At 35.1% G+C, this 144,179-nt stretch overlaps 3 protein-coding genes and 1 long non-coding RNA gene across 7 annotated transcripts; 2 read left to right on the forward strand and 2 right to left on the reverse strand.

Annotated features, from left to right (window-relative positions):
• Positions 1-937: 937 nt before the first annotated feature.
• On the forward strand, positions 938-4,253 carry LOC147821785 (uncharacterized; the record flags this gene model as incomplete). The annotated part of the gene is made up of 2 exons (XM_087199240.1): positions 938-1,365; positions 2,759-4,253. Coding segments are annotated over 2 exons (476 nt in total), but the record flags the coding sequence as incomplete, so codon positions are not given.
• Positions 4,254-4,436: 183 nt separating this feature from the next.
• On the reverse strand, positions 4,437-74,915 carry LOC147821786 (ubiquitin carboxyl-terminal hydrolase 53-like). 4 transcript variants are annotated; one of them, XM_087199236.1, is made up of 16 exons: positions 74,603-74,915; positions 56,574-57,273; positions 51,520-51,612; positions 47,743-47,877; positions 45,958-46,071; positions 45,795-45,877; positions 43,285-43,390; positions 42,576-42,722; positions 41,682-41,831; positions 30,385-30,547; positions 29,147-29,299; positions 27,607-27,753; positions 25,924-26,662; positions 24,856-24,932; positions 10,729-10,825; positions 4,437-8,876 (listed from the first exon to the last, which is right to left on the reverse strand). In XM_087199236.1, the coding sequence occupies exons 2-16, from the start codon at positions 56,715-56,717 to the stop codon at positions 7,880-7,882; spliced, it is 3,345 nt and encodes a 1,114-aa protein (XP_087055362.1). In that variant the 5' UTR covers positions 56,718-57,273; positions 74,603-74,915; the 3' UTR covers positions 4,437-7,879. The 4 variants fall into 4 exon arrangements, with proteins under 4 accessions (XP_087055362.1, XP_087055363.1, XP_087055364.1 ...); XM_087199237.1 differs by lacking the exon at positions 42,576-42,722 and having other exon boundaries at positions 74,603-74,886; XM_087199238.1 differs by lacking the exon at positions 29,147-29,299 and having other exon boundaries at positions 74,603-74,885.
• Positions 20,239-24,172, forward strand: LOC147821787 (uncharacterized). The gene is made up of 2 exons (XR_015446539.1): positions 20,239-22,311; positions 23,702-24,172. It is a non-coding gene; the product is annotated as an uncharacterized LOC147821787 (long non-coding RNA).
• Positions 74,916-99,048: 24,133 nt separating the features above from the next.
• Positions 99,049-139,455, reverse strand: Myoz2 (myozenin 2). The gene is made up of 6 exons (XM_004870046.4): positions 139,254-139,455; positions 138,623-138,711; positions 128,812-128,981; positions 118,792-118,921; positions 114,750-114,933; positions 99,049-99,480 (listed from the first exon to the last, which is right to left on the reverse strand). The coding sequence occupies exons 2-6, from the start codon at positions 138,696-138,698 to the stop codon at positions 99,246-99,248; spliced, it is 795 nt and encodes a 264-aa protein (XP_004870103.1). The 5' UTR covers positions 138,699-138,711; positions 139,254-139,455; the 3' UTR covers positions 99,049-99,245.
• Positions 139,456-144,179: the final 4,724 nt, after the last annotated feature.

The following is a 144,179-nucleotide window of genomic DNA, read 5'->3' on the forward strand; positions in this document are numbered from 1 at the left end:
GGGATTTAGCTCAGTGGTTCTGCTGCCTGCCGTGCAAGGACCGGAGTTCGATCCCCGTTACCAAAAAAAAAAAAACCCAAACAAACAAAAAAAGCAGGGAATATCTGTACAAGTTTCAATGAAAACTATCAAGGGATGCAAAGTAATTATAGATTGAACTCAAAATGGATAAAAAGATGAAGAAATAACTGTACCAATCAAAGGAGTTATGATTAGGATAGGTACGCAGTTTGAAGAGATAAAGAGGAGAAAAAGATGATTTAAGACAAACATTTGCTTTCGGATGAAAATTACAAATTTCTCTACAATTGAAAAGGTTATCTCATAAAATTAGCTTAATGCCTAGGACGACCCTAATGTTTTACTTGTTTGTTTTTGTGGTACTGGGGATCAAAGCCATGACTGCTCTGCCACTGAGCTACACCCCCAACCCATTTAATTTTTTATTTTTCATTTTGAGGTAGGATCTTGGTAAGTTGCCCGGGCTGGCCTCTAAACTTACCATCCTCCTGCCTCTGCCTCCTGGGATGCTGGGATTACATGCCATTCCTTTCTCCACCCCATCCCCTATTCCCCAAGCAAGTTGTCCCCAAACATCCTGTTAGTTTATGGCTGAAATTAGGGACCGCAAACTCAAATATTTTCAGGGACCAGGCAGTAAAGCTAGTAGATGATAAAGGCAGAGCTAAACTAAAAAAGGTATTCTGATTAGGAATTTTTAAAAAATCGAAATAAAAATGTTATACTCATTTCCCATTTTCCTCACTACCACTTGATGGTAGAGGCCTGGGAAGCCTGTGTTGCGATGAGCTGCGCCTTGTCTGAGTCTCTGCTCCCGTAGCTTTTCTTCCCTGTAACAACTTCGTCCTCTTAGGGAGTACAATCCACTGACGAGGTCCAGGCGAGAGACCACCCCTTCCTCAAACTCGCTGAACAGGCTCTTCCGCCCCAGGGCGGAAGTGGGCGGGCCCAAATTTCCCATTCTGGGCGGAGGTCCTGGGCTGTGGGTGGCGCCTGCGCACTGGGTGGGGCGCCCTGCTCCAGAGTGCATTTCTTCGGCTGAGGACCAGCGTTGCTTTCGTAGTACTTAGTCACCAGCTTCCAGTGCTGCCGTCTCCGGGTCGCGGGATTGAGGCGCTCGCAGGTCCTAGGGACAGAGCACGGCGGGGAAAGCGAGATGGAGGCGGAGGGTGCCCAGGGTCCCCGGGAGCGCCGTGGCGAGGCCCTGGCTCAGAGGCCGGAGCAGAACCATGTGCAGTCGCAGCCTGGGACCAACGGACTTCCCAAACACTCCTACTGGCTGGACCTCTGGCTCTTCATCCTTTTCGACCTGGTGTTGTTTTTCTTCGTGTATCTTATCCCCTGGTAAGTAACTGAATGCAGGGTTGAGGGATGAGAGGCTCGGAAACCCTTGAGTGGGGTTCTTTGGGAGGCGAAGAGAGCCACAGCCCCAGAGAGTGTACGTTTAGCTGATCACGCAGCTGCAGATCGGGCAGAGTCAGGTGAGTGGGGGAGTGGGGAGAACTACGTGCAGCCAAGTTGTCCTTGTTTGGCATCTCCACGGCAGCCTCCAGAGGGGTGTGGAAATATTAGCTTTATCATTTTCCTCCCTTGTTTTGCAATGAAACTAGGTGGGTTTGAGTTCCTGCATCTCTAGAAAGGAGCTAAAGACTTAACTCGTGGCAGCTTTATTTTCTCATCTACTGTTGGGATCCACAGTGACCCGACAGTAAGGGTGTAGTTGAAATTAAATGAGATAATGCTTTATCTAGATGCGGTGTGTAGCAGTTGTAAGTGTTCAACTAACGACATTGTTACTCTATAGCTAGCCATGAGCAGGGTATCAAACTTAAATCCAAATCTGAACTTAAATCTCGTAGGCAAATATGCTGGCCTTTCAGTGTTTCCATTTCAGTAAACCTCAACGTTGTTTACTCTCCTGGAAACCCGGGACTCTTCCACTTACCCCTTTACACACACACACACACACACACACACACACACACACACACACACACACACACACACACACACCCCAGAACTCCCACCTGATGAGTTACGAAATTTTATAGCGTGCCTTTGTAAAATCTATGCCTCCATTTTTACTGCCACTCACTCTGAAAAGGGATAAAGAACCTAGAGAACAGGGGAGGAAGAAGCAAAATAGGAAGAGAGACACAGCATTGAGATAATAATAAGGGGCAAGTTCAAGAGAGACCAGGAAAGCCAGAAGATGGAAAGACCTTTGGAAAAAAAGCAGTGCAGCCTGTTTCGATATTAAACAGCTCTCTTGGACTTGGAGTTAATATCTACTCACTAGAATTTAATTCCTCTCAAACATTGTTCTTCTGGGGTTTTACTTTTAGTTTGCACTATCTTACATTTTGTCAAAGCTTTGAGTATCTTACACTTAATTATTTCTGATTTCTTGTATGGTGTGGCAAATCAGAAGACAAAGGGTTGAATGGGAGAATGGTGAAAGGTATGCATATTTCTATTATCTTCTTCCAAGGACTTTGTAAAAGGAAGTTTCAACTTCCCCCAACCCAGTTTTGTTGGACAGACACCTGAGTACAGTGATTTTTAATGTCCTTCAAGTTAGAAAATGAAAGACTTGAAAAAATGGTCAAGGCCTTTTTTTGCTCTTATTATATAAGTCATTTAGGAATAGGAAAATCAAGAGTTTCAGAGGTTGGCATAAAGTGTTAAAATAGGGAGATGAAAGGAAATTTTGCTGACGAGCACTTGTTTCTTACAGACTGGTTTGCTGATATCTCAGGAAGTTAGCTTCTGGAGTGAATTCTGATGACAACTACGGATTTTTTAAATAAAGAAGATATGATTGTGTCACAGCAGAATTTCAAGATTCTAAAGGAGTTTCCTCACATTTAACACATTAACTCATTGGAAAACAATAAAATGAGTAATGATCATGCCTATACATAGCTAAGTTCTTAAAACTCCATTGGTTCATATATAAAAACTTTTCAGACATCTAATGTTTTTACAAAGTATTTGTACTTAAATGTTTAGTATATTAAGAAATATACTAATGTTTTTAATATTTTAAGGGTCAGTTTTTAATTTGATACAAAATAATACGGTATATAATGAGGTGAGGTAATTATACATTGAAAAGCAACTTCAGAAGGGATTTTGAGAGAAGGCATGAAGTGTTTTTAGATTCCATAAAGACTATAACAAAAGCTATACAGAAAATATAATAGGTACACTGTTTTGGCTCTAAAAGTTTCCTTTTTAGACTTTCAGGAAAAGATATGTCATGGTTCACAGCTTGATACACAGACCTAGAGAAAACATACCAGATATGTATGCTACCCTTTAATTCCTTTTAAACTCTTGAGCTCCCTAAAATAAGATTGTTTTCAAGCCTATTTTTATTACTATTGTATTAAGTATGCTTGTAGCCAGAACATATTTTTATAATGCTTGTGACTTTGTTAAATATTTGATCAACATCAGTTGTGATACTTATTCATTCAACAGATCCTGTTGTCCAAGCATTATTTTAGACACAGCAGGGAACAAAAATTCTTCACGGAGTCTGTTTTCTCATTTGTTCTTTTAAAAACTCTCATGTTATGGGTCAGGGATTTAGCTCAGTGGCACCACACCTGCTTCGCAAGCTTAAAGTCCTGAGTTCGATCCCCAGTACCAAAAACAACCTCTTATGTTATTTAATAAGAATTTACATTCCATCCCTACAATGAATGTAATCACTGTGTTGAAAATATGTACTAATTTTTTAAAAGTATTGAAAAAATTTACATTCCAAGGATGATCAGCTGGCATTTTAATGGAAAAGCCACAAAGTAGCTACTATATAATCGCTTGAGAAGTTAGTCCTTTTAGCTCCAAATGCTGTATATAATGAATATTAGAAATTGACTCCTCACTGAAATCAGTACTATTTGATATATATGAACTGTCTGAAATATTTAGGGGTTATTCTTTTCCCTATAAGACATGGGATCTGGTAAACTTTATACCCTCATGATGCAGAATGGCTCTTAGTACTAAAATCAAGTCTGCAATTGATTTTGGAGGATCTTAATTGGCCTAATGACCATAAAATTAATTATACCTTCAGGGTATTGTTTCATCTGCCTAAAGAGAACCTTTCTTGGAAGGTGTGATATCTGGGATTTCAGAGTTTATTAAGTGATTATATGACCTGTTCTTTGTGCTGCTTAATAATTGTTGTCTAATAAATGTTTACTTACATAGCTGGATTTGGTTTTATTGTATAAAATTATTTGGTGATGAGGTTAATATGCTTAATAGTTTTTACATGTCTTACCTTTAGGTCACAAAGACATCCAATCATTATCCATACTACCTTTCTGAGCCTAAAACCAGTCTACTCCACAAGTAGCAGATATTCTTAAAATTTCTAGTACAGCAAGGATAGAGAGATCTTAGTGTGATAATTTTTTTTTTTTTTTGGTACCAGGGATCGAACTCCGGACCTTAATGTGATAATTTTTTGTGTCAGTTTGACTGGGCTGAGAGATCCAAGATAGCTGGTAAAAACATCCCTGGGTATGTTCATGAGGGTATTTCTGGAGATTAGAATTTGAATGTAGGTGAGAATCATCCTGTCCTTTGTGTACCTGGAGAAATACAAAGGCAGAGGAAGGGCACATTTTCTTTGGCTGAGCTGGGACATCTATGTGTCTTGGTTCTCAGGCCTTAAGAGGTGGACCAGGCTCTTGGTTCTCAGGCCCTATGTGTGGACTGGAACTACACTGCCAACTTCACTGGGTATCTTATAGTGGGAATTCATAGGCCTCAATAATCACATGAGGCAATCCTTCATACTAATTCTATATATGACTGTAAGTAGTGTACGAAAATGGTGGGAGAATGAGGGTTGAAACCCACATGTTAAGCTATGTACCCATTGAACAGTGCCATTTTTAGTGAACTGCTTACAGTTTAAGAAATTTAAGAAATTAAATTTAAGAAATGTGTAAATGGGACACCAAGAAAACTTACAAACTTCTACAACAAAAACACATCAAGAGTAACCAGTATGATTTTAATGTTAAAATCCTTTATCAATTCCACATACCTGATTTCAAACAAGTAAAATGACTTTTTAATAGTTCCACTTGAAATGAATTGTCTTGTTAAAAGTTGTGAGGAACAGTTTTGAGGGGTCTGTTAACTTCAAGGTTTTAGGATGTAAAGAGCTCCAAATACCTAGTCTCCAAACAGCACAGGAATACACTTGGAGAGAGACCAGCATAATATTTACAGTGTAAGTGTACTTAATGTAGCCTAGGACAAGGTCAAACAAACCAGGGCCACGGGCCAAATCTGGCTTGCTGCCTGTTTGAATAGGAAGACCACTGACCTAAGAGGAAGTTTCACATTTTAAATTCACTGGAAAATATCAAAAGGCTTTCATGACAAATGAAAATCATATGCAATTCAGATTCCAATGGCAATAAAATTTTATTAGAAATTAGCCATGCTTATTCATTTACCTACTGTTGGTGGCTGCTTTTAAATAAAAGGGCAGAGCTGGTTGTGTTGCAAAGACATGGTCCACAAAGCTTACATCATTTACTATCTTGTTCTCTATTGAAAGTTTGCCAATTTCTGTAGGAGCTGTTCTTTACACTTTACTGGAGTTTTAACTTAGGAGTACCCTGTGATAAAATTTTACCATCACTGAAGTTCTAAATACCCTTGAACTTTAAATTGACTCACATTTCCCGTTAAATACACCCATATGGGAGAGGGAAACATAATTCATGAATGCAAAGAAATGTCCAACCATATTAAAATTCAGAACCAAAAGAAATATTTCACATGAAAGTATAACATTTTGAAGGTAATTTTTTAAAACATAACAATTGCTGGTTGCATTATTTAAAAAATTACTAGAAGCTTATAAGATGAAAACATCTATAAAAATAAATAGGCTCCCAAGAAGTAAAAATTTTACATATGAATGATTAGTAAATATATATTGAATCTGTAGTAGGAGTGTTGAGTCAACAGAAAAATGGTCATTTCTAGTTTGGTACTAAAGTACATGGTTCAGGAGGCTTTTAACTAGACAGTACATTAAGAAATTTGAAAAGATAAAATGACACTGCTATTGAGTACAGCAATTATATGTTTCAAATAATAGTTCCAATTGAACACTTTGACAAAATAGAAATTAAAATAACCCACATAGAGAAGTTTTGGGAAGCTTAAAAATACTTAAAGCTAGTTTTTTTTTCCTAGTATTTTACAATGTTATAAAAGAAGCAATTAAAAACATTGATATTTCAAATACAATTTTACAAACTACATTATTTACAAGACCTCCACTCTAAAAAGTTAATAAGCTTTCTTAAAAGATAAAATTGTTTGATATTCAAGTATTTCTACCTTTAAAGAATAGTAATAATCACCAACTCAGAGAAGGCTAGCCAAGAGCTTTTTGCAGGGAGAATAAAATTTGGCCAAGATTTGATAAATGGGTAAGGTTAAACTTTTATAACGAGTTATTTTCTATTTACTTAAAAGTATTCATTTTAACCACTTAAATTTTAGAATGTTTTAATGCAATTTATGGAACTGGTCAAAATACTAAATTTACTAGTTTAATGATTCACAAAGTTATATTTATGAAGTCCATAAAGGAATATAAAGAAAATTTTAATTCTAAAATTCTCAATTCTCTGGAATAGACATAAAATTTCTAAATTACAATTGGTTTACCAGCTTAGCACAAAATGAGAACTAATAAAATAAGGCAAGTAAAGTAACTTATTTGCATTCATAAGTTCACCATAATAATGAAAATTCCTTTAGTTTTAAAATATAGCTTTTCCCATGAAGGTAGTTGGGGTAAAATTACTATTTGAGAAAAAGTGGGAAAGATGCCCAAATTAAACATTTCATTAAAATTCAAACCTCTATCTAAGGCAGAAATTTATCCTGGAAACCTAGAAGATTAAGTAAATTGACAACCTAAGGAGCAAGTGAGAGTAGAGCAGAGGAAATTTTGGTAGTTAACAGTGACTGTGCCAGTAAAAGGGCCCAAGGTTAATTCCTAACACTGCAGCCCAAAGTAAACCAAAATAAAAACCCTTCACATTTCATATAAAATTAGAAAAACATGTAACAAGGTAAATAAATATACTAAAGTTAAGCTTACATGGCTGAAGTAGTATTTATGAATATATAAAATAGTCAAAGGCCTAATTTATGTTAACTAGATATTCTGAAGATAAAAGTTCTAAGAACAAAGTTAGTTCTACCTGACCCTGACATTTTAATTTAAAATTTGTTATTAAGGCATTTTCCCCCAAATGTCATCAAATTCATGGGTCACTTTTTTAAAGACACTTGAAGGGATCACATGTGGTAGACTATCGCAGAAGTCAGAAACAAATGGGTGAACCCTTTTTGTCACCCATTAGAAAGTGCTCTTCAAAAAGCAAATGCTGCTTTGACTAGACAAACTAATCACCTGGCATTTTTCAAATAGCACAGTTTAAGAATCTACATACAGGAGTGCTAGTTACTTTAATACTTATGGGTCTACTAGCCACTTTCTAGGGGGACAGTTTTTATTCAAATACTATATATGCCAAATGAATTACTCTGATTTCCCATTTTTAAAGGCATGCCAAAACTATTCAAAGGGAATTTTTAAGCCATTCACTGAATTGATCCAAAAAAATGGGTGTATAGACAGACACACAAACACACACTCCCACACAAAAGTTAAAGTGAATAATTTTTAAAAAGTTATGGGTTTTAATTTTATGTATCACGACATAAAATCAGTTTGGTCAATAGATACACTGTACTCTAATGGCCTGGGGGGTAAGCTTACTGACTTCACCATCTATCTATTACAATGTATGCTAGGTTTATATCCTTGTTCAGGAAGGCTGCTTGTACCAAGGCTGTTATGTAACACAGGTCCAACCTGTCTTTCACTTTGAGATAGTGTATCATTACAAAAGTCACTGCTCTCTGGAAAACAGAGCTTAGGCCTCTGATGGTATTTCAATCTATATGTATCAGTCATACAGTTATCAACTGAAAAATAGGTAGTTAGTGAAACTGGTTCATTTGGGCTCACAGAACCGGACCCTAGTTCCAGTTGGCAAAGTGCATCAACAACTGCATCTGAGTTTGCCAGAAAGTTATTAGTTGAAGTTGAAGAGTTGGTTGGGTAGTTTTGCGTGATGCCAACAGGCTGTTTAACTTGAATTGTTTCTTTACATCTCTCATCATTCACATGTGTACTTGCTTCTAAACTTGGTTCTGAAGTTGTCCTTAAACTGTGCTTTGGAAGACCAGAAGATGTAGTTTTAATAAACACTTCTGTAAGTTTGACATCAGGCATAGATTCATTCTGCTCTGACTGTGGCACACAGGTTATAGCATATTTCTTTGGTGGCAAAGGGGGTGGTAGATTCTGGCACATAAAATTTGGCATCTGACAACCCTCAGATCTGCAGGTTGACTGAATTATATGTTCCCTGGACAGTGAATTCACAGAGTAACACTGTTCCATCATATTTTGCTGTTGGGTGAGGGGAGCAGTTTCTGGTTTTAGCCCAACAGTTCTCAGGTGTGAAGAACACAATGAAGACGGTGAGATTATTTCATTAGTGCTCACTTTCTTTGCAGGTGCAGAACTGTCATCACTGTGAAGAGTCAAGCTTGGTCTCTCAGAATTTTCTTTATTAAGCCGTTCAGAAAATTTGTATCCATTTGGTTTTTCAAATTTCTGTTCATCTGACTGGTGGATGTGGTCTCTAACAGTGTGGTCCTTGAGTATTTGTAGATTGCAAGAAGGAAATAACTTTCCAGTTGTTTCATGGGTATGTGGCCTGAAATATGAAAATAAAAAAGCTAAAACACCATATGCAAATATGTGAAACTGGAGAAAAACAGACATTTGTAGTTTGATTTTTCCAATATATAGTTTATATTATTTTTCTACCATAGCAACAGAAATAGGAAGTATTTTGCAATCATTAGCATTTTAAATTCTCTTCAAACCCAAACCTGTATACCAGAATACATGAATACTTAATATGAACATCAATTATTAACAAAATCATGTTTTTTCAACTTTGTGTGTGTGGTGTTTCAGATTGAATCCAGGACCTTGTGCATGCTAAGCAGGTGCTCTGTCACTGAGGCACACTCTCAGTCCCCAAAATTGTATTTCTAATCATTAGAAATATAAGTTTAAAAACTTGTGTTTGTGATGAAATATAGCATAGAACTTAACAGAAATGTTAGAAGAAAATAATTCAATATTCTAAAACACTTTCCCATCAACTTTACAGAGTTTAAAGGCAGAAATATTTAAATTATTCTATATAATTCCATAAAGCTAGTATACTAATTTTAAATAATTTTGTTATCAAGATTATATTAACTTATAAAATGAAGGAAAATGATACCATGTTGCAAATTATTGTATTTCTTATACAATTAAACTACTTTTCTCCTATAAATTACATGAACTTTAATTAGAGCGGAATGGTTTGGGTAGATAAACATGGTTGCACTAAAATCTTGGGCCCATTGCTCTTAAGTACATTACTTAATCTAAAGCTCAATTTTTTTTCTTTTATAAAATACAGTAGTCCCCCATTACCCATGGTATTAGTTTTGCATGGTCCACTGCAGTCTGAAAATATTAAATGGGATTCTTTTTCTTTTTTTGTGGTACTGGGAAATAAATCCAGAGCCTGCACACTGTGTTACACACCCACTCCCTTTTTTAAGTTTCTGAGACAGGATCTAAGTTGCTGTATTGCTCAGGCTGGGCCTGAATTTGTGATCTCTCTGCCTTAGCCTGCCAGAGTGCTGTGATTATAGGCTTGCACCATGACCCCAGCCATTCCATAGAAAATTCCTAAGATAAACAATTCATGAGTTTTAAATTGCATGCCACTATTCTAAGTATGATGAAGTTTTACGCTGTTCTTCCTGGTTCATAAATCATCCTTTTGTCTCCCTTTGTCCACCTTATCTATGTTGTTTCCAGTATCTATCCATTAGTCTCTTGGTTATCAGAACCACTGTTATCCTATTTGATATCACAGTGCTTGTCTTTATGAAATCCTATTTTACTTAAGAGTGCCCTTAAAGCATAAGCATAGCAATTCAGATATGACAGAGAAGTGTGAAGTGCTTCAAGTGAAAGGATGAACCTTCTAGATACAAGAAATTGTGAAAAACAAAAACAAAAACCAGGCTGGGGTTGCTAAGATCTACAATAAGAACAAATCCATGGAATTGTCAAGAAGAACAAAGAAATTTGTGCTGTTTTTGCTGTCACTCCTCAAACTGCAAAAGTTACAATCACAGGGCATAAGTGCTTAGTTCAGATGTCAAAGGCAAACTCATATAGGTTAACACATAGAGCTTGGCACTACTGCCCATGGTTTCAAGCATTTACCAGGGTTCTTAGAATGTATTCTCTCCCTAGTTGTAGCACCTATCTACCTCATAAGAATGCCATGAGTATTAGAACAATCAGGTCGTGTACCTGTAGGCACCTGAGGTTCACATTCTATGAATGATTCCCAATAAACAGATATTAAAATACTGCAGACCTATTGCTTTTACAGTAGTGATATATGTTTATGTCCTCCAGATAAAGAGTTCCTATAATATGTGCATTTTGGAAAAATGGTTTAAAATTTTTCAAATATCTATGATTACCTTTTTATCAGAGGATTTTTTACATGCAGATGTGACTCTGGGTGGAGCTCATGAGATTTATAGCCTGCTTCCAAGTCCTTAAATTCTTTTCCAAAGCCTGGGGTTGGAGATGGGGAAGGGGGGGGGGGGCGGGAAACAAAATTATTGAAATGATCATATATGTTTATTTCACTTATACTTACATAAAGTTTTCCATAAACATGTAATTCTCACCCAATTAAAAAACAAAAAATGAATTCTTCAAGATTTAACTGAAAATAATACCACTTTTTTGAACCCAACTCATTTTGCAAGATTAATGGTTCTCAGTTTATCTCACTCGAGGCTGTCAGAACAGTGCTACTAACCCTACTGGGTCACACAAAACTATGTAAACATTTCCCCATAGTTAGGGAGGAATTTATCTGATTAACTAAAAACAGTCAGACAGACACTTTAGTGAGAGTGTTATGATAGGAAAATCCTGCATTTGAAAATAGATGGCTTGGGTGAAGTTTGGATTTACTACTTATGAGCTGGTAACTTTAAGCAAGGCCCTTAACTACTCCCAATCTGTTCCCTCATTTATGTAATGGGGTAGTCCATTTTGCTTACCTTACAGCAATGTGGAGAACATCAATTAAATTAAAATGAATGAGCATGTATCATGACAGCATGGAAGAAATACAACTATTATTTAGCTACCATTTATTACTGCTTACTCGAGTTGTAAATAGTCAATAAAATATTTCAACCATATAAAGAAATTATCATCTTCATTTTACAGATGAGGAATTAAGAGGCTTAGAAAGGTTAAACAAGTTATTCAAGATTATATAATTAGCAAATGCAGAACTAGACCTGCAAAATTCAAAGGTCAGTGCTGTTCTGTTTTTATTTGTACATGTTTGAAGTACATGATGTTTACATTCATCTTAGGGAGTAGGTACATGTATTGAACATATCTTCATTCTTTTTATTCCCCTTTTTAACCTCACCCACCTTCCTGCCTCCATCTCCAGATCCCCTTTCCCCATTTTCATTATTATTATTAGTTCATGTTTAGAACATACAATGGTTACATTCACTGAGAGTGGTTGGTACATATATATGATGCATCTTAAATCTTTTTATGTTCTTTTTTCTCCCTCCCCTACCTTGACACTGTTCCCTTCCCATTTGCAAAAGGTCGACCTGTTTCTTATCAGTTTTTATTTTGCTCTTTATTTGTACTTTGGATTAAATGTCTTGAATTCTTCCTTCTTTATAGCTGACTAATATTCTATTATATATAGATAAAACATTTTCTTTATCCATTTGTCTGTTGATGGACATGCAGGCTGTTTCCAGGATTTAGCTACTATAAATTGTGCTGTTATAAACATTGGTATACATATATCTCTATAATGATATCTTTAGCTCTTTCAGGAAGATACCTAGAGGTGAAATAGCTGGATCAAATGGAATTTCTAGCTTTAGTATTTTGAGGAGTCTTCATATGGGTTTCCGTAACGGTTTTACTAGTTTACATTCCAATTAACAATGTAGAAGAGTTACTTTTTTTCAACTCAGCCATGTCAGCATTTATTATTTGATTTCCTGAAGATTGTCTTTTTTCATTTAGTGTAAAATGAAATCTAAGTATTATTCTAATTTGCATTTCTCTAATGATCAGGGATAGTGAACATTTTTTTCATATGTTTATCAGCTATTTGTAATACTTCTTCTGAGAAGTGTCTGTTCATTTCACTTGCCTATTTCTTGATTTGCTCTTTTATTTTAGGAGGTGTCTAATTTTTTTTTTAGTTTTTTGTATATTTTAGCTATTAGTCCTCTATCTGAGGAATAGCTGGCAATGCTTTTTTCCCCCTCCATTCTGTGGCTTGTCTCTTCACTCTGTTGGTTATTTTCTTTGCTATGTAGAAGCTTTTTAATTTGACGTGATCCCATTTGTTGATTCTTTGTTATTTCTTGTGCAAATGGGGTTCCATTCAGAAAGTCCTTGCCGACCTCAATGACTTCGAGTTTTATCTATTTTTATCTTCCAGGAGGTTCAGTGTTTTTGCTTTAATATTTAGATCTTTGATCCATTATTTTAATTTATATGGTGAGGATATGGGTCCAGCTTCAACCTTCTATAGATAGCCAGTTTTCCCAGCACAATTTGCCAAAGAGGCTATCTTTCCTTCAGCATATTTTTGTGACTCCTTTATCAAAGATGTAATAGTTAAATATGTATGGGATTGTTTCTGCATCCTCTGTTCATTCCATTGATTCACGTCTGTTTTTGTGCTAATACTGTTTTTGTTACGGTAGCTTTGTAGTGTAACTTGAAGTCAGATATTCTGAGGCCTCCTGCTCTACTCGTGTTGCCCAGAACTGCTTTTGCTATTCAGGGTCTCTTCTGGTTCCATATGAATTTTAGGGTTTTCTCTAGTTCTGTGAAGAACACCATGGGTGTTTTGATTGGAATTGAAACAAATCTACACACCAATTTTGGAAGAATAGCTATTTTGATATTAGTTCTCCTGGTTAGGAACAGGGGATAGTTTTCTACATCCTGATGTCTCTTTGAGCTCCTTTTTCAAAGTACCATAGTTTTCTTTGTAGAGTTCTTCACTTCCTTGGTTAATTCTTAGGTATTTAATTTTTTTATGCTATTGTGAATGGTAGTGTTTCTTAATTTCTTTTTCAGTGAATACATTATTGGTGTACAGGAACACTATGGATTTTTGTGTGATGATTTTGTAACCTGATACATTGCTGAATTTGCTTACTGACAGGACATTTATTTATTGGTCTTGTAAGTGGAGAATCATACCATCTGCAAATAATGATAATCTGACATATATATCCTTTTTATTTTTTTCTATTACCTGGTTACTCTGGCTAATGTTTTGAGGACTATGTTGAACTAAAGTGGTGGCAATGAGCATTTTTGTCTCATTCCTGATTTCAGAGGGAAAGCTTTCAGTTTCTCCCCTTTTAATATTATGTTTGTAGGTTTGTCATAAATGGCTTTTATCAGACTCGGGTAAAGTCCTTCTACATCTATTGGGTTATCATGAACAGGTGTTGAACTCTGTCAAATGCTTTTTTCTGCATCTATTGGTATAACCATGTTGTTTTTTATCCGTACTTTTGTTTATGTGGTGTATTACATTTATTGATTTTCATATGTTAAAATATTCTTGCAACCCCAAGACAAAACCTACATGGTCAGGATGTATGATCCTTTTGATGATTTGTTGCATTATTTGCCAGTACCTTATTAAGGATTTTTGGATTATTAGGGTATTAAGGATTTTTTTATTAAGGATTATGTTCATTAAGGAGATTGGTCTGTAGTTTTCATTTTTGGTTGGGTCTTCCTCTGCTTTTGGGATGAGAGTGATACTGACTTCCAGAAATGAGTTTGGAAGCACTCCATCCCTTTCAATTTTATTGACGACTTTGAGGAAGACTAGTATTTTAATGTCTTTTTAAGAATTGAAGAATTCAGCAGGGAATCCATCAGGTCCTAGGCTTTTCTTAATTGGTAGGTTTTTTATTACTGCTTTAATTTCAATGCTTGTTATTTGATTGTTCAGAACTTTTACATCTTCATGATTTAGTTCTGGTAATTTGTATGAGTCTAAGAATCTGCTCATTTCTTCAAAATTTACCAACTTGTTGGCATACAACATCTCCTAGTAGCTATCTTCTGAGTTTCACAATGGTGTCCATTGTGATTTTGCCTTTTTTTATTTCCAATTGCATTAATATGAGTCATTTCCCTTGCTAAGTTTGGCTAATGGTTTATCTATTTCCCCTCTTTTTTCCTTGAACTAAAAACCTAACTCAATCTCAAGAGTTCTCCCCTCCACTCAGCAGGTAGAATCTGACACTGTCCCTGCGCTTGGCTTAAGAGACTCTTACCCTTTCAGGGTGTAATGGTGGAATCACTGGCAATGTTTGCTTGCGGGCAGGGGTCTGTGGAAGTTGATGAGCGCCTTGGGTTTCGCTGGGAGTCCACAGGATGGGCAAGCTTGTTTACAAGCTGGGGTCCCTGTAGTGGGCGGGTGTTGTTGTGCCCCTGGAGATGTCTGTGAGTCGGTGGATGTATGGGTGTATTTATTAGTAGATGGGTGTTCAGAGTCCGTCGGAGTCCAGGGTCCGCCAGAGTCCAGAGGTGTGGTGCCCATCAGCTGAGATCTCAGAGTTTGTTTGCTGGTTCATCCTCTCTCTGCTCAGAGGGGGGCGTCTTTCCTTGCCTGAGATGATCACTGGTGAGAATGCCTCTGGACGGCAGCATTCTCCAGTGTTTGGAGGAGAGGTGATGGGAAGAAGGGGTCAGTATATGAAGAGTCTGTCCCAGAACGAGGCCTCTGCAGAGCTCTTTGTCCTCTCAGACTATTTGGGATGCTCCTGGGAGGGATGGTCAGTCCAGATATTTGGTTTCATGTATATTTGTCAGCTTTCTGATTTGTTTCAGGGTGTCATCCTTCTTCCCCTACAAAGTACCTATAGCTTCAGTGTATCCTCTGAGAGCCCCTCTGACAGGATTCCTCCTCTAATCTGCCATGTTGGATCACACAGGTGCTCATCAGGAAACGATATTACCGCCTTGTAACTGGTACTTAACCCATCCCCCATTCTGACATATAAATAGGCACCAAATAGCTTTTGAATTTAATTTTAATAAAGTCTTACAAAAAATTATACTAATTTACAATCTGATTCTTGTTATTTCCAAGCTTAGTACATTATAAGATTTCAGATTCAAATTAATCACTTCACCACTTTTTCAAACTATGACTAGCTAGGATTAGGGCCTTGATAAAAGATAGCGTATCTGTTATTACCTTCTAAAAAATGATTGAGTTAATTGGAGGGCTTTAAACAATATTAATGTTCAGAGTAAAACACTACCTGCATTTTGATATATCTGTACAAAGTTTTACTTTAAGATAGCTCAAATAAAAATCACTATCACTCTCTAATTATAATATTTTAAAATAAATTCATTAAGGTAAAGATGAAGAAAAGGAAACTAAGATGTTTGGATTTTTACATTTTTCCTAAGAACACCTAGTTTTAGATATTCCCTTATGGGAGAGAAATGTTTTGTATCTAAGAACCTGAAAATCCAAGGGAGCTGAGGTTATAGTACACTGATCAGAAAAATCACAGGCACCAAGGTATAAACAAAGTCACAGAAGTAAATGTGGAGTAACAAATTACTTTGTAAACACTGTATCACCCACTTATCCTAGAAATTAAAACTAGAAAAATATGTAGAGCTATTTTTGTCATTCTTCATAATATTATATTTAGTGTTATGTTATTCTAGTTTAGCAGTTCTCAAGCTGTGGCCATTGACTCCTAGAAGTCTCCAAGCTTCTTTCTGGGTCAATGAAGTCAAACTATCTTCCTAATTCTAAATATTATCTGCCTTTTTGAGTGTGTTGATATTTATTCCAATGGATCAAAAATTATGATAGATTTTTTTGCTAGCATAAATCAAACCAGTGAAACCAAACTCTACTACTAGTAACTGTATTCTTCATTGTTATACATCTGTGGTTCCAAAAAAGCCAGTTTCTTAAGAATGTTTAATGCAGTAAAAATAATCGACTTCATTAATTTAGTTTATGCAATTTTTTATTATATTGGTGTGAGCAAATGGAAAGTGTATGTAAAATACTCGCACTGAATATCCAAGTATGATATAGTATTTATGGGATTGTTTGAATTGTGAGCTCACTACAGCAGGTTTTGGTCATGGAACACCATGTTTACCGGGTGACAGACAAATTGTGGGTATTCATTCTTAGATATTGGCAGAAACTCTGAGAATAAAAAGAGTAAGCCAGTCACTTCAAGAAAAAAAACTGGAAATATGTATTGCCAATGATACAATCAAACCTTTAAGTCAATGTAAGAACGGGGTGGGGCAGAGGATAAAAACAGGAATTAAGATGTGATATGTTCATGTACCAACTCCACAAAAGGACTCTGTGAACTCTGCATACTGCAAACATGTACTAATAAGGAAAATGAACTTACTTTAAACAAAAAAGGAATTCTGGAAAATTTGTACCCAACAACAGGAGTTTTGCGACTTCCCAATACTTAAAAAGACCTGTTGATATCTGTGATGATATTGACAAATGTTTTAAAAGACATTATATAATGAAATGTATTAACATTTGGACATGTTACTTTTCAAATAACTATGCATGGATGTTACAAAATAATGCATGGGTAAAATGTCCACCCAAAATGTAAGAGAGATCAATTTAATGTAATGAAATATGAAAAGCTACCTACGGTGGTTTTAGATTTCACACTGCTTTAACCTTAAAAACTATCACTTCTTGGAGTTATGTTGAAGACAAGAACGTTGGTAGTTTTTAGGAAAGCCTACAAAATAGTCTTCCATTTTCCAACTGCATATCTGTATTGAGGACAGATTTTCTTCATACATGAAGAAAACATTATCACTACAGTTGGAATACAACACTAGGTATAAGAAAGCAGCCATCTACTAAACCAGGCATTAGAGGACTTAAAAGTGTAAATCAACACCATTCATCTAATTGTTTTTTATTGTTGTTGTTTTGGAAATAGTTATTTTTCATTAAAATATCTTTATGCTATCACATAATAGGCATACTATTCTCTACATGAACACACACACATATAGTGGGGGGGAGGGTAAGTCAGTGGCGATTGTATCCAGACCCCAGAAACTTGCACATGCTAGGCAAGTGCTCTAACGCTGGAAGACATTTTCACTTAAAAAAAATTTTTTTTTAAATCCTGATACAAGATCTACCTATGCTGCCCAGTCTGGTGTCAAACTTGCCATCCTTCTGCCTCAGCTTCCAGACTAGCTGAGATTACAAGCATGCATAAGAATTTAAAATTTTTCAGTTTCAATAACTCATAATGGCAAATAAGACAGTTATTATCCATAGAAATAAAAGCTCTGAACTCTTCCATTCTCTTACAAGCATATAAAGATATCCTGAGGCCAAATTTGCATTGTAGTTGACTGATAATCATTATTTCTTTTAAGCCTCAGTTAAAACTCTTCCATGAAACAATTTCTGTTTTTACACTTGAGGAAATTGAGGCTCAGAGGAATTAAATGACCCAACCAGTGCTACATAGCTAGTAAGCAGCTGCACACAAATGAATCCAAGGCTAACTGCATAGCTAGTGTTTCTGCCACTAGGTGCAAGCTCTTTCCATATCCCATTAATATACAAAGTCATTATACTGCATCTAATTCTGAAGAAAACTAGACTATTGTTAACATCAAATAACATATTCTTTAACAAGGCTACACCCACAGAGGACACTGAAATGTATAGCATTAGCATGAATTGATAATCTACATTTCTGTACATTTTTAGTTAATTTTTCTGTATTCTCCCATACTTTCAGTTGACCTTTTTATCATGCTCACTTATCTGTTTCCTTTTTTCTCTTGCTTTTAATGTACTATACAGCAAATCTATGAATCGAAGACTACAAAGAAAACAAAATGAAAACTAAGATTTTTAAAGCAGTGACTTATTTTTTAAATGGTAAGAGAGAATTTTATCTTAGATGCTCTTCTAATCCCTAAACTGAAATTTTTGGTACATTAAAAACATGGTTACTCAAACTTAAACTGGAATCTATAGTTTATTAAAATATGTATAATTTTATGAAAAAAATCAATATTTGATTACCATCAGGCTGTGTTTTGCAAGGAATTACAAAAAGGTAAGGAATTTTTAAAAAGTAAATTACTAAATTAAGAAATTTACAAGAAGTAAATTACTAAATTAAGTTTTAGAAGGAATTTACAGAAAGGAAAGAATTTAATTATATTGGTTTAATATTCCACATTGTATTAAAAAATCATACTAGCTCTTTTTACCTAATAAATATACACAACTATAATATGTCAACATATAATAAAATTTTTAAAAGAGAAAGAAAAAAGTTTAATTTAAAAAAAAATACTCTTATTAAAGTATTAACACAATGGACAGCAGGAGGCAGCAGAGGTTTTATAAACATGTTTGAAATCTTAATATTACCATGGCAGGCATTCAACCAAGTGGTTTGACTTCAGAATTCCAATTTAAAAATAGATGTGTTATTTTTCTTTGCTGCTGACATAGACATCCATGTGTTTTCATGGGGAATTTTGGCTCCAGGTTCTTTGCAAATCTAAGATAGCCCAATTTTAACACTTGGCACAGAAGAAACCTCAATGTCATGACAAAAAAGTTTTAATTAATTTTGAAGTTGCATGAAAAAAATTTATAGTAAAATATTCAAGAAATCAAAGTATATGTTTTATCTGAAAAGTTGACCCTAAGTTTAAATCAGACTCATAAAACAATAAAACCCAACTTCAGTGTAGACAATGTAATCTTCACTCTTATGTAAGATTTTGCGATATACTGGTAATTACAATTTTTAATTCCATAATTAAAAATCCTAAGCATTAAAGACCAGTAATTTAGCCACTGACTCAATTGACAAAATAATACACTTTATTAAATTTGATGCTTTAGAAAAATGATGAAACTTTTAACTGGTTAAAAAATCAATATTTCTGGCTAAATTTACCATATAACAAAAAGAGTAGAGAGATAATTTAATGTGTAATAATCTATCTGACACATACAATTTGGAATTTTACAAAATAAAAGGCAGGAATCGTAACTTCTTCCAGTGGGATTATAATTTAAAGGAGAAGCAAATATTGCTATCTTGCTATAAATTAAATTTCAATATTGCAAGTTTATAGTTAAAAGAATACACAGCTACCTGCTGGCACTGGGTTACAGTGACAGAGAAGAAATTATGCATTAATAACTGCCTTTCAATAGTTTATGAAACTCTTACAGAAAAACATTTAAAATGCACCAAAACAAAATCAACTGATCAAGTATCTCTTCCTAATGTATTTATTTTAAATGAAAGTAATCTGTAGTTTACAAAAAACATTTTAGAGAAAATTATCAAACAGGCACATAGGTAAACTCTTCTAAAAAATGTGTTAATTTTAGGATTTAACAACATAAAGATAGTATATTTTATTTAAGAAAGTAGAAGATATAGAATTTTTAAATAAGAAATAAGAAAACTGACAAATTTTTTTCACTGCTTTTATTTTTGTCATTTCCAAGAGGAGGATTCTCAACATGATTTAATCCTGGTTTTTAGCGTCAAGTGTGATTAGGCCAACTATTGTAGACGCTACAAGCAAATGGCAAAGACCTCACAGTTCCTTCGTGATTTGTTATTCATAACCTGTAAATATCCTCATATTTCATCTCAGTAGATAACCTTACCTCATAGTGAAAAAAGAGTCCACTAGGTATGAACTACTTCAACTAAAGCAGCTAATACAAATAACTAACCAAAACCTGCCAGTCTATGTTCTTTGTTTCTTTCCAATACTATTTCAAGGATCTTAATCCATCAATTATTATTCTGTTCTGCTCTTCACATCTCTTCTGTACTTCATCAGTTCTTTGCCTTCTGCAATATAAATGTCCAAGACAGTCCATTTAAGAAAAAATAATAAAATCAAAACTAAGCACATTTTATTTTTCCTTTAGGCACTGCCTCTTTGTTATTCAGAATAATGATTTTTAAAAACTTCACTTTTTCCTTTTTATTTCCTTTAAATTCTACTGTAATCTTTTTTTCCAATTTTGTTTGGAAATAATTGTGCAGAATTGTACAAAGAATACCTAAACTTCCTTTATCTAGAAGCACCTAATATTTGCATTTTAGCTTTCTTTTTCCTGAACCATTTACAAGTTACAACATTCTAAATTCCGCAATTCTACTTCCATTTTGTTTCTACTTCTAATTTTCTTTCGACACTGCTTTCACTATATCACCAGTGAATCAAACTGGCACTTTTTAATCCTCATTCTGCTTCATGTGTGCTCATACTTCCCCTTATATTCTCCACTTCTGATTTTCCTGGGTAACTTCTTCTCTGGTATTCTTTCATGTCTTTCTGCAGTTACTCCTTCTCTTTAGCTCTGACTCACCTTTCTTCCTTAGCAAAGCCTGTTTTACCTACTTCATCTCTTTTTTTCTCTGTAATCTACAGTTTTTCTGAATGGTCTTGTCCACGTATGTGGCTTTCAATTCCCAGATATGGTGATGGATACCAAATAAACATTTTTCCTGACCCCTAGATTTATGTTCCCACCTGCTTAATAAAATTTATTTACTAAATGGTGAAGTCAACAAATCCTAAAGTAAATATGGCATCCTTCCATCCCCTAAACCTGTCCCTTCTCTCTATATCCATTTTGGTAAGTGGTGTATCTAGTTAGTTTTACAAGACTCAAATATGGCTACTGCAGCTTTCTTTACCTCATTCTGTATGCCTTTCATAAAAGGCAACTCATTCTCCTGCTCATATATGCTTGTCACCACTCAAATAATCTTTCTGGATGTTGGGACTGCCTCATGCCCTTACTTTTTCTTTCTTAGGCTATGATAATAGTCATCTAATTTTTCTTCCTTTGCTCAGACTTTACGCTCTACACTGCTACCAGAGAGTCTTCTAAGATGCAAATTACAATATGCCACTCTCCTTGTCCTTTTGTAGCTCTCCACTTTCTGTAGGATTAAATGTTATCCTTCTTGCCATTCACTACTACATGATTTCTGTTTGCACTCTAGCCTTGGATATGCCAACTCACTTATGTTATACAAATATGTCACACTTTCTTCTGACCACATGCTTTTGAATGTATCATCAGTCATATCCTTTTATCTATCTTCTTATGAATTTAAGGCATTTGACATCCCTTCACTAGAAATTCATTTTAAAAGAGGCACTAAAACATTGCAAATGGCACTGTGGCACTTTTGGCAAATAATAGCTCCCAAATAATAGCTCTATACAGTGTAGGGATAGTTTTTGCAGCAGAACCCAAAATGCCACAAGCAGGAAAGGCTATGTAATACCTCTCTGTGTTAATGAAAACAACAACAAAACAATCACAATGATATTAGTATGGATTCTGGGTCTTTAATATCAATACTTGTACAGATTAATATTAAAAACAGTTAAGTATCAGGCAAAAAATGAAAACAATTCTAAGGCTCCTTAAGTTTTAAAATCTTCCAGCCTCTGATAGAAAATCATTCTACAGGCCAGTAATGTTAGTGTGCTTCAGTTTGTAAATAAGAAAAAGGAGAGAACCAAGAAAATCATACCATGACAAAGAATTAAATTTTTCCTATGGAAGAAAAAAAACCATACATGGCTGGGGATTTAGCGCAGTGGTTCCATCGCCTGCCCCACAAGTGCAAGGACCTGAGTTCAATCCCTGGTAAAAAAAAAAAAAAAAAAAAACCACACAGGGAAAATTTTTAGCCACAAACTTATAAAGTACTTCAAAAAATTAGAAAATAAGTGTTGGGAAAGATATGGGGAAATTGGAACCCTTGTGTATTGCTGGTGGGAATGCAACATGGTGCTAAGACTGTGGAAAACATTATAATGATTCCTTAAAACATTAATTATAGAAATACCACTGGATCCAACTGCACTTGTGGGTATCCAAAAAACTTAAACAGGTATTTGCAAACCAACAGTCATAGCAGCACTACTCACAATAGCCAAAACAACTCAAATGTCTATCAACAGATAAACACTGAACAAAATGTAGTATATCATACAATAGATTGTCACTGAGCCTTAAAAGAAATGAAGTTCTGATATGTTAAAAACACAGTTAGTAAGCTGAGTGCAATAGAAGCCAGATACAAAAGGACAAATACCATATAATTCTCACTATATGAGGCATCTAGAGGAGACAAATTCAGGGACAGAAAAAGAATGGTGGTTGTCAGGGGCTGGGGGAAAGGGAAAAATGAAAATGAGTTGTTAATGGGGAGACAGTGCCAGTATGAGAACATAAAGTGTGAGAGGTGGACAGTGGTGACAGGTGCAACAATGTAAAAGTACTTAATGTCCCTCAACTATACCCTTAAAAATAATCAGAATGGCAAATTTTGTTATGTATATTTTACTACAATAAAACAAATTTTAAACTGGTGCTTTATATACATACTCTTTCATATTCATAGGGAAAACCACTGCAGAACTCTTAGAGCAATGCACTCCTGACCACTAAAATCTCAATGACCTTGTGTGTTTTGTAACTATCAGGAAACAAGCATCATTTACTTAACTTGCAGTTATTGTTCTAACTCACTGACTTTTGCTATGATTTCTAGCCAAGCCTTTACTGTTTCCTGTAATATTTGGTTTCTGACTTTTATCAGATTTTTAAAACAGGTGAGGCATTTTAACATGGGAAAGGAAAGTTATTTCCTTAATATAAGTGTTTCCTTCTGATATTATACATTTGATGAAAACAAAATAATTGGATAATTAATCATATTAATAATGTCTAACTTTAAAAATAATCTAAAAACTTTAAAGTTTGTTGTACATGGCTGTTTTTTTCTCAGAAAATTATATCCTTTTCCCTCTGAATTTTAAAACTTGAAAACATTGTCTTTGATTACATCAATAACCTTCTTGCTATTATTTTCCTCTCCCCCAAATTCCTCAGGTATATCTTACCAATAACAATCCTGTATCCTGTATACATTCAAACTTACTCTTTGCTTACAAGACGCTATTGTTGCTAACAAATCACGTATAATAATGCTACGTGATCATATATTTATTATTTCTCAACCGAATTTTTCCAGAATGTTACTAATCAATCTTTCTTTACTGTATTCTTAACCCCTATGGCAATCATCAGAGCTGTACACATCCTTCTATTCACCGACAAGACTGCACTTTTCTACCCTTCTTGAAATTAGGCCTGGTTAAAAGATATGCCTTGGCCAGTAGGTTTTAAGTACAAGTCCACTGTATCATTTCTGGTTTGAAGTGTTAAAGAGTTTACAAATGATTCTGTTTTGTATCCTCCTTCTAACCCATTATTAGTCTAGGGCCCAGTGATGCCTAGAAGATACTCCATGCTGACTTCCACTAGACATGCATCATAAGCAAGAAACAAACTTGGAACAACAAGACAGATCCTGAAGTTACTGCTACTCCGTGACCTAGAACCTAGACCACCTTGGGCCAGTCCCCCTTTGCTCACTGTCTGAAATAGTCATTCCCATCCATGAAAACCCTTCAAGGACAAACTCTACTACTACTTTCCTTCTTTCTCTGTTACTCATAAACTTATCAACAACATGACTATCCTTATCTTCTTTGTTTTTTGGTTTTTTTTCCATACTGGGGATTGAACTCAGGGCCTTGCACTTGCAAGGCAGGTGCAGCACAACTGAGCTATTCCCATTATCTTTATTCTTATCTAAGGGAAAAATGGACCACTCTTTGTGTGCCTATCTCACATGTCTGTTATTTTAAAAATGGAGAGGGGAAATAAAGTAAAAAAGATCAATAGTCTATAAACCTTTTTCTTTGCAAACATAGAAACATGCCACCTCTTAAGTAAAAATAAAATGTTTAAGAAACTGCCAAAGATAGATACTCCTGCCTATTTGAGTCCCAAATCACTGTTGTCAAGATATGTATCAAAAGCAATGTATTGAAAAGTCTCTCCTATGGAAACTTAAAATGCAAGCTGCTACTGTGGTTCAGGGAATTCAAAGATTTCATTATGTAGAAAAAGCAAGCATTCTATGTTTGTTTGGGTTTTTTGGGTACCAGGAATCGAACTCGGGTCCTTGTGCTTGCACGGCAGACGGTGAAACCACTGAGCTAAATCTCCAGCCCAAAAGCAAGCATTCTAATACTTTAATGCTGTAACATTAAAGACATATCTAAAAAGTACATCTGAAGAGGCTATAAACTTCAAAAGCATATTTAACTAATCAACGATGTCAAAACTACAGCATGAATAGAAAATATACACATATAACAGTTTGATTTCTTCCTTTTTATATTTTATTACAATATGATACATATATTGTCTTAATAAAAAATTCATTTTTTGATATTTAAAGTTATTTAAAAATAATTTTATAGCTATATAGTCTTTTAGGTACATCATAACAAGAAAAAATAAATTACTATAATTTATTCTTTACTGCAACTAATACAGTATAGTAAAGTAAAACGTTTACCTTCCAAGTGGTTTTTGTTCTGATGGGAGGTATAGTCCACATGTTCTATATTTACGCTGGCTGTCTTAATTTGGTCACTAGAAAAACAGAACAACACACCAAACACATCAATTATTATGGATTAGTTTGCTTTAAGAAAAAGAAAAGAAAAACCTTTTAAAAATTATATGTCACACAATATCCTATAGGTTTAATGTACCTTATTTAATTTACATCCCACAGCATTTAAAAGTAGTTATAATCCTGTTACAATAGAAGATGAGGCCATGAAAATCAAATTAATTTGCCCAATAATTAAAATGCAAGTCCATTTGGTTACAATGGCCTGTCCTGGCTACTACTTCTGGCTACTTCTTACCAAAAATGACATAAAATTACCCTGCCTGGGAAAAAATGTCCTTAATTTTGTACAGAAACAATTACTTTATTAAAACATGACTAATTTTTAAAATCTAGCTTTTTACTTATGAATGTGGTCAAACACAAGCTAATGTGTTTTAAAAGGATTAAAAGTACAAAAAGTGCTAAGTAATCAGCCACTAACCGAGAAGCATGTTTTAGAAGTTACAAAAAGAAGTTCAAATATACATTACAATAGTAATGAATTTACATATTCAAAATTAATTAACTGAATACAAATTTAGTTATTTGGCTAAATTTATTTAAATATTTGCTAAAGGGAAAATATCTCTTCCAGGGCACTGGATTGTAACAGCAGAAAACAGCTCCAGTTCAGAGTTAAAATGATAGCAATGAGATAATGAGGTTCATACAGATTGAAGAATTAAACAATCAGCTTATTAACAGAGGTGAAGCCAATTTAAGTCTATACTTTAAAAACCTGTAGTAGAAATCAATAATTGACAGTGACAGAAACAATGGCCATGGACTTCTTACTTTCCAAATTTCCTAAAAATAAATAGATGTTATTTTTGAAGTCAGGAAATAACTAAAAACTGTGATAGCTTAGGTTTCTTTAATAATCTTTTCTATGGTTGACCCCAAACTTTGAAAATTCAAATAGAGAGGAATGTGAGGAGAAAATCATTCATTCAATTTGTGTATTACCTGAAAGATACCAGTTCTTTATCACCACAGACATCCGTTACTGTATCATTTCCATCAATAACAGGTGAGTCCAAACTGGCAGATCCATTACTGATGTGATCACTGCTTTCATATCCAGATTCGGTCCTCTGCATCTGCCAGTTTTCACCCTGAACTTTACTCTCTATGACGCCTTTATTTTTCTCTGCTCCTTTTCCATTAGATTCAAGGGAACTTCTGCTTCCTATTTCCTGTTTCATTTCATCTTCATATATGGTTATTAAACCTTTCTGCCTTGGATTCTCTTTTGGCCAGTTACTAAAACTCTGATCCTTCCTTCCTTTAGGTTTGTTACTGCCATTTGACTTATGTCTTGGACTATGTTGCCTTTTTTCACTTTCACTAAAAACACTATCGACATTTAATGTTTCTCTCATAGGTTTCCAACCTCGGTTCCGGCTTTTACTGTTGCTGTTACAGCCACTTCCTTTATCCCTAGAATCTTGGCTACTGTCTGTATCATATCCAGTGCCAATGTCATTCTTAACTTTGCCTGTTATTTTCTCTCCTGGAACAAGAATCTGAGATTTGCCTGAAGTTGTTACTTGTCCAGAAGCTTGACTCTGATGGGAAATTCGGTCATATTTATAGGGTCCTCTTCCTTGACTGTGATATAGATGTGGATTCTCATATTGTCTAAAGCTATTTGGGGCAGGAGGTGATCCAGACTTGAAATGTGGGAGGTTTTCGTCAACTAAATCTAAAGAACAACAACAACGATGATGATGACGACGACGACGATGATGATGAAGATTAAAGACACAAATGAATTAATTATCCCTTAGAGCAATGTTATAATCATAAACTAAACTTGAGAAGCCAGCCATCACAGCTAAATAAAATTAAATTATATTCTACTGCTTTGCGATTTGAAAAGTGCTTTACCAGTTCCTATTTATACTTAATAGGAGACACTATAGAAGAAATGGACTTTTAAAAAAAGGTAGATCATAAGATAAGATTCTAAGGTAGATTCTAAGATAAAAGAAATTTTTAAACTAAGCATTCTTAGTCATAATGAACAATCATCACAAAATATTTTCCATCTCTTCTATTGGTAAATATTTAAAACTTTATAGAACTAATTGCTGCTGAGTGAAGAGATATGCTATCACCATTTGTGGGAGTGCAGACTAGTTTAATCTTTCAGGATGGCAACTAAGTCCTATTGGTCAAAATGAGAACTATATGTTCCCTGACCCAGCAATTCCTCTGAAAGAATTTTACCCTATGGCTATTCACAAAAATATACAAAAGCACAGGTGAAAGGATGCCACCAGCTAATCAAATTAAAGTCTATCAGTATCAATTAAATTATGCTGTGTCAATAAAAAGACTTTTACAATTTTATTATTTGAATGCAACATATGAGTGAATTGCATTTATAAATAAAAGTAAAGTTAAAACATCAAAATACAAACACTACTGTCCAGTTAGAATAAGAGCAAGGAAAAGTTTGCACTTTAAGATCTGGTGTAGGTACATTAAAGAAATCTGAAAAACATATAAAATATACTAAGTATATAATATATAAAATATAAGTAAATATACAGACACTATATTAAAGTATATTAAAGTTATAAAGCTCTTTTTTAAAATAAGCTTTCTAGCAATCACTTTAAAATGAATGCTATAAGCTCTTACCTTTATGTCGGCCTACATCTTTCCTTTGTCCCTTTTCTAAATCTCTTCTTTGTAAAGAAAGTAAGTTTTTCTGTTCAATGGCTTTCAGAGCACATTCTCGGGAAATGTCTTTCATCTTTTCCCTTTGATCATTGTGGCTTAATTTAACTGTAAAAGAAATCATTCTTAAAATCATATAGATCAGTTTTCAAATTTTTCAACAAAAGTAAAAATTAAACTAAAAATGTTAAGATTCTATTTTTTTTTTTTTGAAGTATACAATAAACTCATCTCTATGCTTAACTAAAAATTCAAATGACTTTCCCTGACACTGGAGACACATGCTATCTTTTAAAAAACAAAACACATCAAAACATCTTGTGTAGTCCCTAAAGCAAGTGAGGAGAAAAAAAGAAGCCTGCCATTAAGATAATGAGAGGTCAAACTAACACAGTGGTCACTGGACAGTATGTTAAGTGTCTTACTGATGTAATTCTATAAGGTAGCTACAATTGCTATTTCTACTTCAGGTAAGGAAACTGAGGCCAAGTTCATGTAGTTTGTAGATGTAGAACTGGGAGTATGAACCCAAGCTGTCTTGTCAAAGGGCATACACATTATTTCTAGGCTTAAAGTAGGTTTCTACTGAAAAAAAATAAAATGTTTACTCTAAGAGTATCAACAAAATATAAGAAAAAGATACAGTTTTACTAAGAATTTTTTTTCTTGGCAATGTTAGGGACTGAACTTTGAGCAAGTTAGGCAAGTGCTCCACAACTAAGGCCATACTCCAGCCTTCATTAAAATTTTTTCAGTCTTTATTGTATTTCTTTGTTGATAATTATTATTCTGCCTAATAATACTCTTAACTGAGTTACATTTATAGACATTATTTCATTAACATATTTAAAAGCTGCTAGTAAAATCATCCTGAATACCCAATTAAAAATTTTATGTACTTTTATTTTAAAATTTTTATTTTTTTAAAGAATTATATGTATTTTTAAACCATAACTACACGCAGTACTGTGATGTCACATTTGAGAACCAAGTCATGCAACTTGGCTTGTGAAAATTAAAGTCATGAGAGGATAATAACAAGAGAGTTGAATAAAAATGAGGGTAAGAACAAACTACAGTTAGAGTAACTTTGAACTACAGTTGCATTCACTAAAGATAATTTTAATTTTGGCATGTAACCCACATTATTAACTGATGTTTTTATTTTTCAAGTTGATTATTATCTCCTCGAAGGAAAGGCCACATTATAGCCTTCTTTGGCAATCATTCAGATTACCTCAGGCCTACTGCAGCTCTGAGAGCATGGAGAAACTCAACAGCTTGTCAAGTCAAATTGCTCTCATAAAACTACAGCTCTCAGAGAAATACAGGCATCAAAAGACATAAATCTACTTCTTATTTTCTTTTTGTGGTCAAGGAAAGCTAATTGAGCACCCTCCTTCTGTACAGCTATAAATAGGAATTATAGATTCAGTAACTGAGGAAAAGAAAAAACTTAAACCCTATTGGACAATGTAAAAACGACAATTTAAACATGCACCTGGTCCTCTACCACCGCTTGTCTGAATGTGGCTCCGACTAAATGATGAAATATTAGTGGTCTGAAGTTTGTGATTATCTCTCTGTTTTGCTTGATCACTAAAACCATTTTCTTTAGAATTATCAGAATTATAAATTGCAGGCTTTTCACATCCTTAAAAAGATAAACAAAACTATATTATTCCCTTCCTTCCCTCACCTTAGAAAAGGTGTTTGAATCATCTTTTTAGATATTCTTTTTTTTTTTAATTTCATGAACAAATTTTATTTGGGATAACTTCTGATTTAGAGAGAGGATTTTACTGGTCTCTGCAGCCACTTTTGGTTCCCGAGGCAGAAGCTAAGATTGCTCAAGGGCACCTTAATTTTAATGTATGTCTCCAGCTGATGTCCCAGCCAATTTGATCCATCACTACCTTGGTGATGTATACTGTAAGATCATCTACTCCTCCACTATTATACAGAAGAACTAAAACCCAGGGAAGTCAGGTGATGAGTCAGTGCTATACTCAGTGAAGTTGAAGCACATGTCAATGCAATTACTTTCTTTCCAGTTACTAGTTACTGTACTTGGCAGATTCTATATTTTATTTATTTTTATGTTCCTCTAGTGTGTCTAGGATAGCACAACAAGTACTAAGTAATTGTAATAAAAAAATTCCTTTCTTCTCTATCAGTAAGAAGATATACTAGTAGATTATCACTATTGATTACAATATTAAAGCCAAAAAGAGTACTAAGAACTTTTTCCTGTTACGTTATATCTAAACCATATTTGTGCAGATGTAGGAAAAAATAGATTTCCAAATATTTAACAGAATTATTCAACTTGTTTAGATATTCTTAATAATGTCAACAAAATTACTTAAAACTTAGTGGACTGATATGCCTTAAGGATTTGTAGAAGCTTTATAATATATCAAAAAATGGCCTAGCTGCTTTGGACTGTTCCAGTTTACTGAATCATTTTAAATCTCAATATTTGCTGCTACGAAGAGCTATCAGCCTCTCTCTTGCCTATGTGACCATGACAGTGGGTAACTCCTAAAGGTGCTTCCGAGGCATTGACAGGGATAGGTTCCTCTCAAAAGATTAACAAAGAGCATCAAATTTTCCTGAACCCCACTTTACTGAAACTCAATTTGGAAATTACTCTCAGGATTCACTTTACACTAATGTAAGTATTCCTTGGTGATTTTTATCTAGAAAGACACCAAAAATATTTTTTAAAAGAATTACCCATATTTTCTGCAGCAGGTTTGTAATGTGACCAGTTGACAACCTGCCTGAGTGCGCCTTCAGTAGAAACTGCTGTGCCATCTGGGTTTGCGTAGAACAAAAGCAGTGGCTGGAAGTGGCACCGAATGCACTTGGAGACCACATCTTTCCATCGACTACCAACCTTTTTAAAAACCACAATGAATACAAAACTTTAAAATCAATGTGTTGCACAAAAAGGCAGGGAATTTCTATTTTATTTTGTATTTTAAAAATTTTAAAGATATTCAGATGTTGGCAATTTAAACATTATATAATTAATTTGATTTAATAATTAGTCTAAATAAAAATATTTTTAAGATTCTCATTTTAAAAAATGATGAGCAAAAATGATAGACTTTTTCTATTAAGATTTAGTGGAAGGGCAGGGGATGTAGCTTAGTAGCAGAAGTTTGTCTAGCATGTACAATGTCCTGGGGTTCAACACACAGTATTAAACAAAACAAGTTTATATCAAAATATAAAAAGCTTTCCACATACGAATTTGACTGACTTTTCAAAGATTCCAAGGAAATTCAATGGAGAAATATAAAAGAGTCCATTCAACAAATGATGCTGGAAAAACTGGATGCCCATATGAGAAAAAGAACTTTCACCCCATTACCCATAAAACATAAAAAATAACAGAATGGATCAAGTCAAAACTACAAAACTAAAAGAATAATCTTTACAACCTCAGGAAGTCAAAGATTTCTTAAAATAAAAAACTGTAGGAGGAAAAAAATTATAAAATGGTCTCAATCAAAATTAATAACTTTCTTCTTGGAAGGATAAACCATAAGAAATTGAAATAATAAACATCATACATTTAATAAAGGACTAGTGTACAAAATAAAGAATTCCCTTCAAGTTTGATCCCCGGTACCAAAACAAAAACAAAAACAAAAACAAAAAAACCAAAAAAACAAACAAACAAAAGAATTCCCAAAACATACTAATGGCAATACAATTTGAAAAACTGGCAAAACATTTGAAAAGACTTTACTAAAAAGACCTTAAGTATGGCCAATAAACACTTGAAAAAATGCTCAAAACTATCATTCACAAGGGAAATGCTATTTAATCGATGGTGAGATTAATCCATAGTACACATCCACTAAAATGGCAAAAATTAAAAAGACTACCAAGAGGGAATGCTACTGAGGACTCGGCAATTCTCATGTATTACTAACAGGAATACAAATTGATACAACCACTTTGGAAATCAACTGGGCAGTTTCTAATAAAGTTTAATAAACACTACAAAAAAAAAAAAGCAACCTAGATTATCTATAAGCAATGGGGAAAAATACACTAAAAGACTGCTTATTCTTCAACAAGTGAATAGAAAAACTGTTCTAACAGCCGTTAAATAAAACACAGCAATAAAAATGAAGAACTGATACAAACAACATGAATGAATCTTAAGGACACTATGCTAAGGGAAGGAAGCCAGACTTAGTATATATAGAGTCCACCAAAAACATGTATATATCAGGGGGAAAAAACTTGTATAAATATTTTAATATTAAATTTATTGAGACATCATGAGATTAGTGCAAGTTAATTTTGGCCTCTACAATTACAAGAGGTGCTCAAGAGGTAGGCATTCGCTTCCAGACATTCATTAGTATGGCAAACTGCTGAAGTGTGTGTACAATTTTTGGTGGACTCTGTACAGAAAAGATCCTTTACATGAAATTGCGTAACTGGCAAAAGTAATCTATGGTGAGAACAGTGATTTTCTGGGCCTGACATGAGGTGGGGGTATTGACAGCGAAGATTCATGACAGATTTTATGAAAATGGTCTGTGTGAGACCAGCCGCCTGTGGAGCCACGCGGACGCCTACAACAACAGTGCCAGCCAGCCCCCCCACCCCACCCCGGCCCCGCCTCTGGCCTCTTGGCTGTGCGGCTACTTGGTTCCACACTACAGAGGCACAGGGGGACATAAAGGCCATTGTCCTGAACTGCAGAAGTGAACAAGAGAGAGAGGGCCTCTCTCAGGCTCCCTGATGATAACTGAAGCCCACTGGAAAAATGAAGAGAATCTCTGCAGTACAGGCACACCAGACCACCGTACTTGGTAAGTTAGAAGGATCATCACCTCCCATCGGGACCTGGACTATCTCCAGGGGAAAGGCAGCTGGAACCTGCAATAGAACCTTGCAGAGTTCAACCCTACAGGAGGACAGGGAGCTCACCTTGGGACTTGCAGCCAGAAATCTGCCTGAATCTCACAGGTCTGTGACTGGCTGAGACTCATTGACTTATAACTGCACACTTCTGCCCAAGTTGTCTATTGTGACAGAAGAGACATACCCTGAAGGAGTCCCTTCATTTTTATCTTTTATTTGTTATTTTCAAAATTACCACTATTTTTTTTTTGCTGTTATTTTTAACTTTTTTCCTTTCTTAGCTACTCTTTTAAATTTTATTTTTCTCTTTTTTCTTTCTTTTTTCTTCTCTCTCTCTCCCCTCCCTCTCCCTCTCCCTCTCTCTCTCCCTCCCTCCCTCACTCCCTTGCTGTCCCACAGTGTTCTTCATCTCACTTCATGTTCCTACTCTGGCCCTAATTCATATTTCTTCTTTATTCTTCTTTTTTTCTCTTTCCTTCTCTCACCTGTGTCCTCTGGCCTCACTGCTAACCTTCCCCTATCCTTATACCTACCTATCCCTCCGTCCCCAACTCCTTCTAACTCCCCATTCTGAAGGGTAAAGTTGCCATATTGAAGGGTTTATTCACTATAAACATAAGTTGGGTTGGTCCTTGATTTTGATTTAATTCTCACAGTCAAAGGTGATAGATTAATAACTACCACAAATTGTCATTTTCTAAGAGGTACTTGATGCTATTGTGTTGCTAATTGTATCACTTGGGCTAAGGTATTGCGATGGATCTAATCAGTTGTCCTTCCTGGTACAATGAAAATGAGACAGCCTCAGTGCCATCAGAGACTCAAAACCTAAAGACCAGCTATATCTGGAAGACACCTCTGAGAAGCAATCATTCCACAAGGGATCTAAATACATCAACAAAGATACTTACAATAAGAAACTTCAAAGTATTAACCCAGGAACTAAACCAAGGATAGTACCATAAACAAAAATGAGAAGACATTTAAGTAAGGCAACTTCCACCACACAAAAGGCAAATTGAGGTGGAAAAGTCCGATAATCAACTACGTGGAAACCCTGAACTGATAGCACAGGAGGTAACAAAACAGATGAATGAAGCTCTAGAAAAATTCAAAACAGAAATAATCTCCCAGGTAACTACAGAGATGGTGAGCAGAGTGAAAGACATGATTAGAGGCTCTAGAACAGAAACAGATAAAAAAAAAAAATAGATGAGCTCAGAAATATGCTGGAAGCCATGAATGCCCAGCATAAGAAAGAAATGGAAACCATGATCGCCCAACATAAGAAAGAAGTGGAATCCATGAAACAGATTCAAACAGATATTCAGGAAATTAAAACTCCATTGAAAACATACAGAACAGATTAAGGGAATCTGAAGATAGAATATCAGATATACAAGACAGGATTGCAGTGAAGGACCATGAAAACAGAGTTTTCTTCAACATAGCAAGGGACCATCAGAAATCAATCCAGCAGCTGCTAGATGATGCAAAGAACAACATAAGACTGATAGGGGTCCACGAAAAAACAGGAGAAAGTACAACTGACATAAAAAAACTGTTCACAGAAGTAATAATAGAAAACTTCCCAAACAGAGGTGGAGAAATGGACATACAGATAAGTGAGGCATATAGAACTCCAACTAGCCATGATCAAAAAAAATCTACACCTAGACATATAGTAGTCAAGATCCCAGAAACCCAACAGAAGAACAAAATCCTACACGCAGTTAGAGAAAAGAAACAAATCACCTACAAAGGAAAGCCCATTCAGAATCACAGCAGACTTCTTAACACAAACCCTCAAATCAAGGAGAGCCTGGAGTGAAGTATTTCAAGCCCTAAAAAAAAATAACTTCGACCTAGACTGTTGTATCCTGCAAAATTATCTTTCAAAATCAATGGGGAAATTAGATACTTCCATCACAAAGAACACCTGAGAAATTTCATGAACACCAAACCAGCACTACAAACAATTCTAAGCAATATCCTAGAAAAAGACAATAAAGGTTACAACTCCATGAGGCCCAACAGAGAGAAGACGCCATGCAAGGTAAGACACTAAAGGGAAAAGGGGAAAACAAGAAATAAAAGAGCCAACAACAGTAAAACATCATGACAAGGATGAGTCAATATCTATCAATTATAACCATCAATATTAATGGCCTCAATTCACCAATCAAAAGAAATAGAATGGATTAAGAAGCAAAATCCAGCAATATGCTGTATACAAGAAACACACCTAACTCAAAAGGAAATTCATAGACTGAAAGTAAAAGGATGGAAAACAGTTGTCCACACGACAGGAACCCAGACAAAAGCAGGTGTAGCAATCTTATTTGCAGACAAAGTAGATTTCAAACCAAAACTAATTAAGAAAGACAAAGATGGTCACTATATCCTTGTGAAGGGAACAATCCAAGTGGAAGAGATGACAATCCTAAATATATATGCACCAAAAACAAATGCCCTCAACTATACAAAACAAATATTAATGGACATGAAAAACCAAATAAGCACTAATACAATTGTAGTGGGGGACCTCAATACCCCACTATCACAAACAGACAAATCATCTAGACAAAAAATTAACAACGAAATTCTAGAACTGAACCAAGCTATTGAACAAATGGACTTAACAGATGTTTACAGAGTGTTCCACCCCATAAAATCAGAATATACGTTCTTTTCGGCTGTACATGGGTCATTCTCCAGAATAGACCACATGCTAGCTCACAGGACAAGTCTAAGTAAATGTAAAAGAACTGATGTTATCCCCTGTATATGATCAGACCATAGTACAATAAAATTGGAGGTCAATAACATAAGAAACCACAAAACTCCAACAAACACATGGAAATTGAATAACACCCTCCTGAACAACCAATGGGTCACAGAGGAAATTAAAGAAGAAATTAGACAGTTTCTACACGTAAATGATAATGCCAGTACAACAAACAGGAATCTATGAGACACAATGAAAGCAGTTCTATGTGGGAGATTCATAGCAGTGAATGCCCATATTAGGACAACAGAGAGAACTCAATTAAATAGCCTAAAGCAAAACCTTGAACTCCTAGAAAAAGAAGACTATAACAAACCAAAGCTTGTACAAGGAAGGAAATTATAAAGATCCAAGAAGAAATCAATGAAATGGAGACTAAGAGAACAATACAACAAATTAATGAATCAAAGAATTTTTTGAAAGAATAAATAAAATCAATAAAACTTTAGCCAGCCTTATCAAAAAAAGGAAAGAAAAGGCTCAAATCCATGCAATTAAGAACGAAAAAGGTGAAGTCATATCAGACCCAGCAGAAATCCAGAGGATCAATACCTACTTTGAGAACCTGTACTCTAATAAAATGGAAAACACAGAAGAAATGGACAGATTCCTAGATACATACAAATTACCAAAGTTAAATGAAGACGATATAGAAATTCTAAACACCCCAATTAAAATGAGTGAAATTGAAAATGTAATAAAAAATTTACCAACAAAGAAAAGCCCAGGTCCTGATGGCTTAACTGCTGAATTGTACAAGACATTTAAACAAGAACTATCACCATTACTCTTTAAACTCATCAAGGAAATTGAAAGGGAAGCAAGGCTTCCAAATTCATTCTTGGAAGCAAGTGTTACTTTGATTCCAAAACCAGGGAAAGACCCAACACAAAAAGAGAACTACAGACCTATCTCTCTAATGAACACAGATGCAAAACTCCTCAACAAGATACTGGCAAACAGAATACAAAGGGTCATCATGAAGATCATACACCCTGACCAAGTCGGATTTATCCCAGGGATGCAAGGATGGTTCAACATCCATAAATCAATAAATGTAATACATTATATTAACAGAGTCAAGGACAAAAACCATATGATCATCTCAATAGATGCAGAAAAGGCATTTGAAAAAATCCAACACCCATTCATGATAAAAATGCTACAGAAAATTGGAATAGAAGGTCTTTATCTCAACCTGATTAAGGCTATTTATGAAAAACCAACAGCCAACATCATACTAAGTGGTCAAAAACTTAAAACTTTCAAGCTAAAATCAGGAACAAGACTAGGATGCCCACTATCACTACTCCTGTTCAATATAGTTCTGGAAACATTAGCCACAGCAATTAGAAAAGAGAAAGAAATAAAAGGAATAAACATAGGAAAGTAAGAAGTTAAACTGTCATTATTTGCTGATGATATGATACTTTACATAGAAGACCCAAAAAACTCAGTCAAAAGTCTTCTCAGATCTAATTGACAGATTCAGTAGAGTAGCTGGATATAAGGTCAACACTCAAAAAACAATAGCCTTCTTATACACAAATAGCAGACTCATTGAGAGAAATTCGGGAAACAATTCCTTTTACAATAACATCCAAAAAAACGAAATATCTAGGAATCAACCTAACAGAGGAAGCAAGAGACCTCTATACTGAAAACTACAGCCCTCTGAAAAGGGAGATCAAGAAGGATATAAGAAAATGGAAAGACATCCCTTGTTTCTGGGTAGGAAGAACCAATATAGTGCAAATGGCCATACTTCCAACACTATTATATAGATTTAATGCAATGCCAATTGAAATTCCAACAATATATTTCACAGAACTAGAGAAAACAATCCAAAAATTCATTTGGAACCAGAAGAGACCTAGAATAGCAAAAGCAATTCTAGGCAACAGAGACATGGCCCTGGGTATCACAATTCCCAACTTGAAACTATACTACAAAGCTACTGTGATTAAAAACAGCATGTTACTGGCAAAGAAACAGACCCGAGGATCAGTGGAAGAGATCAGAAGATGCAGAAACAACTCCAGACATACTCAGCCACCTCATCTTTGACAAAAGAGCCAACCACCCTCATTGGAGGAAAGATAGCCTATTTAATAAATGGTGCTGGATAAACTGGATTTCAACCTGCCAAAGATTAAAACTAGACCCATACCAGGGCCGGAGATTTAGCTCAGTGGTTCTGTCGCCTTCCTCGCAAGCACAAGGACCCAAGTTCGATCTCCTGTACCAAAAAAAAACCAAAAAAACAAAAAAAAAACGAGACCCATACCTATCACCATGCCCTAAACTAAGATTGAAATGGATTAAAGATCTAAATATTATGACAGAAACACTAAACTTGCTGGAAGATAAGTTAGGTAGAACTCTTGAAGACACTGGCATAGGAAAAGACTTTATGACCAAAACCTCAGTAACACGGGAACTAGCACAAAGAATTAACAAGTGGGATCTCATCTTATTAAAAATCTTCTGCACTGCAAGAGAAACCACCAACAGAGCTAAAAGACAACCTACAATGTGGGAAAAAATATTTAGCAGCTGTACCTCAGACAAAGGACTAATATCTAGAATATATAAAGAACCGAAAAAAATCAGATGCCCCAAATTCTAAGACCCAATTCAAAAATGGGCATCTGAACTGAACAGACATTTCTCAGACAAAGAAAAGCAGCAAATAAATAAATGAAAAAATGTTCATCATCACTGGTCATTTGAGAGATGCAGGTGAAAACAACACTGATATTTCACCTCACCCCAGAAAGAATGGCTGCTATCGTGAAATCAACCAATAACAAATGCTGGCGGGGGGTGTGGGGAAAGAGGAACACTGCTCCTCTAAGTGCAGACTGGTGCAACCACTGTGGAAATCAGTATGGAGATACCTCAAAGAACTAGGGTTAGAGGTCCCATTTGACCCAGGTATTCCCCTGCTGGGTATCTTCCCAAAAGAATTACAAGAACCATACAACAGCGATATATGTGCACCCATGTTTATAGCGGCACAGTTTGTAATAGCTAAAGCTTGGAAACAGCCCAAGTGCCCATCAACTGAAAACTGAATAAAGAAGCTGTGGTGTTTTTATAAAATGGAGTACTACTCAGCCATAAAGAAAGAAACGAGAGACATTTATAGCTAAATGGATGCATATTGAGGCCATCCCCTAAAGTGAAATAAATAAGACACACATGTGTAAATACCAAATAGTTTCTCTAGTGTGAGAAACTGAAAGTGTAAATAAGGATTAAAATGTACAATTCATAATTTGAAATAGGAAAAGGTCCAAAGGTGTAGGGGTGGTGGGAGGGGAAGGGGAAAGGGAAGAGGGAAAGGAAAAATTATGAGGAAAGAAAAAAAAACGGAAATGAAATTTATGTAAATAGGGAAGAGTGGAGGGGGGTAAGGGCGCACAGGCAATGGGGAAAAAAAGTAAGAACCAAGTTACATCATGTACAGGTGCAAGCACCCAATGATAAATGTAAACGTATTGTATACCTAAAATGTACCAATAAAAAAAAAAATGGTCTGTGTCAGTGATGGCGAACCTTTTAGAGGCTGAGTGACCAAACTGCAACCTCAAACCCACTTATTTATCACAAAATCCAAACAATGCAATTAAACCTGAATACTGAGGTTTTAGTTTAGAAAAACCAAGTCATAAGTTAACATCTTTTGTCTTAAAAGAAAAACACAGTAACATGTGTGGATAGGTTTGCCACCACTGTTCTTTACACTGTGGTGGTTACAGAGGTATATACCTCTACTGAAACTCAAACTGCTTAGTTAAAATTGGTGTATTTTAAAGTCTGTAAATTATACTTCTATAATATTGATTTAAAAATTAAAGACAAGAAAACAAAAACAAAAACAAAACAAAACAAGGGATTCTACCATACTGGTTCTTGCAGGGAACAAATCCTCAAGAGCTTTTTCATACTACACATACTAATTGTACACCTCATCTCCTTGTCTGGGACACTAATAAATTTGAAGAGCCAATTTGAAAACAAAACAATGAAAACCCTCACAGGGTGATTCACACACCCAGTTCTTCCTCTAAATCCTGACAATTTAAACTATGTAGATACAAAGTATGACCGCTGAAACACTTCTACAAAAGCACTCAAGATGGAACTTCTTAATAAACTCCTACACAAAAGCACTAGGCAATGTAAAGTGTTGATTTTCTAATATAAACAATTAAATTTTGTCATCAGCTTTACTGAGATATAATTTACAGAAAATAATTGAGTTTAGTGTACAAGCCTTTTTTTTTTGGTACCAGTGATCGAACTTGGGACCTTATGCTTGCGAGGCAGGTGGTGGAACCACTGAGCTAAATCCCTGGCCCCATAGTGTACAAGTCAGTGTGTTTTGAAAAATGTATATGATCACGAAATCTCCACCCCCAAATCTTCCCTTGTACCCTCTCTCTTCGTAGTTCCTGAAACCACTGATCTACTTTCCAACTTTATTTCCTTTTTTAAAATTTCATATAAATGGATTCATAGTAGTCATTTATGATTTGCTTCTTTCAAAATGCTTTTGAAATTTATCCAAATCACTGCATTTATTAGTAGTTCATTTCTTTTTATTATGAGTTATATCCCACTGTGTAACTGTTCAATTTGTTTACCCATTCACCTGTTGTTGGACATTTGAGTTTGTTTCTAACTTTTTCTATTATGAAGAAAACTACCATGAACACTAAAGTACAAGTTCTGTGTGAACGTATGAGTGGAATTTCTAGGTTATGTAGTAATTATGTACTTAAATTTATGAGAAACTGACAGACTGTTTTCTCAAGTGACTGTTCAATTTTGCAGTCCCAGCAGCATCAGGTAACAGATCTGTTCCACATCCTTGCCAGTTTATGATATGGTTAGTCACTTTAAGTGACTATAACTGGGTAAATACTGCAATCTCTTTAGTTACTGTAACTGGGTAAATACTGCAATCTCATTGTGAATTATTTGCATTTCTCTGGTAGCTAACAATGTGTTGAATATAGTTTCAAGAGTCATGTGTTTTCTTTGATGTGCTGTCAAAAATCTTTTGTCCATTTTTTAAAAATTGAACTGTTTGCTTTTTACTAATGAGTGGTAAGATTTTTAAATATATTCTGGGCACAGTCTTTAATGGATATGTGTTTGACAAATTTTTTTTTCTAGTCTATACTTGTTTCATTCTCCTAACAATATCATACTAAAGAGCAAGTTTTATGTGTCATGTTTTGATAAAGTCCAATTTCTCAGGGATTTTTATGGTTCACACTTTATGAATGCTAAGAAACCTCTCCACATAAATAATTATAGTGCTGACAAATGCTCTTTACTATATGTTAAAATTAAAGTAAATAAAGTTTCATACCATTTGCTTATAATATACCAAGGAACTTCTATTTTTATATCACTTTACTGCTTAATAATAGGGTTGTCAAAGCCAATAAGCCTAAGAATACTTTTACGATCAATAGTTTTCGATTATGTTCAATCTGAATCTCCTGTACAACTTAAAAAATTTTAGTTATTTGCCTCTATATCAATTAATTCAGAATTCAAGATTCCAGACACATTGTGTATATTAAAAAGTTCCACAGGTGCTTTTCCCCCTAAAGAACTATTACTCAGCCTGGTGTGGTGGCAGCATATACTTGTAAATCAAGCTACTAAGGAGGCTATATCAGGATAACATGTTCAGTGCCAGGTTGGGCAACTCAGTAAGTCCCTGCCTCAAAATAAAAGCAATTTTAAAAGCTGGCGATATAGCTCAGTAGTTCAGTGGTAGAGTGCTTGCCTAGCATGCATGAGGTCCTGGATTCAAATCCCCAGTAGCACTAAAATAAATAAATAAGAATTTCACTAATTTTCTTGACAATATTATAATGTTTACATACATAATTTATCAAAAGATATAAATTATAAACAATATATGTATCTAACTCCCCAGTGCATGCAAAATTTGAAAATGTGTCAATAGAAAGGAAGTACATTTTCATTACAAGTTATATACAAAGCAACTATGAATCATCTACACAGAAACACATATAGCAACTATATATCAGGCAACAGAAGCATCACTGACATAAAGATCACTGGTAGTTACATACATGTATATTAACATTTAGTAGTCAAATTTTCATTATTCTAGAAATTGGCTTAAAAGTTGGCTTCAGAATAAGTCAACTTTCAAGAATAAAAGTTTGAGTTTAATGCTAACATTATTATATTCATTCATTACATTACATGGTAAGTGTATCCTCATTTTGTATATTATTATATTATTTATTCCTAAAATGTGGAAAGAAACAATAATTCCAGGAAGTGAAAATCTTACCTCTTTTACATTTGCATCATCAAAAAATACCCACTTGGAGCTCTTGGTATGAAAGGCAAAGGCACAATAATGTCTGCTGGTATAGCAGATCATACCAACAAGGTGAAGTTCACTTTTTTTGGCATTTTCATCAGTAACCCTATTAAAAAGCTGTTTAGCAAATTAATAAGGTACATTTAATATTATATCTTATAAAACAAAGAATATTTGATCAATCATGTATTTCACTTATGAAAAAAATTTGAATACATATTACCCTAATCCAATACAGTATTATGATATTATTACAAAGGCATCACTGATACTACATCATTGAATCACTACTTTTAAGTAGTCCATAGAAGTTTTAAGTGCCATAAAATGATTTCACAAATTAGCTCAGTAACACAGCATTTCCAGTAACACAAGACTGATGCATATACTTAAAATATGAGATAAATTACATATTCTTGATAATTCTTGAGTCACACATTTGAACATCCATAAAAAGGATCTAAATTTTAATTGTCTGAAATCTGAATTATAACGTAAACCAAAATATATTAAGAAAATAATAATAAAGCATATTGAGATCAATGCTATAGGTGAATATTAAATCTTAAATCTCTTTCTAGATTAATATTTATCATATAAATATGATATTATTATCATCATTCCAGATTGACAGTGCCTAAGAGAGTTTAGTTTGTAATCAAAAGCCATTACTTTATGTGAGAAAGGTATTCCCGTTAACTTGATTTGATTAAATTTGTGTTTATCATAGTACATGTGAATATTATTACTGCCTTTAAAAAAGTTTAGGTTTTGAAAACCAAAGTTAAATGTATCATGATATATAAAGATATTTTAGAGGAACTTAAAATAAAAGGAGAAAGAATGAAAACAGTACGATACCCCAGGAAGATAAAGATGTGTTGCAAGATTCCTAACAACATCTTCAGTTAAGTCAGAATGCTCGGAATCCCAGACTAAGCCAATTGTAACAATCTCTGGGCAGTTCATTAAAACACGGCGAATTTTTATTTTTTGGCCACAATTACTCTACAGGAAGACAGAAAAGGTAAGCTTTGAAAGATCAAAACAGACATGGCACAGACAAAATTTATAGTTTGTTATGTAATGATAGTCTTAGCATCTCTGAAATCTTTCAGTTTGTTAAAATTTACTTCTAACTAGCTGTTTGTCTTAATTATTGATTAAACAAGAAGTTTATTTTAAATCAAAGAATCTTGGATATTTCTGTTGATCTGTTAGAATAAGTATTCATCCAAGCAAAACAGAAAGCCCTTGAAGTCATTTACACTAGAAAAGAATTCAGTTTATTGTGTCTATTCAAAGAAAAAAAGAGAAACTTTAAATGATTCATTTTAGAACTTCAAAAATTTTAGTTATCATATGCTACCTTACATCTTTCACATACCCAAGAGATTTTAAAGAAATGTTGCTAAGATAAATAGCTCACATGGCATAAAGCTACCTAAAATAACTTTAAATAATAAATTCTTAAAATTAACTTTATATAGAATATTTACATGATAATTTTTAATACCTAGTCTTAACTTTACAAACAGAAGCATACTGACATTCTCCAAATTATACTTACAGGACATTTCCTATAATCATCTGTTGTATTTGCTGCTTGGAGTAATTCTGCAAACATTTCAGGTTTCAAGCGTTCATGTCTTTCCATCATTCTTTCAACTTCATTGCTACAAAAGAAAGAAGTAGCCTCAAATTCAGTGTCTGAACTTAAAACAGATCTAATAAATTACATATGAAAGATATTAAGTTGTCAATATAGGTGAGAATTACTTCTGTCTAAAAATATGATTTGTCAGAAAAACTGACCGTAAAGTTTCTATAAAGTGAAAAAATACTAAATTTGGCAGATATACAGTAAAAAGAAAATTAGGATAAGTATGGTATAAAATAGCATGAAATTTTATACTTTTGTCTGATACTATATGAATGAAGGCAAGATGCTCTATCTGGAGGTAATTCTAAGGCAATGGTTCCTTTATTTTTTTACTTAGTAAGTATGGACTTTCATTTCAACTCTGTCCTAACGTGAACAACAAAATTATATAAAGCTTCTGTCTCTGGCCCAAGGAAGCAAAGTTATCGATTTCACCTACAACATGGCCTTGTGTTGGCTAAACACAGAAGAAATAGCCAAACTTAAACCAAATATGTGCCTTTGTTCCTAGCATGGTTTCTAGTTATTTTATTAGAGACTATACAGTTCTAATATATGGGATAAGTGTGTCACTCTTTAGTCATCCTCCCTAAGTCATGTTTTCACATATCAAGGTATTAAATACAGTGCCTTCAAGCAACTATTTAAAAATTTTAAAAAGGAAATGTCAAAGCTGTAACATTCCTGCTAATTTCCATTTTGGATGTTCTGGTTCTGTTTAATAGTAAACTTTCCCAGATATAGTTGATAGTTGGCTTAAATAATTTACAAGTACTCAATAACCAAAACTAAGCCCTTCTAAAACTCTTCACAAGTATACTAGAATATAATAAATCTGATAAATTCATTTAAACTGCATATAATGGTTTTATAAAACCCACAATATGATAGTAGCTACCTAGACAAATTCTGAAGACAGATAAATCTGAATTTTAATTGTAATCCATCCACTTAACAGATTAACCTCATTAAACCCATTTCTTCTTCAATAAAAGAGTGTTTTTCTTAAGGTTAAAGCCAACAACTTACCTATAACCTGGAGTATAGTAAGCATTCAATAATTGATATTCAATTAATATTCTGATTGATATTCAATACCAATTACCAGTAAGAGAGTTAAAATTTTATAGTTTTCAATTGGTGGTCTGTCCTTGTTCAAATACCATCCTTCTTTACAACTATTATTTGACAGGAACTTAAGAGAAAATGTTTCTATAAACCAGTATTTCCCAATTTCATTTGTATGTGTAAGAAAAATACTAAACACACTCAAATAACCAGATAAACATTAAGAAACAGTATTATATTCAAGAAATTCAGGATTTAAATAATAGGAAATGGATGAACACGACATTCACTTTATGCACTGACAGAAATATTAATAGCATGTCACCTAAGTTTTGTACTGATACATTCTGATAATTATCAATCTATATTGTATCTTTCATATGAACATTTCTGGTAACATTTACAATCTTCATTTTTTATCATCTATCAAATCTTTATACTCTCAAATACCAGGAAAGTGTTGGAAAATATTCCATCTGTATTACATAACATCCAGGGATCGGTTTTGAATCCTTAACTAGCTAATGTCTCACGAACGGAGAGCTGATAAAGGGAAAGGGAAAGCAGGAAACCATGGCAAATTTTAATTTAAGATAAATGTTGAAGCATCAAATACAATCATGTAAGTGAGGATTATGTTTACATTTTTCTTTTCTTTTTTTTTTTTTCTGCTTACCCTAGCTTTTATCATGAAGGGACTCAATGGAGCTGACAGGAAGCATAGCTACGACAAAGGGAGCCATTTAACAAAAAACAAAGAAATCATTTTGCAGTTCAATTTACCACTGACTGTCATTTTAATCCTTCGCAGTTCAAAAACTTATAAAAATATTTCACTAAATTGTTCATATATAGGTTGAGCATCCTTGATCTGAAAATCAAAAATTTGAAATGAAACTTTTTGAGTGCCACATAACTCCACAAATAGAAAATCACAAACCTGACCTCATTGTGATGCAATGCAATCAAAATAAATGCAGGCAAACTAAACTTAATGCGTAAAGTTACCTTCAGGCCATATGTATAAGATGTACTCATATATGAGATCTAAATGAATTTCATGATTAGACTTTGGTCCCATTCCCAAGATATCTCATTATGTATAGATGCAAATAGTCCACAATCTGAAACCTGAAATAATTCAAATTCCAAGCATTCAGGATAAGGGATACTCAACCTGTATTAAGGCTAAATCACAAATATTATCTGAGATAAACATCTCTTACTATTTCTTAATGTAGCAGACAGGGCAAGGGGTAATTCATAGATGTTACAGTTTCACAGAATAAATGTTTAATGTGCTTAAATGTGTTAACATCTTTGTTAAATATGCTTTAATAGGTCCTTACCATAGGGCTGTTGTAGATATGTACCGCACAAATTCTGTAAAAGGTAGAGGATCTGATGATGCTCCACAGCTACGACACACACACTATAGGTAAAAACATATATTTAATCTATCAATCACAAAACATAAATATAATATCTAATAAAATAAGTAAGCCACTTCACCTGTTCATACAGAGTCATAGCAAACTTCTGGTGAGTGATACAAGACTTAGAGGTGCACAAGTCTGCATCTCTGCTTGGCACTATGTGAAAATGAATCCTCTCCAATATATTTTCCTAATTTAAAAAGAAAATAGAGAAATGAGTTGCTAATGTTTCAAAGAACACTTCAAAATACAACCCTTTCCAACTGAACATTTTCCAAAGTGAAAGTGTAGAAATGGCATACATATTATTAGTCTTTCAGCTTTCTTTAATCAGCACTTCAAATATTGTTCGATTATTCACCTTTAGTAGTGTCAGCTAAAAATAAATGTTTCATGAAACATCATAATACATTACTTAAATATTTAAAAATTCTTTAAAAATCCAACCCACAGTAACTGACATCTAGAATTTAATATTAGAAAATATAGTTTTCTATGTCCTTATATTCTTATGTTAAGAAAAAGCAGGTAACTTTTCCTAGATTTCTGGACATTTTATGAATTATCATTAGCATGTATTCACACATTTCATTTAAGTGAAAGTAAAACTATAAAGCAAATACATTGTGCAAAATATATGTTTTATGCAGTGGATCAATTATAAGTAGAAAAATAAGAAAAGTGTGTTTCATTATTGTGTGCACTGTTATTGGCACATTTTAATCATGCAGCAGTATGCTTGGCACTGAATTAGTCAAGGACTTTTCTATCTACCTAAGTCAGGAAACCATAAAGATGCTCACTAACAGCAAGATAAAAACATATTTATGTCAAATGAATTCTACAATCGTAAATTCTACAGAAACTCATGAAATTTATTGGAGTGGACTCCTCATATCTTACCTGATAAGTATGGCTTAGTTTGATCCTTGACTAAGCGATAGGATAAAATAGTTCTGAGTATGTCAGAAACTTGAACAAGGGCTGTTAAACAGAAATATAACAGACGTCGAGAAACAGAATGGAACTAACTCACTAGGAAAGAAAATTCAGAGAAAGCTGAGAGATAATTTTGAGGTTACCTGAAAAGGGGTTTAAATGTCAGAAGAAAAGCCTAGATCTGAATTAAACAAACATTAATCTGAAGAAATTTATATTAATCTGGCAGTCTTGGAATAAGAAAAAGTGGTGGTAGAGAAATAACATGGATAGAAAACCTTTAAAAGGATCTGTGCAGGAAGAATTTACAGAATTTGCAGAATAGAAAATGGACCAAGAGAAAAGAAATAGTTACATCTTAAATGCAGGTGACATTACCAACACATTTACTAATCAACATACATATTTCAGAAGCTATATAAGGTCTGCCCCTAATCAAAGAAATGCTCTACTTATTAATATTGTGGTAACAGAGCTGTGATTTTAATGTGGCAAATAGGTATCAGAACTATTGTCCCTGATAGCTGCCCAGCAAGATCTCCTTCTGACCCAAGAGAATCATCCCATGCAATGAGAAATATTGCTGCTGGAAATGTGTTGTATATGTAAGCCCCACGGAGGCAGAACACTGACTTAAATGATATAATATATACTTAGCAATGTTTTTTTTAAACAATAAATTTTAATATATTGTTGTAGCCTATCACTCAGTAAAACCTGAAGCAACACAAATAATCATAACCAAAAGTACAGCACAAAGCACAGATGGATTTAAATTGACCTCTGAAGAAGGGGTAAGACATGGATGCACTGACCCAGTCTGATACTTTTGCATTTTTACAAATTTTTGTTTTGTCTCAAAATATATGTATTTAAAGAATGAAAAAAAATGTTTTAGAGACGGATTATCAGAAATACTTACAAAGCACTCTGCAGCATCATCCATAAGGCCGAGCTGAAATCGCTGCTCATCTTTGAAGCTTTCTGCAAGAGCGTGCCTTATGTTATCCGAGGGAAGCGCTTTTTCCCGACTGTGCTGAAACTGTGCAAATATTGTCTGCAAAACAAAAGCATAACAGTAAGTTTAATGCCAAAAACTTTAAGTACACTTTGCAATAATTTCATTATAACACAGAGAGGTTCAAAACACATACTTAGAAACCAATATAGAACAGTCTTTTGCTCTAAAATTCCATATAAAAATCCATTATTTGTGTCAGTAAACGTAGAAATGGTGGTAGTGGCTTCTAACTCAAATGTTAAAGTGCATGTATGTTAGACATGAATGGTTCTTAGAACCACCCTGAGAGATTCTGATCTCTCAGGATGAGGTGTCATCTATTTCTCTCACCCTGAGGTGTCATCTATTTCTAAACTGTTCTGCAGATGATTCTGATAAAAGTTGTTTAAGGAACAAAGTTTAAGATTAAAATCATGCTAACCAAAAATAAAAATACAATCACATAAAATGATAGGAATTCACTCGTCTTTTTAAAAAGAAAGTTAGTTAATCTAAATGGCCTTTTGTTTGTTTCTTCTCCTGGGAACTTATGTAAACTTCAGAAAATAAATTGGTTTAAAAAACAAAAGTTCAGAAAATATTAACAGAATGACAATTTCTCACTATGATTATACTAAAGTTGGTTTTTAAAAAATGTAAATGTACATTTTACAAGGAGAGCTGGGAGAGTTAATAATTATTTTTAATCATTTTGAGAATCCCACCCACCCCAGTTAACTACTTTTCTCATTTAGAGAGTTTTTTAACCTAAGTCAAAGAAACCATGGAAACATCATTTAAGAGCATGAGATTGTAGGTGTTAACTCAAGTTCCATTTTTCTTGCTGAATTTAAACACAAAAGAAATTGAGTTTTCTGTGATGGCACATAACTGTAATCCCAGTTTACCACACTGAGACAGGAGAATCACAAGTTTGAGGCTAGCCTGGGCAACTTCATGAGATCCTGTCTCAAAATAAAATAAAATAAAAGGACTTGGGACATAGCTCAGTGGTGCAGCACTTGCCTCACATGCAAGGGGCTCTGGGCTCAATCCCCAGTACAAAGATAAACAAAGCTTTTTATTAGGTTAGTTTTAGCAACAATCATGGAGAAGAGAATAGGGGAAAAAAGGAAAGATTTTCTACAACATACCACCTAAGAATTGTTCATGTTCTTTAGTCCAAGGGGTTGTATCATCTCAAAAAAAAAAAAAAAAGTTTTTCAAGGCCAACACATAGCGAGCTAGGAAACTATTTCAAGAATCTGTTCCTCTACTGCAAAAATTTTAATTTATAAATAAGAATTAAAAAATAAAATGCCAAGTAAAGCTGGATAGGAATGATAGGAATTCACTATCCTTTTTTTAAAGTTAAGAAAGTATAATTATTTTACCCATTACAATAGTTAAAATGATTATTATGAAAAGGTGAAAATACTACAGATTTCATCTATTTAAGTAATTAGCTTCTGCAGGCAATGTTTAAGATATTGAACCTACCCAAGACTACTCATTCAACACCTATTCCTCACTTGCCTGGTCTATGTCAGGCATTGTTCTACACTAGAAAACAGTGACCTTGCCCATTCTTCTTACATTCTAGTACAGTAATGAGAAGGCAAATAAGTGATTATATAATATGCCAGAATGTGATAAGATAAAGACAGATAAAGAATACAACATAAGAGAAAAATACAGCAGTACAATGGGGTTCTGAATGCTGGGGGAAGGTCAGAGAGACGCAGCAACTTACCTTTTACCTAGTGAGGAAAGGCCTCAGTGACACAAAAAGCAACATTTGAGAAGAAGCATAAAGGTGCTAACCCTGAGGACCTTGGGAGGAAAAGTCCTCTAGACAAAAGGAGTGACAAAGAAAAGCCTTGGAGATGGGAGCCAGTTCTGAGAAACAGAGGCCAGTTTGAAGTACAGTGCACATATGTGTGAGGTGCTGGTGGGAGTAAATGATACAGGGTTATGAAAATGTCAGGCCAAGACTAAGGAATTGAACCATACTGGTTTTTACAACTGGACAAACCACTCAAAATTTACCGTCCACAGTAAATTAAATAAAATGTGATCTTGTAATTTGACCTAGGTTCATTTTTCCGTCCTCTGACAATAACATTATTCTACCATGTTCAGAAAATTTTCCACTTTTGTTAATCCATTCAAACAGCCTTTATAGGAACATAAAGAAATTAAGGTATGTAAATTCTTAAAAATTTTCCTATATATATATGAGTATGTTCATTAACAACATTTCAGAATGTGGAAGAATAAAAACATTTATCTTTTAAATGTGCTAATCAAATCTTAACTTCTCAGGCAAAAGATTTTCAGTGACAAAAATGGGCTGTTAATATATACTACACATCCTGTTTCTGCCCTTGTCTCCCTTAGCTCAGTAACCACAAGGGTCTAGTTCAAACAGATTATATCACTCCTCCAATTTAAAAAAATCCCAGAACTTCCTAAATTACTCAGAGAAAAAGCCAAGATTGTTACGAAGGCCCATAAAGCCGTATACAATCTGAACTCCTATTCTAGTTATTTACTGTCTTGTAATACACTAGCCCAAAACTTAGTTACTAAAAAACACTCTTCACTCTTGAGTATGAATCTGGAGTTTGGACAGGATGGCTCACCTCTGTTTGACCTGAGTCATCTGAGAAGTTGTGAATGCTGGGACCTGGTCTAATAGCTGATGCTAACTACTGAATGGAACCTCTGCACTAGCTATGTCTACAATGCCAATGTGGCCTTTCCACATAGCTTCGTGGCTTTCTCACAGCCTGCTGGCTCCCTTCCAAGAACAAGCACCCCCAAGGGACAGAGCAGGCAGAGAGTTCTATTATCTTTTCTAATCTAACCTGACTTCAGATGTCTTGCAAAATCAGTTCTGTCACATTCTTGTTGATAGGAAATCAGTCACTGAGGCCCATGTTCTAAGGTAGCCCATGTTCAGGGAACTACTTTAGATAGGGAAAAAAATGCAAAATTATATGGGGACACGTTTTCAAGCTATCATGACTCCCATTATCTCTGAGTTCATCTCTTGAATAGTTTTTAGCACTCGTGTTTCTCCAGGGTTCCTTGCGATGTCTCATCTGCTCCCACCTCAAAGCCTCTGAGATTGTTTCTGTCTGCCTGGAAGCTCCCCCACCACACAGCCTTTTACTCACTCCCTCACCTCTTCCAAGTCTTGAGTAAAGTGTCACTTTCCCAGTAAGGCTTCTTTGGCCATCAACATACCCTGGTCTCTTTCTCCGACTTATTTTTCTTCTAACATGTAACATACTCCACATGCTGCTTATTTATTGTTTTCTCCCTACCAGAGTGTAAGTACTATGGAGATTTTTAGTTGTTTTGTTCACTGTAGTACCCTCAGTATCCACAGCAATACTCTGAACATAGTGGTAGCTCAAAAGCACTTGTTAAATAAAGAATTATTTCAAAATAATGAAAAGTGAGATATTCCTAACAGTTTTATACTACTTAGATGATTATTGTATAATTGCTCTAATGAAAAAGAAAAAAATAAAAACACAAGGTGAATAAATCACATATTAAGAATTTATCTACAAAACTATAAATCACTTGACAACGAACTTCAACTATAAAGAAATTAACCAAATATGTCAAGTATCAAAATTACATTTTTGAAGCAATAATAATTCTTGACAACTATGAAAAGTTTACCTTCAACGCACAAAATATGCAGGCTTCTCCCTGACAAACGTGTCCAGTCAGAACCCGCAAGCTTCGTCGGAATATATCCAATTGCCATAAAACCTTAAAAACAGATTTGAAGGAAGAAGGCAATGAGATTTTTCTCACTATAAGACATTTAGATATTTTTAAAATTGCACAAGGTTAATAAGTACTTTCTTTCAATCTCTTATACATAATCAGATATACACAATCACTAGAAACAGTAGCAAGCGTAAAACTACTATATACATGATATGTATATATAAAAGATGGGTCCAGAAGATATTCTTATTGACTCACATTAAAAACCATTACAGGCACAGAGGAAGGAAAAACAAACTCCTCAGTTAAGTATCTAACATGAAGAAGAAATATGGGATACTTGGGATAATGAAGGACTTGGCAGAGACACAAAAGAAGTGATTAGAATACTTGGACAAACTGAAATCTAGGGAGGAAATATAATTAGACTTTAAAGGTAGGCTGTACTAAATAGAGGACAGCATGTTATGGCAAGAAAAAAGGGTGACCAGATGAATGTGTGGTCCCTAGATACTGAATGAGAGTGGGTATCGGTGCAGTAATGAAGGTGCAGCACATGAAGCACCAGTAGGTAAGGAATAATCTGAAAATACACGCTGCAATTAGTCTTTAATCACCTGCTACTAAAAGACAAAGATAAATCAAACAAACAAAAAAAACTATAACTGTTGAAATCAATCAGTCCAGTACCTAAAAATCATTCTGGAAAACATGAACTCTATACAATGAGATAATAATAGTCCTGCCCAATATAATTCTTATAAAGATTAAATAATACATGGTAATATGTAAAGTGTTTAGCGCAGGACTGCCATATAATTAGGCATATAGTGAGTATCAGAGGGTATTGCAACAAACAAGTAAGATCTTTAAGTTTCCCTGTATCTTTTAGTCATTTCCTCAAATACATAACTTAAAAAATTCATTTATGAACTCTCATTTCTGCCAACTGAAAACAAGATTTTAGTGAAAGGTTAGTAAAAATAAATTGATCTTAAGATTTTCTATATTTTCAACTTCTCAATAACCAAAGGGCATTAGAGAATTTCTCTTTTAAAACTGCTTTTTCTTCAAGCATAATAGGATCTATTTATTTAGCATAAATAACTCAGTGCTTAACAAAGCAAATGTTTAGTAACTGCCTCGTACATCATCTCTTATCATACCATAAAAAATACCACACTGAAATTCATTTTTCCAGCAAAGACCAAGGTGAATGACAGCAGGACCTCAGACGCAGCGCAGAAGTGAGGCCAAAGGCGCCCCTCCAGAGGCAGGCTGCCTGGTCTAGTTCGGCTTTACTCTTCACCCATGCTTGCACGACACGGGCAAAGCGTTTCCTCAGACTACATTCTCAGTAAACTGATGATAAATCGCGCCTACTGCTGAGTTGTTGTAGGGTTCAACTAAATCTGATGTGCAATGTTCAGACAGGTGTCTAGCGCATATAACTTTGTTCTAATCCTTAGAATTCAATGCTACATTAATATGTCAAACCTACTTAACTGTACTGCTTTCCAGATACAGGTTAAAAATATTCAGCTAGCAGGCTACCTTTTATAACTTGTTTATGAAGTTAATGAAGTCTTTCAAATATAACTAATGTTTTCTGGGAACAGAAAAATTTTGAAGTTACACTAGAACAAACTACAGGAAAAATATTTTATGTGATTTTTAAAAATTTGTCTGTACATTATTCATCACAATAATGTAGCAAATCCCTATTGTAAAATAATTAATTTTAATTATGGCTAATCATTATCTTATTTCATTTTAAAAGTTTATTACATTCTACCACTTATTTAAATATTAAAATCTATGCTAGCTATTGGATTATTAGTTGATGTATACTACTTAATTTGATTATGCATACTACAAATCACTTGTGCACACATTTAATAAAGAAAAATAAATCTCTTACCACATTCTTCATTTCAAAATAATATAACTTAAAAATTAAGTAATCAAAAAGGCATATAATTTCATTGTTTCTACTTATATTATTTTAAGAAGGTCTGCTTTTACTAATTTCTTACAAGATCTATTACACAATATATTTCTTAGCAGTTTTTTTTAAAATTCATCAAATTGCATATTAACATTTGTATTCTGAATTTTAAAAAATGAAATCAGGCCTTTTCTGACATAAAGTCTATTCGAATCGTACTGTCACTGAGGATTGGCTTTACAAATCAACTTATACAGATATCATAACCCTAGAGCCCAGAAGATGCCCCTAGAGCTACTCTGCAGAAGTACTACACAGAGATAGCACCATGGATCTGCACAGTGCCTCCTTTGAATATTTGAATATTCCAGCAAGCAGCATGAGGAAACCACTGAAGGCCAGGGAAAGAAATGTCCAAAAGGATTTAGAGAAAATAATGCCCAGAGCCTCACACAGGCCTATTTCTAGCAGCAAAAGTGGAAAACTTTAAAATTCACAGAGCATGGCCTAAAAAAAGTCTCAAGAGAAATTAACCACAGAATAAATACAACTTTCTCCTCCCTAATAAACTTTAAGAGTAAAGCAATCAAACTGTTTCCAAATAAATTAACTTTATCCCAAAACAAAGTTCAAGATTGTTATTAGGAATGAAAGATCTCTCTAATGCAACAAGGTAAAATTTGCCTGACATCTAATAAAAAATTACCAGGCATTAAAGAAAAAAGTAAATATTGCAACTTTATTTCATACAATTAAGAGGCTAGAGGTAAGACGGAGACATTAGTATTAAGTAGAGACGTGTGTTAAGACTCACGTCAAAATTCTAGAGATGAAAAAAATTCTAGAGATGAAAACTACAATATCTAAAATGAAGAATACACAATGCAAAGAAAAAGATTAATGAACTTTGAAGACAGAAATAGAAGCAACCTACACAAAATGAAACAAAACAAAAGACTGAAAAAAAAGGAAGAGAGCGTTAGTGAGCAATAGGACATTAAACAGCCAACTATATATGAAACTAAAGTCTTCCAAAGGCGAAGAAAGACAAGTTACTTGGAGAAATAATAGTCAAATAATTTTGAAATTTGATTAAAATTCTAAGCTTGCAGAACCAATATGCTCAACAAACCCAAACAACAGACATGAAGAAAACTATGTCAAGACACATCATAGTTAAATTACTTTAAACCAAATTTTACTTCAGAGATAATCTTAAAAGCAGCCATAGAAAAAGAACACATTATATACAGAAAAACAAAGATCATAATGATAGATTTTTATTAGAAATAATGCCAGCTAAAACACAGAGAAGCAAAATCTTTAAAATACAAAAAAAGACAAATGTCAATTTAGGCTGTTTGAATGTTTGAAAATATCTTTCAAAATCAAAAGTGAGGGCTGGGGATATCATATAGCTCAGCAGTGTAGCAACTGCCTGGCAAGTGTGAGGCCCTGAGTTCAATTCGCGGTACAAAAAAAAAGGTGAAATACAGACTTTTTTTCAGACATACAAAAGCTGAAAGAATTCATCATTGACAGGCCAGTAGAAAGAGGAGAAAAGCAGAAGGAAAGGATGTGTGGTAGAAATGTAGATCTATAAACAGGAGTGCTTAGTATATACAGAACTATGCAGAAAAGTATAGACTTCAGAGTAAAGCTCAATGCAATGTTTATTTAAATAAAAAAGCACTATCATAGGAATATTTCTACTTTCTTTATTATGAAAGTTTCCTTACGGTGAATTTTCTCCTGTCACAATATGCTTTTTGTCTCCCTACATTATGGACAGTATTCTGAGAGCTAAAGAAAATGACAGAAACAGAGGGGAAAATGTAAAAGTGAAAAAGAGTAAGAAAAGAGCTGATACAATAGAAATCCTTTCTTACAGCCTGATTCAATCAAAGGCATTTAATTCCAGGTCTTGTGGTACTTAATATGTCCTTATATCCAGTGCCAGTAAATAAATATATTATTCTTTTTTCCTCATACTTAATAGCAGGGCAATTTTTGAGCTAGGGCAGAACACTCACTGCCATAGGAGTCTCCAAAGTAAATTAGATTCAATGCTTTCCTTATACAGTGGTGCCTCTGTGCTTTTGCGGGAAAGATGGCCACAGTCGTGTTTGTCACCCAATGCAGAGTTTGCAAACAAAAGCAACATTTTGCCATATGTTTCTGTTTGTGGAACAAATTGTTTGCAAACAAAAAATGTTCATGAACAAAGGTACCACTGTACCAATTACTTCTCTTTCCCTGAGTGAATTAAAGAACTTCCAAGTATAGTCCAAGAAGAGACCAACCGAGACATATAAGCATTTGATGTATTCTAGATGTGTTTATTTATAAAATACATTAAGCAATATTTCTCTGTTTCCTCTTGTTTTTAGAAGAAAAATTCTAGAGTTGCCAGATAAAAACCATATTACACATAAGAAAGCTACTTAGCTAAGACAGAAAAATACGTTAAACTACATTTGAAACTAAAAGAAGTTTTGCAAAAATGGAAGCAAATGGATTAACCTTCCATTTAATCAAAAGAGTGGTGCTCTAATGATGATTACAGAGGTGATTTAAGGGCCACAGTGAGAGGTGAAGGGAGTTTGGGCACCATTATTAAAAATAATGAAAAATAAGAATAATTACTATTCTAGATTCTTATTTTAACCAAGGGGCTTGCTTCTTGTTGTTCTATCTACTGAGAACTGCACCACATTTATTTTTATTTTATTCAATTTGGTTTTTGTTTTTCTTAAGGAGAGGGATTACCCAATAAAAGGTTTCCATATTTTAAAAACATTCTTAATTTACTAAATATTTAAGTAAAAAGTTCTCATATCAGAGTAATACATCATCCTGTTGATGAAAACACCATTTCCATTTATTATAAAAACTAAAATGTCCAGCCAAAATGCTTGTTACCATTAAAAGTCATATTAAAAGTCATTCCATTTAATAACTTTGTTCATAATTTAGTAATTAAAGAAGCATTAAACAAGGTATTTCCTGAAAAGTACTTTTTAAAAATGTAGTTAAATAATTATGGTCTCACCTGTATGGCACTATTAAGGAAACAGCTGTTTTGTCCTGGTTCATTCAACAAGCCTTTGGTAGGGGCTAATGATAGCATACTTCCAGGTTGGTAAGCTTTCCCAAGGTTGCCACCAGGTTTCCGTAAGAATTTTACCCAGGCCATCTTCAAACAACTTTGTTTGCATTAAAGCTAAGAACTGAATGTGTATGTTATATTTCTGATGACAAAACAGATGATGTCTTGGATTTGCCACTTAAATTCACAACAGTTTGTTATAAGCATGTAAGCTTTCAAGTCCATATCTTTCCTAATGAAATAAATTTTTGAGGACTTTGACAAGTAAAAATGGGGTAAGTAAACATTGAAGGTCTGAAAGCTAAAAAGAAATTTAAAAGAACCTTTTTTTAAAAAAAACAAGGCCTTAAAGACTTTTATATGTTAAATTTTATGAGTTGTACACATTAAAATGTAAAAGGGTTTTTTTTTAAGTTGCAAAAAATAGCACTGATAAACAAATTTCTTTCATGTACAAGTCAGTTGTCTTGATGCATTAAAAAATACAAATGGATGATAGAAAAAGATGTAGAGTTGGCATCTGGCATGATTCCTTTAGTCATTTTCTTTATGCTTTTCTAATAAAAAAGAATTCTATTTCTTTCCCAGGTGAAGTTATCACATGTGACTCCATATGTCATATCAATGTGACTTCAAGGCAAATCTACAAGAAAAGAAAAGAAATGTTTAAAAATAAACATTAGTTTAAAAATAAACCTAGTCAGGAAAATTTCTATTTTACAATTTGAACACAAATATTGACAATAGAACTAAAATTTATCATAAAAAGGATTAGAACTGATAACATTCTAAGATATTAAAATGAGAATATTTCATCACTTAATTTTTTTTGGATGTTAACATTACATTAATCACTTCCTATCACAAATTTCAGTGTTCAAAGGAAGGGTTAATAAGGAAAATATTGCACAAAAAAAGAAACCTAGTATTAAATTAGGTCTCGGGTGGTATCCCATATCTGTCAACTTAAACTGCTTTATTAAACAAATATGCATATGTGTATATATACTATAGACTATGTTATCTACCTTTTACACAGAATCATATTTTTTCCAAGGAAGTCAGTAGATTTCATGTAAATTAACATGTGTAACAACTCCAAAGGAACCTTTAATTGATAAGCAGATCTTAGTGAATTAAAGTAAATTTCCATCTTTTTACAAATGCATGCTCTGCCTTAATGGACTTCAAATGTTAAATTTCTGAATTTAAAATAATCAAATATTACTAACAAAGTTGTATTTTATCAACTGAATTTTGTTCCTACATTCTTTCATTCAACAAACACTTAGTAAGCATTTGCTTACTATACCCACCAGGTATTGTAAGTAACATAATGAAGACAATACCACTTACATCATACCACAATACATTGTAGAGTGTACAAGGAGGTTCTATGTGCTAAGTGCTAACAGAAAAACAATGTAAGGAAGCAGGATGGGAAGTATATACAATGTAGGATGGCCTTCACTTGTCAACAGGTTACTCAGGGAAGGCCTCACTGGGAAGGTTACATCTGCACCAAGATTTGAAGGAGGTAAAGAAACCAAGTGAGGGAAGGAACTCCAGGTAGACTGAGGAGAAACTTAAAAAATACCGAAGTTGGTGGATACATGGCATGCTGGAGGAATAGTAAGAAGCCCAATGTGGCAAGGGAAATTTAATAAGGAGCCAGGTAGATGAAGTGAAAGGACAAGAGAGAGATTACACCGGGTCTTGTAAGCCCCTTGGTTTTAAACTCTTGCTTAAAAGTTACTGAGTTTCATTTTCAAGCACAAAAAGACAAGACACAGAACAGCACAGGTCAGTTCAATATCACTGATCAAATACAAGACAGCAAAGCACTAAAGAACAAAAAAGAAAATCATCAGTCTCTAAAAAATTAAAGTCAAGAGCCTACTCTTTAGCTGCCTTGTTTAAGATATATTCTTGTCATCTCTGATGAGAACTTCTTTACCTTGCAAATGGGGACAACAATAACAACTCTGTTTAATGAAGGTTAAATATTCTGAGAATTATAAAATATTATTGGTTATTTTCTTCTCTCTATTTTAATCACCAATTCATAACTCCTCTCAGAGTGATCTAAATGATCCTGAAACCTTTCACACATATTGTTTTTAATAAATTTAGTCATGTTTTACAACATTAAGTAAACTCTATATTGGCAGTAAATTCCTATTTTTAATGAAATCATCCTCTTCCCAATGAGAAATGTAATTGTGTTGTATACCTACAATGTACCAATAAAAGAATTTAATAAAAAAAAAAGAAATCATCCTCTTAAAATGATGCACTTTCAACACTTACTAGGCATCAAATCTGTACTATGAACCATTCTAAAATATTACAAAACAATTACTATCATTAAAGAATTTAGTTTGGTGAGTGGCATAGACACAAACAGATAACTTAAAAATATCATGGCTCCTATTCCTTTACAAACTAGTATGTGCTCCTGATTGCCTCGATCCAACCCAGTTCTGAAAATTACACAAAGGAAAAGTAGTCTGATGAGAAACCAGGAGTATACTGAGGACACCGAAGTTCACTCGCTTCTAGAGTGGGAGAGAAACAGCAGCAAAGAGATGGAGGGAGCCCAACGTTCAACTGGGAAATCTCTTCCCAGCTGTGAGCTTTTCCACTCCTTACAGAGCTCTGGGCAGAGAATTCCCACCCTACACAATGCAATGAGACAGAAAAGCACTGCTCCCAGTACCATCTGGAGATCAGTTCTGCAGGAAAACACTAGAGCACAACCAGTTTCAGAAGTGTTGAAAGTACAGGTCATCTGTAGGCTCCTTAGTGTTCTGGCCTCACCTGTTCTACCCAGAGACAGACCTGGAAAAGACAGGAAGGGCTACAGGAAATTCTTTTCTGGAACCAACTTTCAAACCGCATCACCCCAAATCAGGCCCTTACATCCCACTTTCACACCCTGAAGTCAGATGGAGACAGACCACTTAGAGCCTCATCCTTATGTTCCTCCCAGGTAAAATATTCCTAGCTTAGAAGTTGGTTCTCCTGAGGAAAATATAACCAGGACAGTATAAGCACTTTGACAGAAAAAAAGCACTCTGATGAACCCAACAATATAAACCACAGGAAACAGGAGGAATAAAGAGAACACAAATTTAAAATAAACATAAATAGCTGAGAATATGTGTAGATTTTTAAAACACTGTTAATATTAAAAAAGAAATCCAAAGACCAGTAACTAGCAAATTGCATAGGGGGAAAGAAGATGGTACTAGCAAGTAATAAATTTAGGTCAAGAAATCATGCAAAGCACTAAAAAAAAAGAAAGACAAAACATAAATATGTTTTAGGAGCAAAGAGGCATGGATGAAATCTAAAAGTGTCAATATCTATCTCTCAAGATATCTATAAAGACAAGAAACAAAGTAAACTGAGTAATATACAAACTGAGTAAATATAAAGTAAACTGAGTAAATAAAACTGAGTAAATATATTTACAGTGGCTGAGTGATTTGTGTAAAGTTCTGAGTTCTATCCCCAGCACCACCAAAAAAAAAAAGAAGAGAGAGAGAGAGAAAAAAGAAAAAGAAATCAACCGATAACAAATGCTGGAGGGGTTGTGGGGAGAAAGGCACCCTTCTTCATTGTTGGTAGGAGTGCAGACTGGTCCAACCACTGTGGAAATCAATATGGAGATACCTCAAAGAACTAGGACTGGAAGTTCCATTTGACCCAGCTATTCCTCTGCAGGGTATCTTCCCAAAGAATTAAAAGAATCATACCACAGTGATATATGCTCATCTATGTTTATAGCGGCACAGTTTGTAATAGCTAAAACTTGGAAACAGCCTAATTCCCCATCAGCTGGAGACTGGATAAAGAAAGTGTGGGTTTTTTTTAATAAAATGGAGTACAACTCAGCCATAAGAAGCAAGAAACTAGAGACATTTATAGCTAAGTGGATGCACACTGAGGCCTTACTCTTAAGTGAAATAAATAGGACACACATGTGTAAATACTTTCTCTGGTGTGAAAAACTAAAAGTGTAAATAAGGATCAAAATGTATAATTGATATTGTAAAATAGGAAGAAAAGGTCTACAGGAGTAGGGGAAGTGGAGGGGTAGGGGAAAGGAAAGAAGGGAAAAGAAAAAATATGAGAAAAGGAAAAACATGGAAACAAAGTCTTTGTAAACGGGGAAGGGTGGAGGGGGTGAAGGGAGGGGAGGGGAATAGGGAAAAAAAATAAGAACCAAGATACATCATGTAAAGGTACAAGAGCCCAATGATGAATGTAACTGTATTGTATACCTAAAATGTACCAGTAAACTTAATAGAAAAGAAAAGAAAAAGTAAGAAAGAAAGTTATTTCCTAGAATTAGGTGGAAAAAGTCACAGCAAACAAATAATTTAAAATCTAAACAATGTGGGGAAGGAGAGGACAGAAATTGTCAAACGTTAAACAAGAAAAAAAGAAAACAAATCCAAAACTAATTTATGGGTGTTTTATTTTGTTGCAAAAACTAGTACAAGGACATAACCTTCACAAGCCTGATGAACAAAAAACAGGAATATAAACACTAATGAAATCGGTAAAGGGTAAGCGATCGTAGATACATCAGCAACCAATAACTGGAAAAGTATGCCACCTAAGACTTATAGAAGTAACTTGGAAAAATCTAAAGGAATCACTAACTTCCTAGCGAAATACAAATTACTAACAATAATCCAAGAAAAAGTACAGAACTTCAAAAAACTAACTAGTTGAGGAGAAAATGGCAGAGACGGACACTCTCCTGCTCAAAATAACATCTGGAGCAGACAGGCTCTGAGTTAAATTTTTATCTAAACTTCAAAGAACTGTTAATTTTAGTGTTAAATTATTGCAGGCCACAGGGAAATAAAATATGAAGTAACTCCAAATCATTTCATGGAGCTAACATAATCTTAATATCAAAACACATAAACCACAGACCAATGGGACAGATGATTATAGATGCAAAAAAATTACAAAACACTAGCAAATAAAATATACCTCAGGATCAAGAAAATAACACACTATTGAAAAAGTAATAACAAGTAGAGTTGATTCCAGGAATGCAAATGTGATTCTACATTTATTCCTTTAATAAACATTAGGGAGGCTGTGCAAAAAACAGCTAACAGCATTATTCATAATAGCTCAAAGGTGGAAACAACTCAAATGTTCATTAACTTATGAATGATGAACAGATAAATGAAATGTAACACACACACAGGAATATTATTTACCTATAAAAGTAAGTACTAACATATGCTACAACATGGATAAGTACTGAAAACACTACGCTAAGTGAAAGAAGCTAGTCACAAGACCATAAACTATAAAACCATAAACTATAAGACCATAAACTATACCAGTTCACCCATATGAAATATCCAGAACCAGAAAATCTACAGACAGTACATTAATGGTTATTGAAAAATGGAGAAATAAGTAGGGGCTGTGGGACTGTAAGGGAAATAACAGCTAAAGGCTATAAGGTTTCTTTTAGAGGTGATGAAGATGTTCTAAATTTTGGTAATGAATGTACAATTCTGTGAAAATATTGAAAACCACTGCACTGTACACTTTAAATGGGTGAATTATATGGTATGTAAATTATATTTCAATAAAGTTTTTCGTTTTTTTAAATTTAAGATAGCAGGCCTGAGATTATTATCCTTAGAATGGCCTGCTCCTAAGGTTGACCTTTGAGAATTAAAATTTTGGAAGGCTCTGACCACCCTAACTGATAACAGTGTGTCACTGTGCCTACACTACCCAAACAGTATGATTTCTTCTGAACACCTTTTTCCTTCAGGAGGTCTAGAATTTTGGTATGACCTAAGTTGCCTATGTCACCACTCCCCCAATGGAAATGTTGGGCACTGAGTCCTAAGGAGCTTTCAGTGAATAACATTTTATACACACTGTAACAATTCATTGCTGGAAATTTTAGTGTGTTTTGTATGATTCCACTGGCAGAAGACTACTGGCAGTTCATTTTAAGACTGTTGATTTTGCTTTGCATCCTTTCACTGCAATAAATCATAACAATGAGTACAATTATATGTTAAGTCCTGAATCCTCCTACAGAATGATCAACAAACCTGGCAGGTGGGAGGGCTCTCCAATTCAGAGGCATTATAGTACAAAAGTTAAGAGCTACTTTGTTTCCACCAGACTGGCAAAAATTTCAAAGTACCATAATAAGTGGGGATAAAAGAGAAAAGTTTCTTTTATTGCTGGTTAACACAAAAAAGTAATTATGCTATTATATGGTCTAGCAATCTATCAACCTGCCAACTACTACTAAAATTAAAAATATAAGCACACTTCAAACCCAGAAATGCAATGACAAAAATTTATTCTCCCAAAATAAAAGCAGTATTTTATTGAGGTATAATTAGGTAATAGCAGCAAATAACAAATCAAATAAAGTAAATGTCCATCAGTATAGACATTTGCATAAAAGATGTTTGTCATAAGTTTCTGTAATTTCATGTTGTCTCTCCATCCATTTTCCATGGAAGGTGAACTTTCTCCTATCAAAGCAGGGCTTAGGTATCCTGGACACAGTTTCCCATTCCCTAGGGCTTCCTCCTCATACCTCAGGGAGGTCAATCCAAATTATCTATTATGTACAAATGCTTCCTGGTGACCACCTCCTTCCTCAGGGCTGGTAGCAGATAGAAGGACTTGCCTTGCCCTCCTGACCACCACACTCTAAGTGAGCTAGGCAGACATGCCACAGTGGCCATCTGTCAGTCACAGTGTGACTCCATGGAACTTGTACCAGAGTGTTCTCAACTCATCACTTAGAACTCTCTGAAAAACCCTCCTGGTTAACACCCTGGGCCCCAGTGAAGGCCTAGACCCTCAGGTCCCACACTTTCTCCCATGTTCCCCACCCACTGGATGAGTGTGCACGTCCTGGGTAGCACCCCTCCTTCCTGTTTGCACCAAAAGGCATGCTGACCTCTTCTCTGTGAGTCTGTAATAAACCACTCCTATCACCTGACATGTTTTGGTGAGTTGCCGCCCCTGTGTCTCACTTGTCCAATACACCCAAACCTAACTTCCTCCCCTGTTAGGGCACTCACAGAGAACAGACACCTAGGTAGGATAAACTGGACATGGGTCACACAAGCTACAGAGTGTCTGTCAGGATAAACACATTTCCAGCGGGAGGGACACCTGGTCACTGAGTATGAAGTCTATACCAGGATGAAAAGTATCCGGTGGAAAGTACCCATGATCCAAGTTATCTGGAGGACTGTGAGGACAGCGCTGAAGTTTGTACCACTCTCCGGAGAGAGAGAGAGCTCAACAAAGTTAAGAGGAAAACACAGTGGTGTTTTTGTGTACAAAGGCAACATGGAGGAACTTAATATAACCCTGTTTTAGTAAAAAAATGTATGCTTGAAAACATATGCTTTTATGATCACCTGAGCAATTATGTGTATCTGAAATGAGGCTGCATAGTACAGCTAGAAAATGAAAGGGAAAATCCCACACACAAAAAACCCAACAAGAATATGCATAATCACATTTATGTAATATATAAAGTTATGTGTATATGTGCATACACACACTTAAATATAAAAATAAAACAAAGAAAGATATATCAAGAAATATAAACCCAAAGAAACTTAATGTAGCAATTTTAGTGTTAGTTAAATTGATTAAAAGTGAACATTAAGGTGCAAAACATGTTTATGAACTTACAATAAAGAAGACAGTACACTAAGGAGTAAATATTATTTCAGAACATCCCTAGAACAAATGCAAAAATCAAATTAATACAAAAAAACCTCAGTAAACTCAGTATCAAATAGTATTATACAGCATCATCTATAAGATGAATTAAAAGTAAACAAAAAACTAACACTTCAGTTAAATAGAAAAATATAAGGAAGTTATTAAATATACAGAACCCAACTACAAAACAATACACATTAAAGCTTATAAAAAGCTGCTAAATGCAACTTAGAGGAAAATTTAAAATTTTCAATGTAAAGGAAAGCCGGAGACTAAATACAAACCAGTACAATTGAAAGAACTATAAAAATAAGCACAAAAACAAACCCCGTTTTTATGAGGAACGTAGAAAGAGGAGGAGGGCAAGACTGCTACAATACAACAGAGAATGACTAATATATAAAAAACACAAGGAACCCCTACAGATCAAGAAAAAAATATAACTGAAAAATGGCTATGGTATAAACTGACAACACAATGGAGAAAATTAAATAGCTAATAAATACAGATCTCAACCTTAGAAAATTGGGAATAAAAATACAATAGCACTTTCTATCCATCAAGCTTGCAATAATTACAGCATTATTGTGAGGCTGTTATGTGGGAAAATGAGAACAGTAATGGCGGAATTCTGCAGCAGAAGCGCCCAATCAGACTTACTGTGTGGTAGTGTATTATAGACATTGTTAGGTAGAAATATCACAGGTAGTCAGACTCGGTAGAGTCAGTGCAGAAGATGAGAATACAGTATAACTGTGGTTTCAGGTCCACGAAGGCCAGGCTTCAAGATTAATATGGAATGACCAGGCAGGCCTACATACCTCCCCAAGGGATAATTGATATCACCTGCTCCAATAAAGTCTAGATAGACATCAGTCACCCTGGTGGGTGACCAAGACCCACTGATTCATCCCTTCCTAAAGAAGGTCTTTGTTGTTTCCATGTATACTTGCTACGTGATCTGCTTCCCCATTGGATCAATATTATTTAAGCGAGTCTACTTGTAATCTTATTGGTTGATCATAGTCTTGACCAATGCTGTACCCACTTCATGATTTTGTACTCAACTCATGATTTTGCTCTATTAAACTTCCTCTGTGAAGTGGAGTCCACAGCAACCCACTTTTGGGTCTCCTCCTATCTCTCAGGAGCTACCTCTCTCAATAAATTTTTTCTGCTCTTAACCTCCATTGTTTCTTAGAATTCATTCTTCAATTTTGGGGAACATGAACTCAGCATATCTGACATCTAACAGAGCAAGAGTTATTTTATTTCCCTTATTATCATTAGTACTCTATACAATTAAGTATACGTATAAAAGCTAGAATTCTGTCAACAAAGGACTTCTCGCTTAGGCCCATGAGGAAGTGATACCTATTTTCTTAGGTCACAAAGAACTAGCAATCTAGATGTAGAGTCCTAATACTCTAAGCAAAATGTGAAGAAGATCAAGACTGGACTGGCCGGTATCAGAAATACTAGATTATTTTCACACACATAAATATAAATGTTAAATAAAAAGGAAATATTTATAACATAATATCATTTTTATAAATTAATAGCACATACTCAACACGAAGTAGTTCAAAGAATTTGTAAATACAAACATGCATAGTGGACTGGAAGGACTTCTATTAAATATACATAAGTATGTCCCTATTGGTGGAGGACGAACTAAGGAGGAAGACGAGGAAGTGGTTCTATACAAACTGATAATGATTCATAACGTGATGATTCTGATTAATTCAATCAGGGGCTGTTCAGTACAAAGAAAGAAAAGGATGAAATATGTGGATATGTAAAATCAGAGCCACACATGTAACAGCATATGATCAAGTCTGAAAGCCTTTTTTGGAAGAGGTCACATCTTATATATTGAAAAATGAGTGCAGCTTTCATGTGTGTGTTAGGAAGCTGATCAGTTTAGGAAGCAAGCAAGAAAATAAGAAACCATCTACCATAAAGTACAAAGTACAAAGAACAGGGGCCATTCTGGCAAACACAGAAATAAGACCTGGTCCTGTAAGGGAATGAATGTGCCCAAAATACAAGTAAGCCTGACAGCAGATTCTTCCCTTGGGTCTCCACGCAGGTAAGAATCCAGCACATTTGACATGTTGCCCTCAGTCTGGTGAGATGCAGAGGAGAGAGTCCAGGAGAGCTCATCTGGATTTCTGACTTACTGAAACTGTGCAGTAACAGGTGGGTATTATTCTAAACCTCAAATTTTATGGTAATTTGTTGCACAGTAACCGAAAACTGATACATCCAGCCCCCAACAAACAACTATCTGCTTTCTGTCCCTACCACTTCAATTTTTTCTAAACAAATAAAATCGTACAATCTTTTATGTGTATTTCACTTGGGATAATATTTATGAGTTTCACTAGTTTACTACATAAATCAGTAGCTGTTCCTTTTTACTAGAGTCATATTCTTTGGGGTGGATATATCAAAATTTATACATTTACCAGGAAAGACATTTAGGTTGTTTCCAGTTAGGGGTTGTAATAAATAAAGTAACTATAAACATTCAAATCCAAGTCTCTCTGTACACGTTTTCCTCTCTCTTAGGTAAATAACTATGAGTGGGATTGCAGTATTGTAAGGTTTGTTGTACAATTGACTTTATAAGAAACTGCAAAAGTCCCTTCCAATATTTTTCACGCTATACAATTCTTAATTCCTACTACTCACATATGAGAGTTATAGCTACTCTACTTCTTCATCAATTGTTATTATTCATCTTTGTAATTGAAGATATTCTGGTGAGTATGCAGCAGTATCACATTACCGCTGTAATGTACAATTCCACAATAACTATTCATGTTGAGCAGCTATTCACATGTTTATGTGCCATTCATATATCTTTTTTCAGAGAAATACATGTTCAAATTTTCTATTCATTATTTCACTGGTTGTATATCTTACTGACCTTTAAGAGTTCTCTAATTTTGAGGAAAAGGTTTTAATTTTCTTGAAGTGTAATATATCATTTTTTAAATTTTATGGGTTGTGATTTTTTTGTGGCCTAAGAAACTTTTGTCACAAAAGATGTCGTTGATATGCTACCATTGTTCTCCTTAGTAGAAAAAGCACCTAAGGTCTTATTTTAGATAACTAGATAGCAAACAGAAGAGGTATAGCAAGTTTAATATAAAAAAGTCTTTTATCACAGAAGTATCTTCAGTTTTATAAAGCTGAAGGATTATAGTAAAGGAGGTATAAGTAAAGAATATATATCCTTTGATATACAAAAGCAATATCACTGTACAAGGTGAGGAACTGAAGAACATTATATTGGAAAATTTATAAAAACAAAGACCAAAAAGTACAATAATAAAGAAACAAACTGCATCAACTCTAATAAAAACATTAAATTTTAAGTAGTTTTCACTGTTTTAAGAATGTTTTGCTTTCTTTGTGTCCAATAAATATCTGTACTGTATTTTGTGTTGCTTTTATCTACTTACTAGTTCCTACTGGTAACTAACTAGAGAGAGACAGAGTACGAGTACACATGAATCCAGAATGTAGCATGAACATTAAGACAAATGACTCAATGGCAAATGATTTATGGCAATCCAGTGTGTGTGAGTATGTGGGTATGTGTGTATGTGTGTCCTTTGGATCCTGTGCCACAGCCTGGCCACAAGGAGGTCTGTTCTGATATTCTGAATTATTTTAGGGTGGTGATTATAAAACACAAGGCTGGGGACATTTTTGTACTTCCTTCCAAGTTTTTAGGTGTATGGAGTAGAACACAGAGCTTTAAAACTCAGAAATAGGGCCCACTTCTGAGAATCAGATGGTATGGGAACGACTGAAGCTTGGAGTACACTGTTTAAGCCCACATTTCTGTGAGGTTAGCATTCTAGACTGTCTCGTTGATCTTCCAGTTAACCAATTTCTCCCAAAGCCATCTGCAAATTTTACAACTGCTTCTTCCTATGTAATTCTGTGTAGATTTCAGATTTTTCTATACAAGCTCATCAGTTTGGAAGTGTTTTATTTCTCTGAAGAATAATTAAGGTTATGCATACAATAAAAAAGAGAAGAGCAGATTTTGGTAAGCATAAAAGAAGCCAAAAGAAGAGGAAAGAGTGTAATCCAGTTTTAAGATATGATCTCCAAAGAGAATTTCAAAGCGGAATAACCTAACATTTCCCTGCTACGACAAAGACCACAGTAAACTACATCTTCTTCCCCATCTCGGCTGATGGCAACTTCATCTTTCCAGTTGCTCAGAACAAAAATGTGGATGTTATCTTCGACACCGCTTCCTCTCCTATCTTAGTCAGAATCTAACCTCTCCACCCTCATTGCTACAATCCTGTTGTTAGGCATCACTGCACCATATCTGGATGGCTATATTAGCCACTGCACTTTCTCCTGGCTTTTACCCTTGCCTGGGAGCTTACGGTCTACCCTCAAATCATGTCTTTTCTCTGCTCAAAATCTCACTATGGGTCTTTATTACATCCAGATTAAGAACCAAAACATATTTGTAAAGTCCTGAAAGACTGTTGACTTAACGTATTCAGGCTACTATAACTAAATACCTTACATTGGGTGATTTATAAATAGAAATGTATTTTTCACAGTTCTGGAGGGCAGAAAATCCAAGATAAAATTGCCTGGTGAGGGCTCAGATGCTGCTTCAAAGATGGTGCCTTCTCTCTATAGCCTCCCTGTAGCCTCTTTCACAAGGGCACTGTCATTATTCACAAGGGCTTTACCTTTGCGACAGAATCACCTCCTTTAAACCCTACCTTTTAATACTATTGCAGTGGGGATTAGGTAACAATGTTCAAATTTTAGGGCATCATAAATCTTCACAAAATATTCGTCCTACGCTGTCTGGCTACCACCCTTGCCTCTCTGACCTTACCTCACCGCTAACTATGTGACCTTCAGCGTTCTCCATTCCAGACATACTTCCCCCAAACCCTTTCCTGGTCATTCCTGAACACATACCATGCAAACTCTTGATCTTTATAGCCTTTGCAATAGTGATTCCTTTCTGGAATGTATTTACCCTGATACATACACGGCCTTGCCTCCCTCCCTTCATGATTACTTTGCAAGACAGAAAGGAGGGGAGGGGAGGGGAGGGGAGGGGAGAGGAGAGGAGAGGAGAAAATGACCTTATCCAGGGCTATTTTGGGTGTACATTTAAGTACATTTAGGAAGTTCTTTGTGACTCAGATTTCATTCACTTTTAGTTTCTTAGAGAAAAACCTTGCTAATTTCCAGTACTGAAAAGGAGTAGCAAGTCCTAACATAAAACTGTGATACAAATGAACTTTCTAAAAAGCAGCCAACACTTACTTAAAATTGCAAACCACCACAATCTCCACCTCACATTTCCAATTTCCTTTACCCTGCTCTACTTTTTCTTTTCTCCTTGGCACTCTTGACCTTCTAATATATAACTGACTTATTGTGTTTCTTATTTATTGTCTCTGTTCAGTCCTCGTAGAATGTAAAGCAAATCCCAAGCATCTACAACAGTACACAACACAAAGTAATCATGAAATATTTATTGAAGGCAGCTCTGAACATAAGGGGAAATTTTCAAATAACAAACCCTCTGAAAAACAGTGATCTTAACAAAGATGACCTAGGGACTGCAGATAATCCAGATAATGGACAATTTCACACCCTTTGGTAGCTAGGTCAGTGTCTATACCACAGTGATAAGACAGTAAGTTGTGTTTTATCATGTCCATTTGGAAGAATATATAGGAGGAAAATGTGTGAGTCTAACAACCTGCCCGCCTAAGTATGGAATGGCCATCAGGAAAGGGGCAAGAGTTTACTATTCAGGCTGGAGAGTTTAAAAGAAGCAAAAACATAAAGTATCTGATGAGCAAAGAATGGATGGGTAGATTGTTGAAAAAAATAGAAGCCATGTTTAGAACCTCATGATTTTCATATTTACCCTTCTCTGATTTTCATAACTATTTACCCTTCTCTGACACAGTTTCCAGCAATGTAACACATTGTTCAACCACTCAGTCATTAAAAGCTTATCCATGTCATCGTCTACCATAATCTATAAATAAAGGTTCACAGGACCATTTGAGGAATTATAAACTAAGTATAAAATACCCAAAAGAAATACTCAAAACAAAAATTGCAAACCAATTATGACACTATTTTTGATATAGCACATAACAACTTTACATATAATCTTATAATATACTTTTAACAATATAAACAAAAATATAAAAACTGTTTTTTTATTACATCTCATTTTGTTATCTTTCTCTATTAAGAATCAAATTTGAATATAGCTTTAATCCAGATTAATGAGATCAGATAAAATTTACAATGAAGTGTCCATTTCTTAATGTTAAAACATATAAGTTGCTCTTGGTAAACGAGAAACAATTTTGTTTATGAAGCTATCTTACTTGTAAGAAAACATATGAAAAATTTTTATTTACAAAATGAATATTTAGGAAATCTTCACTTTATAAGTGGGTTTGCCACAGTACTTATTATTTTAAACACTTCTTTACAAAATTTTTGAACTAGGGAAGAGAAAGATACTGAGTTAAAACATAACATGCATATACATGGGAAACAGAAAACAACTGTGAATACCAATATAAGCAAACAGATTCCATATAGAAAATGTAAACGACATAAAACTTTTCAGAAAAATAGCTATGAATTCTTTAATGACAATTTTAATTCATACAATAACATAATGATATATCTAGCCATAAAAAATAATAAGGGCGCCTAAAATGCTCCTCGATATTGCTCATGCCTCTGGACTCTGAGAATGTTCTTCTTCTGGTCTGCCCTTTGTCTGTCTGTCCAGTATTTGTCTCACAGTTCTTAAGATGACAATTCACATATTATTGTCAGATTCCCTGAGGAATTCTGTCTTTACCGCAACACAGTACTGTATAAGATAAACATAGTAGGTACTGTATAATTCTCTAAAAAAGGGATGCACAAAATACAGGATAACAGGATAAAGTAAGTGCTATCTTTTGCTAGATCAGAATATACTTTAAGGTGTGGAATTGAAAATTTCACAGGGGGAATGGGAAGAAAAGAGAAACAGAGTATCTTGCAAAGGCAAAGAAATAAGAAAAAAGACTATTTCACTTTTGTAAACTCAATGTAGTTGGAGGCAGCTTAAGACTAGAGTTAAGAGTTAAAAAAGGAAGAATTCTTTCTTAGGATTACACGACCATGGTCTTATTAAAGTTTGAATCTACAGTGCCTAGCATTATGCCTAGCTATACAATAGCAGGCCAATAAATGTTTACTAGACAGATGTGCTAGCCTAGAAAAGCACAAAATATAAGGGAAAAACTTCTAGAAGAACTGTACTTCTTCAAATGCCTTCTTTTGCAAGTCACTATATGTAAAACAGATTAATGTAATTATCCTCAAAGTATTTACAAAATACCACAACACCTCAGATAAATAAATTTGATAATTAAAACAGCTAAGAGTGAAATAAGATTTATGTTGTATGAATTTTTACTTCATACAATTACAAATGAATACAAATTACATATGAATTACAAATATGAACAGATGAAACAATTTCTCTGAAGTCCCACATAGAACAAAAATTCTTGAACCAGATATAAGGATTTGAAGTGGTTCTTTTTTTCCATGTATAGACACTTTTGGTGGCCTAATAAAGCCTCTTCTAAATTATGTTTCTAAATGCATAAAGTAAAATTCATAAAACTAAAAGAAAAAGATAAGAAAAATCATAATATCATACAGAAAACTAATTATATTAAAAGTGAATTCTTGCCAAAGATCACATTTCTAATCATGGTTAACAACTGATAGAGAAAATGAATTAACTTGGAAAAGCACAGAACAATATTTCTGCCTAAATATACTATATATACAATATCTATTGTAATTCCATTAATGAAAGAAGTATAACCTGCCAAGATTAGGATATTATACAAAGTTATTTAAAGTTTAAATAACATTCAAGGATTTTGACTGTGGCAGAAAAAGCTGCATCTATTTCTTGTTCCTATTATGTGCATACACTGTAAAGCAAAATTTTCTCAATTTCATCATTAAACAATTAATAATACAATAATGCTATATTTGTATCACCACAAATTCCTACCTAGCTTTTCAAAGATTAGACAAATTAGTATACTGCCTTAAAATAAGGGTTCTTGAACAAGAGCTTCATACCTAGCACACTGTGTTCAAAATAAGCTACCTAACTTTCTGTAGGTTGTCTTTAGGGACTACAGTTCAGAAATATCTTATAGTTAAAGCTGTCAAATAATAACATCTGCTGAGTATTTTCATAAATAAATGTCTTTGTAGGAGAGTTTAATCCACCACTTTCCAGAGATCAAATATATATTTGGAAAATTGTAGGGTGATGTTTCCTCTAACCCACAAGGTTAGCTCCAAAAAGTTCCAGAAGGGAAAGTTACTCTGATTTTGACTGTTAAAGGTGCATACCTCCTCAAAATAGATAAACATTTTCGTGTTTTAACTTTGTCTTAATATCACAAAATTCTAAGCCATATGGTATTAAAATTGTATTTCTTGACACTACACAGTGTAAAATAAACACTTACTGGACACTAAACAATATAAAAGATCTTGAATCATACTACATACTTAAATCATAAGAATATTATGACTCTTCTTAAGGAAAAGAATACACCAGGTGGAAAAGTGTGTCATACCAATAAAACAGCTATCTTTTTTTTTCTTTTTTTTTTTTTTGGTACCGGGGATCGAACTTGGGTACTTGAGCCTGCGCAGCAGGCGGCGAAACCACTGAGCTAAATCCCTGACCCAAAACAGCTATCTTTTTAAAAAGTAACTTTCGCATCTTTTAGAGAAAATAATATTAATGAATTGATCATTTGTATCAAGTTCCATGTGTTGTATACAAACTACAATTTTACAAAAATTTAAAAATTCATAGGAAAAGGGAAGGACCTTTCTCAGTCTCTTATTTTTTACACTTTAGGAAAACACACACACACACAACTATCCATTCATTTTATTTATGAACAACTTTAAATAAATCACTTTCATAATGTAACCCGCAATCACAAACCTAGACAAATTGTCCAAAGGAGGTCATTTTAAAAGACCCTAAAATACAAAACAAAAACTTTGTGTTTCAGACTATAATTCCTTTCTACAGTACATTTGCCTATTTGGAATTCTTATGATAACAACGGATCGTATATTAGTTTTACAGAATAAGTTTTGTTCATTTTATTCTTTTTAAATTTCTCTTTAACAGGAAGAAGGATCTTTGGCTCCTAGGCCACTATTGTGGAACACAGAACAAAAAATAAAACTAACGAGTAAGTATCAATGTAATCCGAAGTTCATTTGTATTAGAATTTTGTGTTAGGACTTGCTACTCCTTTTCGGCACTGAACATTGGAAAAGCTTTTCTTTAAAAAACGAACTAAAAGCGAATGAGGTCTTAGTCACAAAGAACTCCCTATATGTACAGTTAAACGTACCCCCAAAATAGCCTTGGATAAACAAACATTTGGAAAACTTTGTTGTCTAACAGATAAAGCCTTGCAGTACGTTTGCGAGCCTTGATCAGGCTCTGCATTGATAAAGAAAGAAAACCTTGTAGCGGTATAACAAAACCTCAGAGCGGCTCAGATTGCAGACTCTCAGAAACGCTCTCAGTCACACCTGTGCAAGCACTTCCTGTTCTTCAGCGCTGTCTCAAAGCAGTTAGGAAATGCCCCGTGAACCCAGGATTAGAAGCCAAACATTAACTTTATAGACCTCATCTAACATTGGAAAACGACCAACTCTCAAATTCTCACGAAACCAGTCCACTCTCCTCTCCAAGGAGAGAACAAAACCATCCAGGATCTTTTCAGGAGCTGTGTGCTCGGGAGAGGTTGTGCGGCGGGGAAAGTCTAGGCAGGCACCCAGGAAGCCCGACCTCAAGTCCAGGGCCCTGGACGATGGCAGGTCCTGCCCCTCGCCGCACTTAAAACCGAGCAACCACCGCGATCGCGGGACACTGCGGGGCACCGCATCCCGGCCAGAGGCAACGCAGCAGGGCCGGACCGCGGGACCCGGGCGCCGGAGCGTAGAGTCTCCCAGAGGGAGCCGCGGGCTGGGCGGAGAGCGCCCCGCTCAGGCCCGGGAGGGTCGCAGGTCCTCAGATCTCCATCCAGATCCTAGTTTCGGGGACCTACCGTGAGCTGTCCCCTCCCAGCGTCAGGAGCGTGCGATCCAGGTAGGGAAATGCGGGCCTTCCACTCCCACAGAGCTGCCTTGCGCTGGCCCAGCTCCGCCTCACTCTGACACCGGACTAACACACCAACAGCTGCCAACGCACCGAGGCTCACCAGGGAACTGGAGCAGTGGGGGGTCTCGGCGCCCAGAGCCCGACCCCGCGCACCGAGCATGCGCACATGCCCAGCACTCAGGGGCCAGTCAAGGAACTGACACCTGCGATCAACAGGTCCCGGGAGCCCCGCCCCTCTCTGCACCCCGCCCCCTCTAGTTGACTCCACCCCCGTGCTCACCGCGCTAGTGACGCCCAGGCACGCGAATTCCCAGCTTTCCTGACCTGCAGAAACCTATTCCCGCGGGGGTTCGGCGAGGCGCAAGATCCCGCGAGAGCACGAGCTTGAACCTCACTCTGGAGCCAGAGCGCAGCGCGGGAGCTTGGTTGTTCCGAGTTGGGTGGCTCGAGGCTCTGCAGTCTGGTGTGGCGAGAACTAGGGGACGTGATTGTTCTCGTGCTTTTGGCCGTGTGTTCGTACTTTCTAAGGTCAGGAACGAGGATCTACCGAGGAGTAAGTTTATTTAGGTGTCACCTGAGAGAACAGTCGGTACTGCAGTGTCACCGGGCCTCTGGCGGACGCGGAGCTCCCTTGAGCTTTCCGAGTCATTTCGACGTTTGCAGCTACTAGGCTTCCAGAGGCCGGAATGGATCTTCCCCAGCGGGTGGTTTCGTGACCTGTAATAAAATGAAGGCTTTAAGCATATTGACCCGGTTAATGGTTAATTGAAAGAAAAACGCAGCTGCCACCTTTCCGTGCTTTGGAACACGTTTTAAATTACAACTGACTGACGAGACTTGGGCCAAGTTTTGTTTTAAAAAGCAAAAAATCATTTCCTAGGAATAGTGATAAAAGATAAAAGTTAGCAAGGTCTTTCAAAATTAAAGTATAGAAACTCATTCCAAAGCTAGTGAAGATAAATGGGTTTGGGTGAGCTCAAGGAACTTAAAAGTTTATTTGAAAAAATAGGATGAAAAAACTTTGCAGGTTGATTGGGAGCAAATCCAAGTACGTATGTGCTTGAGACTGAAGCAAGAGAATTTATTGAGCATTTACTACATTTCCTGTGTTGAATTAGGCACTGAAGGAAATAAAATGAAATTAAGCTACAGTTCATGTCCGTAAAAATACAAGAAACCTATGGAAAGGAAAGGGGAAAAAATCCTACGTTTTTTAAAATAATGAGAACACCATTAACTCTTCCTCTTGTTTTTTCTAACGCCATTTCTTTTGGTTTTACAACTACCTCTGTGATGCATTTTGTTTGTTTGGTATTTTTGTACGTGCCCTCCTCTATTCCCAGCACTCTTGTTTTCTTTTGATTTTAACGTAATCTGTTACATCTCCTTGAGCAACCTCTTTCTCATCAAAGACAGCCCATTAGGTATTCTGAGCACAGAGAACAGAGCCTTTAAAGGAACACCATCATTGTTTAAATTTGATACAGATGCATTAAATGTATCTCAGCCGTGTGTGAGCTTGTTTATCAAAATTTATTCCTGATGCCATTTCTCTCCACAACCTAGGCCATTTCCATTTCCAATTTTAAATAGTGCACCCAGTATTCCAGAGTCAGAAATCCAAGAGTATCCATGTTTCTTTTCCTTCGGCCCCTCTATTTAATATCAACTTTCATTGACTCTTCCCGCATGTCTCACCGTCCACCCTTCTGTTTAATCTCCACTTTAACTGTCTCATTGCTTCAGGTCTTCATCTCTCCTGATTCATCTCCCTTGGACTATTGCAGTATCTACATGTCCTCCAGTTATTTCCTATTTCAGTCCAACCTCCATTCTATTTAATAATTTTTCTAATGTGAAAATGTGATCCTGAGACTCCTAACAACTTTTTCAGAAATTCCCTGTCACCTGTAAGGCTTTTCATGATTTAGCTGGAGATGGTTAACCTCACCTGCTGTTATTCCCCATTTACTCCACACCAGCCATTCTAAACGTGCTTTTCTATGTTATTTCTAGTTACAGTCATGATCTTTCAGGTCTCAACTGAGTATTTACCTCCTCTGTGGATCATTTCATAACTTCCTGAAACAGATTAGTCCTTCCTTCAGCTTTTTTGAACTTACTTATAAAAATTATTTCATACTATAATTATTTCTCTAAGTGTACCTGACAGAGCAACTGCCATTTTCACCTTTGAGGAATAATATAAACTGTGGATAATAAAGGCTTTCACTGCCCCCCTTCCTCATTTAGAGATTACAGAAAAATACACTCCAATATGCTCAAAAACTTGATTAGATCCTGACTACACTTTTTAAATCATAATTTCAAAGATTTTACTAGATCTAAGGATACCTAAGTACTGACTTTTAAATGAAAACATTGTAATAAGTCCCAGTTTAAGGATCAAGGAGACTGCATCTGAGGCGGATAGATTTAAAAGGGAGGGGTGTGGTTCTCATACTGGCAAAAGACCCTAAAAGGAAGTGGGCTTGGAATATGAAAGAACACACCAGATTGTTCAGCTGAAGTCCAGCTGAGGGTCACACCAGTAGCACATGTGTATCCTCTTAGTGGTTTTTTTGGATTGATTTCAACTCAGAGTTTGGGAAATGTACTCCTGTGGCAATGTTCACCCTAACACTGATGACTGGTAGGAATAGCAACATTCTGTCCTGAGGAGCTGTGATCCAACACTTTCTTGAGGCAATCAGCAGCCAAAGGAAGGTGTGGCAAACCATGACTGAACTGGGAGGGGCAGGCTAAAATAAGAGCATAGAGAAATAATAGCCAAAAGTTTGACTCAGGATTAGATACTAAACAAAGTCCTTTCTTCCTGAATGCATTAATGAGGAGAACTGGCCAGACTAATTCCTTACTAAACTATACAGAGTAGGGATCATAGCTTTTATTGTAGTTCTAGGGTGTAGACCTGTGCCTGGCACAGATGCTTAAAAACTACATATTTAATGGCTAGAATGAAAAGTTTGGCAGTTTCATTGTTTTTTTATTTTTGAGAATAGAAACATCTGTGTGGGCGAAAATTGTTGGAGAGGGCTCTGTGGAAGATCACATTTGAGCTTCAGCTTCAAAGATTCGTAGCAGATGTATTTGAAGACACTGAGAAGCAGATGTGACTGTTAAAAGAAAAATGTCCTAGAAATAGAAATGCACAATGCCACTGAAGTGCTGTAATGGGAAGTCTTTGGATGTTCTTGAACGAGGTGATTAGAGTAAGATACCAAGGATTATAGAGAAAACTATAGCAAGGCAAAAAGAGAAATCAGCCTGTGACTCAGCAATGAACTACCAGAAAAAAAACAGGATCAACCACTTCCTCCTTGAGGCACATCTCAATCACTGCGACATCACTCTGTCATTGGCTGCTCCTTTTCAATCTGCTTTTATGTTGTTGTTCTTTCAGTCCTATGTGACGGTGTGTTGTGTCTTAGTTCATGATCCTGAGATCTCATTCACCCTCAAGGGAATTTTTGAGAGTGTCTTGCTAAATTGTTGAAGCTTGCCTCAAATCTGCCATCCTCTTGCCTAGTCTCTGGAGTAGCTGAGATTATAGGAGTGCACTACTATACCTGCCTGAAAGTTACCTCTTAAAGTGTAGACACATCTGTCCCCAACTTAAAATTAATTGTTCAATGACTTACCATTTATATAGAATAAAATCCAAAATTTTTGTTAAGGCCTAAAGACACTTCAGTGATCTGTTCTTACTGCCTCAACAGCATTGCATGCTATTCAGTACTTTTATTATTTATTTCCTATGTTTAAAAGAGTAATTCTCAAGGGGAGGTGAGTTTATCTCCTTTGGGACATGGCTGGAAACTTGTTTTGGCTGTCATAGTTGGGGCCAAGGATGATTGTAAACATCTCACAATGGGCAAGATAGCCTCCCACAGCAAGAAATTATCCAGCCCAATGTCAATGGTGCCAACATCCAGAAACCCTGGTTTACAGTACTCTTCCTCTGTGTCTCTAAATGATTGGTTTTTCTTCTCTATATCTCAGTTTTAACTTCTTCTGAGAAAAGCCATCCTTGATCTAGAATTCTGCTAATCTCTGTCGCAGTGTACTGTTTATTCACCTCATGTGGTTTGTCATAGATTATAATTATTTGTCTTGTTTATTTGCTTACTTGTTTATTGCTTTTTTCATTATCTAGGAAGAAAGTTCCATGAAGGGCATGTTTCTCTTTATCATCATTCTATCTGATATATTGTTTGATCTATAAAGTCTACTCTAGTGGCACAGAGTAGGCATCATTAAATTGTTCAACATCTGAATTAGTATCTGTGATAGTTTATTGCATGAAAACTTGACCGTAACACTTTCTTTTACTGTTTTTTAAATATATAATTAATACTTACAGTTACCAGGAGAGCATAGTGAAGACATATAGAAGTGATCATGGCCAGCAGTGTGCTCTGGCAGTCTGCTGGTGTACAGTCAGAACCCAAATGTGCTTCTTGTATACCCTTTCATGTGGGCCTTCTAACTTCTCACAGTAGAAACCACAAGTAGTTTCTGGTTTAGTAATCTGCATCCAAATTAACTATGGGGTGATACAAATTGGGCAAGAAAGAAGGAAGAAAGAATAGTACCAAAAATGTACCTAACAAGTATAATAACATTATATTTTTTGATTATTGATCTACTACTAGAAGGCTAAAAAACTTAATGTTTTAAAATGTACATCTAAAAGGTTATTTGAAAAATATATTTGCAAGTTTCTTAATATTTATTTTAGATTTTTCAACTGAGAAAATATTTATTTGGACATATATTGCTTTGACTTTTCCTGGATTTAGTTCAATATCAACACCACTTACCCACAGGGAAGAGATGACCTTGTGTGCAGTATTTCTCCTTTTTTGGATGCAGTGATTGATATGTGGGTGATTCAAGTTAATCATTATTTTTTCTAGAAGTCTTCAAATAGAACCTTGCAAGAAAGAGCCCTTTTTTCTGTGATTGCAAAGCACTAAAGATGTGAACTCAGAAATACTCTCACAATATACCTTGCCATTTGGAATAGCTGGATTAAATAAACAAGGCAATTGTAGCATTTAGAGTGGAGTGCTAACTTGACTGACTTTGAGATTTGCCTGAGGCATTGGTAGAGCACACTTCTAGGTATATCTGGGTGGTTTATAGAGGTGTGGTTTGAAGTTTATGTCTGGTTGCTCTCCTTTTCTGGTGGTGTTCCCCTGCTCTGCTTTTTGGCTACCATGAGCTAAGTACCTTTGCTGTGTCACACCCTTCTGTGATGATGTTTCTGCCTTTCAGCCAACTGACCATGAAATGAAGCCCCTGAAACCATGAACCATATTAAACTTTTCATCATTTAAGTTGCATTAAATTGTGTCTCAGTGATGAGAAAGTTGACTAATACAGAAAATTGGTACCAGAGAAGAAGTTGGGCTGTTGCTGTGATTGTACCTCATCATGTGGTTTAGAAGCCTTTGGAAAGTATTTGAGGGAGGCTTTGGAAAGGTTGAAGATGCCAGATAGAGAAGCCTTAGAATGCAGTGGGCAGAGCCTGCTGGTAATTCTGGTCAGAGATTAGAAGACTAGAATGCTGATACAAATGCTGACAGTAAAAGCTAGGATCAGGACATTTCAGTTGGGTACGAGGACTCCATTGGCATTTGAACTACAGGCCATGTGGGTTACACTGTGGCAAAGAAAAAAAATGTCTATATTTTTCCCTTGTCTTGAGATTTTGCGTGAAACTAAAATGATGGGGGGTAGACTTATTGATCTGAAGGAAAAATATTTCAGTGCAGCCCAACATTTAAGCTGTAGTGTGAGTACTGTTGATTGCTTTTATTCAGATTTATAGTAAGAACTGGGGGCAAAAAGCATAGCTGAAAAATTTGAAAAACTTAAATATTGGCTCTGAAGGAACTGAGTATACAGTTGAGGCCAAAGGAGATGTGGCTGCTGAAGAGATTAGTGCCATTAAAAAGGCAAGTTCACCTTGCTGGATTTCAGTCTTGCTTTGGTCAGATGCTTTTCTGTCTCCTATTACTCCCTTTTGGAATGGGAATGTTTTCCTTGTACCTTTGTATATTGGGACTATGTAACTTTTTAAAAAAAATTTTTAATAGTGATTTCCAAGTAAGAGTTTGCCTTTAGTCTCAGAAGAGACTTTGACTTGGACTTTTGAAAAAACACTGAAACTGCTGAGACTTTGGGGAAAGGATTGTTGTATTTTCAGTTGTAGTCAGGATAGTTGTATTATGTTAAGTAGAATTATGAACTTGCTGTTGTCTTTATTTGGAGATTCAAAATAGTTTAAGGAGATGGGTTTGGGAATGAAATTGACAAGGGTAGGATGTGGTGGTTAGGGTGGAGGGTCAACTTGATTGGCTTTGGAATCTGCCTGGGGGATTAGTGGAACACACTTTTGGGTGTGTCTTGACTGTCCAGAAGTTATGGACTTGGAGTCCATGTTGGTCCCTTACCTGTTCCTCCGTGGAACTGTTCTCCTGCTCTGCTTCCCAGCCACTATGAACTAATCAGCTTTGTTCCACCACATGATGTTCCTTCTGCCATGATGTTCCTGTCTTAGAGTCTGCAAACTTTGGACTGAATTCACCAAAAATGTAAGCCAAATTACACCTCTCTTTCTGTAAATTGTGGGTGTCAGATATTGGTCTCAGCCATGAGAAAGTTGATTAATACAGCCATGGTAAGGGTGAAAAGGAGAGAGGGTTTTCTATCCTCATGAGTAATTTGAGAGTTGAGTACCATATTCACTGGACTCCTCAAAGTTCAACAGCATGATATTTTGTTAAACATCAGAAAGTCAAATTCAATATCCATAGCATCATAGTCACCTCCTTCTTAGCTAAAAGTTTACTGGCTATACCTCTCAATACTTCTAGCCTCTGCTATAGCAGGATGAACATTTTATGGTAAACTAGCTAGTGGTATAAATAGTGGTTACCTTAATTTTTTTTCTGACATGTTGTTAACTTAGATAATTTCATACCCTTCTATGTTATTTCACTTTAAAACATTCTAATCTTATCTGTAAAATTGAGATGAGTCATAATACTTACATATGATGTCTTTTGATAATGTCTCAGATAAAAGCAACTACACAACTCTACTCTGTTATTATGGCCTTTAGTTCTGTCATTATGATTACCAATATTATGTCATAAATGATAATATGATGCTATAAGAACCTATATTGTTTATCTTGCTGCAGTGTGTATTGTATAATAATCTCAAAGATGCAGAAGGCTTTAGATTTCATCTGGTCCAGCCTCTCATTCACTAGAATATCACATCATTACCATACCTTTCATGTCTCTGTTCCAATATGCTAACAGTGACAGAAAACTTGGGGCTTTTTGGAAGAACCCATTATTTCTTTTTAAAGACTTCTCTAACTATAAAGAAATAATGAGTCAAAATCCACCTCCTGGTAATTTGTACCTGCTGATCTTTTTTCATTCCACTGTGACAACTGAAAGTATATTCTCTTTTCCATATGACACTGCTTAACATTGAAAATATCTTTTGCAGCTCAGCATTGTAGTGCATGCCCTTAATCCCAGCACTCTGGGAGGCTGAGGCAGGAGGGTTCCAAATTCAAGCCCAACCTGCAGAACTTAGGAAATTAGTGAGACCATGTCTCAAAATTTATAAAGACTAACTAACTAAATAAAAAAGGCTGGGGATGTAGCTCAGTGCTAAAGTCCTAGGTTTAATCCCCAGTACCACACACATACACACAAACACCCACACGCATGAAAATATCTTTTGTTTTTTTAAGCTAAAAGTAATCTGTGCTCCCAGTATTTCTGAAAACTTAGTAAATATTAGATTCACTCATTTATCATACTTCACATCATCTTACAAATGAAAGTGAATTCTAGTATATAATATAACACAGTGTTCAATCTAAATAAGAAAATAGTCAACGTCAGGAAATTAAAAGTGCAACATAAAGAATGAAAACAAGTCCCAGAAATATGGATGAACCTGTAGTTTAAATTTTAGGTTGGCTCTGTTCTAAAACAAAAGTGAGACATGTAAGTTATCAGTTAACAGTGAAACTTCTTTTTATCAATGTCTAAAATGCTTTTACCCCATGTGGGCCTTCATCTAAGGAGGCTCTTTGATTACAGACATTCTTATCTGTGTTTACTGACAAGGGCCTTATCAACACTTAGCAACACATCCCTGGCCAGTGCAGTAAAGAATTTCATGTTGTTAATGGTGAACTGGGATGCCAGGGGGCCTTTCCAGGTTCTTGTCTTTTTCAAAGAATTGGACAAGACAAGCAAAAAACCTAGAGTTTTTAAAATTTATTTTGAAGGTATTAGTGGTAAAACAAAGAAGAAAGAAGCTCTCTAAGGGAAGTGCTCAGCCAAGTGAGTATGGACCAGTTAACATAGGAAAAAGTACACCCTGCAGAGTACAGGGTCGGCCAGTGAAAAGGCTCACAATGACCATGCAGTTAATGAATGCCATCTTTTATAACCCCACTCTAGTCAGATCTAGGCCATCCTATGAAAAACCTGCTTGATCTTGGAGATAGCATTCTTTGATATCAGATGTGTTCTGTACATGTGACCTGACTGTGATTGACAGATCGTGTCCTGCCTTAATACCTCATCCATGTGACTGAATTCAAGATGCATTTTGTTTTCAACTTCTGAAAAAAAAAAATGGAACCCAAAAATAAAACCAGATTTTTGCAATTAGCTTGATTATGGTTTGAATAAATTATTTCCTATCATGGTTTAGACATCAAGACAATTCAAATGATTATTTTAAAATATTTTACAACTACTATATATCATTTTGTTAGCCAATGTAAACTATTTGATTATTTTTATGAATTGATATGAAGCCAGGTTTCCTAAGTCTTGCTGCCATTAGTCATTTCTGGAAATAAATCCTTATTTTGCCTCTGAGTAAAATCTCATTACATATTTCCTTCATTTCTTTTAAACATCCCATTAGTATATGTTTGTTTTATTGTTTTTTCAGTCCTGGAGATGCCAGGTAATGAGCTCCACCCCCAAGCCCCTTTTGTTTTCTTTTGAGACAGAGTCTTGTTATATTGTCCAGGCTGGCCTTGAATTTGTACTGCCCCAGCTACTTGAGTGGGTGGGATTATAGGTGTGTGCCACCATGCCCAGGTATATCCTATTAGATTTGAAGTTTTATTGCATATATCATAAGATTCACTATTCTTCCTAGATTTTTATATTGCCAAAATCATCGATAACTTCTTTGTTTTCAGCTACTTCATGGAGGAAAATGTTGAAAACCTCTGGACTCCTGAAATTCAGCTATAGCTATTGCCTAATTAACCCTAAGAACAGTGTTAAAAATATAGAGAAAGCATAGCTTTGGAAATGGACAGATCTAGGTTCCAATCTTGGCTTTACCACTTATTGTTTGTGTAATCTTGAACCATTATTAACTTCTCTAAGCCTCAGTTTCCTTATTTCTGTGTATTCCCATCTTAGTTACCCTTAACAAAATTGTTATTTATAGGATTAGTAGGTTACTACCCTCATGGACATTTATTTGCATGATTTTGTAAATTTTTCTCGGGCAGTGTTTCATAATCTTAGAAAAAGAATGAAAGAAACTGGCAATGGAATTGCTTATGTCCAGAAGCAACATGATGGGACAGGAAGAATGTTAAATTCCTCATTTGCAAAAAGTGGCTATGTCATCAAAAAAAAGAAATCCTTAGGAATTAATCTCACAAAGGAAGTAAAAGATCTTTACATTAAAAATTATAGTACTCTGAAAAAGGAGATCAATGAGGATATTTAAAAATGGAAATATATCACTCACTCATGGGTAAGGACAACATAGTGAAAATGGCCATACTTCTAAAATTGTTATATGGATTTAATGCAATCCCAATCAAAATACTATTAGCATACCTCACAGAACTAGAGAAATCATTCCTAAAATTCATTTGGAATTAGAAGAGACCTAGAATAGTAAAAATAATTCTGGGCAACAAATGCAATGCAGTGGACATCACAATCCCTAACTTGAAATTATACTACAGAGCTACTGTGATAAAAACATCATGGTACTGGCAAAAAAAAAAAAAAACAACAGATCTGAGGATCAAAGGAACAAATCAGAAGATACAGAAACAATCTGAAACACACTCAGCCACCTTATCTTTGACAAAGGGGCCAAACACGTTCATTGGAAGAAAGAGAGGCCCTTTAATAAATGGTGCTGGGAAAACTGGCTTTCTACATGCTGAAAACTAAGTCTAGATCCATATTTCTCACCATGCACTAAACTAAAAATGGATCAAAGATCTAAATATTAAAACAGAAGCACTAAATCTTCTGGAAGATAGAATTGGTAGAATGCTTTGAGGACCTGGGTATAGGCAAAAACTTCAAAAACAAAACCTAGATCACATAGGAAATACTACAAAGAATCAACAAATGGGATCTCATCTTATTAAAAAGCTTTTGCACAGTAAAAGACATCAACAACAGAGTGAAAAGGCAGCCCACAGAGGGAAAAAAAAATTTAACCAGTGGTTCCTCAGAAAAAGGACTAATATCTAGAACATATAAAGAACGGAAAAAATCAACCCTTAAAATCAGACCCAATCCAAAAATGTACATCTGAGATTAATACATACTTCTCAGATGAAGTAGAAATAGCAAATAAATACATGAAAAAATGTTCAATATCACTGGTCATTGGAGAAATGCAAATTAAAACAACACTGGGATTCTCACTGTTATCAAGAAATCAACAACAAATGCTGGTGGGGCTGTAGGGAAAAACGAACCCTTTGCTACGCTTGGTGGCAGTATAGACTGGTGCAACTGCTGTGGAAATCAGTATGGAGATTCCTCAAAAAACTAGGATTAGAGGTTCCATTTTACCCAGATATTCTCGTAGCGCAGTGATATATGCACACCCATGTTTATAGCAGCAGTTTGTAATAGCTAAATCTTGGAAACAACCCAAATGCCCATCAACTGATAAATGGATAAAAAAGATGTGGTTTTTTAATATAATGGAGTACTATTTAGCCACAAAGAAGGATAACTTGAGACATTTCTAGGTATATGGATGTACCTAGTGCCCAAACTCTTAAGTGAAATAAATTGGACACACATGTGCCAATATCACATTGTCTCTCTGGTATGAAAAAATGAAAGTATAAATAAGGACCAAAATATATAATAGATATTGTGAAATAGGAAGAAATTGTTCAAAATTATACTGAGTGTGAAATACTTTGTTAGTAATTTAAATGTTTTATACACAAAAGGTACAGTATTAGGAAATGAGTTAAGAGATAGATTAGCAGTTAAAAATATATTCTTTTAAGATCATGATGCACCATATATTTACCATTATTATTCTCTAATCATTTTTGTTATGAAAATATTTTTCCATAGAACTGTTTTTATATTTAGTAATATCTACTTGTATTAAATTAAAATTTAAAAATGAAACAATAAATTTTTAGGGTACAGGAAAAAAGTGGCTATGTGACTGTGATCTGATCAGTTTATCTGTTTTAACCTCTCTTAATCCATATGGGAAAGGATTGAACTGTATGCTCTTAAATGATTAAGATTTGAAGTACAAAGTCCTTTTTCTAGTTGTTATTTAATCCCTATGTGTCTAGAACCAAGTGCTTCAAGCAGATTATTTTAACTATCTCAATGACCCTAAAATATTAATCTTAAGATGTTATTGATATACCCAGTACAGTATCTGGCACATAAGAGACACTTATTAAGCATATGAATGACTTAAATATCAGTTTAGTATGTCTGGTTGTACCCATGGAAATATACACATAGAATGAGTAGAAATTAGCAAGAACAATATGTACTGTACTAAAATATTCAGAAATAAAGGCTGAAAACTCTGATAGTTTCCATAGTCAAAGCCATTCTAAAATTTTTATATGTAAATATCATTTATCTTTTAACATTTTATAAGTTTTATAACATTTTGTATATGAGTCATTAGAATCATAAACATAGGTGGAAAAAAGTCTGTAAAATCTCAAAGATTAGTTCATTAAAGCCCCTCAGTGTACAAATAAGAAAACTTAAGCTCTAGAAAGTAAAATCACACAAGTTCATGCTAGACACTGGTAGAACTGGGGGTGAAATCCAATTCCTAAACACATGGAATTTGTTTGGAGCAAAAACGTTTTCCCTGAAATATTAGAAAGTTTCATAAGCAATAGTTTTCTTTTGTTTATTAAAGTGTAGTAAACTTTCTTCTATATTCAAATAGTGGTGATAATCATATTTGGCAGCTTTTTATCCCTTTGAAAGACAAGGGAAGCAAACACAGGCGGAGATCAAGAGTATTTCAGAAAAGAATATTTTCTTTTGCTGGATTGTAATATCCTTGGTCTGATTTTATGAAAAAATAAAACATGGCATTTGGAAACTTACTAAACTTATTTTCCCATCCCCTGGCAATCTAAATCAAAGCCTTTATCTCTCAGGCTCTCTGTATGTCCCTCTCTCTCTGTCTCTCTGTGTCTCTCTCTCTCTCTGTTTCTCTCTCTCTCTCTCTCTCTCTGTCTCTCCCTCTGTCTGTCTCTGTCACACACAAAAAGACAGAGAGACAGAGAAGGAGAAAGGGAGAGACACTCCATGTTGGACTGACTTTTTAAAAAGTAATTCTTTAAGAAATGCAATACTAAAGTAGCACAGGGTCTTTTGCTCATAGCATATGGCTGAAGTACTAAACCTAAAGGAAGTTGTCCTGGAGAGCACACTTCTTTGTGAAGATGACAAAAATATCCAAGGCACCAGTGCTTTCAAGTTGAACTTCCTTGTTGAAATTCACTTCACGGTCAAAAGGAAATAAACAATTTTTAGTAAAGTAATAATATCTTTGGAAAATAGTGATAGAAATATTTCAAAGCAATTTAGTATCTAGTACTGAATTTTATTTCTAATTCTTCTCACACTCTTGACTTTTATCCACACTCAGCCTGAAAGTGTGCTGAGGAAAGACACCAACTAACTCTTGTCCAAGTAATATTCTTGGTGCATGTGTGTTAAAGTCTTTTTGAATATTTTAAAACCAAAGTTTTCTGATTAAATTACTTTCTGACAATTTTTATTCTACTAATGTTTCAAATCCTTTGTGGTGGTGCTGGGGTTCTTTTAATAACTCTGAAGAACTCTCCTTATCAAATTTTAGACTAGTTTTAATGTAATAAAAGGGAGACATTTCAGTTGCTAAATACAGTGCTGACATTTAAATTTCAAACTGCTACCAGCACTCAATAGAACAATAGCTGTCCAATATCTTACAGTGAAACCTAGAGTAAGAATACTTTATATTGTGATCTAGTATACATGAACATATTTTAAATTGAATCAAAAATTTCATGAAGTAATACTTTTACTGTGAGTGATGTACTCTGGTATTCTATTCTATTTCATTTTAAAAGCCACTTATTCTAACCAACTAACTTGATTTCTAGACTCTGTTATTTAGCACAGCTCTAGTTTGAAAGACAAGGAACAAAAGGTTTTTGTTAAAAGGAACAGTGTTTACTCTTTTCTTTAATAGAGAATAAAAATTTACTTTCACCAGTTAGGAACATGTGTTTTATGTAGTAGTCAGTTTTCTGTTTGTATAACAAAGTTCCTGAGGCTGGGTATGTTAGAGAGAAAAGAGGTTTATTGACATAGTTTTGGAGGCTGAAAGTCCAAAATCAGGAGCCCTATCTGTTTGGCCTTAGTACATGACATCATAATGGCACATACAAAATGTGAATAATCATATGAAATAAATCTATTTTAGCAAATTCCTAAAATATCTTAATAGAAATTTTGAGGCTAGTGAATGGAGATAATACTATTATCCTAAAAAATAAGTCACTCTAGTGTTTCTGATTCTGTTGAGGATTAGTATAGTCATTGACTCAATGTATATTAAATCTAAATCAGTGCCAACTATATTCATTGTAAAGTCATCCCATTGTCATCAATAATCTTAGTTCTAAATGCCTTTGCTTTCTTTTTTTTTTTCATTACCAGGGATCGAACTCAGGACCTTCCACTTGTGAAGCAGGTGGCAGAACCACTGAGCTAAATCTCCAGCCCTGCTTTTGCTTTCTTAGTGTGTGATCTTAATACTGTTTATTGTGTTAATAACAATAACATTTATTGAGTGCTTATCATGTATCAGGGAATGTATGTTATAATGTATTATTTTAGAGATAAATATAAATATTATCCCCTATTATGATTTAGGTATAGATTGTCCGTCCAAAGACCTCAAAAGTGTCTAGAGGTAGGACTTTTGGAAGTGACTCAATCATGGGATGCTGTACTCATCTGTGGATTAGTCCAGAGATGAGTTCAGAACTAAATATGCTGTCAGGAGGTATGGCCTGGTTGAAGCTGGGTCACTGGTACATAATCTAGAATATCTCTCCCAGGCATTCCTTTTTTTTCTCTGCTTCCTAATGCCATGATGTGAGCAGATTTCCTCTGCCACAGACTCTCCTGCCATGCTATTTCTGCATTTAAACTTGCCAACCATGGACTGAAACTTCTGAAATGGTGAACCAAAATAAACCTCTCATCATTTAAGTTGAAGGTGTTGTTTATTGTGTTCCAACAACAAGCAAGTGATTAAGACATCCTTATAATTCAAATACATTTATTTAACAAATTTTTATTCTTCTTTAGTATGTACCAGACATCCAAGTATAAAGGATACAGTAGTTAATTTTTTAAAAAGTGATCCTTTTTTTTTCTTTGTTTTTGTGGTACTGGGGTGAACCATTATACCTTATTCAAAGTGATCTCCTATATGTAGAGTCTTTAAAAAGTTGAATTCATAATTTTCTTAATATATAACTAGCTTCATTGTTTTAGTAAGAAAAATCTCAAGACACAGGAAAAATACGCAGATTATGTGGAGATTGACTTCATGGAACAGGAAAAACAAATGGCTCTAAAAATGTGAAGAGATTTTTAATATTAGTCTTAAAAAAATTTAAAGATATATGTATATATATATGTGTGTGTGTGTGTGTATATATATATATATATATATTACTACAGTGAAATAATATTTGTAGTTTGTCATATTGGCAAATAAAAATAAAAGAAGACCAAGAGGAGAGTTTAATTTACCAAAGCACAGAGTAGTGAGGTGTTTACCAGGAGCCAGGAGAGTGAGGAATTGGGAAAGTGTTGATCAAAATATTTAAAATTTCAGTAATGAGGTATAGGTTCAAGATATTATTGTACAATTTGTCATATTTGGTGACTATAGTACTGCACCTTGCAAACCATCAACAACATAATTGACCCCAGGGTCCAGTTCTGCGGGGCTCAACTCCACCAGAGCATTATGGCTGCCATTGCCATCTTCCCGAGGCTACCCGCACCTAGTGTCTGAGCTAGGCAGTGACGATTGTTTCTGGGAAACAAAAATCTTCCTTTGATCCCCACCCCCAGCTGCCACAGCCTTGTTGACCCTTGATGGCAGTACTAAATATTTCCATGTACTTTCATCTGAAGTTGGCTGGCACTCCTAGGCTTTCTGGATTCACTCTCGATTTTCTCTCATATAGACATTTCTCCTAGTAAAAGTCTTGCAACACTGAGTCCAGGCCTGGCACGTGCTTCCCATGGTGTGTCCCGGCCTGACACATGGTAGGGAGTAGTAAGAGCTATAAAGAAAAATAAAATACCATAAGGTATCAAAAGTGTGCTGTGCTATCTTAAATAAGAGTAGTCAGAAAAGGGCTCCAGAGGAAGCACAATTTGAGCTAAATAAATACTTGGAGAAAATTCTCATTTACAAAGTGAAGCAAATTGCTTGAGATTGCACCACTAATACATGGTAGAGCAACATGTAAACTTATCACTTCTAAACTGTCACCTTTAAAAACAACTTTTTATATATTTTTTGTAAATCATAATAAAGGAAATGTAATGAGTATCTATTTTTGTGGAAATCCACACCAAACCACTGAGGTAGAATAAAACTTCTTCAAAAGAGTTAGGAAAAGCCTTCAGAAACCATAAAATGAAACCGTTACCTTTAAAACCTACTTTTAAAAAAAATTTTAATTAATTTTATTGGTACATTTTAGATATATAATATAATGACGTTCATCATTGGAAATTTGCACCTTTATGTAATCTCTCTTTCCTTGCCCTCCCTTCAACTGCCTCCATCCCTCCCTATTTACAAAGACTTTGTTTCTTTGTTTTTGTGGTACTGGGGTGAGTCATTATACCTGACTCAAAGTGATCTCCTATATGTAGAATTCCATTTTCTCATATTAATTCCATTTCCTTCTTTCCACTACCCCTTCCACTTCCATTTCCCCTTTGCCCCTTTTCTTCCTATTTCACATTATCTATTGTACCTTTTAGTCCTTATTTACACTTTCAGCTTCTCACACTAGAAAAACTATTTGGTATTTACATGTGTGTGTCCTATTTATTTCACTTATGAGTATTGCCTTGATGTGCATTCATTTAGCTATAAATGTCTCTAATTTCTCATTTTTTTATGGCGAAGTAGTACTCCATTTTATTAAAAAAACACACACACATTTTCTTTATCCAGTCTCCAGGTGATGGGCAATTGGGCTGCTTCCAAGTTTTAGTTATTACAAACTGTGGTGCTATGAACATGGGTGCACATATATCACTGCAGTATAGTTCTTTTAATTCTTTGGGGAAGATACCCAGCAAGGGAATAGTTGGGTCAAATGGAACTTCCAGTCCTAGTTCTTTGAGGTATCTCCATACTGATATCTCCATACAGTGGTTGCGCCAGTCTACACTCCCACCAGCAGTGGAGCACTGTTCCTCTTTCCCCACAGCCCCCCTCCCCCAACATTTGTTATTGGTTGATTTCATGATAGCAGCCATTCTTTCCGGGGTGAGGTGGAATCTCAGCATTGTTTTCATTTGCATCTCTCCAATGACCAGTGATGCTGAACATTTTTTCATATGTTTATTTGCTAATTCTACTTCTTTGTCTGAGAAATGTCTGTTCATTTCAGATGCCAAGTTTTGGATTGGTTATTTAAATTTGGGAGGTCTAATTTTTTTGAGTTCTTTATAAATTCTAGATAGTAGACCTTTGTCTGAGGAACACCGTGTGAAAATTTTTGCCCACATTGTGGGTTGTCTCTTCACACTGTTGGTGGTTTCTCGTGCTGTGCAGAAGCTTTTTAGTAAGAAGAGATCCAACTTGTTGATTATTTGTGCTAGTTCATGGGCAACTGAGCTTTTGTTCATAAAATCTTTTCCTGGGCTGGGGATTTAGCTCAGTGGTTCCGCCGCCTGCCTTGCAAGCACAAGGACCTAAGTTCGATCCCTGGTACCAAAAAAAAAAAAATCTTTTCCTACACCAATGTCTTCAAGAGTTCTACCTAACCTCTGTTCCAGCCACTTTAGCATTTCTGTTTTAATAATTAGATCTTTAATCCATTTTGATTTTAGTTTAGTGCATGGTGAGAGATACAGGTCTAGTTTTAGTCTTTGTTAAGTTGAAACCCAATTTCTCTAGCACCACTTATTAAAGAGGCTATCTTTCCTCAAGTGAGAGTGTTTGGCTCCTTTGTCAAAGATGAGGTGGCTTAGTGTGTCTGCAGTTGTTTCTGCATCTTCTAATCTGTTCCCCTGGTCCTCAGGTCTGTTTCTTTGCTAGTAACATGCTGTTTTTATTACAGTAGCTTTGTAGTATAGTTTCAAGTTGGGGATGGTGATAATACCTGCCATGTCTCTGTTGCCTAGAATTGTTTTTGCTATTCTGGGTCACTTCTTGTTCTAAATGAATTATTGGATTGTTTTCCCAAGGTCTGTGAAGTGTGCTGCTGGAATTTCAATTGGGATTGCAGTGAATCTATATAGCAGTTTTGGAAGTATAGCCATTTTCACTATGTTGATTCTTCCTACCCAGGAGCACGGGATGTCTTTCCATTTTTTGATATCATCTTCAATCTCTCTTTTCACAGCACTATAGTTTTCAGAGAAGAGGTCTTTGATTTCCTTCATTAGGTTGATTCCTAGGTATTTCAGTTTTTTGGATGCTATTGTGAAAGGAATTGTTTTCCCCATTTCTCTCTCAGTGAGTCTGTTGTTCATGTAAAGGAAAGCTATTGACTTTTGTGTGTTGACCTTGTATCCAGCTACTTTACTGAATTTGGTTATTAAGTCTAGAAGACTTTTGGTGGAGTTCTTGGAGTCTTCTTTATAGAGTATCATGTCATCTGCAAATAATGACAATTTGACTTCTTCATTTCCTATCTTTATTCTTTTATTTCTTCCTCTTGTCTAATTGCTGTGGCTAATGTTTCCAAGACTATATTGAGCAGGACTGGTGATAGTGGAGGATAGCTACTCCTGCTTTTTTTCAGGTTCCTGTTGCATGGAGTATTGTGTTCCACCCCTTAAATTTCAGTCTGTGAGTTTCTTTTTGAATTAATTGTGTTTCTTGAATGCCGCATATTGTTGGATCTTGCTTCTTGACCCATTCTGCCAGTCTATTTCTTTTGATTGGTGAATTGAGAACCTTAACATTGATGGTTATAACTGATAAGTATTGAATTATCATTGTCATGACTTTTTCTTTTTGTTGGATTCTCCCCCTTTCCATTTAATTTCTTGTCATGCCTGATAGATTCATTGTGCTGGGCTTCCTGGGGTTGTGATCCTCATTGTCTTTTCCTAGGATATTTTCTAAATTTTTTTGGAGTGCTGATTTGGTGTTCCTGAAGTTCCTAAGGTGCTCTTTGTCATGAAAGTATCTCATTTCTCCATCAATTTTGAAAAATAGTTTTGCAGGGTGCATCAGTCTGGCTTGAAGGCTGTTTTCCTTTAGTTTTTGAAATGTGTCTCGCCAAGCTCTTCTTGCCTTGAGGGTTTTCATTGAGAAGTCTGCTGTGATTCTGATGGGCTTTCCTTTGTATGTGATTTGTTTCTTTTCTCTAACTTCTTGTAGAACTTTGTTCTTCTGTTGGTTTTCTGGAATCTTAACAATTATATGCCTATGTGTAGATTTTTTTTGATCAAGTGTAGTTGGAGTCCTATATGCCTCACTTATCTGTATGTTAGTTTCTCTTCCCCAGCTTGGGAAGTTTTCTGCCATTACTTCTGTGAACAGTTTTTTTTTTTTTATTTCCTCTGCACTCTCTCCTGTTTCTTCCTTGACTCTGATAACTCTTATGTTATTCTTCTTTGCATTGTCTAGCAGCTGCTGGTTTGATTTCTTGTGGTCCCTTAGTATTTTTTTTTTTTTTTTTTGGTACCAGGGGTCAGACTCAGGACCTTGCACTTGAGAGGCAGGCAGCAGAACCACTGAGTTAAATCCCTGGTGCTGTTCCCTTACATTTTTAAGAAATTTTTCTTTTCCTCATCACTAATTGCAATCTTATCTTCTATACCTGAAATTCTGTCCTCATATTGGCTCATTCTGCTGCATAAACTTTCAATGGAGTTTTTAATCTCCTGGAAATCTGTTTGCATCTGTTTTATGGATTCCATTTGTTTCCTATGTTGGGATTCCATCATGTTCCTCAGTTCCTCTATTTTTTTATCTGTATCCTCTCTAGATTTATTAATCGTATCTTGCACTATGGGCACAATCTCTGCTGTTATCTGAGAAATTATTTCTGATTTCATTTTTTCTAGATCCTCTTTTGTTACCAGTTCAGGGAGTCCAGGTTGTTGAGTATCATATTGTTCCATCTCCTTTCCATTTAGGGTTGCTTTAGGTGATCTGGAAGTCTGGCTTTGAGACTTGTTTATGTTTCTTCTCATTTCAAGGGGGGTGGGTGTGTGCTGCTGACACCTGTGTGCCTCACCTCCTCGGTACTGGGGGCAGTGTTACAGTGGCCCAGAAGGTTCGCCTCCTCAGTGCTGGAGGCAGGTCTGCTCTTTGGCACTGGGTGTGGCGGTAAGGTGGCCTGGAAGGTGCACCTCCTTGGTGCCGGGCTAGGCTTATTTTGTATTTCCTTTCAACCTACTTTATCTTTTATATTTATATATTTATATTTATTTTTCTAGTGAGTTTGTATACTAATACTTAAATCAACAATTTTGAAATGAGGACTGACACTGAATTTATCTTTTTTCCTTTTGATTTTTTCCAGTCCTATTTTGTGAAATGTCTCTATTGCCTGAGTTGCTATTGAAATGGGTTTCGAAATATTGTACAGTACAGAGTGATAAGCACACTTTTAAATGGATCAGAACTATCAGCTCTTACAAATAGTTCTTTTATCTTCTTTCTTTGTTCACAAGCACCAAATTCTCCTACTAGAATCATATTACAATGTGGAACCAGGTGATACTTCTATTCTTATTTAAAATCTTCCCCCTTCTTTGAATTTAAGGAATTCACGTAGGAATATACACTTTTACAAATCTCATAGTGTTTTGTTTTGAGCCATTGAGTGCCTCACACAATTTTGCTTTTTTTTTCCTTTTAGACTTGAAGTTTTTAAAAGCATTGCAATCTTTAAAAAATTTTATTTTAAATATTCACCAAGTGCTTGGGTCAGTAGGTTTGGAATGGACTCCCCTTGCTTGTTCTTTTAGCAAAAGCCTGGCATTCTTCCACCTTTCACAGAAAGTGGACTGCCTTTCTTCCTGTGGAGCAGAGCATGTGGAGGGTGAAAGTATTTATCATAAGAAAAGTGGTATTCAAAGCAATAATTTCCTAAGCTTAATAAAGAGCATTTGTGGCTGAAAAACTGCAGTGATGTCATGTAAGTTTTATCTTGCCTAAGCAGCAGAGTGAGGAAATTCCAAAATTAATAAGTCTGCTGGTACAGCTGTGCCCTGAGTTGAAAAGTTCAGGATGTGCTTTTCATACTTACAACTGGACATTTTGCTCCATATTAGACTTTGCAAGAATAATTGACTTAACTAGCAAACTGATAAAATATTTGTAAATGGGACTGTTTAGAAAATATAAAAATTTAAATGAATGCCATAAATGCTCATTTTGACTAAAAATTGTCTGTAGTTGGCTTGACTTTTAATGACTAGGTATAATTTATTTTCATTATTTTGGTCTTTCAAATAGGAAATGGAAAGAAGTGACTTTGAGACATGATTAAAGGAAGTGGAGAAGTGAAAGCCAAAGATGGTCTTTTGATGGACCATCTAGTTATTAATGCAGCTGATTATTATATAGAGAACAGTTAGTTAGCTAATCATCAGTACTGCCAAGGAGATAAGAGGAAATTGGCTTCAAACAGGAAATATAATTTCATGACCCAGAAGTCTGTTAAGCAGTATAATGGAATCAAGAGGGTTTCCTCTGAAGTTTTTCATTTGAAGAAATGGTTTTGGTATGTTATTACACAAGATGATTTCTTTCAGTCTGTGGTTATTACTGTCACAAATTTCTTTCTCTTTCCTTTCCTTTATAGCAGGAAAAAAAAAGATTACATAGATCAATAGATTGTAGGATATGATGAATAGAAATTAGTAGGTTACATCAGAGTATACTTTTATGTTTATCTAATTTCAAAATTAAATATATGCATGTTGTTTATTTTATTTAGTTCACTTTCAGCCCAATCTGAAAGCTCAGCTCCTTATACTTATATTTCACCTAAAGTAAAAATTGTTTACTTTAATGCTGTATTTGCCCAAAATTAAGATAATGGATACTTTAAATTATTTATCAAAATGTAATAAAATAATTTACCTAAATGTCCTAAAATAATAAAAATGTAATATTTGTCTAAATGTGACAAAATGTAATTATTTGTTTTAATGTAATAAAATAGTTGAAGGCTGATTTTTTTCTGAAAGAGAAATTTCAACCATGAATTCATAGATTATATGTTTTAGAGCCAGATATACAAAATTTTTCCCTTATGAGCAAGGTTTATTTCAAGTCACATTCATTCTCAGAGGCTAAATTTTCTCATGCAAAGTTGTGATGACACTTTCCTCACAAGATAATTACGAAGTGAACATGTATATAATTGCTTTCAGAGGCAGTGAGTAGTGCTTGACATTTAATAGCCCATCGACAAATGTTATTTTCATTAATTTGCTTTAAAAAATATTCTTTCTCTTTTTTCCATATTTCATGTATATGAATGTAATTGGGAAAAGTATCAGTCTTTTTGCTGTTCTAAAAAGACTCTCACATTTCTTCTGACTTTGAAAGCTTTAGCTTTTTTACAGGTCAGTGGAAAACTCATTCAGAATTCCTTTCAAATTCTTAATTGTGTAGCAACCAGAATGAAATTTTGGCATCTCTAAAGGTGCCAGTTGAACAAGAATTAAAGACATTTCCAGGAAAGGAAGAAACAATATTGAACAGAGGGTTATTTCTTCATTTTCTCTCCAGTCTTAAAAAAGAATCACTTAAGATCTACCTTTTGAAATACTGTTTTATTATACTGAGGAATACTATTGGCTAACATATTTAATGGTTGGCCCCCTTTCAGAGGTTGACAGAGTCATATAAATTAACTATTTGGAGGTAGTTGCAATAATGCAAAAAATTTCAATTTTATTAAAAATAATGACTCAATTTATGTTGCTAACAAAGAACCAAACCATTTCATTAAAATGCATACTTAGGATATGACTAATTATTTGAAAATTAAAATGAGCAAAAATATAGCATGATTGGGAGCCTCATAAATAGTTTATCACAAGTGCCAATATTATTATTTTAAAACAAATAAACACCAAAACTTAGACATAAAATTAAGAAATATAAAAAATAAAATATCTAAGTGATGTATTTTAAATGATTCAAATTCTCTACAATTGTAATGTGTTAATCAGATTTCTGTTACTGTGACAAAATAAGACAATAAACTTGAAAGTAGGAAAGATTTGTGTTAGCTCATGGTTTCAGAAGTTTCAGTCCATGTTTGCTTGGCTCCATTGCTTTGGGTCTGTGGTGAGGAGAATAGCATGCTAGGGAGCACGTGGTAGAATAAAGCTGAGCCCCACTACAATGGCCAGGAATCAGAGAAAGAGTCCTGCCCCTAGGGACTTTCCTCCCTTTCAAGAGACCATACCTCCTAAATACTTCATCACCTCCCATAGTGCCACCACAGACTGCCAACCAGGTCTGTAGCACATGACCTATGGGGTGCCATTGCTGATCCAGGGCAAAAGAGATAGTACGTGTACACACAGAACTTTGCCTACTTTCCAGTGGGAGAATTCTTTGTAACAATTTTTAAAAATTCTCCACTTAAAAGCTCAGAGGATGATTAAAACAACTACCGATTCCTACACTTACATGCACAGTTCTTTTGTACATATGTATTTTAATACTGTGGCTTGGCATTTCTATTACTATTTACTCTGCATCTTTTTATCTCCTAAACTTAATCTTTTTTATGGATGAAACATTTCTTGTTTTCTATCAGCATCTATCACTTATCTCTTTACTGAGTTAAAATTGGAGGAATTGATACTGGCATTATACAAGTTCCATATTATATGCTTCCCCAATCATGTTTTAGGATATGTCTATTATTTTAATTTGAGTCTTTTATACTAACATATTTATACCGCATATCCAGATATCTTGTGGTAGATATATACTACATTATTTCCAGATCCTTTTGTGCTTTCCCTATTTCTTTTTGCTTGCATTTTATAGCATATAATTTCCTAGTGATTGAGAATTTCAATAGAATTTAAATATTCAGCAATGAAATATCCAACTAATTCAAATTTAATACTCTCTCTTCCTCTCTCATATAGACATATATTTACTACATATATTAATGTGTATTTTATATGTTCTTACTTTTCTAAAAGCACATTTGTAAAGTTGAGCCTAATCCATACAATGCACATGAAATTGTGAAACTTGAATTCTGAATGCACATTGGTCATTAAAACTGCAGTAGTATGAAATGCCTTCAGTAACTGTCTCTCTCTCCTTGACTTAATACTGATGAATTTAATAACCCAACTGAACTCTGGGGTTGTCACCCAGAATAATTACCTAATGATTCAAAGCATGTCAAAAATACATAGTGTTCAGAATTTTAAGAATGACTAATAAAATGTCTTCATTCAGACACACTATTTTATTATGGTCACCAGGAAGAAAGTACCCAACCCTTTTCTTTATCAATAATATCTATACATCATCTTCTATAGCTTGCATTTCTTACATGAAATGCTGAGTGAATCTGCATACCTTACAGAGTATTTTCGTTCTAGATTCTGTGTGAAAAACATTCTGGAAATGACTCATTTTAAGTGAAAGAAATGTGAAAACTTTTGTTGTGAGTTACTTTTCCACCTGAATTTTCACTGTGAAAAGGCTGAATTGCTTAAACCAGGTGGAGATAAAATTATGAATGAAAACAAGGGAGCTAAAAATTTTTTAAAATAAGATTTTTAATTTTTCATTAGTATTTGATATCAGATCGAAATTAAAGACCATAAAAGGAAAATTACATAATTGCTAATAAGCTATAACTATTAATGAAGAATGTAAGTGGCTTTGCCAATAAGTAGAATAATAAAACAGCAGTGTTTACATTTCAGAGTTTTTTGTGATGTACAACTTTTTCTTCACAGGTCTTCAGTTTCTGGGACAGTGGTGTCCTCTGTAGGTTTTGTCGTTATCACTATAGGAATATTCTCAGATATCCATCCTTTAGGAGTCCTATTGAAGGACCGTCTGCCAGAAAGAGGATTGGCAAAGATCATGAACCTGGGATCTGTTAACAATAACAGCTCAAAATCTGGAACTTTGAATTTAACCATTTTTGATGCTTTTTCAAACCCTCCAAATGGGGTGGCAACTCTGTGGAGAATGGAGAGAAACCAAAGTAATAATTAATATTAAAATTTATTTTCCAGAATCTAGAAAACAATTTAATCCACAATGTTATGAATACACTCTTATGGTCTTATATTTGTAATATATTTTTAAGTTTTTTTGAGGCAAGCATTTCTATGCCTTAATGACAAAAGAACCATTTAATAACAAATTACTGTAACTTCTTTGTGTTAATTTTTAGGTATAGACTGATGTAATCTATTCCCTGCACTCTGAGCTCATCACAAACATACTTGGCCTCTAAGCCTTTGTTAACAATGTTGAAGATACTTCCTTCTTGCCTTCTCTCCACTTCTGTATGTCCTGTGACTTTTCAATTCTATCTTCCCTCTAACTATCTCAGCCCCCACTTCTCTAGCCAAATTCCTGTAGCATGGCTTGTTTTCCATCAATCATTTGGTGTTTAAGATATGGTCATTTTATTTTCAGTCCCCGTAATCCCCCATACTGAGGATCACACTCAATGCTTTGCAGATTTTAAGCAAATGCTCTTCTACTACGCTATACCCCCAGCCATCAGTTTTTCTTTTTAAGAATACTGAATAGTTTCACTAGTGTGAGAAACTGATAGTGTAAACAAGGGTTAAAATGATTAAAATGAATATTGGATAATTGGAAATAGGAAAAAAGGTCCAAAGATGAAGGGGTGAAGAGAGGGGAAGGGAAAAGAAAAGGTGGGAAAGGAAAAACTATGAGAAAAGAAAAAAAAAAGGAAATTATGTCTGTGTAAATAGGGAAGGGTGGAGGGGGTTGAAGGGTGCACAGGTAATGGGGAAAAAATAAAAACCAAGATGCATCATGTACAGGTACAAACACCCAATGATAAATGTAAATGAATTGTATACCTAAAATGTACCAATAAAAGAACTTAGGAAAAAAAATCAGTTCAAAAATAAGTAGAAATGAGTTAAACAAGTACTTGTTAAAAATTTTGTGATGCAAAAAAAAAAAAGAATATAACTTGCCACTGGGGATTTAGCTTAGTGGCACTGCACCTGCCTCACAGGCACAAGGTACTGAGTTTGATCCCTTGTACAGAGAAAAAAAAAAAGAATATAGTTTGCCTAAGGTTCATCTGTGAATCATAAACTCTTTGAGGGCTAGACATATGTATTTTGTGTCTTTCTATTTTCACCCCAAAACTTTCAAAATTTTTCCATTTGTCTTCTGAATAAAGTCCAAATTCCTTCTCTTGGCATTCAAGAGCTTATATAAATTTCTAGCTTGCTTTGACTTGGGCATTAGTTTATTTATTCATTTTGTTTCAGGTATAGTTCTCAGTGAACCTACTGCCAAAATTTCAGGTGTTTTGTTTCAGTCAAGGAGACAGATAATAAATGTTCACATAGAAAAACAACTAATAGTGATGAGATATGCAGAAGGTTAAAATAGGGTGATGTGATAGTGAATAACTGAATGACAAGTTACTCTAGACTGAGTCATCATAGAAGAATGCTCTGAAGAAATGACATTTAAACTGCTGTCTGAAGATCAGAAATTAGCCAGCAAAGTATGGCTAGAATACATCATCTTTTCCAGTAGAGGAAATAAGATAATTACCTCTATTATCATCTCTCTTGTAATCCCATTTTCCATCTTTTGTTAGATTGCTTGACATATCTGCCTTTATTTTTTTTTAACAGACCCTCTGAAAGGATGGGCATTCTCTCAGATGTATGTTTGCAACTCATTATAGTATATAGTATTTGTATAATGCACTGTACCTGGAAGATCCTCATAAATATGTGAACAACAGGAACAGTCAAAACCATATGGATTCTCCAGTATTGTGGAGAACATTATTTAAAAGCCAGGAGGGGAATCTCATTTCTTTTGTAGCTAAATCACTCTACTACCTTTCTGCAAAATCTTAATTCTCTGTCTTTTCTTAAAGAAGTAATACAGAGACTAATATGTATAGTGTAGTAAAAGTTTGACTCCATTACTTTTGAGCGATTTCAATTGAAATTTCTCTTTTCAGATCAATTTTATTTTCATCTATATCTATTTATTTTTGATTTTTTGAGACAGGGTCTTGATTTGAGACTCTGGTTGGCCTCAAACTCACCTTGTGGCCCAGGTTAGCTTTAAATTCATGGCTGTCCTGCTTCATCCTCCTTAGTGCTAAGATTACAGGTGTGTACAACCAGGTGGGCTCTCAAATCAATTTCAGTCTGTCAAAAGACCGGCTATGTTTAATTTCTTTCTTTCGTATCGTCTCAGTGCATCAATTACAGTGTTGATGGTGTAGCTTCTTTATCAGATGTTACTTTTTTTGTTTTTAGTTACAATTCTGTCCTTCCCCAAGTTCCCATGTTCCACCAGGCTGGGAGCTCAGGAGGAAACTGAATTCATTAGAAAGGCCTGTGTAAGAGGTGCCCAAGGAGTAGAGTGTAAAAGAGCATTTCATGCTTCAGGCCTCATACCCTTTATACAACCAATTTCGTAGGAGCTAAGTATGTTTGTTGCTGCTAATTATGGTTAATACAGCCTAAAATTGAAGAAGGTTTAATAGTCACATTTTGTTTCAACATGTCTTTTTTTAATGTGTATGTGTGGTATTCTGGGCCTTGTGCATGATAGGCAAGTACTCTAAACTGAGCCATACCTTCAGCCCCTCAAAATATTTTATATTGCTTTTAACTTACTATATAATTTGTCACTTTCCTTTTATTATTATGCAAAGTAGAGAAAATAATTCTAAAAAGCTTCCAAATTTTTTATTAGGTTAATTCAAAGACATTTGAAATTTTACACATTAATTTTAAAACTTAGTGTCAAACTTCTAAAACAAAATCTTGTTTAAAAATATTCACTGAATATTCTGTTCATCAATGTAGTCTTTGAACTCTGCAATATTTGCATTTTTATAAAAATATATATACCTGAAATTCAACCTGTATCAACTAAATTGTATTCCAAATTTGTTCAATTTATAATCTTTACATACATAACATGTGGGCTTTCATCATTTTCCTTTTGTACTGAATTCTGGGTTCTTGTTTACAGAATGTTTATTCCTAGAGATAGTCTTCATAGTCCACCTTTTCGGTGCGACTTCTAGTTCTTCTCCAAAGCCAAAATAATCATGAAGGGGAGGTCGCTAGTTGCTCGGAATGCACCAGATCGGCCCGCTGCAGACAGGCAGGTCTGGGGATGCCCTACCGAGGTCGTGAGTGGCGTGGAATGCTCCAAACCAGCCTGCTGCAGACAGACAGGTCTGCAGACCCCCTACCAAGGTCGTGAGTTGCGCGGAACACTCCAAAGCAGCCCTCACCCCGGCAGCAATCCACTGCACCCCCACCCCCGCTCCTCTGTACAGCCACCTGGCTCCACACTACAAAGACGCAGAGGACACCAGACCGCCAGACCATGGTACTGGATCCCGCCGCTCCCTGCCCAGAGGTAGGGACTTTCTGAGCCACCTGATCCTGGTTCATGGGAAGGGGCTTCCTGGCCACCATCTGTCGGACTGCTCCCAGCCCAGAGGAAAAGGCTTTTGGGCCGCCTTCTGTCCCGCCACTCCCAGCCCAGAGGAAGGGGCTTCCGGGCCGCTCCCGGCCCCTGTCGCACCTCTCCCATCTCAGAGGTGATCCTCACGGGCACCAACAGCACACCCCTGCCCCCCCAATTGAAATGAGAAAACACGTAAATAAGTCTCAAAACCAGACTTCCAGATCACCTACAACAACCCCAAAGGGAAATGAGATGGAACACTCTGATACTCAACCACCTGGACCCACTGAACTGGCAACAAAAGAGGATCTGGAAAAAATGAAATCAGAAATAATTTCTCAGATAACAGCAAAGATTGTGCTCCTAGTGCAAGACATGATTAATAAATCTAGAGAGGAGCTCAAGATCATGATGGAATCCCAAAATAGGAAACAAATGGAATCCATAAAACAGATGCAAATAGATTTCCAGGACATGAAAAACTCCATTGAAAGTCTACACAGCAGAATGAGCCAATGTGAGGACAGAATTTCAGATATAGAAGATAAGATTGCAATTAATGACCAGGAAAAGAAAAATTGCTTCAAAATTCTAAGAGAACAGGAGAAATCAATCCAGCAGCTGCTAGATGATGCAAAGAAGAACAACATAAGACTGATTGGAGTCAATGAAGAAACAGGAGAGAGTGCACATAGCATAAAAACACTCTTCGCATAAGTAATGGCAGAAAACTTCCCAAGCAGGGGAAAAGAGCTTGACATACAGATAAGTGAGGCATATAGGACTCCAAATAGCCTTGATCAAAAAAATTCTACATATAGGCATATAATTGTTAAGATTCCAGAAAACCAAAAGAAGAACAAAGTTCTACAAGCAGTTAGAGAAAAGAAACAAATCACATACAAAGGAAAGCCCATCAGAATCACAGCAGACTTCTCCACACAAACCATCAAGGCAAGAAGAGCTTGGAGTGACATATTCCAAGCCATAAAGGAAAACAGCCTCCAACCCAGATGGATGTACCATCCAAAACTATCTTTCAAAATGGATGGAGAAATAAGATACTTTCATGACAAAGAGCACCTTAGGAACTTCATGAATACCAAACCAGCACTCCAAAAAATTTTACACAATATCCTAGGAACAGATATTGAGGATCACAACCCCAGGAAGCAAAGCAGAATGAACCCATCTGGCACAACAAGAAATTAAATGTAAAGGGGGAGAAGCCAACAAAAAGAAAAAGTCATGGCAATGATAAGTCAATACGTTTCAGTTATAATCATCAATGTTAATGGTCTCAATTCACCAATCAAAAGAAATAGACTGGCAGAATGGGTCAAGAAGCAAAATCCAACAATATGCTGCATACAAGAAACACACTTAATTCAAAAGGAAACTCATAGACTGAAAGTTAAAGGGTGGAAAACAATACTCCATGTGATGGGAACCCACAAAAAAGCAGGAGTAACTATCCTCTTTGCAGATCAAGTAGATTTCAAACCAACACTGATTAAGAGAGATGAAGAAGGACACTACATCTTTGTAAAGGGAACAATTCAAGAGGAAGAGATGACAGTCATAAATATCTATGCACCAAACACTAGTGCACCCAACTATATAAAACAAATACTAACGGACATGAAAAGCCATATATGCACTAATACAATTGTAGTTGGAGACCTCAACACCCCACTGTCACAAATAGATAGATCAACTAGACAAAAAATGTAATGAAATACTAGAACTCAATCAAAGTCTTGAACAAACGAACTTAACAGATGTTTATAGAGTTTTCAACCCCACAAAATCAGAATACACATTCTTCTCAGCTCCACATGGGTCATTCTCCAAAATAGATCACATACGCACACATAGAACATGTTTAAGTAAGTGCAAAGGAATCGAAGTTATTCCCTGTATATTATCAGACCATAGTGGGATGAAATTGGAGATCCATAGCAAAAGAAACTCAAAAAATTTCATAAATGCATGCAAACTGAACAACACACTTCTGAATAACCAATGGGTCACAGAGGAAATTATGGAAGAAATCAGACAGTTCCTTCAATTAAATGACAATGATAATACAACATATCAGAATCTATGGGACACAATGAAAGCAGTCTTACCAGGGAAATTCATAGCAGTGAATATGCATATTAGGAAAACAGAACGAGCCCAATTAAACAACCTGATGCTGAACCTCAAGCTTCTAGAAAAAGAAGAGCAGGACAACCCCAGAGCTCATACAAGGCAGAAAATTATAAAGATCAGAGGAGAAATCAATGCAATGGAGACTAAGAGAATGATACAAAAAATCAATGAAGCCAAGAGTTGGTTCTTCGAAAGAATCAACAAAATTGACAAACCCTTAGCCAACCTTATCAGAAAAAGGAAAGAAAAAGCCCAAATCCATGCAATTAGAAATGAAAAGGGTGAAGTTACAACAGACCCAGCAGAAATCCAGAGGATCATCAATACCTACTTCCAGAACCTATACACCAATAAGATGGAAAACGCAGAAGAAATGGACAGATTCCTAGATACATATGAATTACCAAAGTTGAACGAAGAAGACCTAAAAATTCTAAACAACCTAATATCAACCAATGAAATTGAAAACATAATAAAAAACTTATCAACTCAGAAAAACCCGGGCCCTGATGGCTTCCCTGCTGAATTCTACAAGACATTTTGAGAGGAACTAGTGCCACTACTGTTTCAACTCTTCAATGAAATTGAAAGGGAAGCAATACTCCCAAATTCATTCCTGGAAGCAAGCATTACCTTGATCCCCAAAGCAGAGAAAGACCTAACCAAAAAGGAGAACCATAGGCCAATCTCAGTAATGAACATAGATGCAAAAATCCTTAATAAAATACTGGCAAATAGAATGCAGAAGATCATCAAGAAGATCATATACCCTGATCAAGTGGGATTCATCCCAGTGATGCAGGGATGGTTCAACATATGCAAATCAATCAATGTAATGCACTATATTAATAGAGCCAATGACAATAACCATATGATTATCTCCATAGATGCAGAAAAAGCATTTGACAAAATCCAACATGCATTTATGATAAAAACCCTACAAAAAATTGGGATAGTCTCTACCTCAAACTGATAAAAGCCATCTATGAAAAACCAACAGCCAATATCATATTAAATGGTCAAAAACTGAAATCCTTCACACTAAAATCAGGAAAAAGACAAGGATGTCCACTATCACCACTTTTGTTCAATATAGTTCTGGAAACATTAGCCATGGCAATTAGACAAGAGAAAGAAATAAAAGGAATAAAGATAGGTAATGAAGAAGTCAAAGTGTCATTATTTGCAGCTGACATGTTGCTTTATATAGAAGACTCCAAGAACTCCACCCAAAGTCTTCTAGACTTAATAACCAAATTCAGTCAAGTAGCTGGTTACAAGGTCAACACACAAAAGTCAATAGCTTTCCTCTACACAAATTACAGATTCACAGGGAGAAATAGGGCAAATAATTCCTTTCACAATTGCATCCAAAAACCTGAAATACCTAGGAATCAACCTAATGAAGGAAATCAAAGACTTCTTCTCTGAAAACTATAGCACTCTGAAAAGAGAGATTGAAAATGATATCAGAAAATGGAAAGACATCCCCTGCTTCTGGGTAGGAAGGATTAATATAGTGAAAATGGCCATACTTCCAAAACTGCTATATAGATTGAATGCAATTCCAATTGAGATCCCAGCAGCATACTTCATAGACCTTGAGAAAACAATCCAAAAATTCATTTGGAACAAGAAGAGACCCAGAATAGCAAAAGCAATTCTAGGTAACAGAGACATGGCAGGGGGGTATCCCAATACCCAACCTGCAACTCTACTACAAAGCTACTGTGATGAAAACAGCATGGTACTGGCAAAGAAACAGACCTGAGGACCAGTGGAACAGATTAGAAGGTGCAGAAACAACGCCAGATACACTCAGCCATCTCATCTTTGATAAAGGAGCCAAACACCCTCACTGGAGGAAAGATAGTCCCTTTAATAAATGGTGCTGGAAAAATTGGGTTTCAAATTGCCAAAGATTAAAAGTAGACCTATATCTCTCGCTATGCACTAAACTAAAATCAAAATGGATTAAAGATCTAAATATTAAAATAGAAACTCTGAACTAGTTGTAACAGAGGTTAGGTAGAACTCTTGAAGACATCGGTATAGGAAAGGATTTTATGAACAAAACCTCAGTTGCCCATGAACTAGCAGAAACAATCAACAAGTGGGATCTCTTCTTATTAAAAAGCTTCTGCACAGTATGATAAAGCACCAGCAGTGTGAAGAGACAACCCACAATGTGGGAAAATATCTTCACCTGCTTTTCCTCAGACAAAGGTCTACTATCTTGAATCTATAAAGAACTTAAAAAGATCAGACCTCCCAAATTTAAAGACCCAATCCGAAAATGGGCATCTGAAATGAACAGACATTTCTCAGACAAAGCAGTAGAAATAGCAAATAAATACATGAAAAAATGTTCAACATCACTGGTTATTCGAGAGATGCAAATGAAAACAATGCTGAGATTCCACTTCATTCCAGAAGAATGGCTGCTATCATGAAATCAACCAATAGCAAATGCTGGTGGGGCTGTGGGGAAAGAGGAACAGTGCTCCCCTGCTGGTAGGAGTGTAGACTGGTGCAACCACTATGGAAATCAGTATGGAGATACCTCAAAGAACTAGGACTGGAAGTCCCATTTGATCCAGCTATTCCACTGCTGGGGATCTTCCCCAAAGAATTAAAAGAATCATACCACAGTGATATATGTGTGCCCATGTTCATAGCAGCACAGTTTGTGATAGCTAAAACTTGGAAACAGCCCAAATGCCCATCAACTGGAGACTGGATAAAGAAAATGTGAGGTTTTTTATAAAATGGAGTACTACTCAGCCATAAAAAATGAGAAATTAGAGACATTTATAGTTAAGTGGATGCACATTGAGACGATATTCTTAAGTGAAATAAATAGGACACACATGTATAAATACCAAATAGTTTCTCTGGTGTGAGAAACTGAAAGTGTAAATAAGGACTAAAATGTATAATAGGTAATGTGAAATAGGAAGAAAAGGGGCTAAGGGGAAGGAAGTGGGGGGGTAGGGGAAAGGATAGAAGGGAATGGGATTAATACGAGAAAATGGAAAAATAGGAACAAAATCTTTGTAAATAGGGAGGGATGGAGGGGTTGAAGGGAGGGCTGGGCAAGGGTGAAAAATAAGAACCAAGAGAGAGTATGTAAAGTTGCAAATTTCCAATGATGAATGTGATTATATTGTATACCTAAAATGTACCAATAATTAGAATGAGTAATCGATAATGCAAAACAGGAGGAAAAGGTCCAAAGGGGTAGGGGTAGTGGGAGGGGCAGGGGAAAGGAAAGAAGGGAAAGGAAAAATGCTGAGAAATGGACACAATGGAAATAAAGTCTTTGTAAACAGGGAAGGGTGGAGGGGGTGAAGGGAGGGTTAGGAATGGGGAAAAAATAAGAACCAAGATGCATTATATAAAGGTACAATTCCCAATGAGAAATGTAATTGTGTTGTATACCTACAATGTACCAATAAAAGAATTTAACAAAAAAAAAAACAAAAACAAAAACAAAATAATCATGAAGGTAAACTTCTTGAATCACTGTAGAACATTGAGGCAGCTACAACTAAGACACTCACTAAAGAGAACTTCCAGAACTGCTTCAGCAAATAGCAAGAATAATGGGATAAGTATGTTTAAAGTGAGAGGGTGTGTCTTGAAGGCGATTAATGGCAATGTGTCTTTTACTATAATATTTAAAAAAATTTACTGTAGTTTTTTATCATATCTTATACTTAACGTTGAGTTTTTTGGACATGGCATTGGCAATGGTAAGGAAAAATTTTAAGAAAAACTAAAAGTACCTGAAGTAGGGTTGAGAAAATGATCCTTCAATGAGAGATAATAAAAGACTTGCAAGAGCAGAAAGCTTAGTAAATCATTTACATGAGTTTTGAAGCCACCAAAGAGTGAAGACAGGACAAATACAGGAGAGAGGGACAGAGACCCAGATATTCAAATCTTCAGTAACTGAGGGGAATGTGCAGAGTGGATACATAGCCTCTACAATGGCTGTGACAGCTATAACTGTGCCATATATGTATAAAATCTCACATCTATAATTTTCTTGTCTTCCAGTATTTTGCTCCCTCTGAAGAGCAGTGTAGTTAATTTTCTATTACATTGCTTCTCAGTATGACTGACCTTATAATTTTTCCTCAAAACTGCTGTGAAAAATGTAGATAATAACAGGTCACTGATTAGGTCAGTAACCTCAGTCTGATGTAGTATTTCCACAATCATGTTAGTACAGACTCCCATCCAGGGCCTAAAAATCATTATTTTGGAAATAAGAGAAGTTTGTTTGAAAAAAGAACTTTAAAAAGTTGGATCAATTTTCAGATACCTTATGATTATTAAACTTCAGAAGACATAGTAGTGATGAAAGCTAATATTTACTGACTGGATACTGTGTATCAGACACTGTTTAAGTGCTTCTCAAGCTAGAGGTATGACCACGGTCTCTTGGTAAAATGCAGATGCTGATTCAGTCATTGGGAGAGGTGGGCAAGAGTTTCCATTTCCTGCCAGTCCCCAGGTGATGCTTTTGCAGCTGATTTGTGGCCACACTTTGAGTACCAGAGGCTTTATTTACATGGTTCTCTCATTAAATCCCCATATCAGCTTTAGGAGATGGTTCTATTTATACCCTCATTTTACAGGTACAGAGAAGTTAATGACTTTCCCAGAGTCATCTACCTATAAAGTTGTGGAACTAGGATTTGAACCTATGCAGCTAGGTGTCTTGCTTTCCTTAATCACTACCCTAAATCACACCTGTGCAAAACATGTAATTCTTAAGGACTACTGGGCTTTTCTAAGATCACTTTCTAAGTAGAGCAGGGCATTTAGGAATCTGAACCCACTTGGGCTGGCTCTGCGTGGTTGCTGTCACATTCACGATGAAGCTAGCTGACTCATTGTTTCATTTCTTATCTGATTTAGTGACTTGAAGTGTCTTATGACTCACATTTGATTCAATCTAAAAAAAAACGTACTCTTTGATGTTCAAGATTTCTAAGAAAATAATTAATTATTTTGGACACTTGGCAATGTATGTCAATAGTTTGCTCATTGGCTGATTGACTTATTATTTATACAACAAATTTTACCATGTCTAGACATTCTACTATGTCTTGGAGAGTCAAAAACAAAAAGATTGTAGATTTTAACCTCAATGACCTAACAGACAAAGAATGAAATAAGAAGAAAAAACATGTGGAATAAAGTAGTTATTATAAGGGAAGAATATCCTGAGGCCAGAGAAGCCCAAAGCAAAAAGCATCTTCATGGGCCTGGTGGATCAGGAAAGCCACATTAAACTGGATCCATACCAGATACATAGTTTGTAGGGTCTCGTGCAAAATGGAAACACAGGTCCTCTGGTTCAAAACTTACTAAAAATTTCAAGACAGTAACAGTAGAACATTACTAAACCAAGCGTGACCCTTTCAAAATGAGGGCCCTGTAAAATTGCACAGGTTACATTCCCCTTATTGGGATTTTAAGAATGAATAGTTAACCATGAGATACAAGAAGCTGGAGTGAGGGGCCAGGGATTTAGCTCAGTGGTTCTGCCGCCTGCCTCGAAAGCACAAGGTCCTGAGTTCGACCCTCAGTACCAAAAAAAAAAAAAAAAAAAGAAGAAGCTGGAGTCAAAAGGGTAGATCTACACTGAATGTGTACAACTGATTTTATATTTATTAATTCCAGAAGTAAATTTAATCATGTATTTATTTTCTGAATTAAGTTAAAGTAAAAAAGTTCCTCTGAACCCAAATCCACTATTTGGGTTTAGTATTTAGTGGATTGCCTTTTCTTTTTCAACTAGCACTTTTTTTCTGTGAATTTATGGGCATCTTCTTCTCTTGTAAATGACAGTGTTCCCTTCCGTTTCTTCACTCTTCTCCCAACTTCTACCACAGATTCAATGGAAGGTTGCAGTTGAGAAACTAGAGTTTTCATTTCTTTTCTTTGGCACCACTAAGACTACATCCTGGTTGAATTTTATTCCCCATAAGACACAAATTAAAGAGAGTCCATTAGCATTCTGAAAGTAGTTTCAAGTTTTAGTCAAAGTTAGTGCAGCAAAAATTTCCATGGAAAGATCTGAAATATTCTACTGAAAGTTAACTGTTCAGTTCTCTAATTCCAATAACATTAATTCTTCAAAAAAAGTCTCACTTGACCTGATTTTTATACACTGACACCTATATAATGAATAATAAACCTGCTTCATTTAGATTCAGTTAATAGATGCTTTCTTGTTTATTTGGACTATTAGGATTCCATTTGTAAAAGTTAACATAATAAAAAGTTAAATAATATAGCAATTGCTAATTATTCTGTAGGGTAAAATTGTTATAGAGAAATTAAATTATTTTACTAAATAACTGATGCACGGACTTTATTTATTTTTTAATTGTAATCATACTATTTATTCTACAAATGAAGAAATTAAGGAGAGGTTAAGTGCCATACTCAAAGTCACACATGTATTTGAAACAAAGCTAGGAACTTCGTTGCTTCCAGTTTACCTTTTCTAATCTATTACATGGGTTTGAATACAGCACAAAACTTGAATATACTGGAAAGAATTCAACTCATGCCCATTTTGAGCTCATGTTGCTTGTACTTGGGAGCCAATTTCCATCTGGTCATTATCACCACTCAGTGCTGTTAGATGATATCTTACCTTTCTATGCTTTATTGGGTTAATAATAATAATTAGGTATTATAACATAGGGCTATTAAATAGTATTGTTTTACTCTTTGTAAGAACTTCGGGACTATCCGGAAACTATTCCTCTGTCTGTTCCTCCCATTTGTTTTTGCAAAAATGGGAAATGTATATCAAAATCAAATTTTAATGTTATAACATGTTGAGCTATGTAATAAACAGAAGGAAAGGGAAATGATACTTGTAACATTTTATTTTTAAAACATAATGTATAACAGGAACTAAATTTTTAGTCCAATTATTTTTTCATAATCTTGAGTAGTTTGATAAAATAATATCCTGTTGACCTGCAGCAGGGAAAATAACTCTTCTTAACATGGGAATTATTTTCTTCTCTCTTGTGAATGACTTGACTGTGTTCTGGACTAATTCAAAGAATGGTTTTTGACACATTTAATTTATAAAGGCCCAGATATTTATTGGAGTCATTTTGCCTGATTTCTTTTTGAATTAAAAATTTTACTGAAATCTAAAATGCATTAAAAAAAAGTGCACAGATCATAGGTAAAAATCAATGGACACTATTTATTTTCTAATTATTTGTTGCCAGCTGTTATGGTTTAGATTCAGAATGTCCCTCAAAACTTTCACAGCTTTGGGGAGTGATTGGATTGGGAGAGCATTATACTCATCAGCAGATTGATCTACTGAATGTGCCATTAGGAGGTGGGCCCTGCTCAGAAGAGGAAGGTCATTGAGGGTGTGACCTGAAAGCATCTATCTTTTTCCCTGACTCCTCTCTTCTCTCTCCACTTCTTAGCCACCATGATGTGAACAGCTTTCCTCTGTACGACCCTTTTACCATGCTGTTTCTGCCTTATAGCCAGCCGAGTGTGAACTGAAACTTGTAAAAGTGTGTACTGAAATAAAATTTTTCTTCGTAAAGCTGCAGGTGTTGGGTATTGTGCTTTAGTGATGGGAAAGTGACTAAGACACCAGTGTATTAAAATACTAGTAATTTTTTTTTTATTGGTATCAGGGATCAAACTCAGGACCTTGCACTTGCGAGGCAGGTGTGGTGCCACTGAGCTAAATCCCCAGCTGAAATACCAGTAATTTTTATGTTGGCCTTGTATTCTGTACTTTTGCTAACATAACTAATTCTAATGACTTACCTATAACTTATTTTGTATTTTCTATGGACATAATCATTTTTATCTTTCCCTTCCTTTTATTATCATTTTCTTATTGTCTAAAAAGGGTCAACAAATGTCTTCGTTTCAAAAGGTACCTATGTCTTATTTTGAATTTTACCTTTAAACATATTTTCACTGGATATAGAATTATAGGCTGGCAGCTTCTTCCTTCTTTTAAAGAAATTATTTCATTGTTTTCCATAATTTCAATTAGGAAATTGACTCATTTTTACTTCTTTTCAGATAATAAATCTTTTATTCCTTAGCCTTAAGATTTTCTTATTGTCATTAGTTTATGCTTCTTCAGTTGTGCGTTATTTCTTGAACCTATACTTGATGTCTTTTGTCAATTTTTAAAAATTCTTGGCTATTTATTCTTCCAATATTTCTTCACCTTTATTCCCTTCTGAAATCTAATCACACATATAGTATACTAATAATTTTACTGTTCTGCTTATGTCTTCCACTGTTTTCCTATTTTGAATCTTTATCTTTTTCCTATGCTTCAGCTGGAATATTTTCCTGTGTAACTTTGCTAATCCTCTCTTCAGCCATGTCTACTCTGCCATGAATCCTGTTTAATGAGTTCATAATTTTTTTGTGTTATTCAGTATAGCACAAGTACAGAAATGTTCATATAAGTGCATATAATATAAAATGAACAATCTTGGAATGAGTTCACATATTAAGAGTTATTCCAGAGCCCTGTACATGTCCCTGGCCAATCACAACCCCCTTTTCCCATAACAATAATCAATCTTTCGACATTTATGGTAATATATACTTATAAAATATGTTTTAAAACTAGAGTAAATTATGCTAAGTGAAGTTAATGTCAAAAAGACAAAAAATATATGATTCCACTACGTGAAGTACTTAAAGTAGTAAAAATCAGAGAGAGAGAAAGTAAAGTGATGTTTGTTAGGAGCCTAGGAAAGAAGGCGATGAGAAGTAATTATTTAATGGGTTCAGAGTCTCACTTTTACAAGGGAGAAGAGTCATAGAAATAGTGGTGGTGATGGCTACACAATATTATGAATGTTTTTAACACCACTGAACTGTATGCTTAAACATGGTTAAGATAGGAAATTTTGTTATGCGGGTTTTTAAAAAAGAAAGACAAAAAACTGTAGAGATTATTGAGTATTCAAATAGTACAATTTCTTCCTAGAGAATATTTATTTTTATCAAGGCAGGCATTTTGATGTAGAGGAAGTGGGCTTTATCAAACTTCAGACTGTTGATTGGGAATCATATTTAGTTTGGTGAACTCTGATCTTTTTTACTTGTTGCCTTCAGTGCTATATGTTTTAGGATTTCCAGCTGAAAGCTTGGAATATTTACCAGGATTCCTCCTTAAAACATTATATACTCCTATTTTTGGTTTTCTCAGACTTAGAACTGCTGGAAGTTTTGCTCAGCTTCTCGGCCTCATTTTAGATGGTACCAGAGAATCCACACATGCCTCAGGGGGAAAAGCAGTACCAAATAATGGGTTTAAATTTCTGAATTTCCCTTCCCTGCAAGATCTTGGCCCCTAAGAAGCCACTTCTTCAATAACTTTTCAATCTTTTTTTAAAAATCTTTCTTTTATATCAGCTTTTCTAGTTATTTTTTTATACAGTTCTTCCATAGGTGGACATGGAAATCTGCCTATGTGACTTTTTATAGTCTCATTCATTTAGCAAACATTTAAACCATGATGCCAAAAATCTTTATATTATATATGCCAACAGTGTTATTCCCAGTAACTGAATTACCTGTTAAAGCTCCTATAATCAGGCAGTTCCATCTTTCCTTCAGGCTTGAAAAGTTTAGGGTACAAAGCCTCTAAAAGCTCCGGATCATTGCTAATGGCCTGTTCCCAGGGAGACTGATAGTACTTAGGGACAGCTGTGGTGTTGAATCTTTCAGGAGGAATTTCCTTCAGTGGTCCAGAATATCCTTTGGAAAAATAAAGCAAAAACTAAGTAAACAAAGTGTCCTAGAATTACTAACTCCACCTAACATCTCACTATGTTTAATTCTCATGCTGGGGTAAATTTATGAAGAATTCATCCTTTTTATGATCTCTCAGAAAACAGCAGTCTGAAAATGTGACATATTTTAAAATCTCATTTTAGATTATGGAATTTAAAAAACAACCATTTTTCTTAATGTTTAAGGTTTTCAAATCATCCAATTCCTTTTTCCTTGACTATATTTATTCAGGTAATTCATTTGCTTTTTTTGAAAATTGTGCCTCTTACATTAATTTGTATTAGGTTTTAGACTTCACAAATAATTAATCTAAAAATGGGTATTGAGTTGTAGCCTAGGGTCCAGAGAAATAGCAGTGAAGATAAAGTCTCCCTTCCTCAAAGCTTGCTCTTTAGAGGTGATATTTGGGTCTTGCCTATTTTAAGTTGCTGACTGCCCTACTAAGTGTTTAAGCTTCAAATAAAGGAAGTAATTTTCTTTAACTTCCTAATTAAGGTCTTCCTATTCTTTTTTAAGATTTCTAACCTAGGGAAAACCCATTTCCCAGTCCCCCTTCTGTCTCTCTCAATAAATTTTTCCTACTCTTAAAAATAAAAAGATTTCTAATTTAGCTTTTATGCTTCTGGCCTCAGCACCCTGAGTTATTCTTCTCCAAGAAGCTAGACATTTTGTTTAAGTATTATTTAAAAATCACACAAATTCTTGGCATCAACCTTTAAAGGAGTTCCTAAGACACAGCTGTCTGCTTTGCATCCACACTCCCAGGCCCATCTGTTTTGTCCTTAACAGTTCTCTCTTCTATCATGTTGTCAAAACCCTTGGGTTACTTCTACTTTGGGCTTACCACATACTTTTTCCTATCTCTAAATTGTTTTTTATTTTCTTCAAACTTCAACATGTGAAGAGATGCCTATGGTCAACATTCATCTTTTCACACATTTCCTTGATAGTTCCACCTCTAGGCAGTTATTTGTGATTATTTCCTTTCTTTCCTGATTGCCTCCAGTGTGGAATGGTAATCTCTTTTCATAACCTCTTTCTCTGGTGGCCTCTTAAATTCTGATGTTAATCAAAGGTCTTCCCATACGCTATTTCTTCTCTTAGAAAAGTCCATTGCATTTATGGTTGTTAAGTGTGACCTACATATTGATAATTCCATCTGCGCTTTTTAATCTCCAAGCCTTCTTTTGAACCCCTTATTCTATTCACCCAAGTGAACATTCCATTAGCATCCTTTATAATCTGTCTAGACCTAAATGCAACCACTTTCTAATGGATCCTACTTCTTGTTCTGTATTAGTCAACTTAGCGATGTTATTACTGCCCTAGATGCCCAAGACAGAAGCATTATTAGTTCTAAAGTCTTCTTTGTCCACCTACACTAAACTCTACCTACAAATCACTAAGTATTACTAATTACTCTTTTTTTTACAGTATTGGGAACTGAATCCAGGACCTTACACATACCATACAAACATGCTACCTCAACCCCACTTTGTTCACTTTTATTTTGACACAGGGTCTTGCTGAATTGCCCTGGCTGGCCTCAAATTCTGGATCCTCCTGCCTCAGCCTCCCAGAGAGTCTGTGATTATAGACATGTGCCACCATGTTTTATCCTGACTCTACCTCTTAAGGATTTCTGAAATAGTGACTTTCGAACAATTTATGTTTCTGAGTCACCTTGAGTACTTATTTAAAATCTAGATCATGAGTTTTTCTTTCCAGAGACTTGTCTTTAGTAACTCTTCAGTATGGCCTAGAAATTCACATCTTTATCAAATTCTCATTCAAATCTTGTGCAGGTGGTTTGCAAACAGAGCACTGTAATACGTTGTTCTTTCATCTCCATTTCCGTTACAGCACAGGCTCTGTCTCTGGCTTGGGCTTTCACACTGATTCTTCAGCTCCCAACCCCCCTCTCTCTGTCAGTTAACCCCACACTGCTGCCTGAGTGACTGCAAGCTTGATCACACTCCTCCAGAGAAAGCTGGACTGCTTAGCAGGACACACACAGCTCCCAACTGTCCACCTCATCTCCCTCCATTCTCTCCTTGAGGAGTATGGATGTACTAGACACCTGTGCTGTCTCCTCCTGTCTCCCTCCAAGGTCCATTTGTTCCCTGTGAAGGAATTCCATGAGGCTAGAGAACAATTCTTCTATTCATTTCAAATTTCATGGTATATAGTGATAATCATATAATGAAACTTCTAAGAGATGGGAATACCAAGTTGTAGCAATTTTAACTTCTTCATATGTGTGCTCTCTTTTCTCTTTAAAACAACAAAAACAAACAACAAAAAAAAAACTATTTCAAAAATTAGCAAGGTGTTACAGTACAGTATTTGGAGCTAAAAGAATACAGTACGTATCCTATCATATAAGAAGGATATAAATGTGGGTAGGTAAAAAAATTAACTTTCAATGGGTACTTATTACATTACAGACTATACTTAGACCATCACATGTAATTCTAGCAATGACCCTGTACAGTGAGATGTGATTTCCTTATTTTAAAAACTGAGGAAAATGAGGCTCAAAGAGATTTATTTCTTTCCCAATGTAGTAGTTAAATGGGAAAAGGTAGAAAAACCCAGAGTTAAACCCAGATCTGTTTGATTCAAAAGCTTGCTTTTCTGCCATAACTGTTGGTTGAAAGCTACCAGAAAAGTTCTCTTTATTTCAATCCTCAATTTCAGAATTTTACATATATCAATTGTCACTAATTGGCTTCCCTCAGTGTTATTGTCCTCACTGTGTTTAATAAGAATACGTATTCAATTGAAGCTCCATATTGACAATTCAGTTCATGTTTTAAAAAGATTTAGTGTTACACAGCTGGTTCATATACATATTTTCAAAAGCAGTAGAGTATTCCTATGTAAGAAAAATTTTAGTAGTGATTTTAGTAAATTTACCATTTATTTTATGAGAACATGACAGATATTGCTACTTTCAAGAAAAAAGGGTTTTAAAGTTAAAGGTCCACTTTGTACAGCAAATTTGCTGTAAGTTATTTTGAAAAGTTACTGTCTAAATAGATAATACGATTTTCCAAATTTCTTTCAATATCTAACAATATTTCTAAATAATATATACTGAGTATAAGATTTGCTTCTAAGACAATGAACAAATGTACACTCTTAAGGGACTGCATGCAAAGTCTTTTGAGGGAGCAGAAACTAATGAAAGCAATCTCTACAAGGTCATTTCACATGAGGTTTCTGTAAATTTAGTACAAGATTTGTGTTCAATTCTTGACCAATTAATATGGCTTCATTGACATTCATAATGTGTAGACATTCTTAATATATAAAATGACAGTAATTGTGAATAACTATGTCAGAGAGTTATTGAGAAATTGAAGACAATGTATATCATAGCATTTCATAAATTACAAAGTCCCATGCAAATAGAATTTCAATATAGCTATAAATTGCTTCATTTTCAATGTAATTCCCAACAAATACAGTGGACCATCTGAAAGAACTTATGGCTACTATAAATATTTTATATAATTATTTAGGCTTGAACTTTTACAATTATCTTAAACTTATCTATAACCATATATATATATATATATATTTGTTTTGTTGTTTTGTTTTTTGGGTTTTTTTGGTGCCAGGTATTGAACTTGGATCTTTGCCCTTGTGAGCCAGGCAATGGAACCACTGAGCTAAAACCCCAGCCCCTATCTATAATCACATTTAATGAGAAAAGCTATTTAGTATAAATGCCTTTTAATAAATGATTCAAATGACTGGAGTCACATCTTAAGTACCTAGTAATTTTATTGTTCTATTTGTAAGGGGATTAGTTACCTGGTGCGATGTTCTCTGGGTTTGGAGGGCTTCGTGGATCTGGGGTGTTGGGAGGAGTCAAGGGTGCTTGCTGTGAACTACCTTCCAAGTCTCTTCCATCCATCTTCTCATTTTGCATAGCAAGATTGTGCTGTATTTGATCAAAAGTAAACTCTGCTGAAAACTCCAAAATGTTAGGTACACTAATAAGAGCTGTACATAAAAGACTCCATTTGTCTATCCGAAGTTTAAATTCGATGTCACTTTATTGTTTCCATAGCCTCAATAATTTTTGTGTGTGTGCGTGGTACTGGGGATTGAACTCAGGACCTTGGGCTTGTGAGGCAGGTGTAGTGCCACTGAGCTAAATCCCCGGTCCTCAATAATTTGCATGGTAATAATGTTGAGAAGTTCAATGAGAAATTTTGCTGATATCAATCTAACATCTGTTTTATGATGATATCACTGAATAATAATTAAAACCAAAATTAACTGAGCCTTATTAAGCCTTATTGTGTGCCAGGCACATCTAGTGCTTCAAATCAAGTATTTAATTTTCTATTCATAACATCCCTATAATAAAAATATATTTAACTTTTAAATCTTTACTAATCTAATAATGCAGAGCATATTGGTCAAATATTTAACTTAGAGATTTTTATATTAGCATTTCCTTTTATAGTTGAGCTTTAGTTTCTTTAATATGTAGAAAGTTTTAAAATTTCACATGAAATTTAAACAGCAGTTGTAAATATAATATCTATCCCAAAATAAAAAACAAACAGAAAAGTTATTTGTATTTTCAGTTGTGTGGACTTCTAAAAGGCACATTTTGTGATTTTTAGATAATAAAATGCTGAAATAAACTTTTCTTTTTGAGACAGCATCTTTGTCTTATAGTCCAAGTTGGCCATGAACTTGCTATGCAGAACTCAGTCAACTTCAACTTGCTATTTCCTCACCCTACCAAGAGCTGGTATTACAGGCACGCATCGCCACCCTTGTCTTAAACATAAGTGTATAAGGTCAAAGTGAGAAAGAAAAATTTAGTCAAGAGCATGGCAGAAAGAGACCCATATTGACTTTTCTTTGTGTGACATGTGTAGAAGATGCCTGGTTTTGTATTTTTTATATTTATTTATTAGATTTTGTGATGAACTATATCTTTACATTTTAATACTTATTTAACTTTCTAGAATTTTATAATAAAATTAAGAGCCTCATCTGATAACATTATGAAGGAGATAGTTTATCATTTTCTTACTTCACTCAAAGAGCCCCTCTCCAAGTGTCTTTTGCACTTATGTTAATCTCTGTAGTATCCTCCAAAATAATAATCTAAATCTAATCCCTGTTCTTTTACCTACTGCATCAAAGCCCTTATTTAGTCAGAGCAGAAAATGATCAAATGAAATCATCGTGAGTATATTATATTTGTAAAGTATTGATAGCTTGCCTTATGTACTAATTTTTCAAGAAAAATATACACATACATTCAAAGAATAGCTTTTTAAACAAAAGATTTAACTTAAAGTAGACTTAATTTCCACTTTTTATATTTTGGGAAAGACTTCTTGCATAGCTGTCTCTGCCTGAGGATGACATTTATAGCAAAAATATTCAAACTTTAAACATTTTTAAAACTTCAAACTTTGCATAATAATTGCAAACCCACCATCATGTTCGCACTTTACCAAAGATTTGTGCTCAGATCTCTCATCAGTTTTTAAAGATGTAACCGAAGCATCAGACTAACCCAAGTATGCCTCTCACATTACTTCATACACTTTCCTACTTTTGATTCTTGGTCACAGGAGTTCCCCAGGCAAGAGAGCCCCGTCACTATTTTCCTGGTCAGATCTGTCCTGATTTAGAAGCCCTTCCTTCCCTGATGTCCCCTCAAGCTACAGTAAGCATTTTGTCTTTCTTTCTGACCCTCCTATGTCATTTGCCATCATTTGCCTTTTAAATCACCTTTCTTGTGCCATTTTACTTACTAGCTTGCTAGCTCCTTGAGAAGAGACTTTTCTTACTCATCTATTTGATTTTTACAAAGCCTTTTACAGTGCCTTATATAGCATAAACACTCAGTGAATATTTGCTAAATTCTTAGTGAATTAATCAAATCTAGCTGATTTCTTTTTACTATAACCTATTTTAAAGCATCACTTTTTTCTTTTCATGTAGTCTTCATGTGCAGGCCTCATGGCTCATACCTTTATCACACAGTCATCCCCTCTTGTTCTTGTTCATTTCCTGCCCGGCCCTTCTCTGTCAGTGTGAATGCCAGTGCTTCCAAGTACCACATGACTCAGGTCTGTAGTAATCACTCCTATTGTCCAGCGAATAAACACAAGCTCTACTTAGGAATCCAGATCTTGCACTCACTAGTACTCCTTACCTCTCACGCCTACCAGTACCTTTCTCCCAGCCCATTTCCCATCCAGTTGCTGTATTCACTACCATTCATGGCTTTCCCGGGCTGCTTCATCTGTGTGGAAGGCCCTCCCTCTGTCAAACCCAAGTCTAGATTCCTTCTGGGACACATCTCCACATTCCCTTCTTCATTCTGACTAGCTCAACTTACCAAAAGCTCTCCACAGTTCGTATTTCAACATTTTATTAAGATCTATACCACCCTCTCATGATCTTTCTTATATGTTTTTGGTAGCTGGATTTTTTTACTGCATTTATTTCACTTTGCGTCCCCAACTAGTTTATAGTCCAGTTTAAATCTAGTTGAACACTATTGTTCTTTTTTTCTTTGTTCTAAAATAATGTTATACTTAAAGATTATTTTAAAAAATTGATTTAAAGCACTTTAACATATGTACATATATGTTCTGCATTTTGTATTTAGCTTCTATTCCAAGTATTCAATCTTATGGACTAAATCAGTATTTTTTTAATTTTTAAAATTATGAACCTACAGTTCCTGTATAAAATGAAAAATTGAGAGAAGGTGAGCTATTCCCAGCACCCAGAAGAAAACTCCCCCGCTGCCATCCCAAGCTCCTAGGGCAGAGAAGGTGAGCCACGTGGGTGCCAGAAGCACACCCGACCCCCCCCCCCCACCGCCCCATGGAACGAGAAGACACATAAACAAGCCTCAAAAACAGACTTCCAGATCACCTACAGCAACCCCAAAGGGAAACGAGATGGAACAATCTGATACTCAACCACCTGGACTCTCTGAACTGGCAACAAAAGAGGATCTGGGAACAATGAAATCAGAAATAATTACTCAGATAACAGCAAAAATTGTGCTCATGGTGCAAGACATGATTAATAAATCTAGAGAGGACACAGATTAAAAAAATAGAGGACCTGAAGAACATGATGGAATCTCAACATAGGAAACAAATGGAATCCATGAAACAGATGCAAACAGATTTCCAGGAGATTAAAAACTCCACCGAAAGTCTGCGCAGCAAAATGAACCAGTGTGAGGATAGAATTTCAGATACAGAAGGAAAGATTGCAATTAGTGACCAGGAAAAGAAAAATTGCTTTAAAATTGTAAAGGAACACGAGAAATCAATCCAGCAGCTGCTAGATGATGCAAAGAAGAATAACATAAGACTGATTGGAGTCAATGAAGAAACAGGGGAGAGTGCAGATGACATAAAAAAAACTGTTCACAGAAGTGATGGCAGAAAACTTCCCAAGGAGGGGAAAAGAACTTGACATACAGATAAGTGAGGCATATAGGACTCCAGCTAGCCTTAATAAAAAAAATCTACACATAGGCATATAATAGTTAGGATTCCAGAAATCCAACAGAAGAACAAAAATTCTACAAGCAGTGAGAGAAAAGAAACAAATCACACCCAAAGGAAAGCCCATCAGAATCACAGCAGACTTCTTAATGCAAACCCTCAAGGCAAGAAGAGCTTGGAGTGATGTATTTCAAGCCCTAAAAGAAAACAACCTCCAACCCAGATTGATGTACCCTGAAAAACTATCTTTCAAAATTGATGGAGAAATAAGACACTTTCATGATAAAGAGCACCTCAGGAACTTCATGAATACCAAACTGGCACTCCAAAAAATTTTAGACAATACCCTAGGAAAAGACAATGAGGATCACAACCCCAGGAAACCCAGCAGAATGAATCCACTGGGCATGACAAATTAAACGCAAAGGGGGAGAATCCAACAAAAAGAAAAAGTCATGACAAGGCTTTTAAAACTTTTGACTTCATCTCCCTAATGAGTGTATAATTCAATCTTGTTATTGTACTGATTAGTATTTTTCTGATTCTAGAGTTGCACACCTTTCCTTGTGCTGTACTGGCTATCATCTTATGTCTACTTTTTAATTGGGTTGTATATTAATGAGCTCTAAGAATTCTTTATATATTCTGGTCATAGATTATATGCATTGTAAATATGGTCTGTTTAAGGACTACTTTTCATTTTAATGATGTCATTTAAAGTTCTAAATTTTGATGGAATCTCATTTATGAATTTTTTTCTTTTATACATCATGTCTTTTGTATCCTAGGTAGTTCTTGCCTACCCTGAATTCATAAACATTTTCCCTTATAATTTCTTCTTAAAGTTTTATACTTTTAGGCTTTCATATTTAGATTCATAGATCCCTTCAAGTTATTTTCATGTATGGAAATAAAGGGTTGAGGTTAATTTTTTATATACGGAGACCAGGTGTTCTTGTGCCCTTTGCTGAAAACACTATCTCTTCCTCAGGTCTTGAATTGAGTTTATATTCTATAAAATGCTAATGTTAAATAATCTTTCAAAACTCAGTGGACCATATATGTGTGGTTCTATTTCTAGATTCTCTGTTTTATTCCAATGATCTATATGTCTTCCTTACACCAACACTGCCTTGATTACTGTAGCTTTAGAAGAAGTCTTAAAATTAGGTACTAAATGTCTTCCAACACTGTTTTTTGCTTGTTTATTTTTAGCTTTTCTAGGTCCTTTGTACTCCTACATAGCTTTTAAATTTCAATATCCAATTCATTTATAGCAAGTATAGATAGACCTGAATTTTTATATACCTTGTGTTTTCTAATCCCGCTAAATTCAAATACAAGTTCTAGGGGCTCCTAGAGATTTCTTAGTATTTTCTCTGTAGATGATCATTTCATCCACATATAAAGATTTTGCTTCTACCTTGCCAATCCTATCCTAATTTTGTCATTTTATTGCCAGACTATTTCGGTGGGACCTAGGTTTCAAAGTTTAATGGGCAGATAAAGAGTAAGCATATCTGCCCTTGTTCCCCACCTTAAGGAGAAAGCATTGTACCTTCTCCATTCATATAAGGCATTCTCACTGGAAGTATGGAGTACATGTCTTTAATCTGTTGAGAAAGCTCTGTTCTACTTCTAGTCTCCTGATAGCTTTTACCATGAACAGCTGTAGAATTTAGTCCAATACTTTTTCTCCAACTAGTGACAGGATCATATATATGGCTTTTTCCTTTCCTCTGTTTAAATGATGACTTTTGGGGGTGATCTTCCAATGCTGAACCAACACTGCCATCCCTATAACAAAACCACTTTCTACATCCTGCCAGATCTGACTTCTGTTTGTTTTGTTAAACAAATTTCTATCTATGTTCATACCTTTTTCTTCTATTATCTTTATCCAGTTTTAGGATTAGCACAATGTTGATTTCCTAAAATGAGGGGAGAAGTGTTTCTTCTTTTTTCTGCTTTAATTGTTTTATATAATTTATCAGTTAAAATGTTTATGAGCCTGCTGTTGTCATATAGGTAGTTTTTCAAGCTAGGAATATACTTTCTTTAATAGGTGCTATTCAAATTTTATATTTCCTCCAGAGTTAGCTTCATTAATTTGTCTTCCAAGGTACTTCTCAGAAGTTGTCAAATTTATTTCAAAAAAGATTTTTGAAATATGCTTTCTATATCCTTTTAAATTCTGTAAAATCTGTGGTAATGTCACCTAGATCTTGATATTGGAATTTAAAAAATGTATAATTGATATTGTGTAACAGGAAGAAAAGGTCTAAAGGTGCAGGGGAAGTGGGAGGGGTAGGGGAAAGGAAAAAAGGGAAAATAAAAAATATGAGAAAAGGAAAAGAATGGAAACCAGGTCTGTGCAAATAGGGAAGGGTGGAGGGGTGAAGGGAAGGCAAGGGAAGGGGAAGAAAAAAAGAACCAAGATGCATCAAGTAAAGGTACAAGATTCCAATGATGAACGTAACTGTATTTTATACCTAAAATGTACCAATAAAAGAATTAAAAATAAATAAATAAATAAAATGAAAAGTTTCTGTTAACTTTAATTATAAATAAAAAGTCATTCAGATAAGTATAGGAAATCTATATGTGTAATAGGTACAGAATTACCTTTTCTAAGTTTTCTGAATGTGTCCATGAAACAAATTATGCCTAAACTTACAAACCATTTTGTCTACATTAATTTTTGAGAATATTAACCTTAAGCGTTCCTGGGGATTAATGACAAATGGGAGACTCAACTCTTTCAGGTAGTTATTAATTATCAGGAGACACCCAGTACTTCCAATATCATAGTTAAGTGTGGAAACAAAGCCATAATAGTTAGGTAGTGACTTATTTTAATTATGACATAAGCCTTAAATTACAGCATTTCATCATCATCTGTGACTCCTTTCAGAAAAGTTGGAAAGACAAATTCAAATGTACTTTTTAATCTTAGTTAAATTGACCCTAAAGAAAATAAAACTAGAACAATATTTTATGGGTTGTAAACACATAAGTTAAAAACACATATATATAATATAAATGACATGAGTTCTGCTGAAATAGCAACACAAATAAAAGTGGGTGTTTGGGGATTTGTTCTATATCTTGGGCTAAATATATATGTTATATTTTGAACAAATCAATATATATTCAGAATCCCAAAATATATTTAGTTTGATTTTATTTCAAAAATCCTTTTTTAGTATATTTTCCCTTTACTATGCAGTATTTAATTATAGAACACTATTTAAGTATCATTTAAGATTTGTAAAGCTTTTGAAATATCTTTTTATAATTATTTATAGAAGAGAATTTTAATTATCATAAATTGCTCTTCATTTTATTTTTCCTTGAAAGCTTATTTCCTTCACCCATTTTTTTTCTTTTGTCTAAGAAATAAATCAGTTTATATGACATGAATTTTCCAGGGTCCCTAAGTGGTAGAGTAAGCTTAAAACTACATTTCTACATTTTGTTTTTAAATAATGCTTAATATTTGAACAAATGGAAGCAATTACTAGAGATTTGATTTATATTTTTGTCTATATGATCCTTCAACAGTATTATAAAATAAGAAATACACAAAGATATCTTAAATCCTTATTTTCACAATGTCTATAGCTTGAGGGAAGAGGTACAAATAATTTCAGAAAATATAATCAATAAATTAGGCTAATGTGATAGAGGTCATATAAAGGTGATTCAAGAACTAGATTGTAAGTTATAGTTGCTATCTAATCTATGTCTCCATTATTAGACAAAGTCTGTATTTATCTTTAAACTTCCACCATAGTATTGATAAATATTTGCCAAAAGTATAAAAAAGTATGGAAATAGACCTGAAAATGTTATTTTAAAAATTTCTGTCACACTAACGTTACAAATTTGTACCTTGACAAAATGGATGTATCATATAATGAGGCTTGCTATCTTCCTCAATACTTTATTGTGCAAACAATTTTTAGAATGAAGAGCAGAGAATCTACAGTTGTTCAAGCTAGAAGTCACCGTAGCATTTGAGTCCATACCAATATCTTACAGACGAGAAAAGAAATCCAGAAAAGCAAGAAAACTTAAATTAACTCCATATCACATAGTTGATGACAGAGCCAGGACCCAACACTGGTCACCCCATTCCCAGGCCAGAATTTCTTTTCATTACACCACAATAGGTGTTGGTGCTAGCATCCTATGAGATTGGTTTCAGTCTCACTTAGCTTATTGTTGCTTAAAGCAAATCAACATACTTCTTTGAGTACAACTTTCCTTATTTGTAGAGTGAATTTCATCAGTCTTCAGAGTGTATTATGGAATGTAATGCAATGCAATGCAACTTAATTGTATATTTCATTATTGTTTATTGTTCTGAGTCATCAGCATTTAATTATTTAATATACCTGGTTGGGGCTATTTTATTCATTTAGCACCCAATTTTCTAGGAATAGTGAAAAATTTTCAAGATAAATTCTTACACATTTTATGGATAACTGGAACATTTGACTACAGATATATAAAGTTAGTGTCAATAATTTGAGATACTGGTGATGACAGAATATGTTGTGTGCATAAGGATATTTTTGCTTTTTATTTTGGGGAAGATATTGCTATGTAGCTCAGGATGCCCTTGAACTTACTATCTAGGCCAGAGTGGCCTGGAACCTGCATTAATCCTCCTACCGTAGCCTCCCAAATGCTTATATTTCAGGTGTGCACCACCATACCCAGCCCATAAGGTCATTTTAAAGTTCTTTGTACCTTTCTCCAGAACTGTAGTTAAAGTACTACTCTTAGAGTCATAAGTGGAAGTTATGAAAATTGGCATTATTAATTTACTTAGGTGTCCAGACTTGTAGATGGCTTTTCAAGAATTTCTTTAAGCTACCTTGTTTTAAATTATTTCATGAAGTGTCTTCTCTGTTGTCCTTATTGAAAGAATGTGATTACATAATCAGACTATGTCAGATGGAGTAGGGATTATTTTTGGCTCATACTGTATTAGCCACAGGCATTTTCTGATAAGAGGATACTGTGCATAATTATATGGTAACACAACATTATCTTTATTCATTACTTCAAGTGAAAAACCATCCTTTATAATATAAATACTGTAGTTGAGTATGATTTGATGTCTAATTGAATCTACAATTGTAACTGGATTTAATTCAAGGATGTGAAGGGCAGTTATTAATGTGAAAATTTTTTTTCATTTACCACTTTTTTCTTTACAGTGCTGGCACTCAGCTATATCCCAAGCACCTCAATTTTTCACTTAAAATATTCTCTCAACACTTAACCAGAGCAAGAGAAATAGAAATTTTGGAAATTAACAAAATTTTGTTTGAGGGTTTGTATGTTACTTTTTAGAGTTTATTTTAGTAATTCTGGTAAAAGAATTTAGTAAAATTAATCTTTTGTGACAAGTGAGCTCTCCATTCTAAACAACTTCTTAGTGACTACAACTGGTAAACTTTGAAGTTTATATTTGTAAGGAAACTTAAAGAGCTTTCATGACCATAGAAAGAAATCCTCAGTAAATAAAACCTATTTGTTGTAGTTTCCACAAGCTCTTAAAATTTAGGACCATACATTATTCATTTTTGGTTCTTTATGCCTGTTGTTTGATGTTGAAAGCCATTTTCCCAAAGCTGGTCACCTTTCTACTATGAACTTCTTCCTTTATAGTCACTCCAAATAACAGTCTAATTGAATACAATATTAATACACTATATAAAATATACACTGTATAAAATATGATTTAATTAATTTGTTTGATATTTTTAGCTTACGGCTGAGGAAATCTTTATCTAGAGTTATATTCACATTCGTTTTGTCATTATTAGGTTCCAGACTTCCCTATCCAATGTCGAATAAGGGCTTCATGAGGATACTGAGTCTGTAGTTTCCAGGCATTTTTCAGGGACAGGATGTATTCGGCCAATAAAGTCCTTGTCCTCATTTTGTGGAGTGCTATGTGCTTTGAAAGTATTTCCATCTCAAACATTTAACTGGTGGTGATAAGACCATGGAAACTTTTAGCCCACTTCCCTCTGTTCTCTCTCCCTCCTTTCAGCAAACAGACCTGTTCTCTGTGCCAAATCTACAGGCTTACAATATCCCTGTTGAACTTAAAAGCATGCTCATATCATACGTAATACTGCTTTTGTTTACCCACCTAAACTATTCATTATCATGAATAAAAAATGTCTAACAGAATCAACTGAAAGAAATTCTGTAGAGTAACTTGGGGAATTTAGCAGTACACACAGAGTTAGATATGTCACCTATTCATTTGGATACCTCATGGCCAAGTTATACTTACATTTATTTGTGCTTTAGTTTCATACTGGAAATTTTCGAATGTATATTTGTCAGATCTTCTTTGACGCATCTTGAATAACCTGGCACCACGATTACTGAGATGAGATAATTCTTCCAACATGATGTCTTGGGGGATGCTGACTTTCTTGCCCAGATCCATGCCATCTATATCTGTAAAACAGTTTCATTTGCATGAAAAACTCAAAGTAAACATTTTATAATACTTTCTTAAATATCATAATTTGTTGTCTGCTATTTGGTAATTTAAATATGGACTCTTCAGTCAGACAACATTGGGTTAAATACTACTTCCACTACTTTCTAACTGCATAAACATGGGTATGTTATTTATTTTGCATAAACCTCAATTTCCTCGTCTCTAAAGTAAGTTAATAGTAATAATATTAATAATACCTACTACAATAATAATTAAATGAAATTCTTCATATAAAGCATTCAGCATGGTATCAGGCAAATACATTGAATAAAAGGTAGCTCATTACTATTAGTATGCTTTACTTCTATATTTACTGAGTTTTCAAACTGCACTGCTTCATCATTACATTAAGAAACTCTGTTGTTCTCCTCATATTTTTGTGTGTCAGTTTGAGCTCTCCCTATTACTGAAATATCTATCCTCCTGCACCACTCCAGTCCATTTCCCAGTTTAGGTCAAAATACTGTTCATTCTGTACTCAGCACTAAGGAGCCTACATAAAGTAGGCAGATGACAAGTACTTAATGGACACCCTTCCCATCCAACTCAAATGCCATTTTTGTGAGTTACTTCTCTAAAGTATCTATATGTAGATATTCATGGCTTATGTATATTCCCATAACACTGAATCACATTGTTTTATGGTCTGAATTTTTTATGCTTTAATTTTTGGATCCCATGAGCCTTAAATATAGTAGGTAGATATTCTGTAAATGAGCATTATTTTCTATTTCTATTACTAAAGAGCTTTTCCAAAATCCAAAAGAGATGAGACTCCTCCCCTTGTTTCTTGAATGATGAATATATTTTTTGTATAGCCCACAAAATCTTTTGCCACTGAAGATTGCTGTTAAATGCTCAGGAAGAAAAATTGGGCCATTAAGAAAATAATTATTTTGATTGATTGAAGCAACAGTCTTAGATGATATGATGAATTAGCCATAATAAATAGGCTTTTGGGAGTGTTTTGTATAAAATGGAACCATTTATTTATTATTCTCCCCATTTTGCTTTGAAAAAAATCAATTTCTTTACATGTTTTGATATTACATGGAGAGGACTTCCACTAACTATAAAAATCTGGGAAGATGGGGTAGGCATATTCTTTCTTCTTTATACATTTATTAAGCACAAATAAAAATTCTGGGTATTATGTATAAAGCAAAGTATGAAGATGCAGAAAAGTGGAGAGAAGAAGGAAGGCCACCCAGGAACCCCAGGAACATCATGGCAATGGTTTCCTTGGGTTTTCTTTTAGCTTCAAACATCTCAGACTTGAAGCTGAAGGAACTGGCAACCCAGGAACACCAAGGAGTAGGAACAAAAAACACTCTAGTCCAAGGACCAGGAAAAGAACAGCCTCACAGGATAGAAAATATTTAGACACTGGCCACTCTACTTTAGCCAGGCATCACAGAAAAACCAGTGGCCTCATCCCCACGCATGTTAACAAAGACCAAGTGGGCAGCCTGAAATTTCACCCTGCAAGACTGTAGTCTGGTTCACCAATACACCCAGCAGATGGGTGGAAAGCTAAAACTTTCTTCCCTGTTGCCTGTAATAAACTCTTGCCTGCAGTATTCTTGGAGAACTCCTTCCCCCTCTCAGCAGTAATGAGAGGATCCCCTCAAGTTTTAGTGAGAGCCAAGTAGGAACACCAGACTTCTACCTCTTCCTAATACAGTGCAGAGCAGCTTTGTCTGGATCTCTAATATATTAAAACAAACACAACGCAGCACTGTGCTTTACAGGCATAGCAGAGAAAGCCTATGGAAAAGGAATAAGACAGAGTGGAGGGGATGAGGATATTTCCCAACCTAGGATATGCTGGAATCATCTGCCAGCTTGGCTGCGTTCTGTAGGGACTACATATGCACCTTTGTTTATGGATCTGGCATCTCAGTCATTGTGTGAAAGGAGGAGCTGGGTTATCTTTCAGTGTTTGTATGAGTATAACTCAATATAATAGTGTGACAGGAGTAACAGGAGTGGGTTATTTCAACTTTCCCTCTGGGTCATAAAAAAATAGGAAAGATACAGTATTACTTATTGTAATCTGGTATAGCAGTAGAAGAAGGAGGAATCTTTGTCTTGAAATGCAGTTGAAAAGGGTTCAACTTGTGGGGGAGAGGAAGGGAAGGATAAAGAGGAGAAAAGGGGAAGGGAACAGGCTACTAATACAGAAAATCAAAACCCAGAATTTTATCCACCAAACCTTTTTTAAAGTTATACATATAATTACATGATTACATAACATAAGTGATGTTTTTAAACAAATGCATATTTTTCCTGAAAAGCCTTTGTAATGGTACAATTTAAGGAAATAAAAAACATCCCAAAGAGGCAAACACTACATAATGCAGAGATGACAATCATCATAACAATGGGATCTTTCTCCTTATACTTAAGGCCACAAAGATTTTCAGTAAGGAAAATGCAACTTCTCCCCTTCTCTTTTTTTCTGTTATCATTTGGAGCGATTGGTGTCATTATAAACAGTTAAACTAAAGTAGGGCTAGAAAGTAGGAATAACATATTACATTGACTTTCTGTAAGTTCTAAATTTTAAGTTATGGCATAAGTTTAATTTGAGGGTCCCAATACAAAAATTTGAGAACATGTATCTGACTTCCCTCTTCCTAACAACCCTTGTCTTTGTGACTCTACCAATGTTTCTAAAATAATCATGTGACCTTAGTGGCCCCTGAGATTTACAAGTCTTCTGTGATGTGTTTGAGGGGAATTAGTCACTTTTGTGATTGGTTCAGGAACAATTATGTGAAATGACCTAGGCCAATGTGAGGGAATAGATATACCTTTCACAACAAATGTGCCAAAGATACTCTCCTTTTTTGCTGGATGTCAGGAAGAATTATATCAGGAAACTTCTGGCATGGCATTGCAGACATAACAGAATAATAGATCCGGGTTTGGGAGGAGGCCAACCCCAAGGAAATCAGAGTAGAGACAGGGCACATGATCCATGCTTATTCTCTTGCACCAGGCTTTACACATTACCTCTGGACTTTGCAGTTGTGCAGACCAATAAGTTTTCTTTACTGTTTAAACTAGTTTCTGGTTTTCAGCTATGTTCAACTAAAAGCATTCAAACTGATACAGTCATTCTCTCTCAATCTTACTGATATAGGTTCAAAATGAATATTAAAGGTGGAGTTATAGGGAAGGATGAGGAAGGCTGGCATAGATGTCCAGCAGTGCAATCTCAAAAAGGAAAAAGAAAAGAGAGAAGAGATATTTTTTAAAAATCCATTTATCCCTGGGTACACACTCATTCAGGTTTATAAGAAGCAGACTCCTCTTTAGCAAAGCTCCACAAATACCACTTGAGGTGCTATGAAGAATAAATGTGCAAAAGAGCTGGGGAACATACCTATTCTCAATGGCAGGGAATATAAAGACACAATCAGCTGACACAGTTCACTGTTACTAGTAAATTTATGCCACCACGGAAGAGAAATTATGGAAGAAAAAGAAAAGCAGAAGGTACACAAAATAATTGACCAACTTTAAACCTCTATTCTTAGTCATCGCATTCCCCTCCATCTCCATTAAGCCTTCCTCCTCCTCCTCTAAATGTTAACTGGCTATAGATGACTATCTGAAGGTGCTTCAGATGTCTCAGGTCAGAAGCACTGAATGATCACTCACTGATGTGCTGGAGCTTGCACTGGTTCATAGGAGTCAACTGCTACGTTTTCAGAAATTTTCAGCAGTTACAACAGCAAAAGCATCATTCTTAAATTATATGCACTTAATAATTAAATTACATTAAAACATGGCAAAGTTATGCAAAAGTATCAATTTACAATCCTTTTGCTACATTTTGCTATTATGTATGCTTTGGGTATTTTTATCTGTTGTATCTGCATGATCAGAAACTCTATAGTATCTACTACCATATAACTATAGTGTGTACACACAGAAATTGGCAAACTTTTACAAAGGCATTTTTCTCCCCAAAGAACCAGTTGTGAAATATTTACTAGTATACTGCTGGACATATCCATCAATGTGAGGGATATTTTAAGTCAACATACTTTGCATAAACAAACAAAAACGACATAAACTAAATTATCCAAGATTTCTTCCCTACCCTTTTAAATAGTTAAATTTATAATGTCACTGAAGCAGAAATTCCAGGACCATTTGTGAGTTGGGAATTTAATGTAAGATCACACACACTACTCAGACTTTCAGTGAAGAATGCTGTCAACTGAGCAGAGAGATCCCTAGTTCAGCTGTCTCCTGCTCTTTATTGTGAACCCTTGCACAGGGTCTTAATAGTGTATTTAATCTTGATGCCTGATAAATGATATGTCTTATTCAGATACATATCCTTGCCCTCCTGGCTTAGATCATTGTCTTTGTGGCATTAGATCATCTATTGAAAATAATATTACTAAGCATACTTTCCTACTGGTGTCATTTGTAGTGATCCAGAACTGTCGTTAGATCGGTGAATCCAATCCATAGTTTCAAAGATATCCACTTACAAATAATTGTAGCTATACAAAAGATCTTTTAAAACTGTTTCTCCATGTTTGACTGCCAATTGCCACTCTGATAGAATAGATAAAACCACTGGAGGGAGGCTGGCTGAAGATTATTTGCATTAGGGTTGGGTTATTTATTTATTTAGAAGTCTTATTGAGGCAAAGAGATTCTGTCTCCACTTACTTGGGACTCTTCTGCCTATTTACTGTCAGTCTATGTGAATAGAATAGTAACTAATAAAATATATATTACTATATAAGGTAATAATACATATAGCAAATACATATTACATATAACATAAAATATCATAATCCCGGTTATGATTTTTGAGTAATGCCTGAAAAATTCCAATTTGTAAAAAGTTTTTTGATAAGTTTTTTTCAGATAAAAAGGTTTTAAAACTGACCTATAATTATTTTTTCTATTTTGTGTATTTTTGTTCATGATTTGAATACTGAGATTATTTTATAAAGTTTTCGAAAACTTTGCCAATAATGAAAGTATTATAATTTAAGAGGTGTATAAATCTGTAAACATTTAAGAAATAAGATTACCAATGTATTGAAATATAAAAATTAAATTATACAACTGAAACATCTGTTACTATTTATAGAATGTATATCAACAGCATACTAGAGTGAAAAAGGAATCAAAGAAAACTGGGATGATGAAGTCTGGCACAGTGGTGTGTGCCTGTAAATCCAGCTAATTGGAAGGCTGAGGCAGGAGGATTGTGAATTTGAGCCCAGCTCAGGCAACTTAATGTGAATTTGAGTAAAAACAAAAGAAAAAGAAGAAAAAAAACTAGGATGATGAAATGATTACGACTAGAATTAAACTCTTCTGTAAGAAAGAAAGAAAACTAGGACTATGGAATAGTATGGTTAGAATTAAACTCTGAAGTTTCAACTTTGGTGTAAAATATGATTTAGCCTAGTGCTCTGGTAAGTTTTTTAGAAGGCCTTTTTAAGTTTACATGCTCAGAAAATGTATGAATTCACAAGATGTGAGTGCACATTAGTTTTCAAAATAAAACATACAAGCTTTCCTGGCTTTGTTTTTTCTTGGAGTTAAGGGAATTCTAATGTGAAATGTTAAATCAGACAAAACAAAACTTGCAAACATGCGTAGTAAGTCACTCCTTTTATCCCTGATTTTTTATACTTGAGAAGAGGTATATAAGTCCTTCCTGGTTCCTTCATGTTGGTGTTGAAGATTAATTAGTTTGAGATGTGGCCATATAGGAGAAGTAAAAGAGATCTTCACATAATCTTTCCTCTGAAATTCTGCACCTTATACTCTGTACTTTTTCAAAGTATCCTTGCAATTTATGTCAATATTATCATTTCTTTTGTTACTGGTAGAAAAACTTAAATATACTGATCTTTGACTTCAATATTGAACTCAGGAGAGTCGTAGAGTTTTTGAGTTAGATGTGTTAGTGAATTCAGCCTTCCTTGTTTTTGTGATGAAGGCTCTGAGGCCTAGTCTGGAACCCATGGCTCCTAGTACCCTATCAACAACAGCACTCCATTGAAAACCTGGGCTTCCTGTTTTCAGACCACAAAGCTAAACTCTTTTCCTGAATTTACAAAAATAATCTGCCCAGTTCTCGTCTGGGTGCTAGGGAAAGCTGTTCGCCAGTCCTGAGAAGAAAAACAAAAACAAACCAAAAGCATACCAAAAAAAAAAAAAGAAGTCCTGCCAGAGCCCAGGTGAAAACACGGCAGGGTGCCAGAAGCAGCTTGGTGAAGATCTGTAGTCTTTTTTATTTCTAGAGCTCTAATTCTGAACTGTCAGTAACAAATCTGTGCTGAAAGTCAAGGCACACCATACTCCCAGTTCTTCTTAGGGTTATTTTAATTCCAATTCTTTTCCCCCACCATTTCTAAACAAATGTCTGTTGCTCCAGAATGTAGCTTCTTACTCCATTTTGCTTGCTACATCTCTTCCTCTATCAATTTATTACTTCCTATCCTTTTATCCTTCCCTAGTCCTCTTTCTTCCTCCAGTCTAGGAATATGATGCATACTGGAAAACATCTACAAATCCAGGGTACACTGCACAAAGCTGATGAGTTATAGGCCATCTTTTCTTGTCCCCGCAATGAATTTATGCCCAGATTATGGAAAAATATGACTTGTGTTTTTCTCTTTTACAATAAATAGTATTTGCTTGGTGCTAGCAACTGGGGCTGAGCTACTTTTGTAGAAAACACAGGGGTTTGCCACGATAGTAACACAGGACAACTTCACTAGCAGCTCGATTGCTGTCAGTATGATGAGGACAATGACGGTCATCACTGGCAGCATGAGGTCAACCTGAGAGCAGATAACCTTGATGACAGGGAGACTTTATATCAGTTATTTGTTGCGTGTGTTGTGTATTTGCTTCCAATACATAATTTAACACCAAATCATAATACCCTCTATAATGAGTAACGTTATAGATGTGCATTATAGAAGCTAGGAATTATCTTCCTTTTTAAACTCATCCTATCCAGTTAGCACTATAGTCTATGGATAGGATTTTTTCAGTAATTCTTTAAGGTTATTTCTCCTGATGGAATGGGTAATCTGATGTAAAACTCTCCCTTATTGCTGCATTTTCCTACTGATTTATGTCAAAGACTCATTAGCCATAGTTGTTTTCCATACACTGAATTTACACTCCAGGATTAACTGACTTATTGTCACATTTCTTCCTCTCACAGGCTAAATGTTTTGGGGATATGATAATAAAAGTAACTAAGTTATAATATTGCAAAAATATCCTTATTCACAAGGAAAGAGGGGAGTGGCAAAGGGTTTGCAAAGGTCCTTTTCTGTTCACTTTTTTTTCCTTTTCTTTCTTTCTTTTTTTTTTTCCCAGTAGTGGGGTTAACTCAGGACCTTGTGTTTGCCAGGTAGGCATGATGCTGCTGAACTACATCCTCGCCCCTCTTGTTTACTTTTATAAAGAATAATCTAGCACAGCTTTGATTTAGTTATTCTTATAATTGAGGCCAAAATAGTTGCATGTTTTATGTTAAATTACCCAAATTTTTACTGCTGTAATGTGTGTAAACATATTGAGACTTTTTTTTTTTTGGTACAAGGGATTGAACTCGGGTCCTTGAGCTTGCGCAGCAGGTGGCGAAACCACTAAGCTAAATCCCTGGCCTTATTGAGACTTTTTAAAAAATATTTTTCTTTAAAGTTTTCTCATTTCTGCATCCTTAGGGGGAAAAAAATGACCCCCCCCCAGCAGCTCCAGATGTCTGAACACTATGTAGTACACAAATCATAAACTTCCATGTAAGATGTCAGAAGAAGAAGAAAATAAAATATTTGAGCTGTTTCAGAGAGTATTACAGCTGTTTAATCTGAGATGAGTCTAATTGTCCCTGTGTTATCCGGGCTGTGAGACACGGCAAAGGCAGGGCATGTGACACCTCTTATGGGGCTGGGGCTCATTCTGAGCTGGAAGAAGGCTTTGCCAAACTTAAATAGCTAGATTTCCTGGTGGTGAGGCAGTAGTTTTCAGGGTTCCTCCTTCCTTGGGATACAGTTGTATTTTCTCCCTTTAAATTTCATAAAAACAACAGTTGTATTTATTAAAAAATTAAAAAGGCTTTTTACCCTTACAGGGCTAGAGCAGGGCTAACACAGAGTAGAATCCAGGATTTAAACTGAGAATAACTAAATGAATTTATTTATTTATGATTATGACATAATTAGAAAATAACTTTCCTGAAGTCTTGTTTTAAGGCAAACAATTCAGTCTCAAATTCAAGTGACTATCTAATTTTTGCCTTATTGAGCAGGAGAACTATACAAACAATTTCAACTAATTTACCTGAGGCAGGAAATACTAAGGTGCATATGAACTTAAAAGCAGCACAGATTTTGCAACTTTGGATTTATACAAATTCAGTTCTGGTATCTGGGTCAGAATTATTCCCATTTTATTCTAAGCTAATTTGACATCGAAGTAAAACGTGAATACCAAATTAAATCCAGTAGTGTATTGCAGAAAATAGAAAACAAAACTTAATAACAGGACCCTTTAGATGTCACTATGTGGTATAGGGGAGCATGTAAACATCTTTGGTTCTATTCAGGTTTCTTTATAGAAGGTACAGTATGGAAACAGTTATGGCTGCCCCACCAACCAGGTCTCCTATGGGTCTCAATATTATCACAGGGAAAGGCTGTACTCTTTGCCAATAGAGAGGAAATAAAGGTACATTCTGAAAATTCCACAGATATGTCTGGAATGGTTCAAATCAACCCTTAAAAGGACCTGAATATTCTGCTCAACTTTAAAAATAGATGCTATCTTTTGCTTATGAACAAAATTGAATGTCCTTTGTGAAAACAAAAATGCAAGGCATAAAACATTGATTTCTAGAATTATTTGCAAAAAATCCCAGAAAAAAGGAGTCTAGAAAAAGGAAAAAGCATAGTAGAATAATACCTTGCATCTAATACATGTTAAAATTTTTTTGAGTTGATGTTTTGGAACTATAAAAACCTTTTTTTCACTCCTCTCAGTAATTATAAATAAAAGTAATTTTTGCACACAAAATATGTTAGTGAATCAAAAAATCAAATGTTAAGCTGGTTTTAGGATTAAATAAGCAATGAATATTAATTTGGATTCAAGCAATAGCTTTCATTAAAAAATGATTAAACATATTTTAAATGATTAATGTCATATAAGGTAAAAGAAATCAAGATAGACCATGTGCAATGGACAATAAAGACAAGATTATATGAAGCTGATCCAAAAAAATGAGACTGATACTAACTGATAATGTGCAAGGCAGGCCAAGCAGAATGTACATCAGCTGTCAGACTGCTTCATTCCTTTAACAGCAGTTGTTCATCTGAAAATAGCTTTCAAATGAGAAAGGATCACTACAAAAGGATTCATTACCATAGGCTTTTCTACACCCACTCTAGAGCTCCAGGTTTGTTATGACAGAATGGCAAGTATTTGAAGGAAGTAAACCATGTAGAATAATAAATAACATAAAGAAGGCTCTACTTGAATGCTGAGCTATCTATATTAATGAGATGAAGATTTCTTTGGATACCATTTCTGTGGATTTCCTTCATGATGGCTGATGCTTGCTCTTTTCTCTGCTTCACCATGGTACTATGTGATAGCATAGTTTTTTGTTGCCTGTTAAAAATAAAGGGACATTATTAAGTAATGTGAAGAACTCAACTGGTGTTTTATACTCCTCCCTTGGGAAGAGAACATCTTATTCTTTTGTAAGAATTTATGATTGCTTTCCACTGAGATTTTAATATGCATTCCTTGTCTGTAGACAGAGCATGTTATTCATCCACAAGCAACGTGAACAGGGGATGACACTCAGAGTTTTAGACCAGTCTTATCTGTACATTAGTACAATGGTCATCAGGCAGTGAGAAACAATGAAAGACAGCCTCCCCCCCCCCCTTTCCCTTTTTCATAGTTTATTTTTAATCTGTCATTGTTTCTTTACTGGCCTTCATTTGTATCAGCATCACAGTACATCAATCCAGCAAAACTGTAAGAATGAAGAAAACACAGATTAAACCAGAACTCTCTGGTGGTGACATTTTAATATTAGCACCAACAGCTGTCTTTCAAAGCAAAGAATGCTCATTTGTGAGTCACAGCTCTGAACTTCCCAGGGCAACTGACTAATAAAACATTTTAGGAAACAATTTACTCACCTTGCTGTTAGACTGTGCTTTTCAGCAGGGCTGAATCCCAATTGTAAAGGAAGACTCTGGAGATGGAATACAGATGGCACTTAGGCCCAACAGGTTTTATCTTTGAACCTGGGACGGCATGGTCCCCAGCTCTGACTCAAACTGGGGACTGAGGCTTTCTGCAGGGACCAGCATCCAGCTGACATCAGCTGACTATATATAGCACCAAATACTTCAGCTACTCATATCTTCCTGGCGAAAGAGAGGAACAGGGAAAGATTAGGTTCTCTCTATTGTGTGTCTATTTTATAAGATGGATGAAATATTCATTCACTGGACATGAACAAAGTTTTTATCAAACACCTTTTGTTTGAAGACATCTTTGACAAAAGGGCTTTTAAAAACTATAAAGCTAGGCCTAGTGGCACAGGCATGTAATCCCAGCACTCTGGAGGCTGAGGCAAAAGAACTGTTTAGAGTCCTGTCTGGGCTACCTAGTGAATTTAAGGTCAGCCTGGGCTACCTAGCTAAACTCTATCTCAAAGAACAGAAAAAATTATAAGATATAATTCTTTTGCTACATATTAATTGAGGTGACAAGCAACATGTACATAAACTAAAATAGAATGATGGGTTACTTATCTATGGGAAAAAAACAAGCAATGGTGGGAGCTAGTCCTTAGGCAAACTTATGCTGGATTCATAAAAATGGGTAATATTTTAAGTTGAAGTGGAGGAAGTTTGAAATGGACCATTATATGTTGAGCCATGAAACTTAGTACTAAAAGCTTAGACTTATAATTTGGTCATACATTTTGAAGAGACTTCATGGAGAACAGTCCCTGTGAAGTTGACCAGTCTCTTCAAGGCTTGGAGTCAAGGATTTCTATTTGGGGGAATGGTGAGAAAGAAATTTGAAAGGTTCCCAGTATTGGCCTCCCTTGCTTGTCTTTGGGCACAGAAACATGTTCCCTTCTCTGGAATTTTTCTTTTACAACTTCCTATTTCCCAGAACATGCTTCTCTACTCCACATGGCCCACTCCCTAACACACTCGGAACTCCGCTGAAGTATTAAGTCCTTATGAAAACCTTCCCCAGTCATCTGGCCTACAGCATCACATTGTGCTGTCCTTTACCCTGCTTCATTTTTCTTCATATTTTTGTATTAGTCAAAATTAAAGCCAAATGGGGGTAATGAAAAATCCCTCAAAATGGAAACAAAGAGATAGAGGCTACTTCACAGTAAACTTGAGGTATGGAATCTATGGTGGTATGACTGACCTAATTATCAAGGATACATTTACCTTCTAACTTTTTGCTCTATTTTCCCTAAAATACAGAGCCCATTGGGCTCCATTATTGTGCTTGTACTTTAGCCAGTAGGAAAGAAAAAATGATGAGAAAGGGAAAGACAGATTGTCCGTGTGTGTGTTTGTGTGTGTGTGTGTGTGTGTGTGTATGTGTGTATGACTTGGGATTGAAGCCAGTTCTTTTGCACTGAGATTCAGCTCCAGCCCTCTTTAAAATTTTACTTTTGAGACAGATTCTCCCTAGATAGCTAAATTGCCCAGGCTGGGCTTAGATTTGCAATCTTCCTGCCTCATCCTCCGAGAGTTCTAGGACTACAGGCATTCACAAAAACACTCAACTAGAAAATGTCTTGATATTGTTCATACCTTTCCTGTTTACATCCCATGTAGCCATAGCCGCATAGCCATAAGTAACTCAAATGAGAAATGTAGCAATATGTAGTTTTGTATCCTGTGTGGCTATGGAGCCAACTGAAGTCAGAAATAGCCAGGCGTGGTGGCACATGCCTGCAATCCCAGCACTCAGGAGGCTGAGGTAGGAGGATCGCTGTGAGTTTGAGGACAGCCTGGGCTACATAGTGAGTTTAGAGCCAGCCTGAACTGTGAAGTGAGACTCAAAAAAAAGAAAAAAAAAAGAATTTACAAAGAAGATTATGGTCACTGGGTGACAACTATCAATTTCTGTCATAGAAGATTTCAACTTTTTAATCTCCTAGCCGTTCTTTTTCTACTTTCCTATTCATGTAAACATTGATTTATCTGATATATCTTTTTCCTATTAAATTAGAAACGTCTAAGCTGGAGGTATAGTTCAGTAGTAGAGCGCTTGCCTAATGTGCCAAAGGCCTTGGGTGTGATTGCCAGCACTGTAACAAAGAAAAACAAAACAAAAACCAGATTTAATAAAATTTAAAATAAATTAAGAATTCCATATGTGGTTGGACGTTTTCTCTACCTGTAGCACTTTGAACTGCATCTGGTATATGGTAGTGCACAACATCCATAGAATGAATGAATAAGTAGATGAAGTGGTTGGGGATTCATTTCTAATTGCATACATTAGTTTACTGCTTCAGAAGTTTGGCATGAGTTTGGATATCTCTTCTTATTATGTTAAATATGTTGGAATAAAAGGAATTGTAATAAATGAACAGTCATTTAAGTATAAGAAAGTAGTAGCCATTTATGGGAGAAGTATTCTATGAGATTGAAATAAATTACAAATTTCAGTATGTAATCAAAAGATTTTAAATTTAAGATTATATATGGTAGATTTAAATTAACTTAATCTGAATTACTTCTAAGGAAACATTTGCCTTAAAATTATTAATAAGTGTTATGGCTTGTGGCTAGATGTCCCGCCAAAGCCTCATGTGGTCATAGGTGGCTAGATCTAGAGTGTGTGATGCTGGGGTCAAGGATATGTGATTACTAAAGTAGTTCACTGATTGGTTTGGCATAGTTCTCAGAGTGGATAACTGGAAGGCCCTCCTTGGGTGTGAATACTATGTACCTTAAAGAATGGGTAGCTTGGATAGAACATAAGGGACAGAAAGAGGGTTACTGTTGTCACTTGATGCTTTGCTACTTTGTTGCTTGCTGCTTTTGCTGTTTTCTGTTTACCATGAACGGTTGCCTTTGTGATGCCCCACTGCCATGGCACTCTGCCTTGGAACCAGCCAACTATGGACTGAAACCCCTACAAACTGTAAGCTGGAATAAACTTTTTCTTCTTTAATTTTTTGGGTGTCAGGTATTTTATCTCAGAAAAGTAACCAAGACAATAAGGTACCAATAAAAAATTATTTAGCCAAAGCCAGTGAACTTAAATTGCCTCTCAAGATCCTTCAGTTGTCCTTATATTTCTGGCTACTGTAATGTGCTATTAGTGAAATCTTCTAAATACTTAGTTTTCTTCATCTGTAAAATGGAGATTACAATATCTACCACACAGAGTCAAGGACATTTTACATATAGCAATTTTAGAAATTCTTTATACTTGGTAAAGTTTAATAAATGTTTATTTTTTTCTTTTACCAGTCCTACAATATGAAAGAATTTAGACCTTTAGAATAATTAATTGCATAATTTAGTAAAAAATAAAAGTTTTCCTATTTGGTTATATTCATGTTCCCAATTTTTTGTTTTATCCAATTATAAAGGTTAACATGGTATTTTCAACAGTCAATAATTATGTTGGGGTTTCAAAAAGAAAATAGATATCTTAAAAGATTTAATGAGTTTTATAGGATATAATATCTTATTTGTTGTGTTCATTTCTAAAATAGATTGTACTTAAAATTGTCTTGCTTTGGTTTTAAAATTTATATATACATACTAGATTTCTGAGTTATTATCTGTTCTGAAAAAGAAGAAGGAACAAATACTAGAATTGTGGTTCTAAGGCAGTGTATGGGATCCTATCCATGAGCTTCAGGGCACAAATGCTGAACTTTGAACACAGCCTTAATAGCTCCTATAAAGCATTGTCAGAATATCCATTCTGAAAGCCCATGCCTTTTAATTTTAAATCAAGTCAAAGTTAATTCGTTTCTATTTTATCTGCACAGAGAAAGTAATAGAAAAAATTAACTTTCCCCCACCCAAGTTTGTCATATTGCTATTGATGTTGTTATGGCCTCAGCCCCCACCTCTGCGTTTGTATGACCAAGGACCCCTCCACTCACCAGATACTCTTCCCTATAAACTACAAAAGATACCTCTATCTTCAAAGACATAGTTCCTACCCTTGTCCAACAAATCATTCTGTCTTCAGGGCTTCTTCCTACCTAATTCAAACAGAGTAATATTTTATCTTTTTCTCAAGCTGTATTTTAAATTAATTGGTACTAAAGATAAAATATTATGCCTTCTTACAGGCAAAATAATGGGATTCTAATGGTAGAACTTTGTGTTTTGGTAGTGTATTGAGATGGGAGAGATTTTCAACACCCATGTATCAAACTATTTCCACTGCTGAGGCTGGCCACAGTGGTGTTTTCAACTTCTTCACCATTTGCTAAAAGAGAAAAAAGGATGAAATAAGGTGACGCTTACTGCCATCTTAATACAGAACGAAACCCACACCATGAGGCCCATGAAAGGCAACCTTATCCACCCAGGGGTAAATATGGGCACTTTAGGCAACTGGTAAACAAGGTCTACATTGATCTCCCTCTAACTGAGCACTTGTTATTAAATTCTGTTTCTCCTTGTCCTGTTTACAGTGGCTATGGGCAATTAAAGATTAGGCCAGGAATGGGAGGGGCAGGATGTGGAAGCTGACTGTTTATTAGGCGGGCAGACACCGCATTACCATTATTGAGGATTGGTTCTACATGGATGCACACACAGCCCCAAAAGGGCAGCTGCCAGGTGAATGTGGAGTGATGCACAGTCCGTTACCTTGCTAACTCTGGAAAGGATGACCACTGTGTTATAAACATCTCACATCCAGTGAGGCTGTCCCTGGAAGCACAGGCTTTTGTTTGTACCAAACGCCCTTTCTTTCTTCTTGGTGCTCAATTGCTTGCATGGCTTCTATTTTCCTAAGTGAGAAAGATTCAGCCCACAACTGACCTTACTATGCTATGATGAAGACAGAATACTAATAAGTGGTGCCATGATGACTGTTTT

This window comes from Heterocephalus glaber, unplaced genomic scaffold, assembly GCF_053883595.1.
Source record: "Heterocephalus glaber isolate CG9 unplaced genomic scaffold, H.glaber_assembly_v1.0 deba00001690, whole genome shotgun sequence".
NCBI classification, from domain to species: domain Eukaryota; kingdom Metazoa; phylum Chordata; class Mammalia; order Rodentia; family Bathyergidae; genus Heterocephalus; species Heterocephalus glaber.

Excerpts from the sequence above, each read along its gene's own strand:
- LOC147821786 (XM_087199236.1), bottom strand. The coding sequence starts at position 56,717 with ATGGCCTGGGTAAAATTCTTACGGAAACCTGGTGGCAACCTTGGGAAA. Across the intron at positions 43,391-45,794 it reads ATATCTACAACAGCCCTATG|CAATGAAGTTGAAAGAATGA; the intron begins GTAAGGACCTAT and ends TTTCTTTTGTAG. Across the intron at positions 8,877-10,728 it reads AAAAATCCTCTGATAAAAAG|GCCACATACCCATGAAACAA; the intron begins GTAATCATAGAT and ends TTCATATTTCAG.
- Myoz2 (XM_004870046.4), bottom strand. The coding sequence starts at position 138,698 with ATGCTATCACATAGTACCATGGTGAAGCAGAGAAAAGAGCAAGCATCA. Across the intron at positions 128,982-138,622 it reads GAAGGAAATCCACAGAAATG|ATATAGATGGCATGGATCTG; the intron begins GTATCCAAAGAA and ends ACTGTTTTACAG. Across the intron at positions 114,934-118,791 it reads CCCAGAGAACATCGCACCAG|GATATTCTGGACCACTGAAG; the intron begins GTAACTAATCCC and ends ATTTTTCCAAAG.